This window comes from Corvus kubaryi, unplaced genomic scaffold (assembly GCF_017639235.1).
Source record: "Corvus kubaryi isolate FWS band 111438036 unplaced genomic scaffold, C.kubaryi_AGA036_p1.0 split3-37344, whole genome shotgun sequence".
Taxonomy (NCBI): domain Eukaryota; kingdom Metazoa; phylum Chordata; class Aves; order Passeriformes; family Corvidae; genus Corvus; species Corvus kubaryi.
This window is the reverse complement of record NW_024582088.1, coordinates 991,161-1,128,233: the sequence shown is the minus strand read 5'-3', so window position 1 is coordinate 1,128,233 and position 137,073 is coordinate 991,161. Positions and strand designations below refer to the sequence as shown.

The window sequence follows — 137,073 nt, the reverse complement described above, 5'->3', positions numbered from 1 at the left end:
ATACCAAGTGAGAAGGATTAGAGATTAAAATAAAAGCAAGAAGTGATGGATTGGAAGGCTTTAGCAGAAACTGCTGTATTCTGTCTCCCCCAGGTCCCCTGTAATCTGTATTTATTTACAGAGCAATTGTACAAGTCACGTCACGGCTTCTGAGTCAGTGAATCCTCCTCGGAGACATGCCCCTGCACATTATTTATTTTATTCTTCTGTGCTCTTTTAAATACAATTGAGCACATAGCAGCACTAGCCTCAATTAATGCCTGAACAATTAATGCCTGAACACGCTCTCACAACTTGTTTTCTGAATTCAAGTCTTGGTGTTGTACACACCGCAAATGCAGCCAAAAAACCCCAGAAACACTGACCAGCTTTTGTCCTCCATTGCTCCAGGAATGGAACACACACGAAATTCAGAGGGAAAAGAGGGATCTCTTTAAAGAGGTACTCCAGGAACAAGTAACACAACACGTACATCTGCCCTGAAGCCTCATGCAGAGGAACTAAAATAATCCATGGGCAGGAGAGAAGCGAGGCAGCTTCACTTTCCTTGGCACCAGAGTGCGGCTGACATCGGATACTTCTCACCATTTCAGGCTCCAGCACAGCCATGGCAAGTCCTGCACAGATTAAAGGAGCAGCAATGGGCTTCTAGGGGCAGCTACCAAAGAGATCTTCTCCCCCTGCAGACAAGCTCAAGGATCAGTCAGTGTTTTGCCAAATCCTCGTTTATCACTTTAGCCTCCTGCAGCTCTTCCAAGCATCCTTGCAATCAGCTGTACCTGATTTCCCTTCCTCATTCCCACCTCCAAGCCAGGCCAGCACTGTTCTCTGTCCATGATACAACTCCCAACATCCCAGCCCAACTCTAAAACAATTACCAAGTGAGTTATAACACACTGAAGGCACCTCCATCTGTGAGCTTCTAAATAATCCAGAGCTGCCTGCAGCTTAACCTCATGGACCAACTAGTTGTCAAAACATGTTACATCCAGGGAGAAGAAACTACAACCCCGGATAGTCTCGAGCAGGGCACTTGTCTGTAACTCCCTAATAGTTTACAAGTAAGGATCCAGCATCTCTAGGAGCACATTCTGCAAGTGGTTTCCATCCCTGTAGGTGTTTTCTGACCAGATGCAGTTCCTGTTAGCACATCTACAAAGGTGTACAGCACACAGGGAAAAATTAACATTTCCCTGGCACCTCCTTCCCAGCAAGGATGTATTTCCAGAGGGCACATACTTGTGTCTACTCTCAAACTTTAGTTTATATAAATCCACTGCAAATCTCCATCATGTGTCCAAGGAAAAGAGCCACCAGGCACCAACAGAAGAGCAAGATGCAGCAGCACCAAGGCTTTCTGGAACAGCTATTCATCCCGACCTTTTGCCAGGATCACTAATGATTTCTGCACCAGCATTTGTCTTCTGGGTAACAGAAACAATGTTTTATTTATTAAACTTGTCATTGAACATGACAATGCAATTTACTGGCTTTCATCTGGTGCCAAGAATTCCTGTGAAGCATAAAGTTTGCAAAAAGTCACTTCCCAATAAATCGTGGCAGTGAGTGACTTTGCAATCTGTGAGCCCCACATGAAAGAGGGAAGTGGGGGCTACAGATAAAAGTTGCACAGATTGCAAAAAAACCTCTAACTTTTAATAAAGGGATTAAAGACATTGAAGTTGCCTGTAGAACTGACCAACTTCACCAGTAGGTTTTATGACTAATGTTACTGAACAATGGGAGTTTTTCCCCCATTTTAAGTCTGGATTTCACACAAAACAACATTTTCTTTGTTAGTGCTAACTACAAATAGGAAATTTTAGCAAAAAAAAAAAAAAAGAAGCAAATAACCTGTTACAGCACAGCACTGGCCTGGTTTTGCACACTCTCCATAAGGCAGCTGCAACACCTGGTTTCACAACCAGGAGGGATGAACACCAGTGTGTTTGTGTCCCAAAAGGTTTTGAAATCACCCAATGCAGTAGGTCTGAGTTGCTTCACAAGTCTGGTGACCTGTTTTTCACACTGTCTTCCTGCCTTCTACTCAAATATTCTGAGGAAGAGCCCAAATCCATCCCTGGAGAAGGGCTGCCTTATTTTTATAGGGGTCACTTATTTTATTTTTTAAATTGAAACCGTAATTACTACAAATACAGCACCTCTTGAGATTCAACACTGCCATTTGCCATCCTGGCCATCTACAAACATGTCATTTGTGATGCTTTCTTTTAATCCTGCTAATGCTCAATGACCTTTTCAAATGCTCTTTTCTTCTATGCACTGTTTGCTTCATGTTCCAATCAGCCTGGTCACAAAAGTTTTGGAACTGCTCAATTGAAATTGAGAGGTTTTTTTCTTGCAGGAAGAGCAAAGTTGCGCAAATTGGTCTTGCCCTGACAGATGCAGGTTCTCCTTCCAGTCAACTGCAACTGAAATTCTGTTTTGGGAGAAATCACATCAAAAACATTAGAGAAAATACACATTAGCAGAGCAGCAGGGAGCATGCACTGTATTTGAAGGTAACAGCAAACCTCCTGTACTCACTGACAGCAGAGCTAATACAGTGTCAACATCCCAAATTCAGGATTTGCTCTATCCCAGCTCTCCCTGGAGCCGACAGCTGCCTGGCTTCAGATGCAAACTCAGCACTTTCCAGCTCCTGGAGGCTGTAGCCAGGGTTGTAAATTCAGGAGATAACTCTGGCAAGTAACCAGATGCCTGGCAAGGCAGGCAGGAGGCAGAGAGGATCTCTCATTAGCCCTCTTCCCTGAAAGTTCTCCCAGTCCTCAAAGGTCAAAAAAGTAGGTTAATATGCCTTCTGCTTGGGTCTCGCACAATGCGCCTCGGTGACTGCCCTGCAAAGCTCCCAACTGCCCAGTTTTGTCCTAGGATTTCCAGTTTTAAACCAGGAAGCTCCTGGTTTTGCATACCTATAGGCCATAGGAATATCACACCTAACAACATACTCATGCTTCCCAGAATTCCTTCTTTTGCCTTAATTCCCAGACCTGCCTATCCTTGCAGTTTTTTCATGCCTTCCTCGCCACTTTTGAGCCCGCCTGGCCTACCCTCCATCACACCTGCACACAAGCACCCAGCTCCACGCAGGCTCTGCGACCAATGCCAGCAGTGGTGACAGTTTCTGTGGAGCACGGTTCACCTGGCACACACGAGCCACCTGCAATCCCCATCACGTTTTTCCTTCACTCTCATATGAAGTTAACAGTGACTCCATCTGGCCAGTTTGCACCTTACCAAGCTCTGGATTCATGGCTATGCAAAGCTGGTTTTGACCACCCAGTGGAGCACTGTCAATGCTGAGCCAGGTTTACACCCAAACCTCTCTCGATGACCCCTGGATCTGCAGGGTGACAGCACCTGGTGGATAAATGAAGCTGTAATCAGCACAATGCAGCTGATATTTTACCTCATTCCTCCATTTCATGGCTCTCTCCTCCCTTGAATTAACACACCAAAAGCCCCATCTCTTGTTTCCTGAGCCTTTCTCAGGTTGCAAGCCCAGGCTGGCAGCCAGGCCCCCACTGCCTGGGCTGGCAGAAGCTTTTGAAATCCTGGTATTTACTAAGGCAAAAATGTCCAGGGAAGGCAGGTAACAGGACATCACTTTCAAACTCAGCAGTTCCTCTAATGGAAAAGAGAGAAAATATCACCTGAAGAAATGCAAACAATATTCCCTGAGAGAATAAAGAGTATTTTATTTATGGTGGCTTCAGGCAACCACTAAGCTTCTGTCTTCAGTGCAGTCTCAAACATTTTTCCTTCCGCACAAAATCCTCTTACTTAAAAGTGCTGTTTTCAGTCTTGTTTCAGCTGGTGCTGCTAAAATTGTGAGCTCCTGAGTTCTGCTTTCACCCGGGCTCGTAACGCTCCCACTTTGCAACAAGGACGTGACTGAAATTCCAATTTCACGGGAAAGGACTCGACTCCACTTTCTGTGGAGGACATCCCCTTCAGACTGGGGAAGGACACGCTCTGCAGCACGGCTGCAAACACCTGGAGTCCAGTCCCAAGGGGCTAAACCCAGAGCCAGGACTCCCAAACCAACTCTGCACCGAAAATAATGCAGGTGCACTGATGAAATATAAACTAGTGAGGTTTAATTTGCATAGAGTAGGAATAAAGTAGGCAACTTATGAGCAGGGCAGTCAGGTAAGTCAAGTGCCTGCAAATCCATTCCTTAATTCTTCAGCCCAGCTTGGAAGGTGCGGCACAAAGAGCAGGAGCTCTAAGCAAGCTGCATATTTCCTTCTAAAGCCTAGAAAAGGGAGGGAGGGCAAAACAGCAGCACCAGATAATACAAGGAAATTAATCTCCTGGTTGGTGCCAAGGCTCAGGCCACCACTCCAGGAAACAGAGCACCAGGTATTACCTAATGCAACTAAAGTCATTCTAAATGGAAGATTATTTTGGGCACAGGCAAGGAATAGATTGTGCTTTCAATTCCTCACTCAAAACTTCACTGCATCTAGAAACGCAGGAGAAGGTCAGGGCTCCACTGCAGCTGGCATTACAGAGGAGAATTACAATATTTTAACTGAGAAACAAGCAAAGCCCCTTCCCCAAATCCACCCTTCCATGATAAATCCTGTCAGCTCAAGTAACACAGAAGCACCTTTAAAACTTCCTCAACACCACATTCCTCCTTGTGTCCCACGAAGGAAGTTTCAAAAGCAAGTGTCTCGTCTACCACACAGGCAAGAGCTCCAACTTCCCAGGACAACCTGTTTGGAAGCATCTGCTCCCATCCTGCTTGAGGACATAGGACTAATAAGTGAATTCTGGCCACTGGGTCAGGTCCAGGAACCCTGAATTATTCAGCTCAAGTCACAACAGCTTCACACTCTCCAGGTGTTTCAGTCACACCTTAACCAGGTATCCACTACAGTATTTGGTCACTTCTCATAGGAACGTCAGCACCAACCCCTCAGTCACAGACCATTAAACATTTAAGAAGGCATCACACCAAAGATGAAGAAAGATCAGTTTATACTCCAGTTTGAAGTGGCCACACCCCCACTGCACTGGCCTGAGCTCTTGATCTTCAAGTTAGAGAAGCTTTTTAACTAGCACAACCTATCAGCAAACAAAATTTGGGCTAAAGCCCAACTAGAGAGAGCAGGAAGCTGGGGAAAAGCTTGTGTTGGTCAGATGTATTAATTACTCCTTCAGGGATGAAGCCTCTGTGGTGCAAAGAAAATCAAATTTGAAATCCCAAGTTTTCCAGTGAGATTTTTTTTGCCCTTATTCCTGGAAATGGCAAAGGCTTAGGAAGAACTGAAGCATATACAAGCTTTGGGCCTTGTGCATTAAGGAGAGACACAGAGATTTATTTGCTTGAGGCTTTTTAAATTCTTCAGGACTCCTAGCATGAATCAGTGGGAAAGCAGGAAATTTCATAATGCACTTTAAAAATCAGTTTATGAATCACTTTATAAAGTGATCGACTAAAACATATCGATAAAAACGGAAGATGAGCATCTCTTTTGAGTATCTTCTACTTCTGTAATCATCTCCTTTGCCTGGGAAAAAAAGTTATTAAAGCACATTGGATTAAAGTAGAGTAAAAAAACAGGGCTGAGCATGGACAGGGCTCTGAGCAACCTGCTCTAGTGAAGCTGTCCCAGCCCACAGAGGGGGCTGGACTACATGGCCTTAAAGATCCTTCCAGCCCAAAATATCCTGGGATTCCATAGCCCTGAACTCTGTACAGGCACCTTTCAGAACCTCACATTTCTCCAGTAAAATTGTTCCCTTCGGCACCATGGAAAATAGTTTTATTTTGCCTTGAGGTGGCTCTACCACAGTGTAAACCAGCTCAAAGGGAACAAATCCCAGCAAAACGCTTCTCTACAAGTTTACTTTGCAGGCTAAGGAGATCCTTGGACTTGACCAAACATCTCCACAAAGGGCAGGCAGAAAGACAAACATGGGCACTGGCACTGCCCATCGAGTCTGCAGATGTATCCTGAGTCTAAATTTGAATTTTAAGGCTCTGGGGTGACCTAACTGGGGCCTTCCAGTACCTGAAGGGAGCTGACAGGAAGGATGGAGAGAGACTTTGGACAAGGACACGGAGGGACAGGACAGAGGGAATGGCTTCCCAGTGCCAGAGGGCAGGGATGGATGGGATACTGGGATGGAATTCTTCCCTGTGAGGGTCGGGAGGCCCTGGCACAGGGTGCCCAGAGAAGCTGTGGCTGCCCCTGGATCCCTGGCAGTGTCCAAGGCCAGGCTGGATGGGGCTTGGAGCAGCCTGGGGTGGTGGAAGGAGCCCCTGCCCATGGCAGGGGTGGGATGGGATGGGCTTTAAGGTCCCTTTCAACCCAAACCATTCCATGATTCTATGATGCACCAACAGCAAACTGGACCAGTACAGAGCACTGGGGAGCACTGGATGATGATGTGCAACCTGAATGCCCCAGCCATCCTTCATCCAGGGAAGTCAAGGGATGGATGGAAAGCAAAGCTGACAGCTGTGGAAGTAGAAATTGAGAAGGGCAGCATTGTCGCTTTCCCAAAGAAAGTAATTTCTCAACTCAATTCCAGTAATAAGGACTAAAAATAGTCACTCAAAAGAGCTGAGCTGCACTTTCATTTTGTTTCACTCCCAGATGTCAACTAGTCCCATATCAGCATATATATTTACCATATGAGGAAATCCTGTTTGAACAACTCCAGCTTGTGAATGCTTTTCCTTCCCTAATAAACCACAAGATTAAGCACCACTGCAATGGCAGTATTCCCCATCCCAGTGATATTCTCTGACTTGATTATTTTGGGAATTTGCCGTTTAAGATAACATTCAGCTAAGCTCACACACTTGGCTTGCCTAATAAAACACAGGCTCTACAAAACAGCTGAAGTTGGTGTTTCTCAGAAGGCACGGGGTGCAAAAGACTTGCTGTGGACACTGGCAATGTCCTCACACCCCCAGAGCACATGGTGGGGGTCCAAAAGGGACATAACCAGGCTAGAGATGGGCTCTGGTTCCAGACAAACAACTCCTGTCCTGAAAACCCTAGTGACCCTGAGCAGCACACGAGGTTCGTGTTGGTGTCACTGTCACATTACACACCCTGGGCTGTGCTTCAATGCTCTTTATGTGCCTCACAAATCCTAGATGAATGATGCACAGCCAGCACTACTCTAGACAGTCTGAATTTATGGATGACTGAATCATAAATTTTGCTAAAATTGTCCTCCTTTTCCTCAAGAGTTGCATAGCCGAAGAAATCCTTACTAATATGATCAGGCCAGTTTACATAACCTGGAAAGGGAGGGTTTTATTTTTACAGAGAGTAACTGGATTCCATCCATTCATAACCCACAATTCCAGAAATCTCAGCAGATCCACTCTCCCAAGTCCTGCTTGCCCTGAACAGGGCATTCCATTTATTTTTAGCACAGGAGACACTGTCCATCCAGACAGTTTTCAAGCCTCATGTCTTGCCCTGCCCTGTTTCCCTGAGCACCTGACTGAAATGTGGGCACAGCTCCGAGTTCTCCAAGGAGACAAAGGTTCCCATCTCTGCTCTACACAGACGCTGGTAACCCCATGGCACCAGGAAGGCGTTTGACCCAATATCCTGCACCCTACCAGCTACTCTCTTCAGTGAAAGGGCCATTCCATCATTTCAATGCTCCACTTCTGTATTCTGGTCTCAGACCACTAAAAGTAAAGATCCTGGAAGAACCCTAAACACTGGGTTTGTACGCGAGTTGAAACTGGAGGCTGCAGGTTCATCCCTGAAGTCCGCTCAACATTGGAAACCACCACATAGTGTTGGAAGTTCTGATCAAATTTCTCCTATGCCCAGTGGTCTCCATGACTAAACATGAAAAAACCAGAAGGCAGCAGAAGCTTTTAACACTCGGGAAATTTCCAAAGGATTTGTGCTGTACCTCCTCTAAATGACTGACACGGTTACATTTAAACCCTGACTGGATTCTCCTAAACAACACGTTTTTATACCCCCTTCAAAGAGGTTGGTACCACCGTTGTTATTTCACATGAAGCTTCCTTGAACTCTTTACCTGTGAGGATTTTTGCCGTGGCAGAAGTTAGGACAGTTTGCTGGAAGCCCAGCTTCAGATTCCACGGTCGGGTCTCGCACATACAGATTTCAGTATGTTAAAATAAGGTACACAGCTGGAATAAGATGCTCTGTCCTGCCAGGAATCAGGTACAGCATCTGCTCTTGTTTGAGCCAATGAGGAGCAGAACTTTGATCATAACTGTTCTTCACCTTTCACCTGACATTAAAGACCTTTATCCTGCATGATACAGGTGACTCCAGCTCCAGAGAAAAAACATAAGGCATTGCCTCTGAAATTCTTATGGATGAAGGTAACAAGTAAAGGATTACACTTGTGTGGTTAAACAACTTTTACACTGCTGTAGAGCCGGGCTCTGGGTTGTTCTTTTATAAACAGAACATATTTGAACATTGTTAAATTGTCATATTGGAAAACCTGAATCACAAATTCCCAACAGCATAAAGTGACGTGATTCCCTACAAGTGACTCCATCCATGCCGAGGCTCAGGAAAAGCCCCGGTCCATGAAGGCAGGGAGCAGAGCAGGGCCTGGGCCAGCTCCCCTTTCCTCGCTGCCCTGGCCGGGAGCTGATGGAATCTGCTCCCTTTACACAGCACCGAAGGGAAATCGAAAGGGTTTGTGCCCTGGGCTAATCCATTCGGGAAACACAGCGAGATGGAGATTATTCCACACGGCTGAGGAAACTGGAGGTTCTCCTTGGGAAAGGAAAGTTCTCAGCCCTGAGGAGGAGCAGCACCCACGGCTGCAGCACCCCCTGCTCGGGCGGCGCTTGACTTTCCCGTATTTCGCAGATTCCATGAGATCACAGCACACTTAACACCAATGCCAGCTTCCAGACGGTGGGAGACAACTTGGATTTATGCACAGGGGCGACAGCGGATGGGCCCAGCGCTCCCAGACGCTGCTGCACCCGCGCCGGTCGCGATACCCCGGGCGGTACCGCTCTCCGCCAAAGCGGAGCCATTCCCCATGGGATTCTACAGCATTCCCTCTGGAAACACCGCCCGGTGCCGGGACCAGAGACCTGGCAGGAACCGAGCAGCGGAGCCCCGGGCGAGTCCCCCGCCCCCAGGCCCTGCGGAGCACCGGACTGAGCTTCCGCCAGCCTCAGTCCCCTCGCCAGCGCCCCCAGGCCAGGCCACCCCTCCCTGCGTCCCGGCAGCACCGCCTAGGCCCTCCCTCCCTCCGTCCCCGCCGCCCGGGGGAGGCCGGGCGAGGCCCCCCGGTGCGAGGGGGCGGTGTGGGCGCGGGGGGTGGCGCAGGGGGGGCCGTGCGGAAGGGCGGGGGCCGCGGCTGGGGGCGCGGGGCCGGGCCGCTCTCACCATGTCGGCTGGGCGGGTGCGCGGGGCGGTAGAACGGCGGCGCCTCCCGGTCCGTCCCTGTCGCTCCGAGGCCGCGGCCCGTCCGCTTCCGCCGCCGCCCGGCAGTGAACATCCGGGTCAGCGCCGCCGGCCCCGCCCCCGCGCCGCTCCCCGCCAATCAGCGCGCGGCTCGCCGGCCATCGCCAAGTATGGATGCGCGGCGGCGGGGCGGGACGGCGGGGCGGGGCGAACCATGCCACCGGCGCGGGGGGGAAGGAGCGCACGGCGGCACCAACTGCAGCGCGGGGGTGAGAGCGGCGGCCAATCAGAGGCCGGGGGCGGGGCCTGCGGGGGGCGCGCCAGCAGCTCGGGCCCGGCCGGCAGTCGGTCCCGGAGCCTCCGCGCAGAAACATCGCTTTCGTAAACACCTTTAAACTCACTTGTTTAAGTTTAAACGAAAGGCAGAACGAGGCAGGCGGGTAGCACGGCAAACGCCATCCAGAGTAGGTAACAAATAGCAAACTCATCAGCCCTAAAGCTGGGTTTTACACAGGTAAACTGTACTTTACACATGCCTGTAACGCATCCACCAGGTCAAGTGATGTGGAAAAATAATCAGCCTCCGGCTGCTTAAGGCCAGGGATAATTATTACTTATTTTTAAAAGGAAGTGTTCAGTGTTGTCTGGGAGGTACCTGCTGGAAGCTGGGTAGATGCTGACATAGTTGAATACCTTCAGGGCTCAGGCAGTTGTGATACAGATAACAGGATCACAGATTTCTTAGAGCTGGAAGGGACCTCAGGAGACCACCTCATCCAACCCCCCACCACGGCAGAGTCACCTGGAGCAGGATCTCCAAATGCAAGAGCAAAATCAGGGTATATGTGCAAATAAAACATTTCTATTTTGCTCAGGCTGTCCCAAAATAAAGCATTTTTCCTTCTGCTGGACTAATTCCCATTTCAGGTAAGACATCCTGATTCCAGACTCCCGACTTGTCCTCAACATGGACCTGGGAACCTCAGAGCTACAAAAGACAATTACCCCAGGAAAGCATAGAATTCATTACGCAGTGACACCTTCCTCTGCAGCTTTTTTGTTTCACCCCAGTTTTGTTGCCAGGACCCCAAAATCCCTCCATTGGGACTCTCTGTGCCCTGGTGAGCCAAAAGCCCTTCCCTTGGTTTCCTGTAGGAGCTGGAAATGCTGACACAGGGAGTCACACGGGGCTTTTCTCTTGGATGGAACACTGTGGCACATCCTCCCCAGCGGGGACGGCCCAGGCCAGGCTCTGCCCTTGCACTCCCACGTTATCGCAGGTGTTTGTGGCTGGACGCTATCAGGTACCGAACAGCAGCTGGCAGGAGGTAGCAGCTCTGACTGCTCCTTAACGGGGCAGAGCAGCCAAGCTTTCAGTCTGCACAGGACAGCCCTGATTTCTAGGGAAGTGAACGGCTTGGCCGTGGATCCGGTTACAGTAGCCAGAGACAGGGCTGTACCACATGAATTTGCACCAAATGGACCCCGTGCAGGCAGAACAGCTCTCACTGGAGAGCAGGAACAAAATGAACCCGGGAAGGGAGGAGAGAAAACAGTAGAACGATCTCAGGAAAAACAGGAGCTGTATTACTTCACAGAAACACAAACCCACATAAAACTCCATCAATAACCAGTAAGGTGGGAAATTATCCTTCCACATCTGGGAGAGCAGCCACATAACCTCAGAAGGCTCAAGAGACTCCAAATTCAGTTCTTTGCCACAGAGCCTAACCTCCTCAGCCTAACCTCCTTCAACCCGCTTTGTAACATGCAGCAATCCCAAATGGCTCCTATTTTGCAGTCCCCAGATCCTCCTCCAGTCCTTGCATTCCCTCAGAGCCGCCTCCCAGCAGTAATTAAGAAAAGCAAACCTGTTAATTACACAGGCCAAATTATTCATTCATTTTCCAGGGATCCACACATCTAGTGCACGTGTACTCCTCAGGGCTGGGAGGCCAGAAGTGATAAATTTGAAAATGCCTGTTCTAAACTTCCTTCTTTCTGTCACAAAATGTGTGCAAAGTATTCCATGACAACTCTACTTGTAGTAGCTTTTAGTTTTGAACAGAATCAGCTCCTAGGTGCTTGCTGAAGCAGCTCAGCAATAACAGAATTAGGCAGCCCAGTACATTTCAAACAATTTGAGCTCCAAATGAACGTCGAGGCCAAGAGGATGTTTTTCTTAGTGGAAGAAATACAAGCAATCCTGGATTTTGTTTTCCTGCTAATAGGTATAAAGAAGAATAAACAGCTGCTTTTTGTTTTCCAAAAAATATTTGCATTAAGAAGATCTGCAGATTCGTTTTGAAATTGATGTCACATCTTTTTTCAAATGAGGACCAGCTGTTTGCTTTGCTTGTTTATAGCAGGACATGTTTCAGGGATTTTTTGTTGTTTGTTTATTGAGACATAGGACCAGACTCTCCCAGGCAGGCTTAAGTTTGGGGTGGGGAGTGGATCCCAGCAGGCAGAAGGTCCATGTATGTCACTACCATCCTGCCTTCTGTTGGGATTTGTGGAGTGGTTGACACCAAATGAGGCAAATTCAGGGATATTGCACAAATCCAAGTGCTGTGAGGTGGCGTTACCTGCGCCTCAGGCATTTCCCAAACCTCCTGGCGTGGATCACCCACCTACGCAGGAAAGAGCACTCAAAAGGCTTCATGTCAGGCATTACCCCTCTTTAGAACGAGGGTCTATAAACAAAGGAAGCAAACAATGATGTCAGTTGACATCTTAACGGCCCAACAACATCAGATTCATGTGCAATTAATAACAAGGCTTTTGATCCTGCAATCAGCAGCTCTAAAATCCATGTGCTTTCCCTGTACATTTGATTACATTCAAGGAAGCAAAAGGATAAACACTTATTAGCATTACAAAGTACTTTTCACGTTCAGCCAGAACTTCCTGAAGCATTTGTGGTCCAGCATGATGTGGTTTTTATTTTATCCTCCTGCATGCGTGGTGAAACGCTATTTATTCTGTTTATTCCAGCATTTATCCAGGACCAAGGGTGACTGTGAGAACATGCTGAGGAACAAGGTCTGAGAGAAAAAAACCTTCATGCTTCACTGAATAGTCATTTTTTTAATAAAGAAAGAAACATCTTGAGCTTTTTTTTTTTTTGGTCAGATTGCCCATTTTCTTTCATGGCACTTGAAAGATATGTAAACTTTTATTAGGAGTTCTCATAAACTGAATTTACTGCTGCAAGAGTCTTCCAGCAATGGTAAAGTTTAGCTTGCTGGGTTTTATTAGTCAGAGTCAGTAAAACAGCAGCATCACTTGATTTGAGGCTGAAAACCAAGTGTTTCTTGGAAACTAATATAGGAAAAAGGTACCTACAACACCACCCAACGTCTTGGAATTCTATGTTCAAGCCACAGATAGTTCTCACTATGGAGATCTTTGTACACAGTGTCAAAATAGCGCACAAACAATAAAAAAGTCCCCCATCCTGAATCCAAAGCAGCTTTGCTGAGTGTACTTTTGGAATGTAAAGGTTTTAAGAGTTTCCCCATTTCCTGCAGGAACTGATGAGTAACTGCAAATACCATGTTTAATGAAAAACAACATATTGCCCATTTAGTGTGAGGTTTGAGGCATTCCCCTCCCTGCATTAAGAATGTTTTTTCCACTCCATCAGCACCCAAGCAGATCTGCTCCTTTGGTTAATGGAAAGGACAATAAACCCAGCAGCAGCCCAAGATGTCCATACACTGCAGGACTACTGGGATCCCTCATGTTCCAGCACATCCTGCTTAGTTGCATATCCTAGGACACTGTTTATTCCTGTTCTTGCAGCTATTCCTTTAACTCTGTATTTTCAGCTCAGAAAACTTGAGAGACAGGAGCTGTCTTTAGCCTGAGCAAAGAGAGTATTGAGGACATTCTTGTCAAACTTGGTCATTAACTAGCAGTAGTGTCTGTGGCTTGTCATTAAAAAAGAATCAAGGAGAAGCTGATTAAATATACCAGAAAGAAACAAAACTTTCCATTCCCTTACTTTTTCCTTGACACGTTGCACTTCATTTGAAGCCTGCTAATATACCAGCCAAAAGAATTGTAAGGGCCTGGATTCTTTCTTAATACAATGGTCACGGTTCAGTAGTTAGAATCTGTATAGAATTAGCCAGAGACATGGACGAATGGAAAAACATACTAAAAGCCTGAAAAATAGAACTTTTTCATGGGCTTATTCGTTAGAAAACCTCATCAATACAGCACAGGGAGTTTTTCTCTTTCTACTATTCTAAAAAATTATCACAAAATAGTACACAGAAAATAAAGACAGACAATGTCAGAGCACTGCTTTTGCTTGGAATTTCAGAGTTGGCAAAAACTCAGGTCAGTGTTTCCATGCAAGTGCTTTCCTGCTGAGATTTTTGGGGCAAACTTCATCTTCACGGCAAAAGCAGCTTAGAGAAGAATTAGCACAACGAGCTGTGACACATCTTGTCCCATTTTTCCAAGTTCTGCTTCAACCAGCCATACCTGACAGCTGGAACCAGCAGCACCACACACCAAATCCAGCCCAAGTGGCATGGAAATCCATCAGCACAGGCAAAAAACGTGCTAATTAACGTGGATATGATCCCCATGGAAAGCACAAGCTGTCCCTCCTAATGCAAGTCAGCTCAGCTTCAGAGTATTGTTCATCCCACAGCACCCGACTGCCGTCCACATAAAATCAATAAGGACAGCACAGGAGACTTAATGGAGTCGCTGGCACCTTTCCCATTTCAGGGCAAAGTCCTGCTGAGGAGCGGTTTCTTTCTCCTCAGACTTTTTTTTGTTGTTGCTTGGATAGCTAAAAGGTTTTCAAAGAGAGAAAGCAGCATCGGTGTCTGTTGGTGAATGTGGCTTATGTTTGGGAGGAAAAACCCAACACACTGGAGTGGAGATTGAGAGTTGGAGGTTCCCACCCAGGTCTGATGTCTCTGTAACATGAATGAATTGTTCTGGAAGTACAGGAAACAATAGGGGCCCACACCAAGGCTGTTTCAACCATTTCAAGCAGATAACTCCTACACTGCTGCCTCCCTGTGCAGATCTTGGCAGAAAAATAAATAATAAATGTGTGAGTGGGAGGTGATTCATGTTATTTAAAACTATGGGAGAAGCTGCATGTGTATTCTTTGGAAAAGAGGAGAGCAAGAGTGTATTAGTATTCAGTGGGGAAATGACAGGAGGAATGCTTTAGGATTCTTTGAAAATAGGATAAAAGGTGATATTCTCATCCTGGGGAAGGTTCAAGATTTAAAAGAAACTTGCTGGGAACTTTTAAAACAAGAACTTCTCCTGCACTATGGACAAGCCAGAGGTAACAGTTGAAAGAAAGTCTGCTCTGTTGAAAAGGGTTTGAATTCCAGCTGGTGCAGTTCCAGAGGAGCTCCTCACCTCCATGTGCAGCCGTGGAATCATAGAATCCTTCTGCTTGGAAAAGGCCTCCCAGACCATCGAGTCCAACCTGTGACCAATCCCCACCTTGGCACCAGCCCAGAGCACTGAGTGCCACGTCCAGGCCTTCCTTGGACACCTCCAGGGATGGGCACTCCAAACCTCCCTGGGCAGCCCCTGCCAAGGCCTGAGCACCCTTTCCATGAGGAAATTCCTGCTGGTGTCCAACCTGAGCCTCCCCTGGCCCAGCCTGAGGCCGTTCCCTCTCCTCCTGTCCCTGTTCCCTGGGAGCAGAGCCCGACCCCCCCGGCTGCCCCCTCCTGTCAGGGACTTGTGCAGAGCCACAAGGTCCCCCCTGAGCCTCCTTTGCTCCAGCCTGAGCCCCTTCCCAGCTCCCTCAGCTGCTTCTGGAGCTCCAGCCCCTTCACCAGCTCTATTCCTGTCTCTGGACACGCTCCAGCCCCTCAATGTCCTTCTTGTGGTGAGGGTCCCAGGACTGGACACAGCCCTGGACGTGCCCTCTGCATGGATCTTCCACTGGCTACAAGGGAAGCAGCAATTTTGAAGAATAATAATGGCACTCATTCATCTGAGATCCCCAATCCTGCCTCTGGCTTATCTGGTGGCCTCTCTGCTGAAAACCTCAGCAGTGTCTAACTCCTGGTGAGCAGCTCCTAATTGCATACACAACTCAGTCAGTTATAGAGTTAACTAAACTGGGGATACAAGGTCTGAACCTACTTCAACTAGAAGTTGACTTCCACCAGAGAAATACAGGGCTCATTTTGAAGCTTTCTGGCTTCATTTCCTCCATTTATTCATACACTTATTTACTGGAAAGAAAGGAGACGAGAGCATGAGGAGAGAAGGGAGGGAAGGAATTCTGGGACAGCACATGTTGGGCTGTAAAATGCAAAAAAGGTTTTTCAAAACCGCATGTTCTAAACATCACCTTGGAGTCCCACAATAATAAATACTTGATATTACACTGCGAGGGTCTAATTGCCAAGTAACTATAGCAATGGAGAGAAAAGCCTGTCTTTGGACACATTCCCTCCTGCCTTAATTTTTCCCTGGGGTGGGGAAGGGGTACAGAGAATGTGCTCTAGATCCTTAATGGATAACGTTTTCCAGAGCCCCCTCTGATCACTCAGTGACTCTGGGATTTAAAAGCAGCAGAGTGATTTCTCCAAAGGAAGCTGAACGTTCAAAACAATTACCCTGAACTATTCCATCCCCTTGGAACGGGTTTAATGCACCAGGTCCTGAGGTGAGGCTGTCAGGATACATTGAGACACAGCAACACAACCCTTTACGAAGTGCCTCACAATCCAGCAGCTCACCACTCCTTCCTTCATCCCGAAAAACAGCGTTTTCCAGGGAGCCCAACAGCCTGAAAATGAGTAAGTGTGAAGTGAGACTACACTGGCCTGCACCGAGCATTTGTTTTTGCCAAGAGAAGACCACATTTCTGGGTTGCTTTTAAACACTGCCTTCTGGAACTTCATTTTGGGGATGAAAATTAAAGAATTATTTTGGAGGCTTCAAGTTATCTTTCCCCTCTTGATATTTTCCAGAGCTGTTTGGAAACGGGAGGGTGGAGCTGGCACCACTGGGGCAGTGGTTTCAGAAAGCACTTCTGCAGCTATTCAGGGAAAAAACTGCTGGATCATGTTGGTATTTTTATAAGTAACTTGATGCGTGGTTCTATTTTGGATACCAACTATGCAGCAATGCAGACTGGTTTGAGCAAACTGCAGGGGGAGGAAGAAAAAAGGAAGATCCGATCCCCTTACAGAACAAAGGCTGCCTTCTCCAGGGAAACCTCTTGAACCTCCAAGGGCTCAGTTTAACCATGTGCCTTTCAAAATAAGTTTTAAAAAGCCATTTAGATTTTATAAGGAAGTGAAAATAATAGTCAATTGTGATTGTTCTGTGATATGTGAAGGAGTTGAACCAAACTAATTAAAAGTAAAAATCTTCCATCATGACTCTAGATCAAAACCAGTTGTACTTTTAAGATAAACAAAAGACCTAAACCAACAATAACATCATGAAATTTTTGCCACCTTCAATAATTTTTCATTTCTGTTTGCTACTTTGGTCTCTAATTGACTTGCTAAAGAACTTCCCGTTTTATGAAGCACCAGAACCTCCTCCACCTCAATAAAGAAAATTGCCAGAACTTGAAGAAATGAAAACAAGTAATGCCAGCTAAAAATTGCCTCACAGTGTGAATGGGGACATTAGTACTTGACAAACACCCTGGGATTTTTTTTCACAGGGCTTTTAGAGAATGCCTTCCAGGCAGCCTATACACCATTTGCAGCACAGAATTCATTATAGTAGGTTTGAAGACATTCACACTTACGTTGCTGGCTCCACAAAGCTGTAACACGCTGCAGGGTGGGCTGCAGAAGCCCCAGAAGTCAGTGGGAATCCTTCCCACAACCTCTTCCTCTAAAATTAGGAAATATATATGTATGTATATATACAAGGAAGAAATTCTTCCCTGTGAGGGTAGGAAGGCCCTGGCACAGGGTGCCCAGAGCAGCTGTAGCTGCCCCTAGAAGTGTCCAAGGCCAGGTTGGACAGGGCTTGGAGCAACCTGGGATAGTGGAAGGTGTCCCTGCCCATAGCAGGGGGTGGAATTGAATCAACTTTTATTATCCCTCCCAACCCAAACCATTCTGCAATTCTGTGATTCTAATTATCAACCTATTGTGTGGAATAACTTCCTGAATGCTACAGAATGTGCTTGCTGAAATTATTCAGCTCCTTTTCTCAAATAAACAAGAATATGGGGGGCCCAGGTTGCTCTTAAAATTAGGTGATTCCTGGGATATTGAAAGGGATTGGCAACAGCTGTCTTTTTGTTCACACACCTGTATCTCATTTCGGGCCCTGAGGAGCCACTGAGGCCAGACAGCAAAAATCACAGAATTATTAGGGTTGGAAGGGATTGCTGGAGATCATTCGTTTCAACCTCTCTGCCAAGGCAGGGACACCTGGAGCAGGTGACACAGGAATCCATCCAGGTGGGTTTGGAATGTCTCCAGCGAGGGAGACTCCACACCCTCCCTGGGCACCTGTTCCAGTGCTCTGCCACCCTCACGGAACGTTTTTCCTCCTGCTGAGGTGATGCAGGAGCTGTGCGGGATGTAGGGCCCCTGCCAGGGAAAACCTACACGGGAGTGTGTGTCCAGTGATGTACCCAACGCTGCAGTGAGAAACCTCGCCCTGCGGCACAGCTCGGCTCTTACCATGGCTGAGGAGAGAGCCCTGCGGGCAGGGGCGCGGCGGGCGCGGGCCCAACCCAGGCTCCTGCGAGGAGGTAGGGACGCTGCCATAGGCTGAGGGAGGCGAGGGCTAACAAGGACACAGCGGGAGCTCTAGACGGAGAGACGGAGCCCGGGGCGGGCTGGGGACGTGGCGAGCCCGGTCTTACGGGGCAAAACGGCGTTTTGGGCCGGATCCTACGGGGAAAAAGGGCATTTTGGGCCGGGCCCAAGGTCGGGCGCGGTGGCCATAACGCCCTCCCGCCGGTAACCATGGCAGCGACGGGGCAATCTCGCGAGATCTGCTGGCGTGGGCGACAGGTGGAGCACCAGGTCTCGCGAGAGTTGCGCGGGGGAGGAGGTGAGGGGACGGGCAAGATGGCGTCGGAGGGCGACCTGGGCAGGAAGTGGGACCGGTGTGTGGCGGACTCCGCCGTCAAGCTGGGTAAGAGCGGCACGGGCATGGCGGAGCGGGAGGGCCCAGGGAACAGCGGTGGTGGTCCCCGGGGCTCCCCGGAGCTGGGAGAGCGGCCGCCGGCGTGTCCCCGCGGCGCGGGGCCCACTGCCCCCCGCCGCCCCGGGTTCGCCTCAGAGCGGTTGTGAGCCCGGGAGGGGCTCGGGGTGTCCGGAGGATCCGCCCTCATAGCTGTCCCCGGCGTCGGGTAGAGTCGGCGACCCCGGGCCTGGTAAGGTGACCTTGGCCGCGGGCTCGGACCCCCGCCGGGCCCGCTCCCAGCTCTGCGCCCCGGCCCGGCCCCGGCTTACCGCGGTCCGGGCGTGTTTGACCTCTGGTTACTCCCTGTGTTGAATGTAAGAGGTTTCCGTGCGAAATGTGGGCTCCGTAGGAAATCTGGGAGGCCTCCCGGCCGGAATGAATGAGCAGCGGGCAGGCTCGACCGGGTCCTGGCGTGCCGCGACCTTGCCTGCCTTCGGCTTTGCTGCGGCGGTGGGTTTGAATCAGTCTGTGCAGAGCAGTTCGCATCAGGCCGTGTGCGAGGGGGGCTGCGTTTATTAAAAGCGGTAGGCAGCGTGACAGGCTGAGAGCTCTGGCACGTGTTACTTAGTACAGCGTGTGGAGTGTGACATTGAGAAGCTCCGTCCGTGTCCCAGCCCTGTAGTTCTGCCTTTTCGCTAAATAGGGGAGCAGTTCTGTTGGATTTTTTCCGTATTTATTTGCCCTTAAAGTGAGAGTTACGCCCATGCCTCAGTTTTCTGCAGCAAACCATTCGCGAGGTTTCACTAAGTACTGTGAGTTTTAGGGGTGGTGCTGGTGGCAGTGCCGTGCTCGCCCTGTGACCGGCTGCAGAGCGACAGAGCTCGTGGCTTCGCAAAATGTGCTTACAAACCCAAAGCTTTCAATGCAACGTATAGAGCAAGAAATGCAGTGTCTGACAAAAGGTATTCGTTCCATGTTGGTACAGATGTCTCTTTTAGAACCATAAATAATATCTGGGAAATGTGAATGTTTATTTCTTGCTGCTGCAGTGGCCTTGTGCTTAAAAGCTGATGAGGAACTTGGGGGTTTTAGTTGCTTAATACTTTTCCATTAGAAAAGATGTTTAATAATTTTAAGTAAACTGAAACTTCCATTGTTTATAACAGACCTTTGAAAAGTGTCAAGTGCTCCAGAGCAGTGTTTTTCCTTATGAAATTCTATTCAGGTTTGTCTGGCAAACATATCTGGATATGTTTATGTTTCCATAGCATTGGTTGCTTTATCATAAAATATTAAGTTTGCCAAATTATAAACAAGAACTTGTTCCATGCTGCAGCTGTACATGTCAGAATCCTGTACATCCTCTGTCCTGAAGGCTGAAAGAAGTGGATACAGGGTTGATTTCACAGAATCACAGGCTGGTTTGTTCTGGAAGAGACCTTAAAGCTCATCCTGTCCCACCCCCTGCCATGTCAGGGACACCTTCCACTATCCCAGGGTGCTCCAAGCCCCGTCCAGCCTGGCCTTGGACACTTCCAGGGATCCAGGGGCAGCCACAGCTTCTCTGGGCACCCTGTGCCAGGGCTTCCCCACCCTCACAGGGAAGAATTTTTTCCCATTATCCAACCTAACCCTGCCCTTTGTCATTGGGAAGCCATTCCCCCTTGGCATGTCTCTTCAGGCCCTTGGAAAAAGTCTCTTTCCATCTTTCCTGTCAGCTCCCTTCAGGTACTAGAAGGCTGCAATTAGGTCACCCCAAAACCTTCTTTTTTCCAGGCTGAACAATCCCAATTCTCTCAGTCTTTTCTCCCAGCAGAGCTGCTCCATCCCCCTGATCACCCTGGTGCCTCCTCTGGACTCTCCCAGCAGCTCCACGTCCTTCCTGTGCTGGGCCCCAGGGCTGGGGCAGCTCTGCAGGTGGGGCCTCACCTGAGTGAGGCAGAGGGGCAGAATTCCCCCTTTCCTGCTGCCCACGCTGGGGGATCAGCCCAGGGCATGGGGAGTTTCTGGGCTGGGTCATGTCCAGCTCTCACCCACAGCACCCCCGGGTCCTTCTCCCTAGGGCTGCTCCCAATCTGTTCATCCCTCAGCCTGGATTGATCCTGGGGGTTGCCCTGAGCCATGTGCAGCACCAGCACCTGTTCCTGTTAAACCTCATGGGATTCCCATGGGCCACTCCTCGAGCTTGCCCAGGTCCCTCTGGATGTCCCTGTCCTTCAGGTGTGTCTGCACCACTAAGTTTGGTGTCTGTCACCTGCACTCCTGACTCTTCAGTGGGCCTTTTGTTTTGATTCGGTGTTTTCTTCCATCCTAAAGTGGCAACAGAAGAAAGAGAACCTTCTTTGCCTCGTGCACTGGTGCTCCAGTCCAGGGATTCCCAGTGTTGGCTTCACGAGGATGCTGAGTAGAGATCTCAGTCAAATTCATGGTTTTCCTTAGACTGCCCAAAAAGGTCACATGTGCTGCATCTCTTTATCTTAGTGCCAGACCTGGTGGGATGGGCTCAGACACGTGTTTCTCTTCACGTGTGAGGGCACTTTTCTGGTTTGTGTGCTTTTACAATTGATCAGTAACTGAATCATTTGTGTTGGCAACCTCCTCCATGAACTGTGTGCTGACAACACACATTTTTCCGTGGTATCCCAGTGGGAATGATTGTTTTCTCTGCAGGGACATTAAAACCTTGAGTGGTCGTGTTGATTGCTTTTGTAATATTACTGCAAAGTTTGCTGGAGTTTCCAATAAATTGTCGAGGGTGGTTGTTGTACTGGAAAGAAGGAAGGAAAGAAAATAAACTTTTTTACTTGAGGATTTGGGTGCTTGTTACATGGGATATAGGATTTGGTAAATGTGTTACTTTTTTTGTCAGACTTTTCCCTTTGGTGGCCGCAGTTTCCTTCCCAAACGCTCCTTTACATCCTTCCTGAGTGCTACATCCAGGGAGATCTTTCCAGCCAGTGGCTGGGGAAAAACAAACATTGTGATTAGCCCAGTGTTTTCCCATTCCAGACTCTCTAAATACAGGAAAGCACTGAATTTCTGGAGCCTTGTATGCGGGACATTTCCCAGTGTCTGTGAGAACTGTGGACAGATAACTTCTGTGGATTAGTTTGAGGGCTGGAGGGACATGGGGAACAGAAAAGGGGGAGAAGGGGAGGTAGAGCTCTCAGGCTGGCTTTATTAGCAATAATGTGGTTTTAAATTCCAGCTGGGGGCTGTGCAGCCTGTCCTTAGCCCATCAGGATTCCCACTACGCTGCGTAAGCCGGGGTTTGTCGTTAGCTCTGTTGTTTGTAGTTGTGCAATGCTGTTTTAGTTGGAGACCAAGCTCCTGAAAAAAACTTGATCTCCTGCCACTAAAACTTCCAAAATAAATATTTATCTTGTGTTGCATCTTTTGAAATGCTGTATTATGTTTTCAAGCTCTTGGTTACTACCTGTGTGGATCTTGTAATTTAGTATTAACTTTTTCCTGTTAGTTCCAAACAGAGGATGTTGTCAGGCGTTGTTAAGACAGTGTTTAATTTCAGAGTAAGTAAACCCGGTTATGCCTGCGCAAAACATTGAGCCATTGTTAAATGGAGCTTGTGGTGACCTCGTTTTTATTAGGGCTGATATTTATTTGTTTTGCTAATGAAGAGGCTGTATCTAGGTGGTTTTGTTCCTCTTCCATTCCAAATGTAGTTGTGAGCACAGTGTTTGTGCGTGGGGGACTGGGTTGTGCTTTCTTAGCTGACCAGGCGCTTTCTGATGGACAGTCCAGGTCTTGCTGGCTCTGGCTTTGCACCATTCTCAGGGCTTTTCACCAGGCAGTCATTTAAATGATTTAACTTTCTGTTCCTTTTTTTGGTTCTGATACTGATTTTTTGTGCAGAAAAGCTACTTGTTACTTTCTGACAGAAAAGTTGTTTGTTTGGGGTGTGGGAACAGAGACTCCAGCTACCGAGGCTTTCTTTTCCTTCCCAGCTTGCAAACCTTTCTCAGCTCCTGTGTCCTCCCCAGCCTTCGCAGCCAGTTCTTCCTTTTCAGTAGAGCTCTGCAGAGGAGGGATGATGAAGTAAACAGTGTTGTGGTCTTCCTCCATCCTGCAGGCTCCAAAGCTGGTTCAAAGGGTTGGTCTGTTTGTTTAACTGATGGATAGTTCATGGCTGTTTATTTGGAAAGACAATTATTCACAAAAGACTGACAGAGGTGGTTTTTGCTACAAGGCTGTAATTTTGGACAAATTATTATTATGTGCTGTTTCCAGGGGACAGAGAGGCAATAAAGAGTATGTGTGGAAGGGAGGGAGGTTTATGTCTTGGTTTGTTTTGAAGCTGTTGTTATTTTAAATGAGTTGAACACTGTAATTTCCCTGACACTGGAAGGTAATCCTAGGGAAGCTGTTTGCTTGCTGACTTGTGTGTGTGAAGTTGCTGTGTTGAAGTTCATTTTTTTTTCTGGAGAGAAATGTTTTGATGTATGTCTGTGATTGACCAAAATTCAGCCTGGAAGCTTGTAAATAATCCAGTGTAGTGATTTCATTTTCCTCTAATCCTCTGTTTTGACATCTGAAAATAAAATGCTTCTAATTTCCATTTAATAGGGATTTTTTTAAGAGAAAAGGGCACTTTGAATTCTCCTACAACTGTTAACATGATTTCTTCTGGCTTGCATCATCTGGCCTGCTTGAATAGCTGTTCTGTTAATGGCAAGGGTGAAATTGTATTGTTTGTGTCATTCCACAGATTGGATATTTCAGAAAGAACCATTGTATGGATTGCAATGTCAGTATTTTTAAATAATCTTTCACATGGTTGTGAATAGGATAAAGTCAGTCTATATAATGATAAAACTTGATTACACTTTCTGAAAACTAGATTAGACTTTGTCTAAATATACAAAAATCCTGAAATTCCTGTTTTGAAGTGGTTTTTTGCTTGGCAGTTGTATCGTGGTCATCCAGTCTTAACTCCCAGGTCAGAAGGCTTGTTCTTCCTTTGGGGTTTTGTTTTTAATGCTGGAGAACAGGGATATTATGTGAGCACACATTGCTCATGTGTGCTCAATGCTCAACTGCATTGTTGTGTGAGCTTTGTTGGAACCCCAAGTTATTTTTCCGTGTCGTACAGAAGATCCAGCTCTACTAGTTGTGTCTTGCACAGAACAAGTAGTGTAAATATTAACTGCTCGTGGCTGTGCAGGGAGGCAGCACAGACAACAAAAAATGTTTTCTTTGGAAGAGTTGGGCAAATGCTGTTCTGAGAATAGGCTTTTAGTCAAAAATCTAACAGCAATATTTAGTTATGATGTTAGCAGAGCTCTGAATACAATGTCCATCTACAAATTAAGGGGGTATTCTGTTGGAAGAAAAAGACAGGAAACTCTTTAGGAATCCAGGTCTCCTCCTAACTGCATTGTGCCCCTGCTGTTCCTCTTGGCTGGCACTCTGGATGAATCAGGGAATGTGCCCTGCTGTGGTGTGTCCCACCAGCTGTGCCAGCCTGCTCTTGGCGGACTTTGGAGCAAGAGAACCCGAGAGAAGAGCTGTGACAATCCATCGGCTAATCCATTGCAGCCTTTGCAAACCCCAGACCTCCTAAGCTCTGCTCCACGGGAAATGAGTCCAAAATGCCCTGACTTCCCGGACCTCTGCGTTAGTGCATTGATAAGATGCCAACTCTGCCTTTTTTGGAGGTGGCATGCAATGGCAGTGCCCAGGGGAAAGGGGCTGTAGCCAAGTGATATTCTAAAGTTTGGTCCTTGAGATGTTACAGCAGTAGGTGGGAACAAGACTTCGTTGGTTTTTTATATCAGAAACCGTTCTCTGAGAAAATCCTTTCAGGGCTGCTGGCACATCCTTGGTGATAATAAATGAATAGCAAGAGGTTTGAGAAGGACCAGACTCCTTTCCTCTTCATTCCCGCCAGTGAGATGCCCCTGAAACTCTTCTTGCTCTCAGTTGCCTCTGTTTCTGAGCTGGGCCAGCAGACGTCAGTACTGGCCAGCCTCTGCTGGCTGGGTGTGAAGCAGCAGCACTGCCCACCCTCATAGCTGGGCTGCAAAAGCCCTGAGTGTGGGTGTGTTTACTCCTGCTAAATCTTTCTTTTCAGCAATGTTATTGTTTTTATTAGCAGAACATGTAATTGCAGTAAGACAAGGTAAAGTTTCCTGTCAGAGGGGTATTTTCTGTATTATCAGAATATTGCTGTTTTTTTACATATGAGCTTCTAAAGCAAGCACAGCCCTGATTTGTCTAAAAGCTTGGTGCAATATTGATCACAGAATCCCAAAATGGTTTGGGTTGGGAGGCACCTTAAAGCTCATCCAGTCCCACCCTCTGCCGTGGGCAGGGACACCTTCCACCACCCCAGGCTGCTCCAAGCCCCATCCAACCTGGCCTTGGACATTTCCAGGGATTGGGCAGCCGCAGCTGCTCTGGGAAATCTTTGCCAGGGCCTCCCCACCTTCACAGGAAAGTTGCACTATCTCATCATTGAGCAGCTTCCACTCCTCTCCCCTTCCCCTTTTAAAGGAGGGAGAAAACGTAGTGCCCTCAGGTCTCACAGTTCATTCACTGGTGTGAGGCTGGAGTTTCTGGTCCAGTATCACCATGATTCCTTGGGAGATCACGGGCCCTTCGTGCTGCTGCCTGTGCCTCTGCTGATGTTTACCCAAGGTTTGCCTTTGAGCAGCACTTGACCTGACCCTGAGTGCTTAAGTGTGAAAGCAGCCCCTGAAAACATGTCAGGATTTTTGATTATAATGATATTTGGATATTAATATTTTGTTATTCCAATTTTTCTGTGTTACTACAGTCAGATGCTGGTATAAAACAAAACACTCTTTTTTCTGCTTCTTTCGTGAGTACTTGGTATATAATTTCACTGTGTTTTCTTCTCGTGTCCTTGCTCATTTTTCTGTCTGCTCTGCAAACAATCCACACCACAGGGGAGATGGGAATGAAAGCTTCAAAGTTGGTGTTTGAAGAAAATCTGGTTCCTGCCACTAAGACCTTGCAAAGAGTCTGCTTAAAATTAATTCTCTCCGTAAATAAGTGATTTCATGGTCTCGGATTTCTAACTGGTGCTAAGTGCTGCCCTGTGAAGGCCCTGGTGTATGAAGGCAGCTTTCCTCCACATTTTTGCAAAGCAATTCTTTATGTATCTTGTCAGAGTGGGATTGGAGGCTGAAGCTCTCATTTTTGTGTTTGTGTGTGTGGAATGGCAAAGGAAAATAATAGTTTTTGTTTTGGGATTAAGTAATTGAAAACCTTCCAGCTGCTGTAGTAACAGCAACACATCTACCAGATGTCAATGAGCATATTTTAATCCTTCTATTTTAAGTTTCAAGCTATTGAAACAAAGTACATCTAGGTGTGGCTCTGTTAATAGCTGCCTCAGCCTGTATCTACTTGGGTAGCCTAGGAAAGAACCATGTAGTATCACTCTTGGAGCGACTGCTGATTAAATTTATAGAAAAAGCTTTTCCCAGATGTTCTTATGGGGCAGGAGCCCATCCTGAAGATTTGTGTTTCTCTCCGAGACACTTTTATGATGTCCTGTTGGGTATACAGCGCGTGCTCTCCTGTGTGTTAGATTGATTGGCGGTACCAGGACGTTTTTCTTGGAAGGTGTAAGAGCCAAAAACATAGAAAGAAAAAGTTTTGGCGCCTGGGCTCACTGCCTAATGCCAATTCCGTGTGGCTGGGACGCTCTGTGTGGCTGGGACGTGTAGTGGGGAGCAGGGGTGAGGTGCCCACACAACTGTCCTGTCCCCTGTTGACACTGTAAATGAGTTTAGGCTGAAGTGATGGATGTGGGGTGGAAGAGGCTGTTTTTCTAGTTAAACATTTTAAACTGTCAGAGAAGGTGAAAAATGGGTTGTACTCTTTCCTGTGGTCTTTTCCTCCAAAGAGTCTGTCATGCAAGAAAGGGAGGGAAAATGTGCCTGGCGTGGATCAAGACCTTTGCTTTGCCATGTTCGTTTGTTTTCATTGTAAGATAAACCTTTCATGTTGTATTGTCACAAAGTTAAAGCCTGGCCTAGAGGTGCTGATCTTTAGGAGGAACAGCTGGAGTGTCCCCTGGTCAGGTGGGAGGCTCTTTGAAGCGACATGTTGCCTTTTTAAGAGGAAATGGAGCATGTGAGAACTTAAACCTGTAAAACTCATCATCAGCTCTGCCATTGTTTATCTCTGGTGTAACTTTATATAGAATTAAAGTGAAATGCATTACTTTGCTCCCGAGGCAAGATGGTTTTGCTCCCCCTTGGTCTTGGAGACACAGGAAATGACCACATAACCACAAATACTTTCTAGTGGAATGAAGATGAGTGACAAACTTCCCACAGAAAGAGGTTCTTAACCAGACGGGCTAAGGAATTAAATGTAGCTGAAGGTTCTGGGTTTAAGTTAAAATCAACTTCTAGCTGTTCAAGCCAAGTAGAAAAGAGTGAATGCTGTACATGCAGTGGCTGGTGTGAGGGGCAGATCTGGTGTTTCCAGTAGACAGGGGGTTGTGATACAACAGTTGTGAGCACAGACTGTGCCTCAGTCAGGAGAGGAGTGAACCAAGCTGCCTTTGAGATGAGGAAAGCTAAGGTACTCCTTTGGCTTTGTTTCTCAAGTTGCCTTCTTGTACAGAAAGCCAAAACCCATTAGCTGTCAGATCTCCTTCACTTCTCTGTAGCATTTTCATTACTTAAAGCTTAGCTATCATACCATCATTTTTTTATACTAATTATCACTGCAGACTCCTTACAGCTGGAACAAAGTGCAATGATAGCCTCTAAAATGGCACAAAAAATGCATTTGCATGAAGAAGAACAGTCCCTTCAAATGAGCTGCTTCAGAAAAAGCTTTCTTAAGAGAGAGTAGTTTTTCGTAAGTCAGTCATGCTGGACCACATCTGTTTAACAGTGGTGTTAGTGTGGGGGAAGGCCTAGTTTGTGTTTTAGGCTTAGGCTGAATTGCAGTTGACATAAATAATAAATTTTTCACCTTTTAAGTGTATCCTGTAGCTTCCCCCATGGCCAACAGCAAGCGGCATTGATGGTATCTGAGTGGAGTCCTTACAGAGGGGCTGTAATGTGAGAGAACACCTGAAGGAGGTGAAGAGAGTACGAGATAATGATAATTTCTGGAAGTAAATGGAAAGAAACTAATTATAGCTGCTTCCTTAGTGCAGGGTTGTCTTAAGACAAGACAGGAAGCAGTTCACCACCAGGCTGGTGAGAAGAATGTGGGTTTGACTGGTAACATGGAAAATGTGGTGACATTAGAAACTGCCCAGGCTGTGCATGGAGATGATGCAGAATTTGTCATCCTGTAAATCATTTCTCATTGATTAGCTAAACTGTTTGGATTGGCAGAGGGGACCTTCCCAGGGACAGGAAGCGTAGGACCAGGATCGCTTCCTCGTGGCAGGGCTGCTGAACCGGGCACTTCAAACAGCGCCTGGTGCTGTCTGAACAGAGAGAATTCCCCCACCAAGTCCTTGTCAGCCCTGAAGTGCGACAGCCCAAACCAAACCAGCACAACTGCAGAGTGCAGGAACAGGCTGGCAGAGGAGCCGGGCCAGGGAGCCAAACAGGATGGATTCTGGAAGATAGTGATTATCCTTAATGGCATAAACATTGTGGGAGAGCCAGCACCAGCTGGACTATAGCAAAGGTACGGCAGGAAGGCTCTGTTGGGAGGGGGCTGGGGGGATTAGAGGGGTGAGCTGTGGCTCTGAGGGAGGCCTGATGTCTCTTCCAGGCTGCGGGTGAGCACTGCTCAGTGCCACGGGTCTGAACGAGCTGCTCCAAGGAGTGTCTCTTGCTGTCTGAAAGGCACAAAACCCGTGACGCTCTGAGCAGACATCCGAGGATCCGAGACTTTCCCTTAGCTGTGCAAATGATTAGAGTGAAAACCTGACCTTCTGCGAAGCGCTTGGGCTCTAAAATGTCTGGGGGAGTTATGTCAGGATCGCTTGGCAGGCGGTCAAAGCTCTTCCTGCATGTTTTGTAAGCCTACTCCGAAGTTGTAATGACCTGGTAAAGTAGTTACCTCTGGCACAACCGAAAAGCTGTAGTAAAATGAAAAGGGTTTTCAAATCAACTCCCATTTCCAGCTCTCAGTAAATACGGAGAGTAAAGTCCTAGCAGAGAGTGAACGTGAGGGGGTTTGCTCAGGTCACGTTTGCTCACCTCTGTTCTAATATTCAGGGGTGTATAATCAATAAAACACATGGGATGCTTAGTTAAGGTATGAGGTGGTGCATCCTAATGTACTTAGGATGTCAAGTATTTTTTGAGTTCCTCAATAGAAACTATCAATATACTTTTTACAAGGAAAAAGTTTTGAAGAGCACAAGGAAACTTAAAAAAAAAAAGAAATGTCATCCTATATGCCATGAGGGTACAGGATCCTTGGCATTGTTCTGGACTCAACTCACTTACCGATGCATTCAACAGGATCACATGCTTTTAAGAATATAAAAAAAGTATGTATTTCAATTCGTAAACTTATTATATAGAAGTTAAATTTCTTGTATTGAAAGGAGAGAATTGAAACCCATAACAGGATGTGTTTGCTGCAAAATAAACCTGAAGCTGTTGATTTGGTTTTTTTAATGAGCATGACTGATTTTTTTTTCCAGTTTTCAAACTTTTGTACTTCCATGCCTTATCTAAAATTCTTGTTTTTAGTGGACATAATTAAAGGTAGAATTTGCCCACTCAGCTGCAAGTTTTCACTGTTATATTTATTGGGTCCTGAGAGGAGTTTTGCAGACTTGCCTGACATCTTGCACAAAATCATAAGCTCACCTTCCAAGGAAAGCAAAAAATTATTTTTAAATGTGCCGAGTTTTTTAATGGCACTGAATAATTTTGTTTCAACTGCTGCAGTTATTTCTATATATAGTATAAGGATGTGAAAAGTCATTCACTCCTAATGTGTTTAAATATGCTCCATAATGAATGTTGTGGATGTGAAAGATAAGCAGCCTGGAGCTTTCTTTGTAAGGTATAGGGTAACACAAAGCTTCAAAGTTCTGCTGCCCTCAGGACACACATTGAAGCAGTTAAAGTAGTGAGATAAACGAACTACAATGAGATACTCATCTGCAGAATCTAAAGCTCAAGGACACAATAAGTTTTCATTTAAATGTTTCTCATTTGCTGACAATGAGCCAAATAAATTTTAATTCCACATTGTAGATGGTGACAGAAATTCAGGAACTTTCCCTGGGATGAGAGTCTGGTTTGTTTCCCAGATAGTTCTGATAATGTACTTACAACATATGTTGGGATTCTAATCTGAATTCACTGCTTACAGTTACTTCAGAAAACAAGAATTGTTTTTTTCAGATTTGTTATGTAAGAGCTCTTTGGTTTGGTGTGCTGAAATAACATGTAGTTGGATAGTCATAGTCTGGTGTTCATAGTCTGATATTCCCAAATTGGAATAAAGAATTGCTGTAAAGAACTAAATAATTTTCCATTACTTTGCTTTATCTTTGTCCTCACTCGCTGCATTTCTTCTTACAGGTGCTGGATTTGGATTAGGAATTGTTTTCTCAGTCATCTTCTTCAAAAGTAAGTACACTGCATTAATCTTGGCTCTCTGGCTTCCCAGTTTCCACCTGCTGTAGGTGCAGTTAAAGGTCTTTGAGGCATGTAAAAGTTAGTCAGCTTGCTAGACCAATTCTTCCATTGTTTGTCCTGTCTTTTCCGTGTAAATGGAGTTCTCAAAACTTTTAGCTGTTGTGTAACAAGGTTGTTATCCATGGCACCTCCCTGAGCTCCTCCTGTGCTCAGCTCAAATCCTGGAATTGCAGGAGACCCTGAGCCAAATCACTGGAGCCATGTGTCTAGACATCAGTTTATGCCAGCCTCGCCAGGGCTTTAAAACTGATCTTAGTTCTTCAGTTGTGCTTTAAAACAGAGTAATTTTCAGTAATACTTGAATTCAGAGATTGCTCTCGGTTAAGTTCTAAACTTTTGTTACTGTTACTCTTCTTCTGCAGTGGGCTGGTTTGGAGGATTTTAGAACTTGAAAATGCCTAGAATGCATCTTCTAGTAATTTGTTCTTTCTTGGTGCTTATGGAACAATACATAACAAACAGCTTTCCTTGACTTTACTTTTTCCTCTCTGCTTGCCTCTTCCACAGGAAAGGCATGGCCTATTGCATTTGGGTCAGGGATGGGGTTAGGAATGGCTTATTCCAATTGTCAACACGACTTCCAGTCTCCGTATCTTCTCCATGGTAAATTTGTAAAAGTAAGTATCGATGCCACCTACTATTGATCGATAGCTGTTTGTAAGTCAGCATATCCATTTACATGGATACTCCTCTGCCTTTCCCAAAGGAGTGCTGGTAGGAAGAAATTTGTGTTGCCAAAGCTGGAATGTTCCCCTGCTCTTTAATATCTGGTGTGTTTAACAGTAAATTTACTAGACTGAATACATGGAATTAGTTTAACAGATCCCGCAGGTAGCTTTTCCCACAACCTGAAAACACAATAAAAATACATGTCAGGAAAGCAGAAAAACTAAACTAATGTTAAGGTTCTTCAGACTTTAAAAGAGATGAGCTGGGAAGAAACTGGAAGTCATGTCAGGCACGTCAGGTAGACCTGCCTGTGGAAGCAGATCTTTGATCTTCTGTAGGGCTTTTTTTCAATATGAAAACACTGATCACTTGGAAGTTTTGTGTCTTGTCTGTCTGGATAGTAATGTAATAGTCTGGAAAAAAATGTTCCCTGTAAGCAGTTTTGAAGAGGATAATTTCAAAGTAAAGTATTTAAAAATAGATTAATTAGCAGGAACCGTTTGTGCACTCACAACCTGGCTGCAGTGCATCCGTCCACAAACTGACTCCATTAGTGTTTTCTTAATTTCTTCAAGTGTCAAAGTTGGGGCTGTTCTCATGGTAATTTATCATTGTGGCATCTGGAAAACAGAAGAAGTGTGAGTGTGTGTTTTGGATCCACAAACCCATGGCCTGGTTAAATCATTTCAGTGACCCTGGTGGAGAGGCGTCCTCCAGGACATATTCACAGTTACTTCAGCACTTCAGAAAGTACCGAGGTAAAATACCCTGCCAGGAGCTTTTCATGCAGGACACGGAGTGCAGAAATCCCTCCTGTGTTGCTCCTCTGCCTGGTGCAAGAGGCCTGCAGGTGTTTCCAGGCTTTTCCTGATGCTCGTAGAGCTGCAAGTAGAGCCTAGTCCTCCTTAGATTTACTGGCAGATGAGCTTTTGCCAGCCTTCTGCAGCCCTACCAGACACACCTGCTTACAAATATTTTCTCCAGCTGCCTGTTAAAGAGATTCTCCAACAAATAAAATCTTTGGAGAGCAATATACAGAAACTGACTTGGATGCAGCTGATCAGCATTGCCAGCTACTGCCCAGAATCAAAATCTATGTGGCTCTTCTGGCTGGATTTGTTAACATTAAAGTGTGTTAGTTTTCCACATCATCCTGAGATTATTTCTCCAGTTTGTCTCCAAAAAAAAAGCTGGAATGACATGTCTGTGGCTTCATGTGAGTGATAAATGCACTGTTTACATGTTCTGAGAGAGCATTATTCATTCAAGGGTGCTTGTTCCTGGGGATGTTGGGCAGCAGCAAACAGAGTGTCCGGTCACCCTAGGAAGGGATTTTATTTGGATTAAGGACTAATTTGGAGCAGGGGTGGTCCTTGGAAGCATGAGGTAACTGGAAGGACACTTCAGATGCCTGCATGGCACAAGACAAGTAGTTTCCAGTGCACTGTCTCCATGACTTTCTCTGGCACAAAGTGGCTGAGAGAGGGAAAATGTGGATGAAGCCATCTAATGGTTAATGTCATTAATTCCCTCCAAAATGTCATGTCATGGGTAATGGCTCCAGGGTTATTACAACAAAATTATTTCATTTCTCTTGGTTAGGAACATGGAAAATATTGTTGCATTATCACTCATCTGTTTTTTTCCTAGAAAAATTTGTTATAACCAAACTCTGTAGGATTTCCTGTACAAAACTGAGTTCTGTTCAAATGCTAACTTGTCAAATGAGAGAATCTGCGAAAAAATCAGCTTTATTAGAGAGAAGTGTAACACAGATTAACTTGGACAAAATTATTTCTGTTTTTCTGAGCCGGTCGAGTTCACAGGATCACAGGAGAACTCAAGCTGGAAAGGACTTCAGGGAGGTCATGGGGGTCAGCTGTGAGGTCAGACCAGGTTACTCAGGCCTTTATCCAGTTGGGACTGTTGATTCTTCAGGATCAAGTTCTTAATTCTGAGTCCTGAGCCAGAATAAGAGAGGACAGAGGACCTTCACAATACCAAATAATCAGGAGATGGCAGAGTGACTTTGCAGCTGTTCTGGCTGTAACTTGGATCATCACAGTGCCCATCCTTTGGGTTAGAAATTCCATCATGAAACCCCAAAAGAATACTTAAAATGCAGAAAAGTTCTAATTTGTGGTCAGAATTTTCTGAGGGCTTTTTAAGTAATTTGATCAAGTGGTTTTCACTGTGACTTCAGCAGAATTTAAAATCAACGTCACAATTATTTCAAGGCTTAAAATGCTATGGCTGTGAATTACACAGCCTAGATTTCATTGCAAAATGGAAAATATCCTATTTTTCAGGTTATTCAGCCTGTATTATCACTTCAACCCCACAGTCCTGTACTTTGATAGGACTGTGGATTTAGATTGATGTGCAAGTACACAAGAAGGCAACTGCAGCCTTTCCTCTTGCCCTTTGTGGCTTTGATTTCAGTCTGATTTCGCTTCAGCCTGTGAATAGTTAACTTGACCAATAATGTGGGGTTGTTTGAAGTACCCGATTTATCAGAATGGAGGGTTATGCATGAAAACATGGCATGCTTCTGGCGTGAAACAGCTGCTTAATTCCTCCATACGCAACTTCTTGCTTTAGCAAAGGATGAAAATGTTCCTGTGCCCTCTGGAAATGTTACAGAGCTCCGTGACTTGCTTTACATCCTGCAGCACCTTCCATGTAAGGAACCCAAATGGCTTTTTAATAATATAAGCCTTCTTGCTTTACAGGAACAGTGACTAATGGCTAAGACTATCCCAGTGGGAAGGAAGGAGAAATCAATGATTATTCCTCAGGAATACTGAAGTGCCCCTGGAATAAGCCAACATTCTTCAGTAATGATCACCAGTAACTCTTTATACTCCAACAAACTGTTTCTGTCTATGAAACAAAGTTCTGTTGCTTGTTTTGTATCGTGTCTGAAAAGTGCAAGGAAGAGCTCTTCTGGGAAATAAATAAAAGAAAAATGGCCTTCTCTGGTGTGTTGACTTTGTATGTGAGTGAGAGAGAGGGAGAATGGAAGGAGAGACCTTCATTTGGAGTAGCCAGCAGCTGGGACCACCTGGGCTACTGGGAGAGCTCCTCAGCAAAGCCAGCCATCGTCTGTTCCTCCCCACTCCTGAGAGCAACCCCCATCCACCATCCAGTTCAAAGAAGCATTCCCACCTCATAAATCACCCACTACACCCCTGCTGCTTGTGCCGGTGTTTGGAGAGGAATATAAATACTCCTATGTCCTGTTTGTACAGTTGCTCTTTAAAATTGGAATTTTGTCCTCTCAGAAGAGGCAGAATCCAAACGGGTAAATCCAAACCGTGTGACGGATGCAGCAAGGCCCTGCTGTCTGTTGTAGCTTTGGGTCATGGAATGACCCCTGTTTGAAACTTCCCAGGATAGTGGGTGAGTTAAACACATCCTCATGCCATCTGGCTCTCAGCTTACCCTTTAGGCTGATTGTTTTTGCACCCCTCTTCCGTGGGAGCACAGAGAGGTTTCAGCGTCTCAGAATGGGTCACAACTACTTAAAGCTCTTTATTGCCTTGGCAAGACACTGCTCCGAGTGCTCTCTTCCTTACACCTACCCCAGTCCTTGTGATGCCTTCTTGGCACATTGTCTACTGCTCTTCCCCTGGCTCAGGGGCTTGTCCACTGCTTCTTTACTCAGCACAATTTTCTAGCTATGGAGATAACTCTCTCAGATGTCTTTCCTTTGTCCCACACTTGTGTGTTGTCCCTGTAGCACAAGGAGTGAGTGCATGTCTCAAGATGGAAATGGAATGGCGTAGGTTGATACAGAACTTCCCTCTATTGAAAGCCTGTTGTGCTGCATGGTGAGTGCCGGTAGATGGAAAAGTGACAGAGCAACTCCTCCCCAGAAAGGAAAACGAGTTGTATGATAGTTGTTTTTTAAACCATGCCAGGAGAGGAAGGGGATGGACTGAGGGCAAGACTGGAGTTCAGAGGGCTTGAGAAACTCCTTATCTTACGGGCCTGAGGTGTGGGTGCTGCAGCAGCCCTGCATCCCCACCTCTCCTGGGCACTGCTCTGTGCACCCTGCGCTCTGGAGAAACGTGTTGAGCTGTGCCCAGAGTCAACAGACACTGAGGAGCTTGCCTGGAGCAAAGGACTTGTGAAATAAAATAGCTCCAGTGCCAGAGCAGCATTAAGACTGTCAGAGCGTGATACCATCCAGGTCCGTTGCTCCAGCATGTCCTCGTTTTTCCACCTCCTCCCTTGCCGGACTGCATTCATCAGTCAGGTCAAAACAGCTTATTGAAAACAGGATCTCTTCCTTTCTTCCCAATTTTGAATCATTTTATCCGGCCCCAATTTTTAATTTGAACTATGTACTTTGGAACCATAGCTCCTCTGTGGTTTGGAAAGGGGTTTTATTGAGTTCTCCGTGTGTGTGCTGCCTGAGAAGTCTGAGAAGCCAGTGGGATCTGCTGGAGAGAGGAGCATCAGACTGGGCAAGACCCAGAAGAACCAAAAGCGCTGGCAGCACCCAGCACCCTGTCAGTGTGCAGGGAAAGCTTCAGCTCCTGCTCAAAGCTTCATCTGGGCCAATGATGAGTTCAATTTTTGTTTAGTGCCCCTGGTAACAAGTCATCCTGTCCTGCCCTTACATGCTCTGCTTTCAGCTCAAAGATGACTTCCTAGAGTTAATTCTTACGTTGGGCTACTGTGGCCTGTGGTCAAGTGGTTCTTCTGGCCCTGGAACTCAGAGATATGGATTGTAGATATCGATCCCGGTGTGTCCTTTATTGATAGAGTAGAATAATCAGAACAAAGCTCTTGCTCATTAATGTGAAGTCAACATCGGTGAGTGTGGGAAAAGTGCACAATTCTAAAAATGGAATTTAAATTTGTCATTGCTTTTTAAAAGCTTAACTTTTTGGTTTCCTTCACAGCTGCCTTGCTTCTTGTTGTCTGTGTTGATGTATATATATATATATATATGTATATGCACATAAACTACCACGTAAGGGTCTGTATTTGTTTTGCTTTGTTTAATTAAAGATGTATTATCCCAAACCTATGTTTGAACCTGTCCATGTAAGCTGTGCAAAATATCTTCTTGTGAGGACAAGTCTCCTCTTTCCCTCTGTGGGGAAGGAGCCTGTACCCTTCCCAGCTGAGGTTGGAATAGGAATGGTTTCCTGCTGCTTGATTTCTAATTACATAAATGGAAGGGGGAAAAGTGGAAATTCTAAGTACCAAAAGGCATGTTAAATTTAGTATAATACACTCATCTGGAAACCATCACATTTTTCCTTCTTTCTTAAGCCTGCTGAAATCATTGCTTCGTCTGTGGCGTGATTTGGATCGGGACCAAAAAGTGCAAACAAGATAGGGCTGAAAAAGTCAGGTGTCCCTACCCAAACTTACTGAGACCTTTTAGGAGAGAACTTGTATCACAATTGTAATAGGAGTATACAGTGAGTAAGGAAACTGTATCACTACCCAAAAAAAAAGAAGCTGTTTGCTGACTAGAACTCGTTTTGAACGTTTAACAACTCCCCAAGTGCTCGACTGACCACAAATCTGCCTCTTTTACAGCTTGATTAGATGTCTGCTGAGGCTTTGAGATGAATAAACAAGTCACGGAAAAGCAGAGACAGCGGGGAAAAAAATATCAAGCTGCTTTTCTGTTGTTTATCCGAGTTGTTCATGTTTGATCAAGATACCGTCATTGCTTTGTGTTCCAATCCTGCCTGGAGCCGTGGCCAAGAGCAGGACCTGGCTGTATGTGGTGCTGTACACACAAATAAAAACCAGCCTCTGCCCTGGAGAATTTACAAACGAAACAGATGGGCTGCAGGGAGGCAGGAGGGTTTGTAATTCCCATTTTAAAGATGGGAGAAGCTGTAGGCAAGGTCAGGGATAAGTCGTGCAGGGAATGTGGTGTGCAGCCAGGGCTCTGACTGGAGTCCAGAAGCCCGTCCTTCCTGACTGGTTTTTCGGGTGGTGGCGGAGTCTCAGGGGAAAGCTGCCCTTCATAGTCTGGGAGACTGCAGAGGTGTTTGTGCCACCCTTTGCCATCCTCAAATCACCCCAATTCTTACTGGCACATCCCTGAAAAGTTAGGAATGATGTTTTACTGTCCAGAGGATGATAGCTTATGGAATCACTAGTAGGTGTAAAATGCTGTGATCCTCAATATTGACTTTCGTGATAATCTGAATCTGATAAGGAGAGAAAATACTGAAATATATTCCCAGTTCTTTGTGCCTCATGGACACTGCTGTGCTAGGCAGAACATAAACATAATACCAGGAGACAGCCATGGCCTTAGTAAATCTACCTTGAATATGAATTTAGGAGGATCAAGGAGACAGCAGCATTTCAGTACCATGGAATCATGGAATGGTTTGGGCTGGGAGAGACCTTAAAGCCCTTCCAGTCCCACCCCCTGCCATGGGCAGGGACACCTTCCACTATCCCAGGTTGCTCCAAGCCCTGTCCAGCCTGGCCTCGGACACTGCCAGGGATGGGGCAGCCACAGCTTCTCTGGGCACCCTGTGCCAGGGCCTCCCCACTCTTGGAGGGAAGAATTTGTTCCCATTATCCAATTTAAACTTACTCTCTTCCAGTGTGAAGCCCTTGTCCTGTCACTCCAGGCCCTTGTCCAAACTTCCTCTCCAGTAGTGGAAACACAGCAGTGATGGTGTAACTCAACTCTTCCAGAGCGTTCACATGGATGATTCTCCAAAGGAAGAGGAATTGGTTTCCCAGCTATTTTTCTTGGGTTTCCTCTGAGTTTGAGAAAATTGCAGAAGAAATCACAAAGGTGCTGGTTTGCAAATGCAAATAGTGCGTGCACAATTTGGACTGAAGGTGGCTGGTTGTTGTGGTAGTGATGTGCCACGAGGTACAGTTGGTGCTGCAGCTGAAAGGGAGAGGCTCGTGGAGCTGGGCAACCCCTGATCTGTGAGTGACCTGCTGGGAAAACCCCATTTTCCAGCAAGTTCTGAACCAGCGAGGCACTGCTGACCCTTCTTTCGCCCCGAGCTGGCAGGGTTTGGTACTTACCCCATACCACACACACCCCACAGTAAGAAATAAACTTTCTCCTCCTCTCTCACCCCACTCCTGCCTTTGGAAGTAGGACTGGTGCAAATTTTGGCATGCCAGCTCTGTAGGCAGCTGGATGCAATGTGCACTGTGTCTGTACTGCTCCAAGAGTCCAGCCTATAGCCCACCCACAGTGAAATGCTTAACTGAGATTGAAACTAAATGGGAACATAGTTTATGGAAATTCAGCTGTGGATGGCCGTTCTCTCGTGCCTTCTGGCTGTCAGCACTTTGCTGTACAGCACCGCAGGCTGTTGGAGCTGGATTTTCCTCGTGGTGCTGGATACCCACCTCCTGGAGCTTATAAAGATGCTTAGAAAGTTGCTGGTGCCTAATAAATCACTCTTCATCTCTAGTCTTTATTGGTGGTGCTTGTAAAGCCTCCAGCTCTGGGTTAGGAGTGGATGCCCCTTCCTGGAAAAGGTCATGCCCTGATCAGTTCAAATTCAGTTCATAAATCATGCAAGGGAGTGTGTTTCTTTTTAGAGGTTTTAGAGGATATTCTTCCTCCCCCTCGGTGCTGCACTTGAAGTTGTTAGCAGTGATAAACAGCTAAACCCAAACCCATTACTGCTCCCATGAGCCCTGCATTCCCTGTGGATTTGGACTGAAGGACACAGACCTGTTGGAGCGAGTCCAGAGGAAGCACCAAGGTGATCAGAGGGATGGAGCAGTTCTGCTGTGAGGAAAGGCTGGGAGAACTGGCATTGTTCAACCTGGAGAAGAGAAGGCTCTGGGGTGACCCAATTGTGGCCTTCCAGTGCCTGAAGGAGCCAACAGGAAAGATGGAGAGAGACTGTTTCCAAGGGATGGAGTGCCAGGACAAGGAGGAATGGCTTCCCAATGACAGAGGGCAGGGTTAGATGGGATATTGGGAAGGAATTCTTCCCAGGGTGCTGAGGCCCTGGCACAGGTTGTATTTGTAATTTTAATTAATTATCCGGAAGTAAATACAAGAAGCTGGCAGACAAATAACTGCTGTTTGGTGGGATGCTGTGTAAGCGAAAGTGGAGCAATGTGGATTTTTGTCCAGTCAAACGTGAAGTTCAGCATCCAGGTGCAACAAACAGTGATAATACCTGGAGATGGCACAGCCTCAAGGATTATGGAACCCCAGGAACCGAAGGGATTTCTGCTAGCAGGGAGAGGCACAGTGAGAAGCAAGGCCTGGAGGCCAAAGCTTGAGCCATGCAGATGAGCAGTGAGGCACTGAATTACAGATTGGGATGAGCTGGTAGAGCCATGGGAGGATTTTCCAGCTCCTGACCTCTTAAATGGAAGTTACTGAGCTCCACCTGGGAGTGACTGGGTGAAATCAAATGACCTGTAACACTCATGGATTCAGATCAGATGATCCAACTGTGCTTGTTGGCCATAAATTCTCTGAAACTTTTAAGGCCACAGAGGTTGCCTCCAGAATTCCTGGTCTCTGTCCCATGGCTTAATCCAGTCTGAACTAAAGGCAGAGTGTTTTCAGCTCGAGGACCCTGCTCGTTAGACACTCCCTGAAGATGTCCCTGGCGGGGACCTCAGGCAGAAGACAACCTATTTCTGTGCCGTTCCTTGCTGCTTTGTTCCTCAGCTCCTCCCCTTTGGACTGTTTTCCTTGGGTTTGTTTGAGGGAATGGCTGATGATGTGTGCTTCCCCCGCTCCTTTTTCCAGGCACGGGGCCCATTTTTTGTTTAATTTTCTCTGAAGATGACATGGTTCCGTAGATAATCTGTCGAGAGATGGGGTATTTCATATGTCAATAAATACATCTTTGGATGATGGAGGGAAGCCTGGGGCTGGAGCTGCAGGAGTGTTAGTGGGATAGGAGTGGAGGTGCCCTGGAATGGCTGCATGGGAAAGCTCACATCATCCTGCAGTTTGCACCACATCAGGCAGGACAGGGGAAGTCAGTTCCATGGGTTCTTTTAAGGTCTGAGAAATAATTCCTTTAAATCTTCGGGAGCATCCTAGCAGGCAACATGCTTGTGGGAGGCTCTAGTTTACTATCTGCAAAGTCATGGATTTTATATCCATATTAGGTATAAATAGAGGTAGGCAGGCAGATAGAGGCAAGGTCACTGTGACTCCTCCGAGCACCGGATGAGCCTACGATTATTTAACTGGGGCTTCAGATTTAACTCTTGTCGTGCACTGCAGCAGCCGCTGTTGCCAAAATTAAAACCTGAATGATGCAAAGTTGGTCTAACACGGATGTCTCAGCCTGTTCAGGAAAGCGGTGGTAAGCTGAGAACTCCTGGCCACTTTCATTTCATTCCTCATCAGCTGCAGTAATAGTCTCAAAAATCCTAATCCTGCTCCAGGGCAGGAGGAGAGGGAGGCAATAAGCAGATTTGTCAGGGTCCCACATTTCTGATGTTATGAACCAGACCCTTTAAACTATGAAAATCACGTTATCACTTTAAGAAGTGTATTTGCATTTGTGTTTTGGAAGGTGGGAGGAGTGTGAGCTGAGGACTTTAATCTGTTAACAAATGCTTTTTTTTTCTTGTTTCTCAGTCATCCTAATTCTCAAAAACGCTGACACTTGCTGTAGCAGGACTTTGAAAAACTGGCACTTTAAGGCTTCTGATTTTGGGTGCTTCTCTTCAAGGCCAGAGAGTTTGTGCATGAGGCTCTTCCCATGCAATATTGCTCTGTGAGTCACCCCGTTTCAGGCGGGTGCTGGTTTCCTTTCAGTAATGTGCAAAATGTTCCCTGCACACATGTGGATGTTCTAAGTTTGTCCTGCTGGTTGACAGTTTGGAGGAGCTTCGGTGCCAGAACTGTCTCTGAACACACACAAGCACCTATTGTGACGAGGCCTGAGCTTGGCCTTCAGGCAGTGCTGCAAGAAAAATAATTAATATAATAAGAGGTTATGAGTGATTGCAGCAGGGGGAAGTTGTGCAGCAGAGAATAAGATGGTTATCAGAGGGGATTTGACTGGTTGCAGTGGAGTTGGAGGAAACTGGTTATATTTGAAGTAGAAAGGAAAAAAAAGCTGTTTGACCTCATAGGGATGAGGGCACCTGCAAACGAAGGCCAGCAGCTTCTTCCCAGCCCTCCCTGCTCAGAACTGCCCCTGCACACACGAACTGAATGGGAGAAGGATTTTGCATGACCTGAGTTGCTGGGGAAGCAAGGGAGGGAGGGATGGAGGGGCCTGGAGTGCCTGGGAGCAGGGAGCGGTTGGGCAAGGTGGAAAATGGAGCGATTAAACACACTTGGACTTGCTCAGGGATGGGAGGGGAACGTTTTTACTGCTGCCCCAGGGCCCCAAGACGCACTGGCACGGCGCTACAGAGAAACCACTAATCCCAGTGACCAAGGGGAGGGAACGGGACTTTCTCCCGCAGCCCCCCGTGGAAGGCGAGGCTGATGGGATTAGAGGAAACAGCTGGCTCGAGTCGTGCCCTGCGGGAGCTCGCATTCCCGGGGCCGGGGAGGAGAGGAGCACCCCGCTGCCGAGCCGCATTCCAGGTCATTTGCTGAGCCCAGATGTTTTCTAATGGGCTCTCTGATAAATCCTTTTCCTTCACTGCTGAGCACAGCCCCTGGCAGCCAGGTCTGTCCCCTGATCTTGCCTTTGCAGTCCAAGCCAGCCAGCCAGATTCCCACCGGGACTCGTTCCTTTCCGCTTTGCCTGCACGGAGGGATTCAGCACAGAGCTCAAATCCGGTGTCCCAAACCTGCGGCTGACGGAGGTTGCTGCTCCCAATTCCTCCCGTGGCTGAACCTTCCCCTCCCGCCTCTCCTCAGCTCCCTGCATGTTGTGAAGCCCAGTGAGTGCTCTGGGTGGGTTGCTCTGAAGGAGCAGTGAGGGGCTGTTGTACCCACGTGCTTTGGGGGAATCTGAGGAAGCAAGAATGGTGTTTGTAAGGACGGATTCACCCTTGGCCGGGCGTGCTGGAGCTGCACAGATGTGAGGGTTTGTGCTAGCAGCACAGGAGGATGTGGTCCTCACACCCTGCTACCACTGTCCCCTCCCTGCACCTACCTGAGGTGGAGATGGGAAATCATCCCTCAGCTTTTTTAGTAGTTAAATCTTTGCCTCTGTCTCCTGGCACTAGTACTGCTCCCTTCACCCAGGGTGTGTATGCCCTTACAAACAGCAGTTTGGGGTCCTGGTATCTTGGAGATGACTTCAGGCTTATTTAGGAACCAAAAAGTTGGAGTTTAACCCCAGCAGGTCTGGTAAGAGAATCATAGAATGGAATCACAGAATGGTTTGGGTTGGAAGGGGCCTTAAAGATCCTCTTGTTCCAGCCCCTGCCAAGGGCAGGGATGCCACTCACACTAAATCAGGTTACTCCAAGCCCCCTCCAACCTGGCCTTGATCAACCTTGATCCTGCTTCCCTCAGGAGGGAGCTGATAAAGGGCTGCCTTATTTCAGGGACCAGCAGTGCAATCCTGCACCCGTTTGCAGATCAGACGCAGAGGTGAAGGGAGCTGGTCTGAGCTGGGCAGGATGGTCCATGGCAGACCCAGGCATCAGGCTCCCCAGTCCCTTACGGGTTGTGCAAGGGGCTTTATCCCCCGAGAGCACTTCCTTGGACCCTGTGTGGTTTATCTCAGGGACGGTGAACAAAATACCAGTGGGGGAAGAGATGGAATTCAGGCCCAGCTGTGGGATATGTGCAGAGCCATTCTCCCCGCACTGCTCCCTGCAGCCCTTCATGGACACACAACACACACTCCCCACTCATTTCCCACCCACTTTTCCCCCCATGTGTTTTCTAGCATCCCACTGTGGGCAGGCAGGGAGCCTTGCACTCTGCACTGACACAAATAAAAGAAATAGTTTTATTTTTAACTTACAAATACACCCTTTTAATTCTCACGCCCACAGTGCCAGGTCCTGTCCTGACAAGCGGGGAGCCCCTGGCACTGTGGGTGTTTGTCAGCAGCCCAAAAAAGCAACAGCGGGCGAGGGAGGGACGTCCTGGGTTTCTGCTGTGTCCCAGTGCACGAAGCCTTGGTGATCCAGCAACAGGGAAAGGGCTGAGGGGGAAGGCACACGGGGATGTGGATGTTTTGGGCAAGGCTGTGTGTACCTGGTGGAAAAACAGGATGGAATGGGCTGTCATCGAGGTGAGAGTGAGGAGTTGTGTCACACTCCACGTCACACCACGCCATGTGGAAACATCACTGTGCTGTGGCACGCCTGGCTTAGGGGCAGGCAGCAAACTCCCCTGAGCTGTGGGGAGTGGGAGCTGCTAAACAACGGGGTGATGTGTGCAGCAAGAGCCTAAAGCTGCTGCTGAAGCCAGAGCCCCTGGCTAGGGAAGAGGGGCTGGCCGGTGAGGTCGGCTCCTTTCCGGCTGGCGCTGCCTCCCTGCTCTCCCTCCCTGCGGAGCGGCTGCCTCTGCTCTGTGCCTGAGTCTGTCCAAATGACATCTGCAGGCATCGGGTCATCACTCCTTGTTCTGGCTGTGATATCACATTGCCTAGGAGAAGGGGAAAAGTCTTGGCCCAGGGCTTTGACAGCCTTTCAGCAGCTTCTTTCATCCCCCAGCCAACCCGCTCTGTCCTGCAGCACCTCTGCCTGTTCCTCCTGACACCAGAAAACCTGAACCCTGCTCCGCCTGCCTCCCCACCCCCAGATTCACAGATTGCTGTTTCCCTTTCATGCTGTTTACAGAACTGGAACAGGGATGAATAGTAGGAAGCAGTGAATGAACTGCACGCTGGCTCACAGCTCCTTGCAGAACAATCACACCCCAGAGCCGAGGATCCCACAAAACTCATCCAAACACTGAACCGTGGACTGAAACGAAACACTTGGCTGAATTTCACCTTAATGCCCGTGGTCTGTTGCTTTTTAGCTGGTTTCATCTACATCTTATTTTTCGTTGTGAGAACTTGCTTCAAAGTCTCAGATGTCTCTTATTTCACTCATATTATTCAGAATAAAGTAGCCTCCTGAGCAGGGATTTACTGCTGGTCATGCTGGCCATAGGGAGCAGGTAGAGCATTGGTCAAAGGCCCGGGTTTAGCAGTGGGTGAAAATGCTGGGAAGCCAGATTTTGGGCTCCTGCTGGGGTGTGTGGTCATGGCTAGAGGCTGTTCCTCTGTTGTTGGCCCTTTTGGAGCTGAGCAGTGCAGTACAGTTCGGGGCTGGGTAGGTTGCGTCTAGCAGGATAAGAAAGTGATGCTGAAGGCAGCTTTTTGCCACCCTGTTTACAAATCCTATTATCCTGGAGCTGGAAGGAACCGAGCAGCAGGAAACCATTCCTTCACTGGCAGCCTGCAGCCTCCTCCAGCAAACACCCAGCCCCAAAGCCTCTCCCCACAGCTGCTGCCAGGGCGCTACCAACACTTCTCTCAGCACAGCTGTTGCTTCTTGCCATCTCCCCTTCCTGCTTCTCTGATCTCTATGCAAATCCTCACACCAAAAGCAGCCAGCAAAACCCAGCCAAGCCTGGCAGGTATCTTTTGATTTGGGTAGTGTTTAATGTGGGGGCCTCTTTAGATTAATTGTGCCTTAACAGAAACAGAGCCCTTCGGTTTCCAGCAATTATCCTACCTGAGAGAGAGCCATGAATGGGGCTTCACTGGCATGGGGTTTGGCTGTTAGTTTTTTAATGGGAAAGGGAAAGAAGGAAAGAAAAAAGAAAGAGAAAGAGAAATAAGAGAAAAAGATGTGAAAGAGGAAGGGAAAAGAAAAGCAAAAGAGAAAACCGTCATCTCAAGTCCTGGAGAACTTTCCCAAAGTCTTCACTGCAGCCAGGACTCTGCTCCAAGCATTCTGTATCACGAATTATGTTTAAATAAGAGTTGTTGGCGTTCAGTGAGCCCAATCCAGACTCTATGCCACTGCAGGGGCAAGTGCTGGGACATTCCCTTAGGCTCTCCTGACCGAAGCTCCCTCGTTTTGTGGCCGGGCGTTTCCAGCGGGCTCTCCCCGTTAGCTCTAACACTTGCCGGGGGTTTCACGGCCCAGCTCGGTGGGTGAGCTCCGTGCCCGGGGTGTTGGGGCTCCGGCTCTCATCTCCGAGCCCGGCGGCCGCAGGGGCTGCTCAGGGCTCTCGGTACGCCCGGACCCCGGCGGGGCGGGCGGGCGCTGCCGCCGCCGCTCCCTCCTCCCGCCGGCCGTCCCTCCCTCCTTTCCCCTCCTCTCCCTTCCCAGCCCGATTGTGCAATCGCGAGCGGCGGGGCCGGCGGCACCGCCCGGAGCCCGGCACCGGGGGGAGGGAGGCGGCAGCTCCCGCCCGCCCCGCGCCTCCCTCCGAGGCCGCCCCGCCGCGCCGGGGATGCGGCAGCCGCCGGGCACCGCCGGGCCCCGGACCCCATGGGATGCGCCCGCCGTCGCCTGGCTGGTGAGTAGCCCTTGGCTTTGTGTGCCCCCCACCCCCGCCCCGAACCTGCTGCTTTTTCCCCGCACCAGATTTTCCGCCTCTTTTCCTCTCGCTTCTCGTTCTCCCCCCGCCGGTGATGGATGGCCGGGAGGATGAGGATGTTGCCACGGGCAGAAATCGGTTGCAGATGAGGCGGACTTGGGGGGATCTGCTCTGCAATCGTTAAACTATTTCCACCGCCGCTTTAGCTCGAATAGAATAAAAGCCTGGGAGCCGGGGAGCCGCGCTGTGTCGGTCGCACATCTGTGGTACAGAGTCCTTCCCTCCTTCCCATCCCTGTCGGGGTTTGAAACAAAAGTGCCGAGGGAAGAACGGGAACGCTCAGTATCGATTAACCACACCACCAGCGGACGTGGGGTAGTTCAATGATCGTAAAAGAAAGAAGTTTTCCCGATGGCAGGGCAGTAAACTTTTGTTCCTTGAAAAGATCATCCCGGGGATTAATTTACATCCTTGTATCGTGGAAATACTTTAGGCACTTACTAAAAAGCTTATATCCAATATAGCCCTACCTGTTTTTTGAACCCAACGTAGCATTTCAACTTGTCTCAGTATTTGCAGCAATTTTTATTTGTTCTGTACAATAATCTCTGCATTTTAAGATCAGTGGGGCTTTCTCTTTTTTCTCTGGGAGGTGTTTTGGGAATAGAACATGCTTTAGCTTGCTTTCAGGCTGCATTAAAGTTGATCTGGGCAATCCCTTATTGCCTACTAACATTTCTCTTACGAGGGCACCAGCAAGTTCTGCTCTGCTCCACAACCTAACTTTTACATATAGGATTAACCCCATCAAATTAAAAATGCAGCCTGTGTGAAGTGTTTGTGGATTTAGGACACTGTAGCTTTTCCATGCGGGTTTTTTGGGAGAAATCTGCACCCTACTGAAACAAGTGGGAAAGATCCTAGTGATATGGAGAGACCCAGATTTTCCCTTGTATTTTTAGCCGAAGCACTCAGTGTCCCCTTTGCAATGTCCAGCCAGCCAAAAATCAGCTGCACACACTGGGCACTTCTGCCTTTTGAAGGCAGTCTCCCATCTCGTAAAAGGCTGCTCGCCTCAAATTTGCAAACCGCAGGATGGGAAATGGAATTTGCCTTCAGTATAAAAATCCCAAGTGTTTGCAAACAGCCCTGAGAAGAATCCGGGCTCTTGGCGTGACCTCTCTGCGCTGAATTCCAGCGTGGGGAGTTTGCGGTCTCACAAAAAGGGCAAACGAGCAAAGTCTTCCCGAGTGCCCGGTCGCCTTTCCGGAGCGAGGAAAACAGTGGAGCTGGAGGGAATTTTGGGTGCTCTGGAGGTGCAGGATCGGGCCCCGAGCCAAAACGCTTTTCAAGGAGCCTTGAAGACCTGCCCGTGTTGGAGCAGCTTTGCTCGCGGCGTGCGCTGGCATTGCCGAGGGCGGATCGAGCTGGTGCAGCCATGGGAAACCTGCCCGAGGAGCAGAGGAAACTCCCGGGCAGTTCCTCCTGCCCAAACTCCGCGCCGTTCCCATTAAAGCTTTAGCAGTACCTCTGCCAGATCCCATAGCCGACCACGGGGCAGGCAGAGCCGGGTTCTTGCTCCGTCCTCGGGCCTTGCTCCTGCTCTTTTTGTTTTGAAGTCTGCTGGAAAAAAACACCCTCCTCTGTAGTCGCCCGGGCTCGGAGATCCCCTGTGACAAAGCAAGGAGCAGAGTGATGGGGTTCAGCACGGCTGAGGGCAAAGAAACTTCACACCCACTCAAATCAGACTCTTAAAAACCTGAACAGCTGATAAAATTGTCCTTCTGGGGGAGTTCCGGAGTGGGAGCGAGGGGTGGTCTGTCCTCTGCTAGCCCTGGCAGGGCTGTGCTTGCTGCTCCCCAGACCTTTGTTTCTTGTGCGGTGCTGTTTGGGGAGGGAGGGACGTGGGGCGGTGGGGGCCAGGGCTTTCCTGGACATAAATTAGCACCGAGGGTGGGAACGGAACAACCCAGCACCCATCCCAGCAGTTGTGGAGCTGGGCTGGGCTGCTGCCCCCATTGCAGCCGAGCTCGCAGCCCTGTGGAGCTGAGCTTTGGAAATGGCGTCAGGATGGAGCCCTTGCTCGGGTCACTCTCAGATGTGCTTTAAGCCTCCTTCTTCTCTGACACAGAGCTCAGGCAACCTGTCCAGAGCAGGGAAAGGAGCACTGTTCGGGTCACAGTGTGATTTCTTTGTGGTTACTGGGCCCAATCCTGCAGTTTTAGGAGAAACTGTCTAAATGTCAAGTGTGAGGTCAGGCCTGGTAGCGACTGAAAATACCAGCTGGGCTGTGAGCTGTTACCTTACCCCCAAACCCCTCTGGCCCTGCACTTGTGCGTGTTTTTCTGCTTTGGTCAGTGCCATGGGTAAATAACACAGACATTGGGTTTATGCCATCAAAACTGAGGGGGCTGGTGTGATGTAAAGCAGAGACTAAAACAGGGCAAAGCCACATCAGGTGTCATGGGTTAGCATACATCAGGTCACTGAACTTCTGCAGCTGTGACCAAGATATGGCCTAAATGGGTATAAAGGGAGAGGGAGACAGCAGGGTGGATCCTGAAAGATCTACGGCTCCATCCACAAGCTCTTTTCTCCTTCCCTCTTTCCCCTTCTTGCTCCAGCAGCTGGGAACCTGATCCTGCAGGCACAACCCCGCTGCGTTGGGTTTTTATGCAAGTTTGGTAATGAATGACCGAGCCAGGCGAAAGCCAGCGTGGTTGGCATCCGAGACAGCTCCCCTCGCTGCCTGCAGGAATTAAAAAAATCATCATCCTGGTGGCCACTCTGCACTGGAACTGGTTTTATCTGGTTACAGTTCGGCTTGTTTTGAGTAAGACGAGCGGTGCCAGATTCTGATCTCATTTGCACCAGTGGAGTCATTTGGAGGAGCCGGTCCCAGTTTACCTCACTCTAAGTGGAAGCAGAACAGGGCCTGCTGGGAGAAGCGCTCCCCGGGGCAGCGGCCGCTGCCCGCCTGCAAACCCAACCCGGGAGCAGCCAGCGGCTCCGGGACCCTTCCCGCAGGCTCCGGGGGTTTCGCTGCCCACTCGTGAAAGCTGTGCTCCGACAGGGAGGGGAGAGGTTGTGGCTTCAGCCGCACAGGGAGTTGGAGTGACTGAGCTCCAGGTGCTCTGGGGAGGTGCTGCGGGCGGGGGATGATGGTCGGGCTCCCGGCAGTGGTGCTGTGCTGCAGGAGGAGATATTCCCTTTCCACGCTGGGTGGGAAACTGCTGCTCGCAAGGGTCAGGGACAGCGTTGGAGAGAGCAGCAAAATCCCTGTTATCCGTGGATTTTCCAAGGGGCTGCTGGACACCCACCGCCCTCCTGCACGTCCAGGTGCCCTCAGCCCCAGGCTGGCTCTCCCGGCTCTGCGGCTGTGTGGGAAACACCAGCTCCAGGAGAAGCAGGAGGCAGCCGGGCCCCGCTCAGGCCCAGGCATGTGAGCGAGGCCTGCGGCTGAAACGCTGCTCCCAGCTGCGCTGGGAAGCGCCTGGTTCTCAGATCAGCTCCGACCCAGCGCTGGGAACGCTCCAGCCATGGCTTCAGATGGTCCTGCCCTGTGCAGGGGCTCGGGCAGAGCCGGGCCCCCCTCCCTCTGCCCAGCGTGCCGAGGCTTCCCAGTCCCGCTGCTCCCCAGAAGCGCTGCTGCTGGAGGCTGGTCCCAGGTTTGTGTTCCAGGTCCCCAGACAGCTGATCCTTGCTCCCATCCCACTTGTCCCGCTGCTCTTGGGGGCTGCAGAGCCCCACGTGCTTGAAGAAGAGGGGGAGTGGAGGTGTGGGGCCAGGATATGTTCCTGAGCTTCAGGTTGATGCATTTTCCTAGCCGTGATTGTTCTTAATGCTGAAGAAATCGAGCAATTGAAATAAATTACCAGAAACTGTTTAAATGACTCTTGCCTCTTCCACAGGCCATTAGTGCGTCCCTTTTCCAGCAGAGATCCTCCAGGACCCCATCCTCAGCCTATCTAAGTCCAGAGGTAGCTTTCCAATGACTTTTGGAGGTAAAGCAGCTCAGACTTTTTTTTCCAGCTGCAAAAAATGAGTTTCCCAAGTGCTCAGTGCATGGTCGAGAAGCCAGATTAAAACTCCCAATGTACCAGCATCTTCTGACATTCTGGCCGATGTGGGCAGGGCAGAGGGCTTTAAACAAGCTGCACTGCTTTTCTTTATTTCTGCTTTATTTCTGTGGCTTGCCCAACCATGCTTGAGTGGAAATTAATATGTTACAGAAAGGGAAGCTCTAACATCTGCTTCTGAAAGGAGCAGACACAGCCAGGTCCACAGTGAGAAACGACACAGCTTTTGCTCCACTATCACAATGCTCTTAGGATGGATTCTTGTGGTTGTTAAATATCAAATGTCTTCCTGTGGTAGTTCCCTGTTTATTTTTTTGTAATTTCTCCCTAGATTTTGCAGCTCAGTGAAGCAAGACTGGAGCTCTGAGCTCGGGAGAGATTTCTGTGCTCAGTTAAGGACACTCTTGTGTCCTGCTGTCCTGAAGAATTACCTCCAGACATTCCCAGTGCAGAGTTCTCTTCCCTGTCCCCTGCCCATATTGTACCTGAATCAGATCCTTTTGGGCTGTTACAGTCACTACAGTAAGGATCCCCAAAAATGTAAAGTTTTAGCTAAATGCAAATTTCAGAAAGGGGGAAGTATTGAATAAAAACAGGTATTGAATAACATCTGTTGTTTTGATAGATGTTTTTCAATACACAGTGACTTTCCGTTTTGTGCAGTTGAGATTTAAGCTTTTCCTGCTAATAATGCTGGCTTATAAATTGTTTTGTTCCATGTAAGCAAATATTATTTGAGTTGAGTTTCCCAAGAGCCAATCCCCAGTGGTGTTCAGAAGTTACCGACCTAATCCTGTGCCTGAGGAGAGCCGTGCCCTGGATCTTTCTGGGATGTTTCTTTCCAGTTGAAGTGTCAAGCAGACACTTCACTCTGGCTTTGCATCCTTTTAGGTGCCTAAATAATAATTTTCCTTTCAGCATTTCCTCCAGTGAGATCTCTCCTGGCCACCTGCACACGCAGGAGTGATCCCACCCGAGTCCTTGGAGAGCTTCCCCCCCTGCCCTGCAGCGCCGTGTCCTGGTGTGACTCCCCCACACGCTGTCCCAGCTCCCACCTGCCCTGTGCCTTCCCCCAGCACCTTCCCATCAGGAATGTGGGGCAAGGGCTGCTGGCAGCCAGCCTTCCCTCCTGCCCGGGGCAGCCTTCCCTCCAAGGGAGTCTGGCTCTCCAAACACCTCCCTGTGCTTTGCACCCTCCCTGCACCCATCAGCTCACTTGGTGCTCCCCCGTCCCTGCTCTTGCAGCAGGGAAACTGAGGCACGGAGCATCTTTGGGGCCTGCTCTGCTCCGTGTGGCAGCTCCTCTCAGCAAACAGCACAACCAACCAGTGGCACACGAACTGCTGCGACTCTGTCTGACACCAGCCTGGGGTCACTCTTGCCAGTGAGCGCAGAGCCCGGCTGGGTGAGGAGCTGGCTCCGTCAGGGAGGACAGCCCCATGTCCAGGGAGGCCGGAGAGGGACGTGGCGACCGCAGCTCTGACCCGGACCAGGAGCTGAAACCTTCCCCGTGTCCATCTCTGCTGAGGTCTCGCGTGTCACAAAGGACCTGGGTCCCTGAGTGAGGCACTGAGGTGCCCCGTTTTCCTGAGCTGCAGCATGAGGGGGACCCTGTTTCTGGGCCGTGTCCACAGGCTGGAAGCCTTGGCCAGGTGATGTTTGTAAAGCTTTGGGGGTTCTTGTCTCTCAGAGCCTGGGGTGCCTCGTGTGTGGCCGTGAGCACAATCTACCTGTGTTTGTGCTTCTCTGTATTTGGCAGAATTGCAAGATTCTGGATAAGAAAAATACCTATAAACACATTTAACAACTCATGAAACGCTCCCCATGTCCACCTGCAAGCTTGTCTTGTGTTATGGTGTAAACTTCCCACTGGAAAAAGAGGGTAAAACTGATTAGATCTGTTTTATTTTCCTCCAGAAGTGTTTGGTTTCCAAATGTCTGGGAACAGCTGTGGGCTGGATGGTGGGAATGTGGCCTCCGAGGTAATTCCAGTGATTGTCCTCCAGCCGATGTAACGATGTGGATTTTCCCAGCTGCTTCCAGGCGTTATCCTACTGGAGGGACTCCTGAGAGCGCTGGGATTGCTGGGATGGGAGGAAGGAGCTCCTCTAGGTGACACAAAACTTCTGAGGTTGTTCCAGAAGATCTCCAAAGTGGGAAGCTGAGCTGTCGGCAGAACTCCAGGGTCTCGCAGGGGTGCTGGGGTGGTACCCTGAGACCCACTAATGCCTTTTCCTGGTCTTAAAATCAAGAGTCAGAACATGGTTAGAAGGGAAAAAGGGATTTTACTTTGGTATTTATTTTAAGGATCCTTAGGTGCACACATCCAGGTCATATGCACCAAAATGCACCCCGCAATGCCCACCCCCAAAAGATCTGGTATAACATTATAGGTGCTACTAATTAGCACATCTATCACAGATTCCCCAATGAGAGGCTCGAGTGAGCCCCCCCTCCCCACGGAACCTTCCCCTGGATGGTTCTATCTTAGTTTACAGAATGTGTTCTGGAGAGGACCTTGGGGTCTGGGGCACACTGATCCCTAACTACGAAGCTTCTAAAATGCTGAGTCTCCCAGCTGAACAAACAAGTCCGAGAATGTAGGCGAAAAGCACTGAGAATACAGAAGTTGTAGAAAGGTATAAAAGAAAAGGCAAAAAAAATCTTCATGGCATCACCCCCAGCCCCTCAGCTCCTCGGGCACGGGCTGCGAAAGGGCTCCGGAGCCGCTCACCACGAGGCTGCAGCTGTGCCTGCGCTGAGAAGTTGTTTGTGTCGGGAGCTGGGATGTGCCAGGTCCGGGGCTGAGTCATTTATTTCCCAAATGCTGCCCGAGGGATGCCGAGGAAGCTGCCATGCGGCTCCCTGCAGAGGGAGCGGGGGGAGACCCTCACGGGCCGGTGGGTCTGCCGGAACTGAGCTGAACTTTCTGCTTGAAGAGCTTTGACTAGCGGGGAAAAAAATGTGCCTCGGTGCGGGGAAGAGAAAGAAGCCCCTGTGTGCCGGGAAGTGGCTGCTCCGCCGGGTCAGCCGGGGAACACACTTGTTCCTTTCGGGCTGCAACGTGTAATTTAGCTTGTCACGGAGGAATGTGCTCAATGCCTTTATTTAATCGGGAGTTTGCAAACCTGCTCGAGTGCCTTGTCTTCTTTTTTCCTTTTCCTTCCTTTCCCAGCCGGGGGGAGAAGGAACACGGTGCTTTTGTCTCCGTCCCTGTGGCTGCTGTCAGATGAATGGTGCTGGTGGCAGCTCTGTTCGCATGACTGGTTTGAGCTATGGACACGCTGCTCCCAGCCCCGGCTCCCTCCCAAACTCAGCTGCATCAGATGTTTTCCTAGGCACTGGCAGAAACCTTGTTACTTACTAGAAAAGTAGCCCTGTGGGTTCCAGGACATTCCTGGGAGAAGGAAAACACCCTGTGCTGTGGATGCCCTGTGTTCAGGGCTGCAGGTCAGTGGGGGATAGCAGTGCTGGCTGCCCTGAGGGATGGGGGAGACTTGGAATTGCTCCAGCTCCAAAGAGGTGCCTGGTTCCCCTGCTGGGGGTACCCAATTCCCCACTCTTCCACCACCCCCCTGCACATGGGACCAGCGGTTGTGGGGGCCCTGGTTACGAACACATCTCTGCTCAGGAAAGGAGAAGGCTGCAGCATGTGTTTAAGTGCTTTCCTGAATCCAGGCCAGGGCCTGTGCTTTAGCAGAGCACAGCCTCACTCATCTTCCTCGCAGGAGCCCAGATGCTGGGAGAGGATCCCTCGTGCCTCTGGCAGTGGGTCTGCTCTGAGCAGCGCTGCGGAAACACCTCCATGGAACACCTCCCTCCAGGAACACAGATCCCAGGCAGCAGCACTGGCAGCACAGACAGGAATGTTTGTCTCTGCAGCTGCGTAGACATGCACAGAAACCTGGAAAAAACCCCACCTTTCTTAGGAAAGAAGGAAATTGCTCTCTAATCGGACATGTGGAAGTGAACTCGTGTGCTGCCTCCAGAGGAATTTGGGCTGTTCCCCAGGGGGTTGTGATTGCTCTTTGGGTCACATCCAAGCCCTGATCTTGGACTTGCCTTTGGGAGCAGGATTCCTCAGCACAGAGCTGCTGGCATTTGAGGAATGAGTGATGCTTGTTTCAGAAAACAAACCAAGTGTGTGTGCATGTGCAACTTAGCCATGCTCTTCCTTCAGAAACTGCAGAATTCTCCCACTGAAATGGAAAAAGAAATTCAGGCAGAAGAGTCCTCTCTGGGACAGAGGTATTTAACCCCACAACTCTCATCAGTGGCAGTGCAAGCTCAGAGTTTTAACCCTCTGCTGATCTCCAGCCAACACCTGCAAAGCCTTTGTGCAGGTATTCCCACCAGGGATGCATGGGATTCACATCCCACAGGCGCTGGGAGGATTACGAAGCCAGGGCTTTGCAGGTGTCGCTGCATTGTATGACCGTGGTTCTTGTATCACCAGGAAATGAGGAAATGTAGCAGAGACCCCACACGATTCCTCCAGAGATCCCGTGAATGAGGATGCTCTTTTCTGGGTGCCCTGGGATGGAAGACTGGGAAGAATCTTTCTCATCTGTCTTTTGATTCAGATCCAGGAGGCTGGGCTCAGGGAGGGATAACAGGGCAAAATCCTATAATGACCTTAAAATCCCTGAGTGCTTAGGAAGGCGTCTCAATCGTTCAGATAAGTCTGGTGGTCCTGCAGCCCAGGGTGTGTGGATGAGGACTCTGGAGGAACAGGGCATTTTTCCTCTCCTTCCCAGCAAGTGTTAGAGGGCTGGGCCCAGGAGCCACGGGAATCAACAGCAGTCTTTCCAGTGTGGGCTTTGGATTGTCGTCTGGATAAATAAATAGAAGGAAATAACAAATAACATGGTTCTAACAAATATTTTAGGAAGTACAAATGCCTTTCACCGTGACTCCATCCAAACCCCACACAGGAAAATATTTCCCTGTTCCTGTGATGCTTTTCCATCTGCCTTTCCCCAGCGATTGGGAGTGTTAATTCAGGCGCCTTGGTGGGAGAGCAGAGCCAGGAAACCTCGTGGGGATTTCCCTGGGGCTGGGGAGCGACCTCCAAGCCGCCCACCTTTGCGAGCGAGGTTTGTCCTTGTGACGAGCCCCCCCTTGTCTGCAGCCCCAGGTCCCGTTCTCGGAGTAACCCTTTGCAGGATTCGAGCGGCTCTGTACAAATAAATGTTGTATTGTTCCTTCCTGCGGGTTCCCAGCCCCTGGGCTGAGGTTTCCCCTGCGTGCTGCTGCCTTGCAGCGACATCTGCTGCTGCTCCTCCTCCCCTCGGCCCCGGCCAGGCTGGCAGCAAGGCCGGCTTTGGCTTTCAAGTGGGAGAAAAGGAAGTGGGAAAGCTTGTTCCTTCCTCAAATAATAACATTTCTGTGGTGTGGGACTTCTCCAGCCTGGCTCAGCCCATGGCAGTGACACTTTCGGTTTGCAAACTTCTCCCAGTGCAGCTTTGGGTGGGAAATGAGGAAAAGCCTGCTCTTGTTCCAGGCACAGAGCTTGGGAGAGGTGGTGCAGGTATCTGACTATCCCAGAGCTTGTTCTGAAGAGGGAAGAGGCAGAGTAGCACATCCCACTCCCCGGGCAGTGTTCTGGGAGCTGTCCTGGCCTCGGCAGTGGCTGTGGAGGGGGATGTGGGGATGGACCTGGGCTTGTAACAACCAAGGACTCCCATGAGGTTGGAGAAATGGGCTGCTCTGCCAGTTTTCTTTGCTGCTAACGCTTTGCTCTCTGTGTCCAGGTGTAGGATTTTGGCAGAGCTGGCCATGATGTTATGGTTCGTGGTGGGGGCCCTGTTCCCAGCGCTGCTCCTGGCTGCTCCACCACCCATAAACAAGCTCGCCCTCTTCCCGGACAAGAGCGCCTGGTGCGAGGCCAAGAACATCACCCAGATCGTGGGGCACAGCGGCTGCGAGTCCAAATCCATCCAGAACAGGTAAAGATCCATCTCAGCCCAGGGCTGGAGGCACCTGATGGCGCGGGAGTGGCTCTGGGGACTGTCACTCGCACAAGAAGCCGGGCACGGTGTCCTGCCTCTGTCTGTCTCAGGGGAAGGTCACATCTCCTCTGCCTTTGCTGGGAAGAGGAGCACCTCCCCTGAGCCCCCACCCTCCTGTTCTCTTTGCAGGGCCTGTCTGGGACAGTGTTTCAGCTACAGCGTCCCCAACACTTTCCCCCAGTCCACAGAGTCCCTGGTTCACTGCGACTCCTGCATGCCAGCCCAGTCCATGTGGGAAATCGTGAGTATCCCGCTCTGCTCCATGGGGCCTCGGCTCTGCTCTGACACCACTTCAGGGCCAGTCCTTCTCCTTCCCTGGGGTTTTCCCACTCGTAGTTTGCTTCCAGGGTGTCTCTCAGGTGACTGTACCCTGCCTGGAGATGCCTGGGTGGAAGGAGCTGCTGGAAGCTCTGCTAAATGATCTGTTATCCCTCTATTTGCAGAACCATCTCATCCCATTCCCTGCATTATTTATCCCTGTGCTTATCCACATGCCCGCTCTCTCCACTGCTCCATGTCTCCTGCTCCCCCTTGGCACATTTTGCCATGTTTGATGTCCAGAAGTGCCTCCCACAGCCAGTCATCCTTAGGCCTCACGGTTCTGTGTCACCTCTGAGCCTCGCAGAGCCATAATCCCATGCCCAAGAGAAGCCCAGAGTGCAGGGAACCGGCTCAGCTCTGCCTCGCTTTTGGCTCACATTTGATGAGAAGGTTTAGTCCAAACTCCCTGAGCTGCTCGGCATCGTGTCTTGTGGGTGGCCTTTGCTGTCACACCGATATTCCAGTGCCAGCAGTGCCTGGGAGCCGCGTCCTGCTGGAGTGGGTGCTGAAAGGAGGTGGGAGTGAGGTGGGAATGAGGTGGGGGTCGCTCTCTTCTGCTGTGTCTCAAGTGAAAGAAGGAGAGGAAATGGCCTCAGGTTGCACCAAGGGAGGTTCAGATTAGATATAAGAAAAAAAATTCACTGAAAGGGTGGCCAGGCTTTGGAAAAAGTTCCCCAAGGAGGTGGTGGAGTCTCTGGCCCTGGAGATGTCCAAGGAATGACTGGACATGGCACTCAGGGCTCTGGGCTGGGTGACAAGGTGGGAGTGGGCCACAGGTTGGATTTGATGGTTTTGGAGGTCTTTTCCAATCTTAATGATTCAGTGATTCCACGGTTTAGAGGTGACTGTGCTGGTGCTGGGTTGATGGTTGGACTCGATGATCTTGAAGGTCTCTTCCTGCCTTGATGATCCTGTGATTTTCCCTGAGTGTCTGGAATGAGACATTCCCAGGGAACTCCCACCTTGCAGACTGACTGGGGGTTTGTTTCTGTGGAAGGAAACCCATCACATCTGCCTTAAAACTCCCCAGATCTGCAGGGCCCGGGGCAGGTCAGGCCTCCCACCACAGGAGCCTGAGCACTGACCTGCCGTGTCCTTGTCCCACTGCCCAGGTGACGCTGGACTGCCCAGGCAACGAGGAGATCCCCAGGGTGGACAAGCTGGTGGAGAAGATCCTGCACTGCAGCTGCCAGGCGTGCGGGAAGGAGCCGAGCCACGAGGGAGCCCTGTTCAACGTGTACCTGAACGCCGAGGAGAACATGCCCCACGAGGGGCCCGGGCCCCACCACTACCCCCACCACCAGCAGGAGCTGGAGGAGCCGCCGGCCTCCAGCCACCACCACCACGAGGAGGAGGGCGAGGAGTGACCCGGCCCGTGCGGACTGTCCTGGCAGGGCTGTGCGAGCGCCGGGGCCTGGCTTTGGGGAGGGAGGGGGGTGCTGGAGTGTTTCCTGTCTCATTGCTGCCCTCGCTTCGCCCCCCGGCACCCCGGGACGTTCCGAGGCGCAGGCAGGGCTGAGGCTGGAGCTGCAGGGTGAGACACGAGGGCTCGGCGTTTCCTGATGCAAAACTACTTGCACATAATAATAATAATATATTGAGAGGAGTGGCACGAGGGGCTCTGGCTGGGAGCAGGGGCTGGGCTGGGATCCCGGGGCTCTCCTCAGACTCCCAGCCCTGGGGGGAGCCCTCTGAGTCCTGCTTTTCCTCATTCCCAGCGTGGAGGAAGAAGGGAAGCAGCCTCTCCACAGCCCCTCGAGGTACCCACATCTCTCCTGGGCTTGTGGGATCAGCAGCATCCCTTCTGCCTCCTCTCTCCCTGCCTGCCCACACGGGCTCAGCGTGGACACGCTCCTGGCACCCGCTGGATCTTAGTCCAGCTCTTTGTATCAGGTGGCTCTTGGGGAGGGTTTTGCCCCAGGATGTGCCCCTGGGGCTGTGTGTGAGGTGACAGAACCGTGCTGGTGACAGCCCTTACCTTGCTGTCCCCAGGGCTACCACGTTGCTCCCTGGGGACGAGCAACTTGGATCAGGAGCACTGCGGCTTCACGTTTTGGGGCTGCAGGGGAAGGCCAAGAGCTGGGGGGTCCGGGGGAGCTTCCAGGCCCTGTCCCCCCTCTCCCTGCTGCACTTCCATGGTGGTGGAGGGAGAAGGGGCCCGAGGGCTGGAGCATCCCTGTGCAGGGAGTGCTCGGGCAGCGCTGGGGGTCGGGGTGGGCACGGCCTCTGTTGCCCCTCTCTCTCTGTTGTATAAAGCTGATTCCTTGGCGTTGTCCAGACAAGAGCTTCCAGAGCTTGTAATCGATGCCTCCCCCTCGTTTTGACTCGTTTTGGGTTGTTGTTTTTTTTTTTCTTAAATAAATTAGTTCTGACTTCCACTGCTCAGTGCTCTGATGCCTGTCTGGTTTTTGGCAGTGCTGACACCAGGACACCAGCCAGGACAGGCAGCGGTGCCAGATGGTCCCGGGCAGGGGAGAGCCGTGGTTCCCGCAGCTTTCTGCTGCATTCCATCTGGGAAAAGGAGGAGAGAGAGCTGCTGGAAGGAAAACCGAGCCCAAATACTGAGCGTATGGGCTGCGTGTGGCCCGGGGAGCCCGCCCGGGGAGCCTGCGCGGCAGCTGTGGCCGGGCGCGGTGGGTTCCACTTGTGTGGGACTCGTGTGGGATCTGTGGGATCACGCGACCTTCTCCAGCGCAGTTGCCACTAGGTGACAGTCTTGGTCCGGCGTGTTCCCTGGCATCCAGATGCTCACGGACCCCGGGAACGCTTCGGAAGGCGAGCTCGGACAGGACTGGACATCCCTTCGGGGGTGAGGAGGGGCTGAGCACCTCAGCTGAAGCCAGCGGGCTCTCCCCGAGGGTGTTTGGGTCAGGCATGCCCTGCGCAGGGCAGTGTGTGCCCTTGCAGAGCTCTGGTCCCACTGATGCCCAGGCGGGTGTGGATGCGCCCTCAGAAATGATCAGTGATGCTCCTTGGTCTGAGCTGACCCTGGGGAAGGTCCATCAGCTCCCGGAGGGGCTGGAGGCTGTGCTGGGCCAGCAGACAGCTCTTACTGCCCCCTTCCTTGAGGCTCTGGGGGCTCTGCACACGTTGGGAGAGCAGGTCTCCACTTTGGGAAGTGGGACAGGGTTTGCATTAAGGCAGGAATTGCCACAGCAGAGGGGATGGGCTGATCAGGGAGGGCCTGGGAGGACTAGAGGTGCTCTGTGTGTCACCATGAAGTTTTTAGGCTGTGCAGTGTCTTCCCAAGGAATGGAGCTTTGCTTGACAGCCAGGAAAAGGTGGAGAAACCCATGGTGGTCACTGAGCACCGTCACAGGGCCCTTTTACTGGTGTACAGTGGAAACAGGCTGGATTTAGCAGGGGGCTGTTCCTGTGAACTCCAGGAGCTGCAGTTCAAGGTGTTTGGAGCAGGACATCTCCACCTCCGTTCCACACAACCTGAGCTCCGGCAGAGCAGGCGGTGGAGGGCTGGTGTGCAGATGAAACCATAAATCGAGGTAGTTAGCCAGACCCTGCCCAAATTCAAACCCAAGGAGCCATCCCAGTTAAAGCCTGGAAGGACATGCTGAGAGGGCAGAGCACTAGTGGCCATTGCTGTGTTGAACCCTGGACTGCCTGGATGTCCTCACTGAGGTCTCTCAGCTCCCAGTTTGACTCTCTCTGGCTCAAACTTTTTTTTTTTGCCGTGTTGACACTTGGGTGGCTGTTGATAACCTGGTTTTGCTTTCCCTGCCAGTGGTACTGGACAGCAGCGCTGGTGGAGTCCATGATCCCTGCAGATATGGCCGGAGATGCAGCACAGGGAGGCAGCACAGGCAGGCCAGGAGAGCTGCCGGCACGGAGAAGCTTTTGCAGGGACAATGGTAGGATAATGGGATTTGGACCTCATTTTAAGGCAGTTTTTTTTAAACACATTTTGTTTTGATCAGTTCAGATCCACTTCCCCAGCAAACACATCCAAACCAAGTGTACAAAACCTCCCACGTGTGGAGGACGTGCTGGGGATGTTGGGAGGAGGCTGCCCAGAGAAGCTGTGGCTGCCCCATCCCTGGAAGTGTCCAAGGCTAGGTTGGACGGGGCTTGGAGCAACCTGGGACAGTGGAAGGTGTGGAACGTGGATGAGCTTTAAGGTCCCTCCCAACCCAACCCATTCCAGGATTCCACGGTTCTGATCCAGTCTCCTTCTCAGAAGCAAAAGCTCTGGAGCCCAACTGGGATGTTCCTAATGCTGGGATGCAGCAGGGCTGAGAGCGAAGCCTGGCTTTGCACTGTGGCATCACTTCCTCACTGAGCGTTACTGTGGATCCAGCTGGGATAAATCTGTGCTGCTGCCTTCACTTATCCTGGCTGGGGAGGCTGCTCAGGGTGGGCTCGGGGTGGGGTTTTTCTCTGCTCCCAGCACAGATGGGCCGGGGAAGTGAGGGTTTCCTGGGGCAAACGCTTTTCTAAGGAAACCTCCTGCTGCGATCAGAGCCTCGCGTGTGTGTGCGCTGCCCCGGGGCTCCTGCCAGCACACTGTGATGCTGAGGTGGCCAGGGAGGTTTGGCTGGGAGCATCCAAGGAGAGGATCCCGGGGAAGCAGAGGGAGGGCAGAGCCTGTCCTGGCACGAGTGGCAGCAGCTGTTTGCCAGCAGCAGCCTGATCCCCCCACGGAGGTCCTGGGGGGATAACCGGGGTGGGGTGGGGGGGCTGTGTCCCCGTGCCTTCCACCTCCCCATCAGAGATGGTTTCCAGGCCTGGAATCCCCATCCAGGCACTGGGAAAAGCACAACAAATTTGCTGGAAAGGTGATTAGAAAAGCAGGACTTGGTAAAGAGGCCAGTTTCTGTCCCGGGCTGGGCAGCGCTGGGGATGCGTCGTGCACAGCTGGCTCTCACCCCACATCTGCAGCACAGCTTCCCAGGGGAAGCATGTTAAGGAAAGCTTTAGTGGGCACTTGGGGAGGAACGAGCAGCAGCCGGCAGTGCCTGGCCCTGGGAGCACAGGGTGGGTGCTGGGGCACACCCTCAGCTCTGGTCTGTGCTGGAGCCGCTGCCTTCAGCTCTGGTCTCCCCCAGCAGGAACCACAGCCATTTGTTGGGAAAATGCCACCTTTGGGCAGCTGGATAATTAAAAAACCCCAATCGGTCCCTGCCCAGCACCCCGAGGTGTTTGCCCTGGGTGTGGAGGTGGCAGCAACACACAGAGGCTCAGAAGGGTTTTCTGAGCTGGCTCCTCTCACGTGTTGCCTCCCACCTGCTGAAGGGCAGGCTGCCGTGGGTCCATCCAGGACTGCCCCTCAGGCAGGGAGCTGGGCTGCCCCCAGGCCAGCCCAAATAACTCTGGAGCAGAGGGGCCAGGCTCTCCCTTGTCTCTGTTCCTCCATCCCTGCCTGCAGGTTGCTGGAATATCTGCCAACGAGTCCTCTGGCTGCTTCCTGAGGGCTGTTGTGTGCACCTGTTTGTTGGGTTTTTAATTTGACTTTGCAAAATTTTGCTTTTTATCGCCCATTGTGGAGGATGGAGCCTGGAACTCAGAGCTGCTGGCCAGGTTTGGCCACTGACCTGCTGGTCCAGCTGCCAGGTGCCTCCAGCCAGGGCTCCAGCGCTGGCACAGATGGCAGGGATGGCAGGGGAGGCAGAGCACGGGGCTGTCTCTCTTTAAGGCAGAAACGGGAACTCTCTGGCTGCCACTTTGCGGAGTTTAGCCCAGATCCCTGTTTTCATTAGCGCTTCATTTCATCTCCTCCTCTCCCCCCCAGCCCCACCTCCTCGATCGGCATTTCTGCATCCTTTGCCGTGCATCCAGAGCAGCAGGTGAAAGTCGGGCTGGCACCTGCACACACTCGCTCTCACAGCTCCCTGCGGGCTGGACGCACCTCTGCCGCGGGAGAGATCCCTTCCCGCACTCCGGATATTCCTCCTCCCGGGAGGGCTTGGCTGGGAGCATCCCGGTCCTCGCCTGAGGCTGCTCTGCCGCTCCTGGCGGCTCCGGCTGCAGCAGCGGCAGCGCCGGGCACGGAGGAGCTCGGGGACCCCGGGGACAGAGCTCTGCAGGGAGCCCAGCCCAGCCGGGGGGTGAGAGCTGAGCCTCGGGGGGCCGGAGCATCCCCAGCATCTGGAGCATCCTGGAGTCCAGAGCATCCCCAGCATCCAGGGTATCCCGGGTACAGAGCAGCCCTGGCATCCGGAATATCCTGGGATGCAGAGCACCCCCAGCATCTGAAGTATCCTGAGTGCAGAGCATCCAGAGCATCTCGGTGTCTTATTATTCCATGGTCCAGTGCATCCAGAGCATCAGAGTATCCAGAGCATCCTGCCATCCCTGGCATCTCGAGTATCCTGCCATCCAGCTCGTCCCCAGCATCCAGAAGCAGCATCCAGGGACATCCCAGAGCAGGGGAATTTACAGGGACGAGGAACTGCTGTGAGTAATGGGGAGGGAACCTTGGTCCTGCTGATCGGCTCCTGGGAATGTCATTCTGCCCTGAGTGCCAGTGAAGAGAGAGAGTGGGGGAAGAGAGGGAGAGGAGGAGGAGAGAAGGGAGGACAGACACGGAGTGGAGAGAGCTGATCCTCCTTCCCCGGCCCCGGCGATGATCACGTAGCACAGGCCACGCTGGAGAAGGTCCCCAGCCCCAGGGCCAGCCCTGCCCCCGGCTCCTCATGGAGGGGGATCTGGGGGCCCCCAATGCCAGCGTGCTGGGGGAGTACTCCCTGATCGTGGGCAGCAGCTGGGTGGCCGCCTTCCTCTGCTTCATCATCCTGCTGACCACAGCGGGCAACTTCCTCCTCATCCTCCTCATCGTCACCCAGCGCTCCCTCCGCAACACCTCCAACTACTTCCTGGTGTCCCTGTTCATGTCGGACCTGATGGTGGGGCTGGTGGTGATGCCCCCGGCCATGCTCAACCAGCTCTACGGCCGCTGGGTGCTGCGGGGGGACTTCTGCTCCCTCTGGGCCTCCTTCGACGTCATGTGCTGCAGTGCCTCCATCCTCAACCTCTGCGTCATCAGCCTGGACCGCTACCTGCTCATCACGTCCCCGCTCAGGTACAAGCTGCGCATGACGTCCTGCAGGGCCCTGGCGCTCATCCTGGCCACCTGGACCTTGGCCGCGCTGGCCTCCTTCCTGCCCATCAAGATGGGGTGGCACGAGCTGGAGTTCGAGGTGCGGGCCCTGAACGTCACCGGCCGTGGGGACGAGGACCAGTGCCGGCTGCTGGTCAGTCTGCCCTACGCCCTGGTGGCCTCCTGCCTCACCTTCTTCCTGCCGTCCGCCGCCATCTCCTTCACCTACTGCCGCATCCTGCTGGCCGCGCGCAAGCAGGCGGTTCAGGTGGCTTCCCTCGCCTCCAATGTGGCCACCACCGACGAGGCCACGCCGCAGGTAAGGTGCCCACAGGGGCGTTGCTCTGGCAGACCCCAGATTTGGGTGCCTGGGCTGTTTCTGCCTCCTGGAAGGCCTCAGGGTTGGAGGCAGCTTTGACAACCGCAGGGAGGGAGATTTTGGGCAACATCCACTTCCCTGACATCCTCTGAGGTGCCCCATGCCTTGTCTCAGCAATGGAGAGCTCTGGAGCTGCTCGTGAGCACAGAAATAGCGTGAGCAGAAGCAGAGAAATAAATAAGATTCAGATAAAAATGCTCAGGCGTGCAAAATAAACGCAGTTTCGCCCCCCTCCTGGCTGGCGTCATCCCTGAGGGGTTTAATCTTATCTGACTTTCCACTCGTAAATCTTGGCCGTGGTGGGTGTGAGACACACGGGGGAGAAGGATTTTAACTAATAGCAAATGCCAGATTCCCGAGAGCACCTTATTTTGAACAGAAGCTTCTATTTTTGTTACCTGCTCTATAACAGGAGCTGCCAAACCCCTCCTCGCGCGCTCGCCGGTGGAACCGGAGTGTGTGGGTTTTATAACAAAAACGTGGCTGCACTTGTTTGTATTTCTCCAGGAGAAGGTAATTGCCACTAAATCTAACAGCTTTAATTCCCTGTAATAGGTTTTATTGACCTCATATCCTACAGGGAAAAGGCAAACTTAATTGCCTTTAAATACCTTGATTCAGTTTGTTCTCTCCAAGAGCAGAGCCAGGACTCTGGCCAGCTCCTCCACACGTGATAAGCTGCACCAGATGGTCAAAAGGAAAAGGAGAATCAAAGAATAAACAGATAATATCATAAAGTGCTTATTTTCTCGCAGGATGCCAGGTTTTTGGACTCCACAAAAAAAGTCAGGGGATCAGGGGACGTTCAGGGGCTTTGCTGTGCCATGGAAGAGCAGAATCCATCCCCCTGTCTTTCAGCTGAGGCCCAAAAGGTTCCTTGAAGCCCTAGATTGGCTGAGAAACAAGGTGTCAGCCAGGGAACCCTCAAATTTCATCCTTTAACCTTTTCCATCTTCATCTCATTGTAGGGATTTTTGTTCTCTTTTTGGGCTGGAAGCTGAGTTGCAACAGGGCATCATTTAATTACAGCGGAGGGCTGAGATAATCACTTAATTTTAGATTGCAGGAGGAGATGGATGGAGGGCTGGGTTCTGGTGTTTGGAGGCTGAAATGTTTCGTGTCCTGCTTTTAAAAACATAATTAGTTTGCTGCTGTAATCAGCAAATCCCTCACAGGGTCTGAGCTGGGTTTTTCTCTAAGGAGCAGCCTAATGAGAAACACAGTGTGACACAGTAAATAGAGTCATACTCTCAATGCCGAGGGTTTCTATTGCTTCCTCTTCCTAATTTGTGCTTCAGGGCTAGGGGTGTGTGCCCTGCTCCTGCTCCTTGGAAAAGGGAATTACTGGCAGGGTTTTTTGCAGGATCTGGAGCACCAAATGCCACTTTTCTTGGGCAGAGGCCAGTGCTGGTGCCGGGGAGAGCTGCCCACCACTCCCTGTCTCCGGCCGCAGGTTCCACACGCCCCGAACCAGCCCCTGGCTGGCAGCGAGAGCAGGAGGTTCACCAACAAGCACAGCAAGAAGGCTCTGAAGGCCAGCCTGACCCTGGGAATCCTCCTGGGCATGTTCTTCGTGGCCTGGCTGCCCTTCTTCATCACCAATGTGGCACAGGTAAGAACCTGTGGGAGTTTTACGCCGGGTTTCCAGAAGCTTTTCCTTTGGAATCCAGCTGGGTTCAATTGGAGGCACCTGAAGGTCTTGCTGGACCTCCGGGACCAAGGATGCAATTCCCCAGGGAGCAACAGCAAAGAAAAAACCCTTCAAAAGGGATTTGAAGGTTTCCTTTGAAGGGGGAACGTTGGTGTGCCTGGGAAGCCCCTCTGGATTGGGGCTGAGGTGGGGGACATCGCTAATCCCTGCTGTGTCCCCCCCAGGCAGTTTGCGGCTGTGTCCCGGCCGGATTCTTCGACGTGCTCACCTGGCTGGGCTACTGCAACAGCACCATGAACCCCATCATCTACCCGCTCTTCATGAGGGACTTCAAGAGAGCCATGGGCAAGTTCCTGCCCTGCTTCCGGCGCTCCGGGGAGCCCCGGCCCAGCGCCATCTCCCTGTCCATGAGGAATTCCAACAGCGGCCCCCGCGCTGCCACGTCCCTCAAGAACGTCCTCACCCTGCAGGCTGAGACCGACTCTGTCGACTCCGGGGCACCGGGGAGTGACCCCCGGCTGCTCCCGGCCCCGCCGGGCCCCGGCGCCCGCTCCGTCAGCCTTTGGGATGCGGAGCCCCCGGACACGGAGCTGCAGCTCGGCACCCCCGTGGCCTGAGCGCGGCACACGCAGCTCTGTGCGCTGGGAAGGATCCCCCAGGAGCCCAACACAAACCCTCCAGGAGCTGATTTGCCACAAGCCATCTCCCCGATTGCCTGTTCCAGCACACGGTGCAGCTCATGGAGGGGATGGCAGCCCCGGGCACTGTCACAAGGAGGATCAAACCGCGCAAAGCCAGGTGCTGCTGCTGAATTAAGCTGCCTTGTGTCTCTCTTTCATCCTTCCTTTGCTCACCGTCACCATCCCCTAACCCTTCCTGTGGCCTTTCCATCTCTGGCGAGTCTGACCCTTGGGCTCCAGACCCTCCATCTCCCTGACCTCAAACCAAGGCTTGGTTTTGCACACACAGAGCTCAGCAGATCTCCTCCGAGTGCACCGAGGGGAGTGGTGGAAACACGTCCTGTGGCTCGTGGACGAGAGGTCTGGGGCTGCTTCAGCAGGAACACTGAGCTTTGGGGCTTCTTCAGCCCACGGAACATCACGTCCTCCTGGAGCTGGATCTCCTCACCAGAGTCGTGTCTGTCTCAGGTTCCTCACACAGCGAGTTCCAGCTCAGTGGCACCGCCGTGTCTCGTCACGCAGAGCTGCAGTGTGGGGGCTGCATTTGGTGCAGAACGTCCAGCACCGATTTTTGGGTGTTCAGTGGGGGTGTGGGGTGCGACTCTCTGCGGCTCTGTGGGTGTCTCGCAGTAGTAACGGGATCAGCTCCTCTTACAGGCTCCATCCCACAGCTTCCCACTCCTGGCACAGGACCATCACACTTCCCTCCAACAACCCATCACGTCCTCGATGATGCAATTAGAAAATACACTTCCCCCCCCCCCTTCAAATAAGAATCTAAAGGAATATTGTATTTTAAATGACAATGCCAGCCCTCTCCCCAGAGCCATGTGGCAAATGGGCACTTCAAAAAATCAATAAAACAAATCATTTTATTAAATTCTTCCTCAAGTGCCTTTCTGCTGGCATTTGGCTGCTGTGCCCTCCCTAGACCCTGTCCCTCCAAGCCTTCTGCCTAATTCCAAGACTGTGCTCCTGGAACTCCCCGCTATCCAAACGGACACAGAGCATCCCTTGGATACGGGATGCTGGAAGAAGCAGCCACACGCCAGGCCACTCTCATTAGTTTTCTTTCCACGTTGCCCATGGATATTCCAGAACTGAACAGGAGTTTGTATGACCAACGTGGCATTTATTTGCCACAAATCCCTTGGGAGCCAGGGATGAGTGACCAGGACATGCCGAGCACAGGTTCAAAGCTCAAACTGTTCGATGCATTTCGCCACAGATGGAGCTTGGGGCTGGTGTTGAGCACCGAGATCAAGATGTGCATCTTCCCACAATAGCTTCATATAAATACAAGCTTGGACTACAACTCCGGCTAAAAAGGAGCAGATAAAGGCACTGTGGAGTCTGGAAGTTTATTAGGTACCAAATCAGCCTCAGGACATGGACAGAGAGGGGGAGAGAGGGAGAGACCTCTTCAAACCAAGCATTCAAAAGCAATAATTCCTCACTGTCTCAACCAGGCAGTTCTGTCTAATTCGGTGTTTGCTTGTGGACAAACCCGGGCATGAGCAGAGAAATCCCATCCCATCCCTGCAGCCAACAGCATCAACACCAGCTGGAAAAACTGGCTGTGGGATCCCACAGCCAGTCCCTCCTGCCTCCGCAGCGAGGCACCGCTCCAGGCCGGAGCTGGGCAGGTCTGAGCCCCCTTGGATGCTGGATTTAGGGAGAGCAATTGCCAGGCACTGTATCCAAACCATGGGGCTTTGCTAGGTCACAGCGTCGCCCCCAAACCCAGCCGTGTCTGACTCCACGAGGAATGATCGATCTGCAGGTAAGGTCTGCGGGAAGGGGATGGAAGGAGAGGGGGGATTAAACGTGGCTGCTGGGTCAGGGGGGAGGAGGAGAACCCTGTGTGAACCAAAACTGGAAGGTGCAATCCCACTGTTTCCCCTCTCGTGAGACAACAGGACCCCCCAGATGGGGGGTGGGAGAGTTTGAACCCTCCCTTGTGGCAAAGCATAAAACCCCAGAGGCGCCCCAGACAGAGGGGGGTTACCCGCCTGCCACGCTCCTGCCAGATGCATTTTCCGGGGCTCAGCAGCAATACAGGCCAGAAAAAGGGCTTTTATGGAAGATGTGGATCATTCCCACATGGTTCTGGAGCTGTGCTGGCAGGGGATGCAGAGCTGTGTCCTCTCCTCTGTTCTGAGACTGGGGATGAAGAGAGTGGAGCCAATTCACTGTTATGGAAGGAGGTAGAAATCAAACAGATCCATGTTTATCCTGTGCCAAGGATTGGTTTTGTTCTAAGCCAATTAAAAATATGTCTGGAGGGGGCTTTTAAGGCTGGAGATGTCTGTGGGACACAAAAGGAAAGTCTGGCTTGGAGAGCCTGGGAGGAATTTTCATAAACCATCCAAAACCCCCTTGGTTTTCCTGCTGCTTTCACCCAGGGTCCCGAACATGTTTCTAACAGGAATGGGGCCTCCAACACCCACCAACCCCAGCCTGGAGACAGGGGAAGTCTTGGAGATGGGAAAGTGCCCGAGCCCTGGCAGCAAACCTGCAGCAGGTGGGGAAAGGAAGCCTGGCAGCCTGAGCCTTTCCCATCTCGGTCAGCAGAGCCGGAGACCGGATGCGGATCCGTCAGGAGAGGGGCAGGCAGAGCCTGGAACACACCTGAGATCCTCAAGCCAAACTCATCTCCAGTGGAAAAATGTTTTTAATTTCCTAGTAACGAACCCCTCTGCTTAAAATCCCCTCAGCGCCACCTGCTTCCCCCAGTCACAGCAGGGACACGGTGCCGAGGGGTGCAGCTGCTTCCTGCGAGGATTTGGATGGCATCTGCCTCGGATTCCTGAGGAGCAGTGCAGACTCAGGCAGGAATCAGCTCTCTCTCGCCTGGGGGCGGCTGCTCCAAACGCTTTGATCCAGTGCCACGCCAGTGCCACGCTTTTCTCCGGAGGGGCTGCAAACTGCAGCTGCAGCTCCGCCAGCTCCATCCTCTGGGAATCCCAGTGCCACGGATGTGCTGTGACAGCGGGTTTTGTGCTGGCTGAGCAGCTCTGTCCTAATTTGCTCCTTTGCCCACTGCCTGGCCCTTGCTGTCCGTGCTGTGTGAGCAGTGTGGGCAGGGCAGCGAGGGCTCTCCCAGGGCAGAGCTGGAGGAATCCTGTCCGTGAGCGCAGCCGGCTGGGACGGCCTCACCCCCAGCCTCATCCTCCTCTTTCCCGGTGTCTTCCTCTCCCCGAGCCTCGCTGCCGGCTGCCTGCTGGGATTTCTTGGCTTGAGGGGAAAAAAGACTTCCACTGCCCTTCTCTTCTGGCTGGCATTCCTTGGTTTTAATGCCCACGGCTTTTAGGATCGTGTCCATCTGCTTCATGTAGTCCAGGTGCCCATTTACCTGCAGGGAACAGAATCCTGTGAGTGGGGAACCCACAGGGATCCAGCTCAGCCAAGTCCTTCATCCCAACAGCTACCACTGCTGAGAGACTTGGGTTTGGCTCTGACAGATGGAAAGAATGAGGTCGGAAAAAATCACAGAATCGTGGAATTGTTAAGGTTGGAAAAGATGTTTATGATCATCAAGTCCATCATGCTGAGACCACCGCTAACCCATGTCCCCAGGTGCCACATTCACATGTTTTTTGAGCACTTCCAGGGGTGGTGATTCCACCAGGATAAGTGCAGGTGTCCACTGACCAGCCTGAAGTGGCTGCAGCATTTGGGGCACACACTGGTGCTGGATGACTTTTCCTCTGAGATACTTATAAGCCTGGACCTGGCTGAGTTCCACCCCCCAAATCCTGGGTGCCAGGAGGGTCAGAGGAGGAGCTCTGCCCTGGGGGGGGGACACCAGGAAGGAGGGGAGTTCTCTTAGTTCAGCTGCCTGCTCTTGCTAAAGGTGCCGTCCAGGTGCCTCAGCTGCCTTGTAAAAGCCAGGATTATTTAAATTAGGATGCAGTCATTAAACCTCACACAGCCACCAAGCCGAGGTTCTTGGCTGGAAGCTGCACTGATCCATCCTGCCCTGTATAAAACTGGGAGCCCAGGAGTTACGGGTTTATAAACCAAATAAAGGTCAACAGTAAGTGTAAAAACGCAGACAGGTTTATCATAAGATGAATTCCATGATAAGATAACCCCTTCTGAGATGGATGTTGGAAAGTTCCCTTCCAATCAGGGCACAGGAGGAGGGGAAATCTCCTTTGCAGGTGATTGTTCTTGATGCTAAAGGCCATGTGGCTGAAACTCCTTCCCCATTCCAGGTATCCCGAGCGCTTGATGTACCAACAGCATCCCCAGATATTTTGCATTTCTGGTAAATCCAATTTTTAGCAGTTTAAATCTTCCTGACCCAGCCAGAGAGCTGTCTTGGCCTTTTATTTTCCCAAGCCTTGCTAGTAATTGGGGATTTCCGCAGCAGAGAATACCCATAACCTCAGTCCCAGGTTTCCTGCTTCCCAGACACAGGGGTGACTCCTCCAGGAAGGGATGATGATGGTGAGAGCACTTCACAGAGCTCTGTAAAGACACCAGCCTTGGACCCTCTGCTCATCTCCTGCTCGCTCCTGCCTGGTGCCAGAGCAATCCTTCAGCTGCCCCATCCCTGGCAGTGTCCAAGGCCAGGTTGGATGGGGCTTGGAGCAACCTAGAACAGTGGAAAGTGTCCCTGCCCAGGGCAGGGGGTGGCACTGGATGGGCTTTAAGGTCCCTCCCAGCCCAAACCACTGCGGGATTCATGGCTGTGCCAGCACCAGCGTTCCCAGCACACCTCTCCCAAAGCTAAAGACAACGTTTTCACCACAAATCCAACCCCCCGAGCTGTTTGTGTGAAGCTTTGGAGGGGGACATTTGGCTGTACTGAGGGTTTGGAGCAAACTGAAGGATTTTTACTCAGCACATCAGGAATACAAAGATATGACTTGAATCCGTCCAGATGGCTCAACGGGCTCTGGATGTTTTGAAGAGATTAGTTAATTAAAATAACTACAAAAGGACTGGGAGCTGTGGACATTGTCCTCTGGAAAACTACAACCCTTTCACTGCTCAGTCAGGGGGGCTGGAGGAAGGAATGAGCACGGCCTTGGGCAGGGTGGGGAGAGACAGGAAGGTACTGGAGTTACTGGGAGCAGGGGCTGAAGGCTCTTGGTTTGCTGCATTCAGAACCTCTCCAGTCACATCATCTGCCTGCCCTGGCTGGGGAATTCTCAGCCTGTTGTTACTGAGTCATTAGTCAGAGAGAACTAATTTCCTTTGCCACCCTAAGGACTGATTTTCATTACTCTTCAGCATCCAGCAGCTTCCACTAAAACAACAGGGAATTCCTCTTCCCTGAGCACCACGATCCCTGAGAGATGCTGGGTATGAGCCATTCTGAGGAGCTCATGCGGCTGAAAGAGAAGCTGGGACCTCAGGAGAGTCTGTCCCTACTGCAGCTCTGCAGCTCTGAATCTCTTCCATCGAAACTCCCTCCTGTCCAGGAGAGGATTCCATGAAGCTGGACCAGTGCAATCCCTGAGAAGTGTAAGAGGAGGGAGGACTCTTCTCTGCTGCACTGAGCCACCAGGAAAAGAGCAGCAAACAAACTTCCTTGCCAGTTTAAAGCCATCCTGGTGGGAAAATCCAGCAATTCCAGCTCCCTATAGCCTGCTTTCATCTTCAGTCTGAAAGGCTGAATTCCTCTGCTGGGTAGGTGATGGGAGGGGGACATCTACAACATAGTCAATAAAAACTTTAAAGGGAAATAAAGAACTAATTTAATACTTGTCAGAACAAAGTGCAAGGGGGATTTCAGGACAAAAGGAAGAGTGTCCTCGGCACCAGAGCAAACACATTTCTGCTTGCTGTAAGGAAAGCAGTGGGGTGGGTTTATTGGGATTGTTTAGGTGACTTCTCCCAGCCATATTTGACTTTATGGTTGCTTTGACTCACTGGAACCACGAACCAGCTGCCTCTGGCACTGCTGCTGCCCAGGACTCCAATGCTGCACCAGGGGATCTCTGGAAGACAAACTGATGGCTTTGCCCAGGGGGATCTATCACCCAGTCAGCTCAGCACGTTTGGAAAGGTTTTCAAGTCCAAATCCACCCAAAAGTATCAAAAATGTCACTGAGCACAATCAGTTGTGAGGATTAAACTGCCAGGGAAGTGTTTCTGTTGGATACAGAGGATTAAGAGTCCCGGCTTCTCTCTGGTTTGACCCACAGGAGCACAGCGTGTCACGGAGGGGGTGCTGCCCAGGGGAGGGCAGAGGAAGGGCCGGGAGAAGGGAGGCATTCCACACAATCCCGTCTCTGCCACAGACTCGGGCACAGACACGACTCCGTCACAACACCGATGTCACAACACTGCCGCTACAACACGGACGTCACAGGGACAGGCTCGACACCGCCAGATAACACTTCACTGCTCACTCCAGAGCCAAAAACCTTCAGATCCTGTCCAGTGTCCTTCAATAAAAGCTCCTCCACCCATCCCGAGCAGCCAACACAGGAGTGCTCATGGCTCCAAACGCTCTGCAGGGCTGCGGAACTGCCAGAGCTCAGCTGAGCGTCCCTCCCCCCTCTGCTCCCTGCGGGCAGGTGGAGGACAGGGCAGCTCAGCTGTGCCTTCCTCCTGCCCCCCCTCACCAAACACCCTACGGATTCACAGGGAACCACTGTGGAGGCAAGCAGTGTGGTGGAGAATGCACAGGTCACTCATACACCTGAGAATTCCACTGTGTTCTGAGCCCATCACGCCCAAAGAGCAACTTCATTCCGCAGCAAAAGATCCCCTCAAGTTCAAACATGTCTGCAGAGGTCGGTTACTTCAGCAGGAGCAGCAACAACCTTGGAGGGGATTCTTTAGGATTCCCTTTTGGCAAATACTGTCTGTTTTCATAGAAGATGGTATTTTATGGGGGGTGAAGGAGTTCCTGGAGCGAGCTGCAGTTCTGGAGCTCAGTGGATAATCACAGCTTACCTTCAGGAGCCCTCACCTGCCCTGGGTGTCACACACAGAGTGAAACCCAACTGCAGAGCCAGCTCAGCCCCTCTGGGTATCGGTATTGTTTACTCTCCCTTTCCCAAAGCTGCAGTGAATGTGTTGTCCAGGAAAAGCACTGGAGTCCAGCCCTGCTCTGAGCTGAACTGCCAGTTCCGGGAGCTGTGGGTGCAGATGGGAAGAAGCTCAAATGTCACTGCTGCTTTCCAAAAACTCTTCCATTCTGGGTGCTGCCTCTGAACCCACACAGCCCAAATGGTGGCACAGGCTGATGGATTGCAGGGCTCCCAAGCTCTGCCAGGTTATCCCTCAAAATCCAGTCAGCTCTGCCAAGCTGGCAGGCTCCTCCGGTCACAGATATTCCCACATGTCAGTGTAAGCCTTAATTCCGAGTCTGGATACATCCTGCCTGACAGAGGGCACCCACAGAATCCCAGGATGGTTTGGGCTGGAAAGGACCTTAAAGCCCATCCCATTCCACCCCTGCCATGGCAGGGGCACCTTCCACTGTCCCAGGCTGCTCCAAGCCCCAATGTCCAACCTGGCCTTGGACACTCCCAGGGATCCAGGGGCAGCCACAGCTGCTCTGGGCACCCTGTGCCAGGGCCTGCCCACCCTCACAGGAAACAATTTCTTGCCAATATCCCATCCATCCCTGCCCTCTGGCACTGGGAAGCCATTCCCTGTGTCCTGTCCCTCCAGGGCTTGTCCCCAGTCCCTCTCCAGCTCTCTTGGAGCCCCTTTAAGCCTTGGAAGGGGCTCTGAGCTCTCCCTGGAGCCTTCTCTCCTCCAGGATGAACAATCCCAACTCTCAGCCTGGCAGAAAATGTCCTGGCTGTTTCCCACAGTTTTCTGACAGCTCATGGCAAAGCCGTGATGCTGCCTGGGCAGAGGAGCTGGAAAATCCAGAGGCAGAGCAGATTCCACAGCAGGAACCCAAAAACATTCAACAGACCTTGACACAGGCTGTGGCTGAATGCAGCTAGAATAGGAATAAAATTCTTCTGTTTGGATTGTCAGGAAACAATGTCTTCTCAAAGTGAGGACAGTGAATACATCCACTAATTCAGAAGCTGCAATTTAAAGGGATGTATTAAGAAATGGATTCAATTCACCAATTGAATTTGGCACCTGCAGCAATGGTGCACCCTGGGCACCAGCAGTCCTGGAGAAACCAATAAAAATATATTTGAGGAAGAACTGATAGAGCTGAATTTATTTTGGAAATCCTGACAATGCCATTTGCATTATTCCTCTTTAATGTTTCTATTTCTGCTCTGACAACTGAGGGAATAAAGACTGATTCTGCTGAGGCTCAGAGGCTTTGCTTTGACATTGTCCCTTCGCACAATCACAGTCCTTGTGGACAGAATAAGGCACTCAATTCTTATTTTTCTCCTCTTTTTAAAACTCACTTGACTGGTAAAAGTTCTCCTTTCATTGCAGTGATATTTTTTGAGCCAGACTATAATTTTTTCCTGTGATCATCTTTCAGCCACAACAAATTGATCCTTATTGTCACCTCTGGGGTGTAATTGAGGGGTGTTCCCCTCAGACACCCTCAGGCAATTCCACACCAAGGCAAGAGCTTTTTCCAAGAGTTTTTTCCATCAAACTTTGGTATGTTTTGTGATCAGTGTTGAAAATTCTGAGTAATCACTGGCTTCTGCTGGATTCATCCACTGCTGAAAATCCCTGCCAGCTTTACTCTCAATTTACCTCCAGCAGTTCCAAGAGAATGACAGAGAGGAGTAAAATACAGAATATAACAAGGAAACACAGGAAGCAAATAGAGGAATCAAGTTCTGGAGGTCTAAGGGACAAGATGGAGAGCAGCTGTACATCAGTGACAACAGGCAGCACAGAATTAGGAATTAATATTCTGAATTAATAAAAGAGTCCTTGAAAGAGTTTCAAGGGAAATATGCCTTCACAAATGTCCCTCTGTTCCCAGGTAAAGCCCTCCAAGCCATCCCACTGAAGGAAACAGCTCTTCCATTAATTTTTCAACTGTTTGTGGAGCTGCTGTTGAGTATTTTTTGTTGATGCTCTCCCCAATGACCACCATTCGTTTATAAGGTGGCTATAATTAAATACTCAGTTTTTTAGTGCTAATCCAAGTAGAAATTATTTAAATTTGATGGTTTAAAGAGTGTTTTAAAAGACCCAGCATAAACTGTGCGTATAATTATCACTGAGGAATAATTTGAACATAATGTCTTGAACCATGGAGGACAAGAGATCCCAAAAATAAAGACTGGATTGATCCATGGAATTGGAATGATCCTAGAAAGGGCTTAGGGGACCCAGGTGTCTGACACCAGGAACCACAGCAGGCCACTCGTGACCCAAAATACTGGACATACTCATCACACCAGGATTATGGGAAATTTCTCAGGATTCCACATGAGAACATTGAGATGAGGTTCAGTGTCCATAACCAGAAGGATGTAACAGGACCAGCCTGAAGCAGAGGGTGACTCCTGTAACACCCAAAGGGATTGTCACCCTTCCTCTCCTGATCTTGCTCCAGGAATACACAAGATTTGGCAGCTCAAACATTACCATCTCTGCTGTTTTCAAACCAGGTTCTCAGCCCAACCTCACAAAACAAGGTCACCTGAGGTTAACTAAAAGAGTTTTTGCTGCTTTTGGGGACAACAACCCGTTCTGACTCATCCCTCATGAGCTGATGGCAATAATGTGTCCGGACAGAAGTCTTGGGCATTTGGGAAATTCCAAGAGCTGTGGAGTAGTGCAACATCTCTCCTCAGCAATGTGATATCCTACAAATCCACCACACTGGGATTTGCAGCAGGTTTAAGCCCTTCCCGTCCCCCAGTGTCACCGGGGCAGCGACACCTTCGTAGTATTTCAGTGACATTCAGCTCCTATCAATAATTCAGCTGCTCTCATTGCAGCATCTCAAACACATGACATGCCCAAGGTGTCAGCAAAGTCAGCCTTCCCCTTGATTAACACTTCTAATTGGCTGTTGCGCTGGGATTTTGTTTCCATGTTAGCTGAGGAGGTCAGAAAGGGAGCTCAAAGGGAGCAGAAAAATGATACAGAATCAGCGTTCGTTTTCCAGCAGAAGACAGGAAATTAAAAGCTGAATTTTCTATCCTTAACTCACCTGCCTGGCCTCTGTGTGGGTATTCCTGCAGAACTCAGCTGAACAGTACTTTGGGAAAACTTGCCCTGCTTTGCTCCAGGAAGGGCTGGGACGGGGAAAGCTGCCTGCAAAGCCAACAGCTACAGACCCGCTCACTGCAAACCAGGAAAGGACAGGGGGTGCAGCGCCTGCACCTGCAGGAACTGCTCCATTTCCACATGCAAAGTGCTCTGAGGGGGAAGAGAAAATCTATTGAAGGTGATTTGTGATGCCAGTTGTTCCACAGGAGAAAGACGTGATGGCATCACAACTTTGCCCATTCTGCAAAGGAATAGTGAATTTCCTCTGCTGGACTGCATTTGATGGAAATAGGAACCACCCGGGAGTCCCTCAAACGTGGCACTTGGTCCCCTCAGCTCTTCTGAAGGAGAAGCTGCAGTCCCAGGAATTCAGCCCTGCCCAGGGTAGCTGGGGGTTGTGGACACCGTACACACTCCAGCAGGTAACGTGGGAATCCCCTGTGGAAGGATGCACATGTATTCCAGGCACCACGGGGAAACAGGAAAATCCCTCCTGTATTATAGGAGGGATTTACTATATTATAGTATTTCTTTATATATAAAGAAAGCTCTTGAGAGCTTTCCCCCCTCACCAGTTCCATGATTCTGTGATCCATCCCTGCTCTCCACCAGACTTCCAGCCACGCATTCCCACTGCCTCTAAAGCTGCAAGTTCACCCCTGATTTCTGCTGCTGTGAAACTGCCCATTCCTGACTTGTTGCTGACTCCTGAGCCTCCCTGAAGGTACTCCTTGAGCAGTTGTGCAATATTCAAATGTTAATTCAGATTGCACTGAACAAACTCCCCTGGGAACAAACAGCAATCAGGATAATCCCCTGCAGCTCCACGACTTCCTTGGTCTCTAACAGGTGCTGTCAAATAAATCCACGGAATAAATCAGCCCCATTGTAACCATGAGGAAGGATTTTATAACTGTGTTTGCTGAGTGGGAGGACATTTTTCTCTCTGCTTTTTTACTGACAGTCAGATAAAAACCACACTAATCAAGAGAGACATGAGATGGAGGCCTCAGAGGTGAATTCCTGTTTATACTGAGGGCTCCTAATCCTCCACTCATTTGAGGATTCTGGAGCTACCACAGCAGAGAGAACCAAACTGTCTGGATCCAGTCCAGTTTTCATTATGGATGGACTGGCAGATGCCAAAAATACTGATGCTGCCCTTGTAATATTTTCCTGCCAAGCACTTTTGCATCAGCTACCCTTTATTCTTCTATCACAGCTTGTCCTTCTCCTGGCAGGACACTCACAGGGACCTCCAACAAGGGCATGTGCAGGGATGCAGCTGGTCTCCATAAACACCTGTATCTCTACATACCTCTAAATATCAATGTGTATTTTTCTGTTATGCTACTGCACTGTACTTGCAGCAAAATCCATCTTTGCTTTCTTGCCACTTTAAAAAATATTGCCCCTGGATATTTCCTTTGCCATCCTTGCTCCTTTTACTTCTAAGATGTTCCCCAGAATGCACTGTATTTCCTCCCATGGTCTGGAAAATGGATCAAGGCAATGACACCTACTTAATATACATTTTTCCCCCCCAAAGCTTTGCAGTGAGATGAAGGAAGTGTCAATTCCTTCTGAAGGAGAGCAGCACTGGAACTGACTGCTGGCACCAGGCAGCCGGGATGCAGACACACAGCTCTGGGAGATGAGCAGAGAGCAGCTCTGCAGACATTATTCACTCAGCTGAAATGGAAATCCTGCTCCTCTGAGGGGAATGGAGAAGCTGCTGTGATCCAGGCAGGGTAAAGTGTGCAGGGCTCTGGGGGGTTTCATGCTTCAGGAAGCAGAGGGTCATTAAAAGGAGGGTCTCTGAAGAGAACCCAGAAAGACAGGGGTGACATGGACTGACTGACAGGAAATGTCACCCCAGTGCCACCACCTGGCATCTTGGGCCATTTTCATGCCAGCAACAGATGTCAGAGAGCAAATGAGTACTGGCAGCTCTGGGGACGGTGAGAAAATGGATGTGGGAGTGTGTGGAAATGCTGACAGCCCAGAGAGATGCAAAGATGCATGGACCATGTTTAAAAGCCTCCACTAAACCCCCTCCTCCTGGGAAGCCCCTGTTTTGTTCCTCTAAGTGTCTGTTCTCTCCGCTCAGCACCAAGTCCTGCGTGTGTTGCCAAGGGCTGTGCAGAGCTCAGTTATCATGAATGAAATGAGCTGAGAACAGTTGGGTATTTATAGGCTCAGCAAGCTGGTGCTCCAAAAAATCTGAAAGCTCTTCAAAGTGCCTTTAGCTCCAGAGCAACACTGACAGTCCCTGCCAGGTTGTGGGGACATTTGGGAAGAAGAGTCACGGCAGGAACACTGACCATGGAAATATCCTGAGCTTTGTGCTGAGCATCTTCCAGTTTGCAGAGAGTAAACAATGAATTAAAACATTAAGATATGGAAAAAACATGATGGCACGTCCAAGATTGCCCTGGATATAGATACACAAATAAGTTCTGCTTTTTCTTCTGTGGAAGAGACAGCAACCCGGTGATGAGTTTAAGATAATTGAGTTGAACATTGCTTAGATGTATTGCCAGATGTTCCAACAGTGGCTTATCACTAATGACACCAGATAGCTTTGAGGAAGCTGAATGTTTCCCAGATATACCAGTGATACTCTCTCCCTGTTTCCTGGAGACACACACTCCAAAAAGGCAGCAAGACCTGGCAAACCAATTGCTGCTATCACAGAGCTTCTGTAATTCCAAACCAGTTCCGGCTCCTGCAGCCCCAGGGACCAAGGTACAAGGGCCAGGAGCCTGTCCCTGGATGAACCTGAGCAGTGTGGAAGGCTCCACCAAGATAAGATAGTGGCTTGCACCTGCCGTGCAGGCGCGTGTTTGAGATCCACGTTTTCCAGCTGCTGATCCCACCTCCCCCGGATCCACACTCACAGGGGCTGGGACCAGGCTTTTTCCAGCCCACACCATTCCATGACTCTGTGACAGCAAGGCCCTTCTTGAGGAGTACAGCATTTTCTATCTCCAGTATGAGATATGTTGGAACCAAAACCCCCAAACATATCCAACAGGAGAGGTAGATTCTCATTGTTTTGCTCAATGCTGAGTGCTAGCTGGGCCAACAAAACCCAGAGGGAAGTGTGGGTAAGAGTTCCCTCAAAGACAGGAAAGAGGGACAGTGTACCTGGAGGGGCTCTCTTCAGTCCCCAGCTTCCCCTGCACAGTGAGTGTGGTGTTACAGTGCTGCAGGCAAAGGATGATGGAGAAAAAATGAGAATATGAGAACTTACCACAGAGGAAAGGTCCATGTTCACCATCCTCCTGTCATCCAGGTCGACTGGCTGGAGGCCTGCAACGTTGAGCTGGACAGAGGAAGTTCTGTAAACAAAGCTCAGCAGCCAGTCCCCCCTAGAAGCAGAGAAGAGTGGGAATAAATCCTGTTGCCCAGCCAATGCAATGTGGAATCAAAGAATTCCATTCCAGAAGAGTTTGGGTTAGAAGGGACCTTAAAGCTCATCCTGTTCCACCCACTACCATGGGCAGGGGCACCTTCCACTAGACCAGGTTGCACCAAGCACCATCCAACCTGACCTGAACACTTCCAGTGCATTACTACTCAGACCATGAGGAGAGTGGAAGGGCTGGGAAGCCCAGTGATGTCTGGAGCAAGACCTGCTGCAGGTCTGTGTGATGTAGGAATCACACCAGGAATCACTTGCTGGATTCAGGGCAGGTTCCTGGGACACAGGGGTGTAAGCCTGAACTGAATGCTGATCCATGGGTGTAGTCTCTTTACCTGCAGGGAGTTTAAAAATCTGACCCTTCTGTTTATTTCTATGTTTGCTTAGGGATTGCATATTGACGTATTTCATCTTTTCCATGTACTGATAGGTTCTCCAGCCCATAAAGCTGTAAAGGTGATGAGACCTACAACACTGATGTTGTGACATAAATATTGACTGTGAAGCTCCTGGGAGTGCTCCTGATTTATAGGTACTGTAGAAATACATGGCTTCAGTGACAGAACTAGGAAGAGTTTGCTCCCACTCTAAAGCAGTGCCATAAGTCACTGTGACAGTTTCAGGGTAGACCATGGCATGAGGAGAGAAGGAAACACAAAACTCTTCTGTGCTGAGCAACAGCATAAAATCTGGGCACTGAAATGCCACAGTGCTCTATAGAGCAGACTGAAGTGGGACATGAGTGGGATTTGTGCTCTGTGATGGCAGCAGGTGAAATGCTCCTGCACAGGTGCCCATTCCTGGCTATTCCCAAATAATCCACACTAGGAGTTGTAAGTAAAACCTTTACAACACATCCACGTTGCTCAGGCGTGGGTTCTTTCAAAAGCTGAGCCAGTCCAACTGATTTGGGTGAGGTTTCCCCCTGGGAATTTGTAACCCCTCTGTTAAGTGGGAGGGGACAGCTCCGACAGCTGACAGGGCTCTCACTCGCCCTGTCCCTTTATTCCAAAACCAAAGAAGAACAAGGACTGAAGCTCAACAGCTGGGCTCAAATCTGATCTTACAGGAATTCTATCCAGTGTAATTCATCCAACCTAAATAGAGTTACTCCTGAAGTGACAGAACGAGGCCACCCTTTGTACAAGCGAGAGACCAGAGAAATCATAATCAGGTGAGGCCTTACTACACAATGTTTGTATAATCTTTCTCCCATACCTCAATCCTCACAGAAATTACCCATATCTCTCAATTCCCTCCTCTAGCTGCCCCTCATGTTACCTGAATAGCCCCTATTACATGTCACACACACATACTGTATTTTATTCCAACAGCCAGGCAGGCTTAGAAACTGTAACAAGATCTTTTGTGTGTGTGTGTGTGTGTTCTAGGAAATGGATACACTGATCTTCTTACAGTGAAATTTAGTTTTGTAGAACACAGGGAGGAACAATATTTTCTGGGTAAACTCAGTTATATGCAATGATTTCTATCATTTATGGCTTCTTGGAGGAAGTCAGAGCACTCCCAGGGAGGCAGCTTTTCCTTATGCCACATGAAGAAACACTGCAAGTGGTGTTTACATCCAACATCCCTGAAAATCCTGGGATCCAAAGAGGACAAAAGCAACAATTTCCAGCCTAGCTGAGAGATGGGATCGATAATTTGTTGTTTCAACCTTGAATACTTTTAAATCATTGATTTAATTCCTCTTTCTGAGTTAGAACACTCTGCTATAAGCACAGTAAGACAACACTTCCCCACCTTCCACATACGTGTGTAGGCATCCATATGGATGTGTGCATGGAAAACGCCAGCAGCATTTTCAGCTGCCCTTGACCCGAGGGCTCACAGCTTTATAAACTGTCTTGACTTGCAGGTTCTTCGCTAATCTTCTTGCCTGGTTATTTCTCAATTTATTTCCCCATGCTCTTAGTCTTCCCTGCTTCATTCCTTGGTTTTAATTTCCCCTTATCTAATTGTGCTGGTAAGCAGTATTCCTGCCACAATTATCTTCCAAGACATAGTCATTAGGTTTGAAGCTGTCACTTGAATACTTAATAGCTTTTCTGAGATTGCTTCAGCTGTTTCAGACCTCTGAACCTCCCTCTTCTCACCCAGCAGCTCCCACAACTCTGCACAACAGTTGTCTGCTTTTATTTCTGAAATGTTTTTAAATGTGGTTTTAAAAGGCTGGTATTTGTTTTGAAGGCAATCTTTGTATTCTTTCACATCCTTACTAAATTTGCTACAGCTATTCCAGCTATTCTTCCCCTGTAAGTTACATATCTTGTTCATGTGGACTATCTTGACCAGAAACCCAGTCTAGATATAAAAACCTTCAATTTGCTTGAGCTCCTTCCCTTCCATTGTGATTTTCACATCTTGTTCCCTATAAGCAGCCACAAGTGAACTGCATCTTAAAGCTTTTATAGATTCTAATTCCCATTCTTTAAGTCAGCAAACTTAACTGCTGTATTTATAGTCCTTCACATAAAGCTGAGATTTAAAGGGGCTTTAGAACATACCAGATTACACACACAAACACACTGACCCAGCTTTAGGATCCCTCTATGAACAGGACCTGCTTGGGCTTCCAGTGTCACAAAGAGCCAAGAGCTGGGTCAAACAGCCTTCAAGTGTCTCCTGAAGCTGTTATCTCCAGTGGATCTGAGGGAGAGGCCTGGAGGGATGAGGCTCTGGCACTGCTGAATCCACGTCCTCACCAGCACTCACAAGGTGCTTGAAAGGGGTAAATAGCCCAAACCATTCCCAGGCTAAGGAGGCCGGGCACTGAGCACACACTGACCTGCAGTAGCCGTTTATGATCCTGCCCGACACCACTCTGGTGAGAGCTTTCCAGTGCTTGGCTTCTCCTTCCACTGGAGCTCCCAGTAAGACGACGTCTTCAATGATCCCTTGTGAGTCTGTTAAGGTGAAAGCAGAACAGCTCAGATTTAGAAGATGGATCAGAAGATATTCTTACATGAAGTGTGTTCAGATGTGTGCTACAGAAAAACCATTGTTTCAGTGGCTTCAATTTGAAAGACAGGAACACTGGAAAGGAGGATCATAAATACAACTTTGTATACATGTGAAGTGTCCATAGATCACCTGGAGCTAGTAAATGTGAAAAATCAAGATCCTCAGACAGTGCAAAGGACCAGGCTGATGGCAGGAGGGAGAAATGGCCTGGCCTCTGCCCAGGAAGACACTGTTCAAGCAGCAAACCTCTGGAAAAGCTTGGAAACCTCTGGAAAGGTTTCTGCAGGCTCACTGATGTGAGCACAGAGCTTTGAAACAGGTGAAAGGGTCTGAGATCCCACAGAGTGAGCAAATGTTGTGATACGTGAAGCATGAGGAACCCTTCCCACAGCTGATTCTATGAAAAACATGACCTGAACATGCAAGAGAAAATCCCAAATTGTTAATATTGATTTGGAAGTAGCAACAACAGAGGCACTTGCCAATGCACAGTGAAGATCTATCAGACTGATTTCCTTCTGCTGTAACCTGAATGCCCAGGGCCTGATTTGCTGAACAGCAATGTTGACTTTTAAGCCTAATAAATCTTCCTCGCTTATCAGAGAGCTGCAGCTGGGCAATTTCAGGAGAAATAATGATGGAATGAGAAATATTGGGCAGCTCTGCTACTTCTCCTAAACTGCTGAACAATATATCAGCATCTTCCATAAATCTTTGTAAAGAGAGTTAAATGGAAGACTCATGAGCATAACATTCCAAATCCATGCCCTGCACCTGTGGGAGACCAGGCTCCCCAGACCTGAGCTAAACCCAACATTTGAGGGAGAGGTGCTGCCTGGGTAGACTTTTCAAATGTAAATCACTTAGCTTCCTTTCCCTGAAAGCAGTAAAGGATTGGAGCTGCCTGCAGTGCCTGGATCCTTCTCCATGGTGAAAATCCCGGTGCCTGACAAATCCAAATGAGCTCTCCTGGAATTATTTCTTATTGCAGAGCAAATTTTTCACCAATCAAAGAGAGCGAAGAGCAATTCAGTTTTGTGAGTCTAATCTGTGAGCAATAAAGCCCTGTTCCCTTAATCATGGGCAATCAAAAGGAAACCCAGAGCCTTACTAACGGGAAAGCTCGTTCCAACCAAGGTTCTAAATTCCACGGCCATGGTGTAAGCCAACCGAATAAACAAACAGCTAATTCATCAGGATCCTGAATTTTTAGGCAAGGTGTTGGAAGCTTTTGTTTCTCCAGTCCTTTGTCCAGATTATTGCTTGCTCAGAACAACAACAAAAAAATGTTTAGCCTTGGCTGCAAAATGCTCATTTTCTTTGAATGTTGACAGGATAGAAACCTGGGAACAGATCACTGGCCTGCAGAGCAGCTGAGGCTCGAGATAAATGAAATGTATTTCACAGTTTGTAAATCTTTTAGATTATGAAGAACAATAAAGTCTGCAAAAGCAGTGGAAAAAAATTAATTCATTAACCATTTAACCTCACAGAGAGTGGCTAATGAATAAGGAGTTTTATAAAGGCAAGTTTCCAATCAAGTCCAAGCAGGTGGGAACAGAGTGAGAATGCCAGGCCAAAATTAAAACCTGATTAAGATCATTTCTCAGAAAAGGTGTGGAAGAAAGAAGCTGTTCCAGAGACCATAACCAATCCTGGGAGCTGGGCCTTGCTGTGCCCTTGGGATGCAACTCACTGGGAAAGGGAAGGTACCTCAGCACGTTAGTCCTGACTGGACAGAGAAGAGGGCTGGAACTCAGCTCTGGCTGTGTACAGATGTTCCAGGGCAGAGCTGGCAGCAGCACTCCCAACACCTGAGCACAGCAGGGATCCCAGCCCAGCGGGGTACTGGTCACAGGAGCTGTGATCAGTACCAAACACCCAGTGTGTGACACCTCACTCCTGTCACACACAGCTGGGTTTCAAGGTTCAGGCTCTGGTGGTAACAGCCATTCTCAATTTGCATTCGTTTTCTAAATTGCTAATTATTTATTAAAATGCATGGGAATCACGATGAAGAAATCAGAGCAATGATCTTCCCACGCAGTAACGTGTCTCTGATGGCTCATTTACTCCAGCTTCTGCCATAATGTCATTTTCTGGAAACCTGCTGAGCTCTGGCTCCCAAAGTCATCCGTGATGAAATATCCAAAGGTTATTGCATTGCTTTGCAGAGAAGCATTTGAACAGAGTCTGAGTCCCTGCCGTGGTGTTTCACTGGCCAATCCATCATCTGCTATTTGTCCTCAGAAATGCCACTGCCATCTGGATACAGAGCCCTGCATGACAGGGCCGTGTGATCCTTTCGTGTGAGACATCCAAGTCCAAACCCAAATCAGTCTCAGCTGTCCCAGGTCCCAGCTCCATTCCTTCTGTGGCTTGCTCTGGAATGTGCCTGTGAAGAACGCCTTGGCAATCTGTGCTAAACATGCTGCTTTTCATCTCACAAACAGCTCAGCTTTCAGAACTCAATTAAGGAACTGAAAAATCAGTGTATGGTGGGAGCTGCTCTGATACATCACCATGATACTTGGATTTCTTTGGAGTGGCAGCCAACCTTCCAGACCCCTAAGGATTTCCTTCCTAAGCTATGGGCTCGTGTTATTCCAGAGTCTGCAGGCTGAAATAAAAGCCTGGAAATACCTCAGCCCTTGGCATCCTCAGGACACAAAAAGTGTAGATCTAGGGCCAGATTAGGATCTGGGTGCTGGCACCAATGTAACTCCGTTAGGCTCATTCTGGATTTGATTAGATTTATTTTGAGAACAGAATTCCTGTATTTGAGGACTTCCATTTTAAACCAGAAGTGAAGTTCTGGCACACAGCTGTCAGTGCTGACCTTCTCCATCCTCACTTGACCCACCTACTTGGACTTTACTGGACATTTCCCTTGTAAAATTCCCTATTCATGATTTATTGTGAAGCTAAATGGTTAATGAGTTAAATTGCTACGTGGGGGGAAGGCAGGCTGCACACACTCACTGCTGACTCAACTCCAAGATACAATTTCCATCAACTGATCATAATGATTTTACTCTTCTTTTTTTCCTAAATTAAAAATAGAATCTATTAATAAACAGAACCACAATGGGTAATAAATTGACAGATGGTTTTATACTTGACTTTGGGGGAAAATTACCATGAAAATAGCAGATGACAGTGGCATTTCAGTGACTTAAATGGAAGGCAGGACTCAGGGAATCAGATACGAGAGCTGCAGAGAGCTCCCAAGAAAGGCAAATCCGTCTGCTGGGATCAGGCAGTGTGTGGGCAGCTCCAGACTGATCACAGATGTCACCTTGTTGTTTACAGACCAAAGTGACCCACTGGAACCCCTCAAGTGAAGACAGTGGATTTCATCTGCTGGACTGGGGGAAATGACAGCAGAATTTGACTCCAAAGGCATTTAAACCTCTTTTTTGTTTGTTTTTGTCCTATCCTAAAAGAGCCAAGCTGTGTTCTTCCTCTTGGAAGAAAAATTTCTCCATCAGGAGTAAGGAAAATAAAAGAAAAAAGGTTAGAAGGTGAATTTTACCTTTTTCTTGAGCCATTTCCTGCAGGCAGAAGTAAATGACTCTGGCACCCAGGCTGAAGCCAATCAGTGTGACAGGTCTCTGGCCCTGAGAAAGAAGGAAAGGAAAAAATGCCATCAAATGGTGTTTTCTCTGGAAAGAGAGACTGGGCTTGGGATCCCCAAGAGCCTGAGACACAGAGCACCTGCTTGTGCATCACCTTTGAAATACTGGAGTGATTTGGTTGGTTTCAAAGGGATCAGGTCTCCTCAGAGTCATGCCCAGTTCAATATGGAGAATTCTACATATCCAAGTATTTTGTATGTTTTGATCTTCAGAAAATCAACCGAAAAAAATCTCATGACCAGCAGTTACAACAAAGCAGATGTTTCAAACAGAACCAAAACAGATGCTGTCACTGGTTTGAAATTCCAAATGAAAACCTTCTTCAAGGAACAAAATTTTCCTAGAAATGTTTCAATAAACAGAAGAAGAAGCTGTAACGCAAAAATACTGACCACGTCCTGATTTCAGGCTGAGTGACAGCAGCACCATGCGATGGTTATAAAAAATGATGGGGCTTTTAAGCTCTAAGCTTTTATTTTGAATAGCCTAATAAGATTTTCTGTAAGATCAAAGGGAACCTAATCCCAACATCAATGAAAAATGGTGTTTGTAATATGCAGGGAGCAGGTGTGTGATGGACACCCCAGACATCACATTAACTAGTTTTAGATTCTCCAGCACACTGGAATGTGTGTTTTCACAACAGCAAATGCTTAACAGGCAGGAACAAATGCCCCCGAGCAAAACAAAGGGCTTATATGAAATAAAGTTTATTGAGCTTTCTAGGATTGGATTCTCATGAGAAATCAAGTTTGTTCCTCCTCTGCTGTTCCACCTTGTTGGGACACACAGCTCTGGGGCCATGGCTCCCCTCGGGCTCCTCTATAATCAACAGTGACTGGTGTGAGACAAACATGTGGCCAGCAAAAACCAGTGCTGGGCCAGCAAATGATGGCAGGCTCTTGAGGGGCAGAAATGTCTTTTTTCAAGCCTTTTCAGAGAGACTTCCGTCACTTCTGTCAGACACCAGCCCATTCCCCTTCTCTGCAGGCAAAGCCACGGCTCACTGGGCGTTGGCTGCCACCCACTTTTCTCTCACATTGTTTTGCTGGTGCCTCTTAATGATCAATAAATATTTTTAAAACTCTGTATTCTCCTTTCCTTTTCACCCAACCTCACTTCCTGCTCTCTGACTTCCACTAGGTGGGTGGGCCTGGCTGTGACATGGTTAAGCCACTGATCATTTATGTCCTGGATCTTGTCTTCCTCATTTAGAAAAGCTTTAGGTTAAATGGAACACATCTCAAGTGGATTTCTCTGATCCACTTGGGATTTCCTGCTTTTCCCCATTGAGCCAGATATCTGCTGGTCACCTTCATGCAGCACTGAGTTTTTGTTTTATTAATTTTTGTCTCCCATGAAAGATGCCATGTAACCAGCATGACTATCAACCTTCACCCCCTGGGCCAATTCCCTCCCAGCCGTAATTCCTGGATAATTCTGGCTGGTCACCTGCTGTCGGCTGAGCAGGATATGTGCAAGGTGTTTGCCCACTTCAGCAGAGCGATGCAGACACACTCCCCAGGGGTTGTCAATGACACTGGCAACAGTCAGGAGCGATGCTGGCCAAGTCAAGGCTGTCACAATCCCTGCAACACACAGAGGTTTCTTAGAAAACACCAAAATCAAGAGAGTTCACTGAAGTTAAAAGCTAAGCCTAGCAGCTTTTGTCATTTCCAGCTCTTCTTTCCCAATAGCTGTGCTGAGAAATGCTTTGCTGGACTAAAGATAAGAAAGAATCTGATGTTCTGGCAGGGGGTGGTGAGTGTAACCTGTGTGTTTCTGTACAGCAGTAAATGGTGTGATAAGATGGAGAAATGAACAGTCACACGTGAAGGAAGGTGTTTCCAGCTGTAACTTTAACAGAATGATGCAATGACACGGCAGCTCAGCAGGAAAGTCCAAGAAAGCACAGCTAAATTACAGGTGTGGTGGAGGTCACTTCTCAGGTCACTTCTGCTGGGCAGTGCCAGCACTGCCTCCTCCAAAACATTCCTTCTTTAGGAAAGATCCTCTAACAGTGAAACTGCCCAAGAGCCACTCATCAGATGTGATACAATTTAGTTTCTTACCTGACAAGACAGTGAATTTTAGGGCTTCTTGAGCCATCATGTTCACAAAACCATTCAGCAGGGAATCCAAGGCATTGCCAAGCTCCATCAAGTACTTGGATTCCCAGGCCAGGCAGTACTGCTCACTTGAGTGCAACATGCTGCTCCACGGGGCTGTGAAGCTCCCTGGGAAAGGTGCAAAGATGGAATTCATGTCTGGAGAACACAATGGCTGATTTTTGGCAAGAGGAGCCCAAGAGAGGATCGGAATAGAACCTGCAGGACACTGGAATATTCTGGCAATGCTATTAATGACAGATCAACACTGAAGGGCAGAGCAGAATTGTCATCTTAATTTATTAAAAACCTTCCCACACTGTTCCTTCCCCAAACAATGCAGGCAGGTTGAGGCAGCTGCTGATCGAAGTGACACAAGATTCCCACAGTGGGCTGTCATATTTGGGGACACCTGGATTGGCAGCTACCGGCAACTCCAAAATCACAAAGTGGCAAATTGCATAAAATTCCTGTCCTCAGTTCCTCTGTCTGAAGGAGTGTGGACACACACTACAGACACTGCTGTAAGGAGGAAAATGGATGACAACCCTAGTTTTGCTCTTTAAAACATCCTAGCAGATTGCTAGTTATGGAAGAAGAATGTGTGTCATCTGTTAACTCCCTTTTAAGGGCAAACAGACACAAAAAGGTTCCTGGAGGGACACACTTGCCTCTCTAACCGTGCCTGGGAGCCCTCCAGCCCTGAGGATTTGGACCTCTGGCAAGCAGATGAAGAGAGAAGCCAAAGCCCAGCACTGCAAAGTGAAAGGAACTTCCCTGTGACAGCAAACTGCAGCCTGGCAAGCGACAGGGTGAGACATCCTTCTGTGTTAATGATATCCAGAGTTAATTATGGTGCTTCTCAATGAACTGGCAGCTGTTCAGTCAGGTTGCACATCAGCAGACAGGTGACATATTTTATATGACAAGCTACACTGGAAAATAAAGCACTACAGACCTTTCAAGGTTTCCCCTGTAAGTCACCTCCAGAGTGCTGTGCTTAACAGGATTGACTTGACAGAACTTTCTTGCCAATAAACCTCATTAGCTGGCAGATACAGAGAGAGCAAAACCACACTGTTTTCTGTTAATTCCTGGAAGATAAACATAAGGTCTCGGAGACATTTTGTACTAGTGCTGGCAATCATCTCCCAAACAGACCTTTTCTGGCAAAACCTTCCAACAGTTCCTAACAGAAACAATCCTGCTGCGGCTGCTCCCACTCCTGCTATCACTACCAACTTAATGCCCTCTTCTTTGCCTCTGTTTGCCTGGGATTGCAGATTGGGCTGCAAAGTCTTATGGTGACAACTGACATGGTTTAGTCACCATGCCATGGAAATGTGGGGCAGACATGCTGCTTTGTGAGCACAAACACAGCCTGAAGTGGGACACAGCCTGAAGTGGGACACGGCCATGGCTCTCTGAGGTCCCCTCTGTTTCCTCATCATGTTCTTACCATATTTGCCAGTGCACAGCCATCCAGTGATTGCTATGGTGATGTGGAGCTGCTTCCCTTCAGTAAGTGGGAGGAATTCAAACTCTTCTATGGCTCCCACACGTTTCTTCATCTTGTATCCTACACACAGCCAGGAAGAAACACACAGCTCAGAGACAGCACAGAAAGGACACACTCTGCTAACAGAGTTCGTTAAGGAATTAATTGGGTAACCTGGAGAGGGTTTTTTTTTCTTTTCAAAACCCTCAGTCAGTCCATGCATTACTTACAGCTTGGTAAGGAGCCAACATGATCCTTCTGAATTTGTTTGATCTGAGGGAATCTAGCCGAGGGGGATTTTTGCTGTAACAGCTGCTTTTCTCCATGGCAGCATCTTTCTAACCCAAAGCAGCAAGTTTGCATGTCCTTCATTAACCACACACCAAATATTCTTTCCCTGTTTGGTCACCAGGGGCTACAGAGTACCTTAATCAGCAGTGACATAAAAATCTCACAGATTACACCTCCAGTTGCTTCCCTTGCTCTGCAGAGAGCTCAGTGGGGTCACTAACTGTGCTTTTGCAGACATGATCCTGTACCTCGGTGCCTGAGAATGGTGTGGTCACTCTCTTACCAGTAAGACCAGCTCCTGCTGCTCCAAAAAGGGATGCCATGACAGCAATCCCAGCAGTTGATCCTAAAGCAGCTGCTCCAGCACTCCCGATGATCGTGGCAGCTCCCGCAGCAACCAGAGGGGCAGCCAGGCCTCCTGTCAGACCTGAAGATGCAACAAGAGATATCACCGAACTATTACCCCTTAGAAACCCCAGGCAGGCATTTCCCTGTGCTGGGAGAGTGCTGATACTCCTGCTGGAAGAGCTTTTTGCATGTCCAATAAAGGGACTTCCTGAGACCCTCCCCAGGCCCTGAATCTCTGCCCAAATCCTTTGCCTGACTTCAGTAAAAATGAAGAATCATTTCAAAGTCAAAGGAACATTGTGTGGTGATCTGGGGTGAGCTGTGCTCTATTTGCTCAGGAAACATTGATCTAATCTCACACTTTCGATTTCAGAGTTGAAGATCTGATCCTCTTGTAACACGAGAGCAAAGAAGGAGAAAACATTTGTAAGGCTGACCACCTCAGTTTAATGCTTCCCCCAGCTAGTGAAGCTACACTGGAATAACTTTTCCAGCTAATTCTTTCATGTTTATTTTTATGGGGCTGAAAATACTTTTCTTGGAGTCAGACCCCTCTCTATCCCTGGTGCTGTGTCCCCAAAATGCCAAGGGCAGCCTCACCAATCACTGTTCCACCCCCAACAGTTGCCAGACCGATCAGCAGGTATCTCTTCAGCTTTTTCCTTCTTTCCTTCTTTTTTCTTGAGACTTCCGCAGTTCTGTGGGGGGACCAGAAGTACGAAAACTAAGGGAAAAGCCTGGTGGATAACACTGCTGCATCAGAATCTGCTTTTATTCTCCTCGGTGTAATTTCCCTCCCAGGAACAGTAAAAAGGAACATGCAGGTGTGGACTGTGACAGCACACTGAGATTTATGAGCATGGATTTAGAGATTTAAATTGAATGGATTAAATGGACCACATATTTAAATTGAAACGATTTAATTGCTGACAAAAGCCAACAGATATTACTTACTCAGAAAACCCTTCCTAATAGGGCTGAAGCTTGTAAAAAAAAAAAAAAGAAACAAAAAGTCAAAAGCATTTCATTAACTATATGCTGCCTAAGTGTCCTAAAAAGCCACAAGAAAGCTAAGGAGAAACAGGGAAAAATGTTTGAAATAAAAGGGACTAGGGGTAATTTGTGCTAACAAACAGAGATGCAATTAAACTATTTTCCAGCATCAGTGTTTACTTCAAGCTCCTTTCTAATTGCACATCACAATATAATAATATAATAGGAATTAAACACAATCATCAGTTCATTTGTCTGTGTGCATTTAAGCTGTATTTTAACAAGCTTATCAGAAAGAGGTAAACAAACCTAAAAGGAACAAATACCACTTATTAGCTACTACTTTTGACTTCTCTTTAGTGTCTTTGCTTTTTCTCTTACAAGAAGTGCTTCAATTTCAGAGGAAAGTGGGACAAACAGAGGATACTGGAGTAAGTTGTTTCCAAATGAAGGTTCCTTCTGGCCTGTTTACACAGTTAATCCAGGCCTTGAAACATGACAATTTATCTTGCTTCCAAACTTGGATGTTTTCCCTGTTAATCCTAGCCTAATTTTGGATTTTCATTATCCTTATAATTGCCTAATCCCTCCTGGAACCCCCTAAGCACACTGTAATTTTGATTAAGACAATTTTACACGAGTCCCAAACAATATGCAGCTTTGTGAGGCGCAGCAGGAGGAGAATGGAGCTCAGTGGGTGAAATCCCTGAGTCACTGCACTCACTGGCAGAACTCCCACGGACCTGCACGTCACAGAGATTCTGTCTCCACAGAGACCCTCCAAGAAACCATTGTTCATTACCTTAGGCAGCTGCAAACGTGGTGTCTGCAGAGAACACCACCTCTCCAGTTTCTGCACAACCACAGTCACTTCCTACAGCCCCACGGACAAAGTGGTGTTTGGCTATCAGAGAATCATGGAATCATCGACGTTGGAAAAGATCTCCAGGACCATCGAGTCCAACCTGTGCCCAATCCCTACTTTGTAACCCAGCCCAGAGCACTGAGTGCCATGTCCAGTTGTTCTTTGAGCACCTCCAGGGATGGGCACTCCACTACCTCCCTGGGAAGCCCCTTCCAATGCCTGACAGCCCTTTCCATGAGGAAACTCCTCCTGACTTAACCTGAAGCTCCCCTGGCGCAGCTTGAGGCCGTTTCCTCTCATCCTTTCAAAATGCTCTACTTTGTGCCTTAGTCACCAATCTGAATGCTTGGCTTTGGATAAAATTGCTCCTGGAGCTCTTTACACAAGTGCTGCAGCCGGGCTGTTCATACCTAAGCTGGCAATACCCAGCAATTTCTGTTCTACATGAGGTTCATCAGCTTTTACAGTCACTGCACTGTGTCTGAGAATAATGACAAGAGAGCTGGAACTTGTGTAACCTGGAGTCTGTTGGAATAATGAGCAGCTTGAGTTATGTGGGGAGAAAGAGAGTGGCAGCTAAATCCTGCCTGCCAATGCAGTAAATAAAAGGAGGAGTTTTGCCTGTCACTGCTTCCCTTCTGGAGCTGCCAGCAGCTGCTTCCTAATGGCTCCTCCATTATCATTATCACTGGATTACCAGACTGCTTTTATCCACTGTGGTAATTAACTGCTGCCTCTGGTATTTCTCTACCCTCACTGTATGAGCAACTTCTTGCCTGAACCACAAATTATGTTCAGAGAGATTGTTATGGGGAATTTCAGGTCATTTTCCAATAAGGAAAAGTGGCAGGAGCGCACATTAGCAAGCAAATGTTGTGATGTTTTCCAGTTTCTTACAGAACTGTGTACAGAAGAAAGGTTCACACACCTGCAGGTCAGAACAGGTTTGGTACAAGTAACATGGATCTAAGTGGGTGGAGGGTAATTCTATAGAGGATTGTACATTTAAACTTGCAGATTCTGGGCCTCAATCCAACACACCATCCACAGCAGCAAAGGCAGGAGCAAAACCTCCTTTTAACAAATATCAGTAAAAACACTTGTACAGGAGCTGCCACAGTTGTTTCTGTTCCAAAACCTATTGCTGGTCAAAGCTGGAAGCATCCCAAGCACATGCTGGTGTTCCCAGCCCCAAAATCTGTGAGGTCAAGGTGGTGATGGGTTTATATTTTGCTTCCTTTCCCCATCGACTCCTGACTTCAAACCAAAGACAGGGTCATGGATTCCCCACAAATCTCAGCCTTGTTTTAGCACAGTAACAACAATGTGTTCACACTGGGGTCTTGGGCTCCTCTCTCCACAAGGATTTTTCTTTTTCCTTTTATCTAATAGACATTTACTCCCACAGCTGCGATTTGGGCAAAGGACAAGGTAGGAATCCCTGGCTCCTTCCACAGCAGACACACAGGAACCCCACTGGCTCGGCAGCAGGGTTTGAAAGCTGTGCTGTTCTTTCGCTGTTATCAGACACAGCTTAAAGGCCCAGCGCTGAGTTTGTTTCCATAAACCACAGCAAAACAATCCCCATCAATACCAACCCTTGCTCCTGCATGCCAAACATTTGGCAGTCCATGATCTTTGAGATTATTCTGACTTTTCCTTTTTACAGTGGGCTATAAAGTTAAGCATTATTTGAATACTGTAATTAGCTGTAACTAGAAGATACCCATCACATGCTAGACCCCATGGTAACATCTGAGCTGAACCATGGCATGGGTGTTGATTAAAGCCTTTATTAGCATTCAGGGTAATCTCACAACTCATTTGCTGAGTTGACAGATGAAAATATTTCCCTTGAAAGTCCACTACAGACATGTTTACTGCATTAAATATCACTAAACCATCACACAATTCCTGCGCCCGATGAGAAGAATATGAAGATACTACATTTCTTACAGATTCCAAGGATTAATCCTGTATTAATAACAGAATTAGGAGCCAGGTCTGTACATATCTGAAGATTTAGCCTCTTGCTCTCAGAAATCTCCCTTCAATAGGAGTTATCCAGCTGTCTCTTAAAGATGGACAGATCCATAGACAACAAACAGCTGAGGATCCAACCCTGATTACCTGTAGGAACTTGATTCTGCAAGAGGCAGTTCTATCTGAAGGAGACTGGGCCAAGAGACAACAAGATCTTTGTGTTGTATTTATGCAAAATCTACAATCTCTGAGAGGCAACTGGGAAGAGGAACAGAGGCAGCTCAGTGCAGAACAGCCTTTACCAGTGTGCAAGGCCAGGTCTCAGCTCTGATTTTAAGAATACTGAGCTTTTCTGCTTGTCAGTGCTGTCAGGGCTCTGCAACCCTAATCAAGCCATAAATGACTACAGTAAGAGCCATGTGGGGAATAATCAGAGACTGGACTTAGGCACAAGTAATTACTGCTAAGCTTTTGAGCACTGGCAGTGTTTTTTGATCCCATAGTCAACCCAAATGTTCTTACTCTGACTCTTCCTCTTTTTGTTCCTTCAGGCTCTCAAGCAGAGATTCCTCCAGAACTTCCAGATCTTCCAAGGGGATTCTCAGCAGCTGGCTGACATGACAGATCAATACCCTGGCTCGAGCATCATAGTATCCTTGAAAGAGAGAAAAGCCCAGGAAATCAGTCTAATCAGTCTGATCACACAATTTAGTTAAGGGGCACAGCACTCAAGGAACATGTCACAGAGCAGCTCCTTCTCCCAGGCCCTCTTTTTCCTCCAGGAACATGAGAAGAGACTGATAAATGGAAAATCCTTCTTCCCTGCGAATAGAGCCACCTCATCAGGTAATGCCTCTGTGGCAGGAAAAGGATCTCAGATCCTTTGGTCTCCATTCTCTGTGAATAGAGGCCTGCTGGCAACTTTTCAACAGAGAAATGCTGCAGCAGGACCACTGCTAACTGGAAATATCAAACATGTCTATGTGGGTGGGCACAGCCCACCTCGACTGCACCAGTGCAGGAGGTGGCATTTTGTAAAAATGCAGCTCCATGCAAAAGCCTTATCTTCAACTTATCTTGGTGGCAACAAGAGGCACTCGGGAATGTAAAGCTACACACCAGCTCCCCCAGCAGCACCACAAATTAATGTTTGCTTTTATACTCCCTACTGGAGATGCAAGAGTGGACAGCGCACTCAGACGTCTAACACCAGACAGCAGAACTGACTACTCCTGGGCTTATAAGCAGGTGTTCTTGAAGAAAAGACATCTTAAATGTAATAGATTTTAAATTATTTGTGCCAACTCTTGCTTTTTAATGTGCTTCTCTCATCAGCTTCCTGATGTTTGGCTTTTATAAATGGTTCTTGGTGCACTGTGGGATGAAAACCCAATTGCTTTTCTCAGGGTGGGTGAAGATACCAGCAAGACCCAGATACAAAGAGTGTTTGTGATACCTGCTGCACGTAGATCAAATATGGCATTGGGCAATCTATTAAGTTTGTTTATTTATTACCATAATTACCAAGATACCAAACTAATTCCGTGCCTTTGATGACACTGTTCATCAGGGTTGTGCTTAGTTGAGAAATGAGGACGGGATTTATCTGCACTCCTTCCCGAAATGTGGCACGTCCTGCAAGTCCAGGCAGGTGTGTAACGAGCCCCCTTCTTGTTTCCTGTCTGCTGACACTGCTGGGCTCTTTCCTCACCAGCCTGGCGGGAAGGCAGCGAGGCTTGGAAAGATATTTCTTCTGAATTCCAGCTTCGCAAAATAAGAGGTTTTGCAATAACTGACTTGTCAATTTTCCATTAAAAATAAAGCAAGAACAAAACTTGTTTTGTTCTGCAGTGCAACAGGCTAATCAGCAAGCAGTGAGTTCTTTCCTGGGAGAACATGTTAAAACACAGAGATTCAAAAAATGCAAGTAGTGATAGAATCCAGGCTTCTTTTAGAAATGGACATTCTGTCCAGTAGACAGTCTTTATTTCATTAATTTTATCAGATTAATCCATGTAATGGATTGCAAACCAGAGAATTGTTTTATGTGTAATATAATAGATGAGAAAAATCACATTTATTTATAATGGGCTTCACAGGACACTCTGGAATTTATACCCTGAATATTTTTTTTCTTTTTTTTTTTAGGCAACCAGCAGAAATTTTTTTAGGCTGAGATTTTCCTAACAGCTTTACTGCCTTCCTAAGGGAAGAGGTCACCTGCTTCCCTGGAAACATTGGAGAAAAACCACCCCACTCCACCACCATTTACACCTGCTTGCCAATGCACGGTATGTGAAGGTACAGGGTGAAGAGCTGTTCAGTTTTCAGTGGGTATTATTAACCATTCCTAATATAAGAGTTGTTTTTCTTGAAGGGGATGCAGGGAAGGAGTGTGCTGCTTTTGCCAGAGAGGAAGCTGAGATGAAACAGGATAGTACCTTTTTGAGCACTTTAAAGTATCAGATGTAAACTCAACTACATTATTTTTACAAAGAACAAATGCTAAGTAAACTTACCATCTCGAAGAGAGAAGGATAAGAGGTCCTAAAGGGGAAAAAAAAAGAATATTCAATTTAAAACTGATAATGTAGGTCTGGAGGGATCAAAATGGAGGCATAAAAACCCATCAGACTGATTTAATTACTGCAGCAGCTCAGTTCATAAGTGGGAAGCAGAAAGCCACAATTCAGTGAGGCAGCACAGAGCAAAACCAGTCCGAAATTCTCCAGAGGCCAGTCCAAAGGGCTGGACAGAAGTAGGCAACACTTGGTATATGCTGAGGCATCCCACGTTTTTTGTTATTTTGTTTGTCCTGATCTTACACCAGACTTCAAAGTTTGGAGGAACAGGGCTCTAATCCTCCCACTCCAATGCCTTCTGCTCCCCACACAGTCATACCTACTCACATATGCAACATCACAAACAGGTTTAAATGTTCCTCTAATGACCCCTATTTTCCTTGGCATTCTGGGACTTCACAGCTCTAGGCAGTAAGGCTGAACTGGCATGAAGTTCTTTTGGATTAAGCGAGTTAGAAAACTCAGAATTTATGGCCATCTGTCAAGATTGAGGGACTTGACTTCTGTGTTGGCTCTTTACCATAAAAACAACGGAAAAACAAATCAATTAAATAGATGGTTTCTATGGATAAATCCATGAAAAAGAGGCCAGTGTTTTTACAACTGTGTTCTCCTCTTTTATTGCCACTGGACAAATTCTAAGCTCTTTATGTGACTACATTAAGCACCAGCTCAGTTGAGCTGCTTCTCTCTCCTACACGCAAATACAGCACAGCTGAATTTTACAGGGAATCCTTTCAGCCCTCTGGGAACACAAAAAATGCAGCCAAAGATGTAGGAGGCTGCCAAAGAGTTTATGATTATTAGTCCTGTAAGCTCCCAAGCACAATTTGCATCATAAAAACGTCTCTAATCTGAGAGTTCTACACATGAGAAGTGCAGAATGGAGAACAAACCATCCTGAACCAACCAGAAGAGGGACAAACTGCAGGCTGTTCCCCAGGCTGACTGGTGGGATGTGGGAATTAGAGACACCAGTCCAGAGGGAGGAATGTAACTGGTTCCCCAAAGCCTGACTACTGGGAGTGCCCAGGGATCAGCTACGTTGGTACCATCACCGCCTCTCTGGGTACAGTTCTGGGGGAAGGGTTGGCACAGAGGAGTCAAAGCCCAGCAGAGGGTGCAGGGCTGGGAGCCTCGAGCAAAAAGCTGACCAAGCAAACGGCCTCCAGTCTAGAATAAGGTGAAGCTTGTGACCTCGTTGCCACAATTTTCCCCGGACTGATGTAAGCAGCCTCTGGAACAGGGTGATGGTTTGTGGACAATAAACTGAGTGAGGCTCAGGGAGCTGGGGATATGACTCAGGTCCTGTCCCATCTGCCCAACATCACCTGTGGCACCTTGTATCAAACCACCCCAAATAAATCCGGCCTAAGTAAGTACATACGTGCATTTCAAAAGTCACAGATGCACGTAGGTAAGCAGGTGATAAACTGGAACAACTGTTTTTATGGCATCCGTGCCAGTTAGCACTCCCAAATTCTCCAGTTTAGGCTGTGCACATACTGCACATGCAGGCAGCTGGAATTCAACCAGCAGTGACTAGATTAGTTCACAACTGGTTTGTTTTTCTCCCTAAGCAGCGGTTGTTATACTGCAGCCTTATTTTGAAGTCAGTGTTTTGAATCTCCCTGAAAACTCTATGACAAAACAACCACCCATATGATTGAGAAGCCCTACAAAGGAAGGGAATCTTTTCCAAGCTTTTTCTGAGTTGATGCAAGTTCAAAACCCATTTCCCTAACAACAGATAGCTCCAAATCCACATTGCAGTGAATGTGTGTAGGAAACCACTGGAAAATGGGCATTCTAAGTATGCTGAGAGCAAAAAACATATTCATAATAAACATTTTCTGTGTTTTATCACCTATCACCACTTCTACACTTCTTTTATTGCATTGCCTTCCCATACCACACCCACAGTCTGCTATGACTACTGTCTTTAAAGGATTCAGTTACCACCATCTGCCTGTGTTAGTCATCTGCAATGAACACAAAGCTAACAATCCATAATCCTCACATGTTCATTGAATTAATGGTGAGCTCACATCTAATCTCCTGACTTCATGGATCATGCCTTCAGCTCCTTTGAGATGAAGGGCCTTCAAAAATGCAGCATTAGCGCCAGCAAGGCCCTGCCACAGAACACGGCAAGCAATTAAAGCAGATACTTAATAAATAGTAAATATTGCATCAGCTGCAGCTGAATACAAAGGAGCACAAGCACCACAAAGCAAAAGATCAATAAATCATAAAGCTTTGCCCTGTAGCTTGTTTATTTTCAGGTAAGAAGGAAAAACCTGACCTCAGCTTATCACCCATGTTTCCCCAACACCAGTGGTTTTTTCCAGACACACCTCTGCTGCCTTGCTCTACTAAAGTCTTTCATTCTGTCCTTTCTCAGACAAAATCAATCACCTTGCCCATGCAGATGACTGTGCAAGGGATTGATGCGGTAGCATTAGACTGATAGTTATTCCTCATCTTTGCTTTCAACTGATCAAAGTTGTCTATGGTTTCTGTAGTCCACCCAAATCCAGGGCATATCCTCCGTTTCCTGGGTCAGAGCAAAATCCTGTGTGCTCCCGCTGATCCAGAGCCACTTTTGTAAAAGCACAGGGAGCCCTTATGCAGCGTGAGCTCGGAGCAAGCACAAGCTAAATTTCACCTTTAATAAACTCAGCAGCAATGCAGGAAAACCTGCCTCAATGTAGAGAATCTACCCTGAAGCAGAGAGACTGAGGGAAACAATGCAGGAAGCACAACAAGGCAGAAAGAACAAGTGCGGACGTATTGAATTTGAGGAAATAGCATCCAAGAGCCACTTTTATTTTAGAAGATCTTCTCTAAATTATTAATTAAGCTTAAGATCTCTGTTGCTGTCCTTGTAGTGTTGTAGGACCTTGGGCATTGGAACATTCAGAGGTTTGGAGCAGATCCTCTGAGGCAGTTCATGGACTGACAGGAGACAGAAGAAGGTGGCTGAGGAAATGGGAGCTGGTCATGGTGACCAAAGAAGTTCACTGCTCTCTTATCTCCCCTTACACAGCCAAGTTCTCACATCTGCTGCTCTGCTGGGCCATTGCTCAAGGTGAGTGTGTGATAACCCTTAATGAATCAATACAGAGCACTGGCTGCATGCAGGGTGTCTGGCACAGGGTGATACAGCACAGGGTGACAGTGCCCATGTTCTGTGTGGCACCAGCAGCAGCCTAATGCCCTCTTCACCCAAAATAGCATAACAGGAAGTTGGATGAGCAGAGATCTTCCCCAGAAAAACCAAATGCTGCCAAAATGCTTCACCTCTTTTACCTTTCCATCAGCTTTTACAGCAGAACATTATGGAGCAGTCCCAGTTTTACTTTCTCAGTGAAAGAAAATAAAGCCACAATAATTTCCTTCTGGTCAAAGCTTACTCTGGGAAAATGACTTTGGAAATTGTGCTCCTTGGAGCATGTATGTGGAGGTGGTTTGTATTACATATACAGTGAAGGGGCTTTTAAACAAGTGAAAATCAAGTCTATTGTGTTCAGAGTGTCACTAAAATCTGTACAACACGTGTATGAATGAAAACCATTGCAGTAACACAAAGTAAAAACTTTGTCAGTTCTCTGTTCTGTAGAGCAAAACCATCAAAGTCACAACTCAGCAGACAGTGGCCTTGCCTCGTGTTCATCATTTCCATGAGCTCTTTATGGATAGACTGCCTGTCCCCCCACAGCTGCTTATAAATAGATGCCTATCAGAAATATTGATTTTATTTCCCTGACTGCACAAACAGCACTTCAGCTGCAAACAGACACGACAAACCTCTTTTGCAAAGCAAACAAGGATGAGGGGAGCACATGGACTCACCTGGGTAATGAGAAGTGGATTTTCTTTCAAGATGGGATCCTTCAGCAAAATGTCAGTGAAAGTTTCTGTGCCCTCCCCTCCTAAGCCATCAGCAAAGGCTGTCATGGCAGCTAAGACAGCATCAGGCAGGTCCAGCCACTTCACAAAGCCCTTGATGAATTCTGTCCTGAAAGAGCTGTAAGGCAACAGAAGCAGTTAAGGTTTCACAACTGGGTATTGCAAGGCTCCACAACTGGGTATTTTTGGAAGCTTTGAGCAGTCCTTGGTTTCAAACATTGGTTCACACAAAAATCAAAGCATCAGGAGTCAGCAGAAGGCGAATTGCTAAACCAACTGGCTAAATAAACAAGGAAACAATCTGAATGGGGCTAGACCTTGCTTCAGAACATGCTTTGATGTCTGCAGTGTTAATGGATGTGTTTTGTGCTGAATTGTAAAAGTCTTACAGGTGCAAGAGAGAAAGGATCTTCCACTCCCCCAGCTTCAGAAGACCCCACACAGAGTCTGATACCAGCTCTGGCTGAGCCACCATCCAAAATCCACCTGCCCTGGCCAGCCCTCGCTCCACTTGTACCTTTGCTCGTTTTCAGGGAACAGCCAGGCGAGGGATATGCCACAAAGTGCCGCGTAGGCGAATCTCCCCGGTTCACCCAGCTGCCGGCCCAGGAGCACACACGGCTCCTTCTCCCCGCCATGTTCAGCCTCCTTGCGCTGCTCCGAAGCCCAGCCTTTCCACTTCTCTTCCACAGCCATTTTCACCTGCAAGTTCAAGGAGGAAAAAGCAGCAGAAAAAAAACCAACAGCAAACAGTTGGAAACCAGGAAGTGAGGAGACAAATTGTCTTTGTTTTTACTGCCACACTTGCTGCTGGAATTAAGTCAAGTGTGGCCAGGTCCAGCTTGTCTATTGCCCCCAACACACTGGTGTGACCAAAGAAGACACAGGACCAGGACACAGATGAACAGTTCACCAATTCTCAGAAGTTTTGCACGAAATTAGCTGACAATAAATCTTTCAACCTGCAAAAGGAGAAGTCAAGATGCAAAAGGACTGGGCTCCATCCAGTCCCACATTTACTGCAAAAATAACATGAAAATAAAAGCTCTGCACCTGGTGCAGGGACCAGTACGGATGCCTGGGAAATATTTTTCCTCTCTCATCCTCAGCCCAAGTTGCTCCTGTTAGTTTTGCTGATGGCATTAGGGAAGCTGAGTCCAGCTGCAGCCTCTGAGAAGGACTTAGATGTGCCCCATGGTCATTGCTGTGCTTTGCTTGTAATATTCCTCCTCTACACAACCTGCCACTGCTTTTTCCCTAAAAATAAGATCCCCACGCCACATGGATCTTGAGCTGGGCCAAGATATTACTTTTTAGAGTGTAGATGTGCACACTTCCAAGTGAAGGGCTTCCAGCTGCTCCCATGACGGTGCCAGCAGCAAACTGAGACCTCAGGCAGAGGTGACAACGGCTCATTTCAAATTCAACCTGGGTAACAACCTGCTCCAGAGCTCACTTCCATCACCTGGAATTTCTGCGCTTTTCCTTAAGATTCATTTGGTTTCTAAGGGGCCCAAATCACCCATTTTATGTTATAGTTCAAATTAAAATGTTTCCTTTCTTCCACATCCTGGCTAAATAGGAATTAGGAGCCCACGACACTACAAGTGACTCCTAGGTGATGCAGATACCATTTATGGATAGTTTTAGAGCCCTAAAATAAAGAAGTGCAATAGGAGCCACTCTTTTTAAAGCGATTTTATTATCTGCATGCCATCTGTCATGGTCCTCCAGGAAAGGTGTCTTGTCCTGCCTTCCCACTCAGAAACCCTAAATATCCAAACTTCCAGACCAATTTTCCCAGGAATAATCTAATGCTAAAGTTTCAGTAATTTTACTATTATTTGTCATGTCTGCTCACCTCTGGACACATTATGGGAGACAGCACTGAAAATAAAACCCCCTTCCCTGATAGGTTTGTTGATTTCTTAACTTGGGCTAATATGAAAAGTGAAACAGCTAAAAAAGATCAATGAGCAATACAACTGTTTATCCTAATTTCCTAATAACATAAAATATGGAGCAATAATGGAGCAACACCACAGTGGTGCCTGGCATGCAACAAATAATTCCGAGTGCTGAGCAGCTAAAATACCCATAGAAAGTTTCTGGAAGACTTTGCTCTGAAGATGCTCAGATCAATGTACTTGCCTCTACAAAGGTATCTTTTCCCTGATAAACACGTAGGAAAAAATGGGCTTGGGATTTTCAGACATGCAGCGTATAAAAAGGGCAACGAGTGATTCACTGAAGAAAATTCGGGCCAAGAAGTTTTGCTGCAAATCCAAGACACGGGAATTGAGAGTTAAAAACATATTCCAAAAGTTATTTATTCCAAAAGTTTTTAAGTCTTGTGGCAATGGAATTCTCATCTCTGCCTCGAACAGTGTGGTTCAGCATCAACAGCACTGCCATAATCTGAACTGTCACTTAAAAGAGAATTTTTTATCACTTCCAGTTCTCATTTTTCACACAAAGCCCTTTGTTTTCTTGAGAGATGATGTATTTTATACAGCAGCTCACACAATCCTGTTTGGAAAGCAGAAAGATAATTCCTTTGGGGATCTAAAGCTGTACGATACACGTGTTCCCTGCAGCTGAAAGAGGAAACAGAGGCATGGCAGCATCATGTTTGTCCTAAACTATGACAAAAGCGACTAAACCATCATCTCCACAACCCCCACAAGTTAATAAGGCATCTCATTAACTTCAGAGAAGCGGTTGTAGATATTTATTCAGATGGGGCTGGCCAAAAAGTCCTGTGTAAGGCACAGCAGGGACAGCACAGCCCGACTGTGGTTACGCATCACACACAACACTGTGACTGAGGAAATATTTGGGCAGAAGAGATTTTTTGGGGACCTGCACATGGCTCCAGAGGTGCTGGGAGCACCACAGCCTCTGCTTTTAATTCGTAGATATGAGCTATGAACACAGAATGCTGTTAGTTCAGTGCTGTCTCAATGCAAATACACATGAATGCGATATGGATGGGCCACAAGGATCAGAGCGTGAGGGGACAGGGCCATGGAGAAGCCCAAAGCTTAAGTAGCTGGAAATGTGAGCGTGTTTAATTCAGTTATCTTAAGGTTTGCACAGCAGCGGCTGAGATGTCCTCAACAGGAAAGTGGCAAAGCTGCGGAGAGGGAAGAGCACACTAAGAAGCATGAAGGCATCACCTCAGCTGAGGAAGCTGTGAGGTGTCACACCGTCACAGCTGCCCGTGTTCGCTTTTACCACAAGTTTTTCACGTCTGAAGTCTCTGCTGATCCAGCACAGGCACTTATTCACGGAAAGCGGCGCTTCTAGCCACGCTGAGGGGAGGAAGCAGCGGCCAGAGCAAGGGAGCGGCCTGAGGGGAGGGTCCCGCCCGCTCGCCCCTCAGCCCGCGACGCTGCCCCCGCCCAGCCGTCTCCCACCCCCCGGCCCGGCCCCGACCTGCCGCCGGCCCAGCCGAGCACCGCGAACCGGGAACCGAGCACCGCAAACCGGGAACCGAGCACCGCGAACCGGGAACCCAGCACCGACTGCCGCCGCCGGCACCCGCCCCTTCCTGCCCGACCCGGCCTTGCCGCCGGCACTGCGCCATCGGCGCAGCCAAGTGCGTCGGGAGGGTGGGAACTGGGCTGGGCTGAGGGGATGGAGGGGACTGAGGGGACTTGAGGGGGCCGAGGGGATGATGAGGGCCGAGGGAACTTGAGGGGGCCGAAGGGATGGTGAGAGCTGAGGGGATCAGAGAATATTCTGAATTGGAAGGGTCCCACAGGGATTATCAAATCCAACTCCTTATGTGAATGGCCCATAAGGGGATCAAACCCACGATCTTGGTGTTGTCAGCACCGTGCTCCAACCAGCCGAGCTGACCCCGGGATCATGGAGAGTGCTGAGGGGATGGCGAGGGATGAGGGGATGGTGAGGGATGAGGTCATGCTGCCTAGGCCCATTTCTCATTATAATTCCCTCTCTCTCAGGCCACAGTGTATTAACCAGTCACTATCCAAAATCAGGAGCTAGCCAGGTAAGGTAAGCAGGACGCAGGACTTCAGAACTGAAACTTTCTTAACAAAATGACCGGGATGAATTAAACCTGAGTACAAGCAAATCCTTTACATTTTGGAATAGGTATATAATCCCATTAGCCTTTTCTCTGTAAATTTAATTGCTGCTTCAAAGTCTTGCATGGTTATTGAGCCTTATCTTATCAGACAGGAATCTGTTCAAGAGATACCAGGTTCCAGAGCCTCATAACAGCCACCAGCATCTGTGAACTCTGAATCACCTGCGTGATAGTGGCTCTCAGGCTGAAAAACATATCAGTGGAACTGCTGAAGGAAAACTTGGAAGGTGCTGCTCCATAACTGTATGGATCCATAGGGATTCTTTCAGAGGGCCAGTCTCTCCCTGGAAAACACACTTCTGTATGCTGCCCTTTCCTGTTGGCCTTTTTTTTGGCTCCGTAGAAAGTGGTGTAATAAAACAACTCTTTTGTAAGGGCAGGATGAAACATAATAACAGATTTTACTGATTATGTTCATTCTGTTTTAATTTCTTCACACCCGTGTGCTGAAAACACACATGGGCTGGCAGGAACCCTTCTGAGTGATCTGTTCGGGCCAATACTTGTTAAAAACCTTTACAGTACCAGTCACCCACTGGTGTTGGTGAAGAGAACTCGACAAGAATTCACAGACTCACCTGTCTATGAGCTGAAATACTTGCCTAGGGTTTCTGAAACTATTTTCAGTGCAACTAAATATCTGGTCCAGTCTTTATATTTGGGAAAATATAGTATGTGGGTTTAAAACTACCTTTTTCCCAGCTGGAAAGCTTTTTTCTGGTTGGCTATTAGCAAATATCATATGTATTCTGCAGTAAGTCCGTTGCTGTCCAAAGAGATGAGAAAACCCAAAGGATTTATTTGCCCTGAAAGCTCCTGTTCCTGGCAGAAAACAAACCTGTGTTTTCCAGGACTTTAGGAGCACAAGAGCTCCTACCCTCTTAGTCTAATCTGTTTTATCTGCTGTGAGACACTCTGTATATTTATATACTGAGCAACTGCAGGACATCAGTTTCCATTCTTATCAAACACAAATATTTACCTGATCCAAGGTCTCCTGAGATCCTTGACACTCTTAAACATGCAGTTTAACTACAGAAATATATTTTTTTTGCCTCAATTTAATTTTAGTTGGGTTTCAGGGTATTTTCTTAGCAACAAAGTATTTTTTTAAATGAAGGAACATGCCAACAAATTACTGCTTTGCTTTACTCACCAACTCAGCTCTGCAGACTCCCTAATACACTTTCTGAGCTGCAATTCCTGTGAATAAGGAAAATGGGAATTGTTTTGACATTAATTGTCCATGAGGAATTGAAACAAAGAAGTCAATGAGCAATCAATATTATTTAAATTTAATGGAGACATTCCATTTAAAAATATCACGTGGTGTGGTGCAGCACTCGATGGATTTCTGTTTACCTCTGTGAGCATCTCCAAGGGCAATGTAAAGGGGGCAAGAAGAGAGGTGGTGCAGGTAGCCAGATAAAGGAATTCAGGTGAGAGGAACTATTTCTATGCTAAACAATGTGGGGAATTTGGAGGGTCATCAGTTTTTTGAGCCTTGCTCTTTGCAAGCCACAGACTCAAGATTAGGAATGTTGATTTTGCCTTCTCCTCTTCAATTTTGTGTGTAACTTCAAAACTGACATCCCCTTTTCCCAGTCCCTTTCCCATCCCTGCAAGGGATTAAGGTGATCATCTGGGTTAAAACTGCTCTCTTCCAGCTCCCAGATTTAGCAGCTTTATTTCCCACACTGTCCCAAGGAAAAGTGCCCATGTGTTCAGAGAGTGGGAAACAGCAACTGTGGGCTTTTCCAGGACATCACCTCCAGGGTGTTCCAGATAACATCCTCCAGGGCTGATCAGGAGAGGACACAGACATGAATAAAATGGCAAAAGCAAACCAACACAATTACTAGTCTGGGATAAAAATTGTGTGGAAAACATATAAATATCAACATATAAATAGTTCATTTTGTTTGCAGTAATGAGATTTAACAACACTGTGCATTGGCATTGAGCCAGCTCAGCCAACTGTGGAATTTATTCTGTGAGAGATTGTTTTTAAGTCCACAACTCACTGGTGTCCCCAGCATGCACGCTGGCCCAGTCCTTATCTCCGGGACAGACAGGTTAATTGTTTCAGGCAACAGTAGCAACCTGGATGTCCTTGTCACAGGAGGTGGGGGAGTCCTTCTTGCACCTGCAGTGGAATTTAGGAGTGCAGCAAAGCACCATAGACATGACCAACCCCAAAGTAAGCAGGAGACAAATTACCCATTTCACCTTCCCTGAGTACATAAAAGGGAGGATGAGCATGGCGAGGATCACCCCGAGCAGCAGGAGCAGCACGAGTCTCTGCACAGCCAGGCTGGTGTCTCCTGGGCTGTTTTCCTCTGTGATTAAAATGTCTCGGCTGCTCTGAGTCCAGCTATTGCTGTCCAGCCCTATGGTATAGGTGTGCACCTCAGGGTTTGAATCAAGGCTCTCCAAGTGCTCCAGGATGTCTTCTTTATTCTGGAGTGTGCGGATGAGCCCTCCTGACACGAAGGTGGGCTTTCTGCAAAGGGGGCAGGTGATTATCCAGGTGTTCTCCTGTTTCCTGAGGATCAGCTTGAGGCAGACGGCGCAGAAGGCATGCTGGCAGTCCAGGAGTTTTGGGACTCTGTAGATGCTGTACTTGTTGAAGCAGATCATGCAGTCCATATCCATGGTGGCTGTGTCTGAGCACTGGTGGTTCAGTTCCAACCTGCTCATTTCGGGAGAGTTTGTGTTCATTAGCACAGCAAGTGGCTTTGAGTTCGGAGAGTGTCTTTCCAAAACTGCTGGCTTAAAGGCAGCAGGACTGTCTCTCTCTGTTCCTGAAGGTCTCTCCATTTCTTCAGTACACTCTTCAGAGAATCCCACTCTCTTCTCATGTTTTGTGTTTCGTGTTACGGATCCTGCTCTGCTCATTTCTGCAGCACCTCCCGCCGCGGGCGCAGGACTGTCTGCCTCAGCCTGCAGCACTCCAGGAACCGGCGATCCGTTTTCCTTGTTTGGCTTGTCAGTGGATTTCTCCATGGAGATAAACCTCGGTGCAGCTTGTCTCCCCTTAGCTGAAGGATTTCCCGAGTCTCTGGCTCCTTTTATGTGTTGCTGTATTCCTGCTGTATGCCTGATTGATTAGTGAGAGCCTTAAGCGAGTCATGCTCTTACAATACGATGTTTTTATGACACGGGGACCTGAGTTAATGATTGACTTCCCAGCCAAGACAGTTTACAACCACTGATCATATCAGTGAGCAATTCCTGTCCGGAAGCAGACTCCATGGCATTAACAGACTGCTCTGACAGCCAGACACTACCGTTATTATTAAATTAGAACTCTCTTAGTTGGAAGCAGTTTCATTGTTCTCTAAACAGTGCTTTGCTGGACAGTGACAGGCTTGGGGAAATTACCTGTTACTAACATTGGTGTGCTGAATGCAGTGCTTTGATTAAAGCATAAGTATCACCAGTTTTGAGCTCTCTGGGTAGGAAGTTTGCTCTTGGTTTAGAAATAACTACCCTACAGCACCAAGAGAAGAATGAGATTGAAATTATTAATTTGACTGTTGAATGCCCAATTGTTATTAACTCTTTTATCCCAGGGTATCTCTTTTTTTATCCTGTGATAACTCTTTTATCCTGTTTGTTTTAGTCATCAGAAGGCTTCTAGCACAAACTGAAGCATGACTGAGGCTCACACAGAGTCTCACAGAGTCCATGAGAAAGATCTGGAAACCAAGACTAGTGTCCTAGATGGTGGGACCATCTTCTTTCCTGTAGCGTTCACCAAACACCTCATGCACTTGGAAATGCCCTTCCTGAGTGGTTTTGTGAATATTCATCTTGTCTGAAAAAAATGCCTGAACAAAATCCCTCAGTCTCTAATTTCTTTCTGCCTTTTTAATTTGAGGAGTAAAATACAGACGGTTTCTCAGCAAGAATCTTATAGAAGGAAGGAATGAAAGAAGGAAGGGAAGGATCACTAATCCCAAAAAGCCAGATGAGGTCAGTGTTACCAGCAGAAGCCACACAGCACCATGCTGGTAGCCTCAAGTGCACCTGAATGCTCAAACCATCTGCGCCCCATGTCCCAACCCCTCCCTCCCAGAGAGGAGCAGCAGAAAGAAATGAAACAACTGCAGCTGAGGAGGGCGAGGAGTTCAGGAAGGCTCTAATCTCATGAACTCGCTGGAGAGGGGAATGGGGTGAGAAGAGCTTGTTCTTCCTTGCTGAGAAATAGGTTTGTCATAAGCAAACTTCGTCAAAGTGCCTGAGCACTGCTGCGTTTCTGCTGATGTGGCATGTAGTGGTGCTTGATGGACTTTTGGATGACCCCAAATTTTAGGAGCCTGGGTATCTCTCAGTTGCATAAGTTGGTATCAAAGTGCAAGAATGTCTGGAAGTAGGCTGGTGAATGGCAAGACTCATCTTTCAAAAGAGAATTTTCTTTTGCATTTCACATGACTCTTTGTCAGCAAGTTCATGCTGTTAAAAAGATCTGGGAAAGTGGAAAACAGACTTGCCACTATTAGAATAGTTTAGAAGCTTCAAATTTGCTGTGTCAGTTCCCATGTCCAAAATGGAAATGTCTTAAAATTTCTTGATTCTTAATTATTAGAAGAATATAAAAACACCTTGCATGTGTTGCATATTGGAAGTTGGAACAGACACCAAGAGGGACAACTACATGCCTAAACATGAAAAGTTTAAACTAGTTGGGATGAATCTGTGCTCCATGTCTGTCTGCTCTGTGTTCTGGCAGTGGGTAGGGGTGACTTCTCTGTGTCTTTTGTCTTTTGTGCTGGAAGGCTCCGCTTTGTCTCTGGTGTCACGAGTGATGCTCCCTGGCTGGCACGTGCCGTGTGCTTATCTGAATTGCCCACAGCTCGTTAATGCTCCTCGGGCTAATTACTGCCTCATTAATCACTTGCAATCCGTTTATGTACTCACGCTGTTTTCCTGCTTTTAGTGTGTTTGCATTAGAAAATGTGTTTCTATGAAATGCCGTGTATGGAATGGTTTATAGCAGGAAATAGATATAAAAGAGCAGTTCTGTCGTTCCGAGTAAAATCCTCACGTGCCAGAGACCAAACATCCCAGAAGATACTGGGGATACTCCTGTGAGCTTCTCCCTGTGCTGAGCTGTGCTTCAGGCTGTCCTGACTCTGGACCAGAGGAACATAAAAATAATATACAACTTAAAAACCATCGTGATGTGAAGCCTCTCATTGTATTCCTGGGACTGTTTTGTTAGTGTTCCTCACAAAGTTGTCTGGATGTGCCTTCTGAACTAGGAATTAGAAATTCATAGAATCCCAGATTGGTTTGGGTTGGGAGGGACCTTAGACCCACCCCCTGCCATGGGCAGGGACACCTTCCACTGTCCCAGGCTGCTCCAAGCCCCGTCCAGCCTGGCCTTGGACACTTCCAGGGACCTAGGGGCAGCCACAGCTGCTCTGGGCAAGCTGTGCCAGGGCGTCACCGCCCTCACAGGGAAGAATTTCCTCCCAATATCCCGTCTAACCCTGCCCACTGGCAGTAGGAAGCCACTGCCCCTTGTCCTGGCACTCCAGGCCCTTGTAAATAGTCTCTCTCCATCTTTCTTGTCAGCTCCCATAAGGTACTGAAAAGCTGCAATTAGGTCCCCCTGGAGCCTTCTTTTCTCCAAATGGAACAACCCCAATTCTCCCAGCCTTTCCTCACGGGAGAGGTGCTCCATCCCTCCGATCATCTTGGCCTCCTCCGGACTTGGCCGATGTGCAGCAGTTGTGACAGCATCGGGCCCTTCTGCCACGATACCACCAGAGAAAGCCAGAGTCACGGGCATGGCGATGCCTTGGTGGGTGCTTGCTGCGTGACTCCTTTAAACTCCTTGCTGTGGCACACGTGGAAGAGCCGAAGAGCACGAGGATGGCAGGCAACCCTCCCCAAGAGCCCTGCTCCAGACAAATCACCCATCTTGCTGTGCCTGCCCCTTCTCCAGCATCCTGTGAGGAGTCTCCCTCAGTGCTAGAGGAAGCAAGACACGGAGGTTCAGTTTATTACACTTACCACATTTAATTAATCGTTGCTGTCTCAGCTCCGCTCCTGCCCCACCGCTGCTCTCAGCCCTGTTCTCCTGGTGCCACCTCGCGGGTAGTGCATCTGCTCACCTCCCCGATTTGCTGGGAGTTCATTTCGCAGCGGTGAGCTGGGGTTGAGCAGACACGGTCGGAGTGGCGTGTCCTAGTGCAGAGCGGCAGAGAAAGCGCCCACCCGTGGGGTCAGAGCGGGCCGTCACGGTGAGGGCCGGGAGCTGTGCTGGGCAGCAGGGAAATGCTCCTGGGCGGGGGAGCGCAATTAACAGCAGAGGCCAATTAGCCAGAATCCGGCAGCTTTTGGGACATTAGTGATTTGTGGCGCTGCTTTCCGCAGCCTCTCCACCGTTTCTCCGCGGACACGCCACTCCCGGCGCTTAGTTGCGCTGTCCTTCCCTTCCTTCCCCTCCCCCTTTCGATCCCCATCCTCAGTTTCCCCCCCGGACCCCTCTGTTCCCTCTCCCCTTCCTCTTCCTCCTCCTCGAGGGTCCCCCGGGCGGGCAGGCGCTCACGTGATCCGCTCCGGTGTATCGGTCACGTGATCTCTCCCACGGTGCCGCGGTCACGTGAGCCGCGCGGTGTCTCGATCATGTGATCCGCTCCCGGTGTTTCGATCACGTGATCCGCTCCCGGTGCGGCGGTCACGTGGTCCGCTCCCGGTGCGGCAGGCGCGGCGCCCGGCGGGGATGTCCCGCAAGCAGGCGGCCAGGGCCCGGCCCGCTGCCGGCGCCAGGAAGGGTCGGCGGCCCCGGCATCCCCCCGCCGGACCGGCCCCGGGCCCCGCTTCAGGCGACAGCGGCGGCCTCGCCGGGCAGCTCCGGGCTCTCGGCCTCAAGCTGCGAGAGGTGCCGGGAGATGGGTGAGCGCCGCGACGGGTGTCCCCAGCAACCCCGCGGCCGGCGATTCCCCGGGCATCCAGCCCTGAAGGCTGAGGGCTTCCTCCTCCCCGGGTGATGGGAGCCCGTGTCCCCGCGGCCGAGGGCTTTCATCGCTCCCGGGGATGGGGAGCCCGTGTCCCGGGAGCCGAGGATTTTCCCCTCCCGGTTCAGTGGGCCCAGTGCTCCGCAGGGGCGAGGATTTCCCCGCTGTACCACTCAGGGATCTCTGCTGTTCTCTGCGGTTCTGTAGGGCCTGACGGCTCAGCCAGTCCCAGCCCTGGTGCCCGGGGGGCCGAGGGCTGCACTGTCCGGCTGAACAGAGCATAGGAAGGTCCATAAATGTTCCTATGGAACACTTTCACCCCCTTCTTTTCCATAAGGTGAAAGGGTAGTAAACGCTTCTGCTGAGAAGTGGCTCGGTGGGTCATTGGCTTGTCTTTTGTTGCTTTATGTCACTTGTCTGGTGTTGGTGTAAGACACTTTGGCGCAGCAGTTGTACCGTGACACGATCGCTCAAACGCAGCCGTTCCCGCAGCAGCAGCCATTCGAAGCACGGGGAATGAGTGCTCCTTTGCATCCATACCCTTGCTAAACTGGGCAGAAGGAGCGCAGCCCTTTCCCTTTGACCCCGTATTCCTTCTGCTGCCTCAGACACACTCACTCATCATTTCCCTCTCGGCAGCAACTGCTTGTTCCGGGCCCTGGGGGACCAGCTGGAGGGGCACTCCCGGAACCACCTGCGGCACCGCCAGGAGACGGTGGAGTACATGGTGAGGCAGCGCGGGGACTTCGAGCCCTTCGTGGAGGATGATGTGCCCTTTGACAAGCATGGTATGGGCTCTGTGGGACATCCTGGGAGGCGTCCTTGTGCCGTGGGGTTGCGTCTCCTCAGAGCAGCTCCTTACGAACCAGTTCCTCATGCCAGAACTACCTGAGGGCTCCTCCCTAGTTTTTAGAAGCAAGGATTTTACACTTACGGCTGTTGTGATGCTGTGGAAAGGCGAGCTGGTTAATCCGCATTGAATTTGTCCTGGAAATTATTTAAATTTAGGAGGAACTTGGAGAAGGAAAGAGAGACCAAAAAGGCAAGGAGTAAAAATTAGGTGTTTTAAAAGGAACTTAAGAAAAATTGTCTAGTTCTCCTTGAATACCGGTGGGTATTTGGCTGTTTTGGTGAGTGGCTGATTTCTTTGGGTTTCTTTCTCCTTGGAACTCAGTATTTCCTACTGGGAACCCAGGGGAAGATCCAAAGCAGAGGTGAATACAGCCTTTGATGTGCCAGGCACCGTGCAGATAATGCATGAAGGTGGTTTGGTCACTTAGTATGTGGCACTCCTCCTTCTGAGCTAACAAAGCCAGTGGCCTTGCTTAGTCTAAGAGTGTAGTGCCCTTTTTAGAGATCTCTGTGGTCATTTAAATGTATTAAATTCTGTTGCTGCCAAATTCTTGCCTCAGCACTCACTGTTTCACAGGTGGGATTTCCCTTCCAGAATTTCTTGGGCTCGTGTTGAAATCTAACCCCTCCTTATCCCTCCACTGCTTCTGGAAGTGTCAGAAATCAGCTTTCAACTCTTGTGAATGTTTTTTCCTTTAGTTGCCAATTTGGCCAAGCCTGGTACTTTTGCTGGCAACGATGCTATCGTGGCCTTTGCAAGGAACAATCAGATGAATGTGGTTATTCATCAGCTCAACACTCCGCTGTGGCAGGTGAGAAACAAAGCTTCTGCATTTTGGCCTAATTTTTACCTGGTGGATATAAATAGTGTGGAAAAATCCTGATTTATTAAAAAAGAGCAGTCACTGCAATGAGCTGGGCATAGTGCAGAGCTGTGCTTGGTTTTGAAGAGGGGGAGCACTCCAGATTTTGGCTAGGAGGAAAGAAAACAGCAAATGCATGAAAGATGGGTGTGTGGGGGCAGAGCAGTGTGTTTTAGTTGGGTTTGAAGCTGTGAGCTTCAGTGCCATGCTCTGTCTCCTGAAGATCAGACTGCATGTGAGGTGAGTTTTCTGGTAGGAATCCCAGAACGGGCCAGGTGGATCATCTGGTCCTGTCTCCCTGCTCTCGAGGCTGAGCAGCCCCAGCTCCCTCAGCCTGTCCTGGGCACGGGGATGCTCCAGGCCCTTCCTCACCTCCGCTGCCCCGGCTCCAGGAGCTCCCTGGCCCTGCTGTGCTGAGGAGCCCAGGCTGGACACAGCACTCCAGGTGTGTCTCCCAGGGCTGGGCAGAGGGGCAGGGTCGCTCCCTGACCTGCTGCCAATGCTCCTCCCAGTGCACTGCAGGATCCCATTGGCCTCTTGGCCCCCAGGACACTCTGCTGGCTCCAGGACAGCTCGTTGGCCACAGGACCCCCAGGTGCTTTGCAGAGCTGCTCCAGCAGGTCACCCCCAGCCTGTGCTGGTACGTGGGGTTGTTCCTCCCCAGGGGCAGGACCTGCATCTGCCCTTGTTGAGCTTCAGACAGTTCTTCCCTGCCCATCTCTCCAGCCTGGCGAGGCCTTCTGAAGGACTGCACAGCCCTCTGGGGATCAGCCCCCTGGAATTTGAGCTAGGCTTAAGGAAATCTGTACAATAAGGTTCAGGAAGATGGAAATGAAGGTATAGCAGGGCATGCACTGTGTGGAAGCGAAGCTCCATCAATTCTGCTTGGGATGTGGAATGCCAGGATTTCTGACAGATGGAGAAATGAGGTTTTAAAAGAAGTGTTAAAACCTTAAAATGGTTCCTGGAAAGGACTGTGTGCTGTGGTTTCCTCTGACAGAGAGACACTGAAACAAGTAATCCATCAGGTCCCTCATTTTCTCTTTTTTGTTGTTTTTCTGTGGCAAGTCCACACTGGAACAGGTCCATGCTCAGTCTGCCTGGTCACTGAGCAGGTGAGAACCTGTATTCCAGCCAGGATTGTTTCTGGCCCCTATTTACAGACAAAACCAATGAAGTATATAGATTAAACAGGGCAATAAAGATAAAACACCGGCTGAAAGCTGTCAGTGACGTCTTAATACATTTAAAACAGCGTCAAGTGGATTCCTGAACTCAGACAAGTTTAAACTCTCCTTTATAGGCAGCCATGGCCAGTGGGACAGGTGGGTGAAGCACTTGTGCAGGGGCAGTGACCCTGCAGGGGAGGTCACAGGGGTGGTTTTCATGTGTTGTTCCTCAGTGTTATAATTTACTGGGATTTTGATGTCCTCCTGAAAACCTTGGTTCTTTAATCTCCTCTCACTGACCATTTTAGGATGTCAGTACAGAGTTTGTGATGAGGCTCTGTCTTGCCCGAGCAGTGTTGTTAGTGGAGGGTTGTCTCAGGCCCTTGAGAATGGTGTGAGTAAAGAGAACTGTGAGTAGTTGTAACATCGTGAGAAGCTCCTTGCAGGTGGACATCTCTGCATGGAATTTTTAGGGTTTTGAACACCCCTTAACTTTTTTGATAGTGACTGTAAATCCTAGAATTGGTAAGGTTGGAAAAGACCTTTAAGATCATGGAGTCCAACCGTAGACTCAGGTTAGCTGAGATTTGTAGGTTATTTTATTGGCTTTTTGGATAACAGGTTGGCTTTTTTCCCCTCTGTTTTTAATCTGCAGCTCTCATTTACTTACCAGTTTCAGTGTGTTCATAGAATCAGAGAATCCCAGGTGGGTTAGGGTTGGGAGGGACCTTAAAGCCCATCCAGTGCCACCCCTGCCATGGCAGGGACACCTTCCACTAGCCCAGGGTGCTCCAAGCCCTGTCCAGCCTGGCCTTGGGCACTGCCAGGGATCCAGGGGCAGCCACAGCTGCTCTGGGCACCCTGTGCCAGGGCCTCCCCACCCTCCCAGGGAACAATTCCTTTCCAATATCCCATCTAACCCTGCCCTCTGTCATTGGGAAGCCATTCCCCCTTGTGCTGGCACTCCAGGCCCTTGTCCACAGTCTCTCTCCACCTCTCCCGTCGGCTCCTTCAGGCACTGGAAGGTCACAATTAGGTCTTCCTGGAGCCTTCTCTTCTCCAGGCTGAACAACCCCAATTATCTCAGTCTTTCATCATAGGAGAGCTGCTCCATCCGTCTAAATCAATTTGGTGGCCTCCTCTGGGCCCACTCCAGAGTGAAAAGAGGCTTCTCTAATGAGAGCTAGATTGGCTAATTTTCAGAATAATCTTTCAAGAGCTTTGGGATTTGTTAGATACCTATGCAAGCTCTGGCAGAAGATAAATCTTTGAGACTAATCTGACCAAGTTTCAGCATTTGAATAATTCAGTAGGATAAAAAGCAGGAGTTAAGTATAACCAAGTGCTGAGTTGGAACCTGAAGGTGAAATAGATGAATGGAGAGTTATTTGTTGGAAAACCTGAAGTCATTAGTGCAGCACAGACCGCAGACGCAGCTGAAGGGTGACTTGGTGTGTGGTTTTGGAGCTGAGATAAGGCAATTCACAGACGTAAAAGGGTTGGGAAACTCTGGAGCCCTAAAGCAAGGAGTTCTGGTCCTTTGCTTACTGACGTCTGCTGTTGGGTCTTTGAACTCAGGCTGGCAGGTCAGGCCAAGCTGGTCTGCAAGTGCAGTGGGATTTTCTGCATTCCTGGCAGGAGCTGGAATGGTGTAGCTCTTATCTAATAGTTTGAGACACTGATAATCAGGGCAGTAACGATTCTCACATCAGTACAGATAATACTCAGAGCAGGAATTTTCTGTGGAAACTGCTGTAACTTGGTGCTGACAAAGCAAAGGAACATTTGGTTGTTAACAGTGCTCCTGAACAAGTTAGTACATTTTCATGGATTGGCTTTCTTTTAAAAACAAAACACAGCCACCTGGAATGCTGTTAAAACAGCATCTTGTCCCAGCTGCAGATCAGAATTTCCTCTGAGTGGCTGTTTCCACTGGTGCTGTCACTTGAATGGCATCTCTTCCCTCATGTTTGAGGGTACAATGACATGGTACCTTCCCTGGGAGCTGTTGCTGAAGTTGGTTCTGGGAAGATGATCAGAAAACTGATAGCTCCTGTGGAAAGTTTAGGAAATAGTCCTGAGCTTTCCACAGAAATATTTTCATCCCACGTTTTTTTTTGTTCTGATGTAACTGCCCAATATTTTACATCTGGCTTTCAAACCTTCTTCTTCTCTTCCTGTTTCAAATGCTCCGGCAGCCACGTACTCGCTTCCTCCACAGCGTTTGCCATCGCTGCAAAAAATGAATACTTTGATAAACCTGGTGCTGAAGTGGATTCCAAATCCTGATTTGCTGTTTGCTTCTTTTATCGAGATTCGGGGCACGGACAGGAGCGACGCGCGGGAGCTGCACATCGCCTACCGGTACGGGGAGCACTACGACAGCGTCAGGAGGATCAGCGACGACTCGGAAGCCCCGGCCTATCTTCGGATGGAGGTTGGTTTTGGTGGAATGAGCCAGCTGTGGGTGACAGACAGAGCTGATGAATGCTGCCAGTTATTTCCATTCTCCTTTGGGATGGAGGGAAGAGCTGGGTCTCTGTGTCATGCTGGGATAGCAAAGCCCTGAGGTCGTTATAGCTCATGCTGCCGGCTCTCCTGGGAGGGGAAGGATTTCGGCCTCTGGGCTGGAAATGAATCCAAAGCTGATGCTGTGATGTGGGCTATCTGGGAGCAATCTCATCTAAATGACGTAATTGTGCACCTCAAATGGAAAAACAAAGGGAAGGGAGGAAAGAGCTGGAAATGCAACAGCTGGATGCAGCTGTCCTCTTCATATCTCCCTTTTTGATGTTGAGGAGTAATTGTGCTGTGCGAGAGGTTCTCTGCACACAGCTGAGGTGTGGTATTGTATAAAAAGAATCCATTTAAAAGCTTGTTTATTGTGATTCATGATGCTGTGGTACACTGGAGTTTGTTCAGCAGTGCAGGAGATGTGGGAAACTCTCAGTGATGGTGGAAGTTACACAGTTTCCAAGATGGTTTGACAGGGGATGTTCCCAAGAAAAGTGTGCAATGATAATTACTTTTATTAGGATATCAGATTTTTTTGGGTTGCCTGCTTGTGTGCTCTGCTGGGCTTTGCTCTTCTTCAGATGCTTTGCAAGAACGATTCAAACAAGGCAGAGGAAGTGAAGCCACAGAAGGGCGACTCCGAAGATGAGACTGAAGTGGAGGTGGAAGATGCTGTACAAAAAGTGTGCAGTGCAACTGGGTGTTCAGTAGGTATCGAGGAGCCTTTCTGTGCTTAATGTTGAAACCTCCTTGATACATGAAAGTAGTCCTGGGAAAAAATTCTAAAAAACACTCGTCTTGGAGAAACTTGAGAACCATGGCCATCAATCGGGGTGCATCTCATCCTAGAATCAACCCTTAAATGCAGGTGAAATACCTCCTTTCTGTGGATGCCTAATAATTTTGGAAGGTTTGTCATGCAGCTCTCATAAAATTCACTTGGAAACAAATCCTGTAAGTTCTGAAATCCTTTGGGGCTATTGAAGATTCCAGATAACTGGATAATCTGTGACTCTTGGCACTGTGCAGGTGCCTAGAACAGAAAGGGCAAAGAGGGAAACTTACGCTGAAACAGCATATTCCTTTTTCCTGATATCTTCAGGAATTTAAGGTTTTCCCCCTCACCTTTTCAGAAGTGAAGCACAGACCAATGAGTGATCATAAAAGCAGCAGCCCCCTCTCAGTGGTGCAGGTGTTGTTAAGTGAATGTAGGTCAGAGATTTGAACTTCCTCAGTGTTCTCCTTCCCCTCTTGTGGACAGGACATTGATTTAGTGAGCCACGTTCTGGAAGTGGAGGACTACAACGTGGAATCTGCAATATTTGCCATCTTGCAAATGAAGGAAGGGGAAGGAATAGGTGAGTCACAGTTTGTCACCTGGGGCTTTGGGTGGCTGTGATGTTGGTGTTGGGGACAGAAACGGGGCAGGTGGGGTTTGTGTGCTGCCACTTCAGCCTTCTGCGCTCAGGAAGGTTGGTAGTGAGGGCAGCTTCAATCCAGCTTCCAAAAAACCCCAGGACTTCTGGGAGAAGGAACTGGCTGACAGTGCAGCAGCTCCTGGGTAGAGCGTGTCTGAGGAAAACCTCTGCTGTTGGTAGGTACCGAGGAGCAGCAGGAGCCCCCGGGCAGCGAGCAGAAATCCTGCAGCAGAGCACTGTGGGAGGAGAACGGAAGTGGTTCAAGAATCTTCGGAAATCAGAGCTTGCATCAAGGTGAACCAAAAAACGACAAGGGACGGGCTGGATCCAGGGAAGAGAACCGAGCCAGCAGAAACCCAAAGGTGTGTGAGGGGTTTGGCAGCAACGTGAGCGCCCTTCAGTGATTGGGGGATGCCCTAGCATTGCTTACTCAGCAACTCTCTTCTCCTTTCAGTTAAAACCAGCTTCTGCTCACTGCATTTTGTCACTGCTGCAGCTGTGACTTCTCTGCCACAAACATTTCCTGGTGACATGTGGCACTGTTCCCAAAACAACTCGGAATAAAGTCCTGATAAATACTTAGCAATGTCCTCTGGCAGCTGCCTTGGTATCTGCTTGTCTCCTTTATTACTTTTCCCCAGCTGAGCAGAACACGTGTGGTTTGAACTTTGTGTTTCCATCCTTCCCTTTCAGGGAGCCAAGAAACAAAGGAAGGAGCAGCAGCGGCTGGAGAAGAAGAAGCGGCAGGAGGAGAGGCACCGGCAGAAGGTCCTGGCCACCAAGAGGGACAGTGCAGACAACAGGGCAGAGACAGACCCGGGCAACCATGTCACCCTGGTGAAGGCCATGGCAGCCCTAAACATATGACTCAGTGCTCTGCTGAGAAAAGTCAATAAAACTGATGAAGACAAAATTCCCCCCAGGAGAACTTCCAGGCACCCATTGTTATCTTAAAATCCGTCTCTGCCAGGATTTCCAAGCACGAGAGAACTTCCTGTTCCTTTGCTTGTGGGGAGGACAATTGCTCACTGATTCTGCATCAGCCTGTGGTGAGAAGAGTTGTTTGAACTTAGCAGGAAGTAGAGACTTGGGTCTATAATCTTGGAGTTAGATGAAGTTGAGAACCTTTTCTTCACACAAAGGTGTCAGATTTGTTTGACATCTCTTGATGTGCCTGGATTTTTTTGTTTGTGTGTGTTTTTTGTTTTTTTTTTTTTTTTTAATTTGATTATGCTTGGAGGAGCTTTATTTTACCTTGCTGTCAGGGAAAGCTTAACAAATCTCAACTCAGGAATATCCCTGGTGGGTCTTTTTCTATTTAAATTCAAACAAAGTAAGGGAACAGAGTCCCAGAATCCTTTCCAAAGCAAAGTGTGTCAGGCAGCACTGTCTCAAACATGACATTCCTCTTTTCTTTGCCATGCAGGAGTGCGGTGACAAGTTTTAATCTCACTAGAACTGCTAGCTTTGCACTGGGCTGGCTCAGAAGTGATTAATACATGGAGGGAGATTGGGATTGCTGCATCCATGAGGTTTGGGATCAGCTCCTGAGACCTGTAGGGGGAAAAAAAACCCACCTGCAACAACAATCCCAGTGGACTCATGAGACTGCAGAGCCAGTTCTTCTGATCTGGTAAAATGTGACAGGAACGGGCATGAGATTCCTGGTGAGTGTTGTTACTTGGACACCTGGAATCTTGTCCCCTTTGCCACGTTCCAGAGGTTTTGGGCTACTCCAGGGCTTTAGTCCAAGCCAGGAGCTTGATAGGTGTTAGTCTCCAAATGAAATTAGTGTGGCCAAAGGACCAGGAGTCCTGGGAACAAGCTTCCAAGCAGCAGTGATCCCTGGGAAACCTGCCTATTTCACCTCATAAATCAAGCTTTTTTTCCAGGGTAGGATTTTTTTTTCATCTTAAATGCCATTTTGGTGAGGTCACCAAGTAGGATGTACAGCTTGACTCCTGGGATATTTTCCACTGTAGGACTGAGAATTTGGATCGAGGTGAAAGGACTGTGGGACTCAGCCTCTGATTTATGGCTCACGGTGTTTCAGCTCCACTCAGGTTTTTGGGCTTGTAACAAGCACTAAGCTTGAAGAAAGCACATGTGCACTTACACACAGGAGACACCTCATCAGCCAGGGCAGAAGTGAAAGGGATCTTCTGAAAGTAAGGAGTGTTGCATTTGAAAAATTTCTGTCTGTGCTTTGAAGTTCATATGAATCAGCATGGAAATAGAAATGTTTTGGTTTTTTTTTACTGAACTGCCAAGAACTGATCTGGTACTTGGTGTGCTCTGCTGCTGTTACTTGAAGAATAAAAAGAAAGGGGCTCTCCTGGAAGAACTGCTGGTGTAGGAATTCCTGTTTCTCTGAGACAGTCGTTTTTGCAGTAGTGGAAAGAGAGGTGAGTCACAGCTTAGTGGGGAGAAAGTGCAACTTCCTTCAGGGGGTGATGAGCTGTGACAGCAGGTTTGGCAAGGCAGTGCAGGTGACCGTGTCACCTGTGTCCTGGCCTGGCCTGTATTTTGGCCTGAAAAGCAGGTGTGTTCTGCAGGTTTGAAGAGATAAGAATTTGCAGTTGTGTACTGTGAATAAGAGGTTTGATCTTAATGAATTGGGTTTTTGTCCTCTGGAGGCAGAGCTGATAAGAGGTTCGTTGTTGCCTGGAGCCTGAGAGCTGTGAAGGGAGTTGTCTTGGAGGCTCAGGAGGGAACTCAAACCTCACCCCATCGTGTCCAGGATGAAAGGGGGGGGGTCTGCAACAGCAGCACAAACAGCAGAGGGAGAGACTGGCCAGCAGCTCGTGGCCTCTGATACCTGGAACCAAATCTGGGGCTGAAAATGCTTTAATTTCCAAGTGTAATAAGATTAAAATAAACTGTTGATGTGCTGGGCTCAGAAATCTTGACAAGATCTTTATCTTGCCAAGAAGGCTTTGTGCCTGCACAGCCAGTCTGTATCCAAAGATGTTAAAATTGATTTTGTCTGTTTCAGGTTTCTCCTGTTGAAATTTCCACCTTCCCAATGTATATTTTTTTTTTCCTGGGGAATCTTTGTGCAACATTCTTCACAGAACTCAATTTATGCAGTGAATTTGCTTTGTAAACAGGTTGTGGATTTCCCTGGGAGGAGGAAGGGAGGCGAGGAACAAGAGCAGAACAGCACCATGATTCATAGTGTGTGTTTACTCCTTGCTGGAGCTGAGTGCTCTGTAATCCACAGGCTGAGGATGGACAATAAGCACTGGATATTGCCTTGGGATTTGAGGAGGATGACTGTTTGTTATTAGCTGCTGGCTGACAAATTTGAGGGTGTTTTGGCTGTTGCTGCAGCAGGGTTCACTGTGAGCCTCTCAAGGGCGAATACGCAGCAGGAGGGTGTAGAAAGCCACTTTCCCTGCATCCTATCTCCCACCATCATCTTCCCTGGACTTATTTTCCCAAATCCTGCCCCTGCAGGTCAGGAGTTCAGTTGAACTGAAAGTTTTAAGCATTTAGGCAGGTTCTGACTGCCCTCCATAAGCATGTCTGCATATGGGAAGGGTTTTCTGCCCGTGCTGCTCCGTGTCTCCTGTCCCTTGTTCCTCCTTGGGAGCTGCCTTCTGGTTTATCTCACAGCTTTGCCACATCACCCGTGGTCTCCATGGCCACAGAGCTTTGGGACCTGCAGACAGGAAGGGAAATCAGGCCTGAAGAACGATCCATAATCCAGTGTTAGACAAAAGGTAGATGGTTTGTGCTGGTGTTGGAGCTTCCTGGGTGCAGGCGCCAGCCTTAGAGGACAGCATTGGCTCTGTCTCAGCTTCTAGAATCCTTCAGTGACTGTAGACAATGAGAAGAAATGAGTGGTTTGGAGTTACAGAAACACCACATTTACTCTAGGGGTGTTGCTTGTAATGAAACACTTAACAGAGTCAGGCAGGAGCACTGAGGTGGAACTCAAAGAAATTACCCTTAAAACTCCTTTATTTTAGGCAGAACGCATCTCCAGAGGCAGAGTTACAGATGGAGGTGCCCCCATCGAGGCCCAGGGCTGTGGTACAGCCAGCCCTGGCTTGTTAGAGGTAATTAGGGCTGATTTGGGATCATGTGCAGCTGTGGTGTGGGACCAGGTGGCTGCAGGGAGCTGTAGCCTGAGATGTCTGTCTGCAAGAAAGAGCCACCCAAACCTCTGAGCCCCCTCCATTGGACTCCCCCATGCCTTCAGTGAGTATTAATTGCTTAAACAGTCATTAGGAGTGGGATGGGGCTGAGCTCCTGGAGGGAAGCTGGGCTTGGAGCCTGCTTTGGGGTTGGGGTGCAGCAGCCACTTCCTGTTTCTGTAGTCATTTTTTTTTCTCTGGAGCTCTTAAGACTTTGTGGTTGGCTGCTAAAATGTCACTTCTGGTCATTTTTTAAGAAAAACCATGTGCAGGAAAGAATATTTTCTTGAAAAAATCAGCCCTCAAGCTCTGTGCTGTTACCTACCCCTTCCACCACTGATTCCCAAAACACAACACTGATCACAATTCACAAATTTCTTTTAAAAATGTATCTTTATTTGCAGGGTCTGCCTCATTTTTATGAGTTATTTAACCACGGGGAGCAGTTTTTCCCTGTGCCAAGGCTCTGAGGAAAGGTGCTGGACACCTTTTCGGTGCCGCAGGGCTGCACCATGTCCTGCCTGGTCACAGGGAAGGCAGAACAGCCCCAATTCCGATGGTTTCTGTCAGGTTTGGAGCCCCGGCCTGGCGGGTGTGTTCAGCAGGAGGGTGTTCGGCCCTTGCACTTGGATTGGGGGTAATTGTCGTAGGATTTGCGGTAGGTGTTGGCTGCCCTGTGGAAGCAGTCCACCGCTGCCTTGTCACAAGCACAGCTCCTCTTTTGGCACGAATTCCCGGCTCCTGGAAGAAAATTGGGGGGGATGGAGGCAGGCAAAGGCTGTGAGGGTCAGGGGGAGTTTTTTTGACTGTCTCCACTCTTGAGTTTGGGGTGTCTCAGGTGGTCTCACCTCTGCGGTATGGAGCTACCTGGCCCTGGAGGGAAGGCTTAATTCACTTTCTCTCTGATGTGTCTGTGGGTATTTTCCTGGATCGCTGGGATGTGCTTTGCTTTGGTCCATGGAACAATGAGTTTGCTCTGGGGGACTCACGGCAGCTGTGCCTGGTCCCCATCCAGGCTGGGAGGGTCACCTCAAACCCTCCGTATTTGGCCTCTCGGGAAAGACAAGGCCCCTCCTCAGGGAAGTCTCCAAGCTCTAAACTTCACCATAATCCAGCAAATAATTTTTTGCCTTATTCCTGGCACTTTTCCTGTATTTCCACCCACTTCACTGTGTGTGGTTTCCAGGCTTGGATGGTCTAAAGGGGATCTCGGAAGCCAAGCTCCCTGAGAGTGTGGGTGGCTCTGCCCCCCTGCTCAGAGCTCTGCCCCCGCCCCACTCTTACCGCAGATTATTTGGTTGTTTTGGAAGGAGTACTTGTAGGTGGTAATTTTGGCGTTGCAGTGGGAGGAAGCCAATCTCTTGTAGCAGCAGTCGTGGGCGTGGCAGCACCTGGGGACATGAGAGCCGAGGTCAGGGCAGGCGACAGTTGGGACAATGCAATAGAACATCAAGGACGTGCATCTTTGCTGCTGCTAAACCGCTTCTAAAGAGGCTTTGAGGACAAGCAGCAATTTTCTCTTTGCTACTTCCATTCCCAGGAGCAGGAACAAGATTCCCCTCGCTGTACCCAGGGAGGTGAGGGGGCACCTGCTCTGCTTTCCCCAGGCCCCAGCTTACCTGTCGGTGGCATCCAGGGGCTGTTTGGATCCCCCCCAGCCACAGTAGCAGCCGTATCTGTTGTAGGCCAGTGGCGATTTCCCGGTCTTTTTCTTAATCATCGATCCAAACTGGAGCAAGTTGCAGCTGACAAGGGCCAGTCCTAGGACTGGAGATGGGGGGGTTAGGAGCACTGGGAAAAGCAACCTCCCATCCCACCTTTCCACATCAGAAATGAGCATTTCACCCTCCCCATCTGCCTATGCACAGGACCTGGGAGCTGTCCCGGGGTGGAAGCTGGCAGGGGATACTCACAGAAGAGGAGCAGCGAGAGGAGCTTCATTCTGGCGGTGGCAGCTCCGGGGTTTGGTGAGCCCGCGGTGCTGCTGGTTACACCTTTTATGGCTGTGCACCCTCAGTGGGGCCCCTCCTCTGGAGAGGCCAAAGTGGGCAAATATTGACAATCCTCCCCATACCGGTCCAGCTGCTGTGCAGGTCTGCTGGCATTGCTGGGGGCCCTGGCTGTGGGATGCCTCACATAGTGAAGCTCTTGTCAGGGAGGTTTTGGATACGTGGGGCAGCCTGGGGTCGAGTCTGTGCATGGCTCTGGGTGTCTCAGCATTCCTGGAGCTTCCCTGAGCAAAATGGGAGAACTTGAGGGAGAACAGGAACCCCTTAGTGCAAGGTGTCCCTTCCCATGGCAGGGGGTGGAGAGAGACTGTCGAGGGGTCTGTGATTCCATGATCCACTTTCTTGCTGAATGAGAGTTTTTTGATGTCTTGGCTAGAAAACACTGTTCTGTGTCTTACTGTTTCCATCTTGACTTACCTGGGCAGGGAGAAAATGCAGCCAGTGCAAAGCATCCTCCACTCTCGACTTACCAGAGTGGGTGAGATGCAGCCTGGGGAGTGGAGGAAGATCCCACAATCCCCAGAATGGCTGGGAATTCCCCCCACTATCAAGAAAAGCACCATACATGGCCTCTGCCCAGCTCTTTCTCAGTGCCCAGATGCCCCCTGCATTTGGGGATGCTCCATCCCTCTCCCCGTATGTGCTGGGCACTGAGTTTTGCTCTCAAAAACCTCGTGGCATGAGGTGTGTGGTTCACCTTTATTTAGAAGCAAAATAAGGCAAGTGGCAGGGCAGAAAAAACGCAAGTGGTGTATGATGGAAGGCGGGGAAAAAAGAGGCTGCTTGTGTCGTGAGAATCTCAAATCGGTGGTACTGAACAACGATTTAGCAGATTCCTTCTGGCAGAGATTGCAGGTGCTCTGTGCTGCTTTTTGGGGAACCCCAGCATGGGCAGGCACTGAGGCAGGGGAGGAAATCCCCCCCGGGGCTGGTAGGGAAACTGAGGCAGGGAACAAGGATGTGACTTGTGTGAGAATCAGAGAGATGCTGAGAAAAGGGAACTTGGCTCAGCAAAATCTCTTCCCCCCTCTGGCATGGGCCCTTTGCCTCATCAGCTCTCTGGGCTAATTTAAGTAGTCCCCTGGGATGGTGTTGAGTTAATTGGCAAAACCAGGATTTGCCATTTGCCATCATTCAGGATTTTCCAAGTCCACAACCAGTTTTATCGCAGGGGAATAAGGGATATTCTTGTGCACCAAGTTGGCTGAGCTCCAGTGAAAGCCTCTCCATCCCAGCCCCTCTACGTGTTGCAGGTTTGCAGGATCCCTCCATCAAATGGGAAATAAGCCCCCCCCCAAGCCAAATGCCTCCTGGGGAGATGTGGATTTTGTTTCACAGTATGAAAACCACAACTTTTGCAGCCCAGCTTATTGCAATGCTCTGAGGGGGTGCAGTATCTGAGCCAAAGCATCAGCACTTGGAGCTCTGTGTGAATGGATTTGTACAGCCGGATGTCCAAGCAGTAAAATTCATGGATGGTTAAAATTCACCCAGAATTTACAAAGGGAGAGTGTGATTCAGTTAACCCCGGCCTGCAATCTGTCTGGGATATCCTCTCGGCAAGGATTTGATCCTTGATTTATGTCCTGCAAACATCAGCTGCTGGGCAAAGAGCTCCTTCCTCATGTCCCCCAGGATCCCCCACGGCTGGAGGAGGGGGAGGGTGGTAGGGCCTGATTCCTGGGTGACAGCTGGCAGAAGATTGCTGATTTAAGGGCTGTTTCCTGGTGCCCTTGATTTTAGCTATGGGGCAATCCAGGGGAGAGTACTCCAACTGGGCATCAGCCCCTGGGGAAATAGTGTTTTGCTGCTGTTTCTGTGGCTTTATTTCATTGCTGAGCCCCCCTAGGAGAGTTTGGAGCACTGAGACCTGCTGGAGTCAACACCCCGGGGCACAAAAGCTGGGGATGCCGAAGGGGGGGAAGCAGCCACTGCCTGAGCGGCCTTTTCCTAAGGGATGTGCTCAGGGCTGTTGCAGAATTGGGCCAAAACATTCTTTTCTGGTGAGAACTCTGTTTTGCTCAGCACCGGCTGTGAGGCAAGCTCCCGGCCACCCTGTCACAGCAGAGATTTAGGGGATCACAGAACATCCCGAGCTGGAAGGGACCCACAAGGATCATGGAAATCCAAGCCCGGCCCTCCCCCGCCATCGTGCCTGCCCCCCAGCCCTTCCACCAGCCTCCACTTCTCCATCTCTCAGAAAAAAACGGGAAAATTTCAGAGCCTGAAGGTTAAGAGCTAAGTTGGGGCAGTTCAGGGGTTGTGTCACCCCTCAGGTGTCATTTTCGCTGGGTACTTCAACCAGAAACCCATCTGAGATGTGATGGGTGGTCGCTGGGCTCAGCTGAGTCACGGCACGCTGCGAACCGGTGCTTTGGGCTCTCTGGTTTTATTTCGGAGCAACAGGAGCGAATTTGCTGTGAAGCAGGAAGCGGAGGGAGCGGACAGGCAGCCGAGGGGAGACGCTTCCCATCTCGCCCCTCACCGGGACGAGGGGCAGGTGTCCGCCCCTCCCTTGTTTTGCTGTGCTGGGACACCACGTCAGCGCTGCTCCCCCTCCTCGGATCCCGTGACGCGGCTTCACCGGAGGGTTGTTGTCCTCGCCTCGAAGCCAAGAAGGCCCGAGGAGGAGGCTCGCCAGGGCTGGGAAGCGCTGCCGGCGCCGTCCCTTCGCGGCTCAGCCCGGAGGCGGCTTTGCGAAGGGAGGTTTTGCTTCAGCAGCGCCCGGCCCGGCCCCGGCACCTGGCGCGGCGGCGGAGCTGAGCCCGGCGGAGCCGAGCCCGGCACAGCCACGCCGCCCGCTCGCACCTGCAGGCGCCGCGCTGGCACCACGTCCCCGACCCTGCGGGGACCGACAGCGCACCTGAGACCTTCCCCGAGCGCCCCGGGACAGGGCGCCGCGAGAGAGGGGATGGTGCGGAAAGGGGCATCCCGAGCCGTGGGGGGAGCACTCACTGCAGGTGGGGAGCCCCGCCCGGGCCGCAGCGAGGGGCGGCTGCACGGGTCCCACGCGGCACCGCCGCGCTGCTAGCCTGGCATAGCAGCAGGCTCGGAGCAGGCAGCACCTGCGGGAGAAGGAGAGCCTGGACTCGCCGGGAATGTGGCACCGGCCGCTTCTGCCCCACCTGACACAGGCTCTGCGAGCCGCCAGCTCTGCATCCACCTGCCCTGGATCGCCCCGAAGCTGCTCTTTCCAGCCCGTTCCCACGCCAAGCCTCTGCTTCCCCGTGCAATCCCTGCCCAGCGTCCTGGCTTCGGGACCGTCCCTCTCCGCTGGTGCCATCCCAGTTGTCACTGGCACCACCCTACTGACTCCGGGATGGAATTAGGGGTGACCACTGCCTCACTTTCCCTACTTCCCGAAAACCTGATTCTTTCCTGCTGCTGTCAAGCACCTGGGCTGCATTTTGCAAAACTTCGGGGAGGGGCTGCAGAGCCCCGGGGTTATCCCGGGACCAGCGTTAGCCCTCCGGGGCAGTGTTGCCTGTACCGGTCCATTGAAGCCCTCGAGGTGCCCCATCCCGAGTAGCATCCGTGGGCAGTCAGGTTTCCTACGGTGCTTCCCTCGAGTCCCGGTGTGAACGTGCGTGGGTGCTTCCCATGAGCTGTGAACACACCTAGAGTGACCGGAAAAATGTGATTTTTTTGTAAGTTATATGCAGAAATGAGGCCTGGGGCACTGGGGAGGGAAGGAGGCCTTGCTGGGAGTCTCCCTGAGGGATGGACAGGAGTTTGGGGATGAGCCTGGCTCCCGTCTGTGGGTCGGGGATGCACTTACTGCAGGCAAACAGCATCGTCAGTGCTAGCAGGACCTTCATCTTCCTCTCACCTGGGCCTGGGAGGAGAAACAGGGCACAGGCTCAGCCGAGTAGCGTGGCCAGTTTGACAGGAGCTGTCGTGAGAAGCTTCCTCTGAAATAGGATCAACCCCCAAAATTGGGAGGGAGGAGAGCAACTGTGCCCCCTCACATCTGTGTTGCTGCCTCTTGGCCGAGAGCAGGTGGTTTCTGAAGCTGCCCCCCCACCTGAGCATCCCCCACCTCCCGTCCCACCACTCCCGCACTTCTCACCTCCTGTCCCACCGCTTTTGGCACCCAGTGCCGCTCTCCCCCCGGCTGCAGCCTCCCAGCTGTGCTTTCATTGGGAAGCGATTACACTTTTCCTGCAGGCACGGGCCGTTCCCGCTGCCTCCTCCCGACATTCCCCCCGTATTTTCCTTTCCACAGCAGCGGCGTGAGGGGGGGGGAGTTGCTCACCAGGGATCTTCCTCGCTGTCAGTCTGTCCTCCCGGGGAGAGCTAGCCCTCCGTGTCCAGCCCGCGAGCTCCGACTGGAAGCTCCAAAATGACTCGTCTGTCCCAAACCCACGGAATGCTACGCCCCTTCCCCCCCGGCCAGCCCCCTCTCCCCGTGGGCTGCAGCCTCGAGTGACGCAGGGGCCGAGACGGAGTTCTTGGAAAGTTTTGGGAAGATGTTGATTATTTACGGGGATTTCTCTCCCTGCCCAGCAGCAGCTCTCAGAGGAGCGAGGACGTTGAACAAGAACATTGTTTATTTCCGCGTTGATTTAATTTACAGCAGCTCTGGTGTGGTCAGCACAGGCGGGGATGAAGGGCGATCCCGGCGCGGACCCGCGCATGCTCCGGCCCCGCATCCCAGCTCCCATCACCAGCACAGCTTGTTGGGGTAGAACTGGTAGAGTTTCCTGTAGCTCCTGACGTTTCTCCTCAGGCACAGCGCCAGGCTGCGGTCGCACTCACAGGACAAGTAGGAGCACCGGGAGCCCTTTCCTGCGGGACGAGGGGAGCTCAGGGTCAGCTCTGGCTTTGGGGGGGGGGGGGTGACGCCCCCTTTTCCAGGGCCCTACTCACTGCAGGAGAGCCTGTCATGGTGCCAGCTGTAGCGGTAGAGCCGTGTCTTGGCATGGCAGTGGTAGTTCAGGAGGTTTTGGTAGCAAGTATCGTGCAGCTGGCAGCATCTGCACAGGAGATTGAAGCTTTAGGGGATGGAATTTTCTCCCCCTCACCCCACAAACTGAAAAATATTCAAGAACGTGTCCAGCCAGGGGGCTTTTAAGTGGATTCTCACCTGTCTGTGGCATCCTTGGGGTGCCCCTTGCCCCCCAGGCCGCAGTAGCAGCCGTAGAAGCCGTAATGCAGAAGAGCGTTTTTCCCTGTCGCCTCCGAGATCATCTGGTGCAGCTGCAAGAGGCTCCCGTGGGCTGGGGACAAGCCTGGAGGGGGAAATCAGGGAGATCACGCTGAGTCCCTGCCCCCCCAGCAGCAGCTCCATCTCTTCAGCCCCCAAATTGGCACCTAGGTGGTGATGTCTTAGAAATCATAATGCAATGGAGAGGAAATTTGTTCCCAGCTTGGTGCAGGAGCGTTGTTGCACGTCTGGGAGAGCTGGTGGTGGGGAAAGGTGACGAAATCACCAGCCTGGTCCTAATTTCAATGAATGTAACTGCACAGAGAACCTTGGGACTGAGTGAGCACACTTACCCCAAGCAAACAGCGCAGCGAGGCCGAGGAGAGAGTTCATTCTTCTGACAGCTCTGGGGGAGGAAACCAAACCATTCCCTGTGATACCAACCACCACCTTCTTTCTTTCCCTCCTCATCCAGGAGCAGGGATGCTCCCTCTCTCCAGGGACTAGGAGAGGTGAGGGGCATAGGGATGCACCCATTGTTTCAGCACAAAGAGTCAGGGATGGGAAGTGATGGGAATCAGATGGTGGAGGGGTGGAAAAAACCAAAAATCAGGGGAAAGGCAGAAAAATTGGAGGGATGATCAGCCCTCGAGGGCTGCACCCACTGCTCTTCTTCTGGGCTGGCGTCTCAGGCAGCATCTCCTTCAATCCTGCTTTCCCAGCATGGCACTCACCCCCCATTTGCAGCGCAGCTTCTGGTTAGAGGAGGAAAAGAAGGAAAAGCAATCCTCCATCCGATCCTGCATCCCCACTTACCTTGGGAAAGCCCTGCTGGCTTGCAGTGCCCTGCAGCCAAGTGGGATTGCTTTATATAGTTTGCTCCCATCTGCCTGGGGCTCCTTTGACCCAAATCTCGCTGACTGGGCTTTCCTGTGAAGGGGAAGGTGCCATCCTTCCCCTTTCGAGGAATGTCAGAAATCCCCCAACGCCCCGGCTCCGTACCCCACGCACGGGGTGGCTGCTGCGTGGGATGAGGTGGAAAAGCAGCGTCACTTCCAGCCCAAGGAGGAAGCAAACACCCTCTGCCTCAGCCAGAGATGCCCAAGGGCCTTCTCCTCTGCCCTTCTCAGCACCAAGGAGCCGCATCAGGGGGGAAAAGAGCAGCCCTGGTTCAGGCTGGGCATGGACAAAGCAGGTTTGGGGCTTTCAAGGGGGTGTAAGGTGGTTCAGGGAGATTTATCAGTTCTCTGGGAAAAGTTTATGGGCAACACTGAAAGCATCTCTAAACGTGCAGTTCCAAGAGACACGAGGCTGGGCAAACACTGGATGGTTACACCCTCGCTCACCATGAAAAAGCAGAGAAGCAAAATGAATGTTCTGAGGTGAGAAAGTGCAGCTTCCCTTTATTTCTATCCTTGTGGTTTTTCCACCACCTCATTCCGCCCTTCAGGAGAAACCATTCAATCATCAACTGCCCTCCTGAATTAGCATTTGCCGCATCTAAGTGGTCAAGGCTTTGAAATCTTCCTTCCTCTGTGGATGATTACTCTTTAGCCCTTATGTCCAAGAGTCATGGAGTCCCAGACTGGTTTGGTTTGGGAGGGATGTTCAGGAAGGAAGGTGATCTGTCTGTGTCTTTCGTCTTATGTGTTGGAAAAATAGTTTTTTGTTGTCCTCCACTGACAAAGTTTTCAGCCAAGCCCTGATTCCAGCTCTGCTTTGTCCCTTGCTTTGTGTTTATCTGAATTGCCCACAGCTCGTTAATGCTCCTCGGGCTAATTACTGCCTCATTAATCACTTGCAATCCGTTTATGTACTCACGCTGTTTTCCTGCTTTTAGTGTGTTTGCATTAGAAAATGTGTTTCTATGAAATGCCGTGTATGGAATGGTTTATAGCAGGAAATAGATATAAAAGAGCAGTTCTGTCGTTCCGAGTAAAATCCTCACGTGCCAGAGACCAAACATCCCAGAAGATACTGGGGATACTCCTGTGAGCTTCTCCCTGTGCTGAGCTGTGCTTCAGGCTGTCCTGACTCTGGACCAGAGGAACATAAAAATAATATACAACTTAAAAACCATCGTGATGTGAAGCCTCTCATTGTATTCCTGGGACTGTTTTGTTAGTGTTCCTCACAAAGTTGTCTGGATGTGCCTTCTGAACTAGGAATTAGAAATTCATAGAATCCCAGATTGGTTTGGGTTGGGAGGGACCTTAGACCCACCCCCTGCCATGGGCAGGGACACCTTCCACTGTCCCAGCTGCTCCAAGGCCCCGTCCAGCCTGGCCTTGGACACTTCCAGGGACCCAGGGGCAGCCACAGCTGCTCTGGGCAACCTGTTCCCCAAACTTAGTGCTTCACATTGGGACAGATCTGTGAATTACAGCCCTGTGGGGACCATGGAAATACTGGGGTGTCAGGCAGATGTTGTGGCTGAGCTGTGGGATGCAGAAGTGCTCCCCAAATTCGGCAGCCACAGTTGCAGTGCCTCAATCTCAGCAGCCCTTACAGGAAAACACCACGGAGAACCAGTTTGCATCCCTTTTATTGTATCTCTTTATTATCTTTGCAGGGAAATGAAATCAAGAGAGGAAGAAGGGACAAAAAAGAGGAAGCTGGTGTGTCTTTCCAGGAACTGGTGGGTCTCCATCCATGGTGTGTGTGCCCTTCTCACCCTGAGCAGCACCTCGCAGGGGGCCTCGGGGGCTCTGCCTTTTCTCAGCTCCCAACCCAGGCCTTTCTCGCTGGGGTAAAAACCAGCCAAAATCTGGGACTCTCTGTGCCAATTCCCCCTCCTCAGCACTGCAGCTTGCTTCCTTGGCATTTGAGCTTGAAGTAGAAGCGGTAGGAATTGTTGTAGGAATGCAGGGTGCTCGCGAAGCACGAGGCCACCGCGGTGTCACACAGGCAGGTCTCTCTCTCGCACCAGCTCTGCTCATCACCTGCGGGGGGAACACGGAGCCCTGCGGCGGCTTTCCCGGCCGGAGACACCGGGGGAAGGGGAAAGAGCAGCGCGTCCCCGTGCTTGCCCTCCCCAACCTGCCCATATCCTCAATGCCCATTCAATTATCCCAGGCGGCCGGGAATGGGGCTGGATTCATGCAGGGGATGCTCTCCTGTGTGCCCTGCTCCGGGGATGGGGTGTCTCGGGGAGCAGTGCTGCTCCGCACTCCCGCTCAGTACTCACTGCAGGTGACGTGCCCGTCGGCGGAGGAGAAGCTGTACGGGGTGATCAGGGGGCTGCACTTGCCCTCCCTCAGCCTCCTGTAGCAGCAGTCGTGGGCTTGGCAGCACCTGCGGGGACCCCACGTCAAACCTCGGCCCCCAAACCCTCCCTCGCCACACCTGGAGGGCAGAGGGAAGTCCAGCCTCGAATTTAAGGCGACCAGGAGGAGGAGGAGGCGGCAAGGCAGCAGCGGGACTTGGCCGGGGAACGGTGCAAACCCCACCCAGGGCTGGGAGGCTGCCAGTGAGGGGCTTTTAGGGACCCCAGGCTGGGAGCGGTGACGCTGTTCTGGGTACTCACCGGTCAGTGGGATCCACGGGGGTCCCGGTGCCCCCGATGCCGCAGAAACAGCCGTACCAGCTGTAGGACAGCAGGGCGCTCTTCCCCGTGGCCACCCTGATCATCCGCTCCAGCTCCAGGACGCTGGTGCCAGCCGGGAGCAGCCCTGCGGGGACACAGGATGGGCTCGTGCCGGAGCAGAGCGGGGAGCCCGGTGGCATTCCCTGCACCTCGCACCGGCAGGGGCTTTAAGCTGATCTGGCATTGCTGGATATGTGCACTTTCAGGGCTTGAACCATGAGAAGCTTTATCCCCCTCCTCCAGAATTATGGAATCACAGAATCATGGAATGGTTTGGGTTGGAAGGAACCTCAAAGCCCATCTTGTTCCACCCACTGCCATGGGCAGGGACACCTTCCACCACCCCAGGCTGCTCCAAGCCCCGTCCAACCTGGCCTTGGACACTGCCGGGACTGGGGCAGCCACAGCTGCTCTGGTCAGCCTGTGCCAGGGCCACCCTCACAGGGAGGATGACTTTTACAGTCTGGTTGTTACAGCCTCTTGATTTGGTCTGGCACGAGATATTTTGCCCTCTGGACTGGCTGTGCCATGCTGCAAACTGCAATCCCCCATCACCAGGATCAGCCATGGGCTTGGCACAGGCAGGAAAGGTGACAACAGGCTCCAGGGCCTCCCAAAATAAATATGGATCTCAGCATCCCAAAGCCTCCCCATCACAAAGCCCTCCAGGACTGCAGCAGTTCTACACAAAGCACTAGAGAGAAACTGCCAGATTTAAAAAACCTGAATTTTTCACAAAGACTCGGGGTTTGTACATGGATCCCGGCCTGGCCAGGGACAGCAGGGCACTTACCACAAGCCAGGAGCACGGCAAGGAGGAGATTCCTCATCCTGTGGCTGCCCTGGAGAGGGAACAACAAGGACGGGCGATGAACCAGGGGCAGGACAGAGGCTCCTCCAGTGCCCCCATGAGGGGCAAGGACCCAGCTGGGCGCACCCGGGCAATGCCTCAGGCGCAGTTGTGTCACTGTGGATACACAGCGTTGTAAGGCATCACCGAGTGAATCCCGACGGTTCTTTATCCCAGTTTTGGGATGTGGCGCCTGGCAGGGACGTGGTGGCTCATCCTGCCTGGGGCTGGTGGAGCAGCTCAGGACCTGCAGCCCTCCCCCCGTGCCCTGAGCTGCCTGCTGAGCACCAGGGCAGTGAAATCCCCTCTCCTTACCCCACCCGCACCTGCAGCTCCAACGCCGCCGGCTCAGTGGGGTGGGTTTATATGTCTGCGAGGCCCACCCCCTCCTCTATCTGTGCTGACGGCGTGCATCGTTCCGAGCTGGGCTTTCCTGGAACAGGGAGCAGATTCCCATCCTTCTCTTGCCCAAAACCCACAAGTTTTCCCACAGCAGTGAGCACCAACACTCCCTCCATCGTCTCGCTCATCCCTGGGCACGAGGCTGTCTCCATCCCTGTGTGAGGCCAGTCAAGGCCTTGGCCATGGTTTTAAAATCCATGGGATTTGGTGGCTGGAGAGATGGGATGGATTTACATCCAGGATGGCACCTCAGAGGCCGTTCAATCCTTGTTCCAGGTGTAGAGGCAGCACTTTGGGCTCAGTGTTGCCTTGGTTTAGCCAACTCACTCCCTGAAGCCTCAAAGATGATTTCACTTGGCTCCTTCCTTGCCACTGCCTCCCCAAATCCATGGCTGCATCCAAATCTGGCCTTCCCAAATTGCAAGGGAGAGAGTGAACACCAGGATTGCAGTTCCTGGGTCTGCAGTTTTCCTGTCCTGCCCTCAGGTTTTCCTGTCTGCCCAGGGGGCAAGGGGTCTGTGAAATTAAACCACCAGCAGCAAAGGCTGGAAAAGCCATGGAAACCCGACTTGGAATGCTTTGGGAATACAGTTTATTTAATTACCATAAGCCAAACATGATACGGAGACACGGGGGAGGCAGAAAACCAGAGGAGATAAGGAACAAAAGCTGCTGTTTTCCCTTGAAACAGTGGGGCCAAGAGCAAACACAGACAAAAGCGCAGGTATCGGGTGATATGCAGGGCCCCACCCTCAGGGATTACCACACTCCTGGGGAAGGGAATTCGGGTTGGGAATTGTGAAGAAATGACTGAAATGACTGCTCTGGAGTCAAGAAGAGAAACCTTTGTTGAAATTCCCAAGGGCCACCAAAGCTGACATGGAAGGGATTTCAACCTCTTGGCTGTCCTCCAAGGTGGCAGAGCTCTCTGTCTGTCCCTGGGTTTTCCTTCCCTCTAACCTTTTATTTCCTGCTGCAAGTGGAATAAATCCCCATCCAAGCCTGTTAAGGATGGGCAGCAACCTCTCACCTGCCTCCCCACTCACCATCTGCACAAGAAACCACTTCAAAATGCGACAATGACAACCCCAGCCCCTGCTTTCCCCACCTGACTTTTAAAACCATGGCATCCCTAATAATTAATTAATCAACCCCTTTCCCACCTCCTCCACAAAATGCTTCCATTGCAGAAGGTTTTCCCCACTGTGGTAGTCATCATCTGTGCTGCTCCTGCTTTGGTGTTGCAGGCCCTTGGATTTGGAGGGAAAATCTGGGACTTTGCTGTAGAGTTTGGACAAATCTGTGTGAAAAGCATTATCCAGAGATGTAAAAGGAGAGCAGAGGGCTGGGATCACATGGATTTGGAATCCACACATGGTTTTAACTGAATCCTCTCATTTTAGGCCCTCCCTCTCTGTGGAGGATCTCAGGGGAGCACCCACACAAAGCTAAACCCTGTCTTTAACTAACCCACAAACTCGAGGGCTTAAAAACCACCTGTGGAAGTTATTATCCCACTGGAAACGTGGAACTTTTCAGCCTTCCTATGGAGCAAGCAGAGCCGAGTATCGCCCACCCATCTGTTTGTTCAGGGCCCTATTGAGGTGTAAATACCCCGTGTGCTTTGATCTGCAACGCGCCCGTTTTCCCAGCAGCGTTGCTACACATCCTGGCCTGCGGTGAGCTGATAGGAAGCTATTTCCCTAATTATTTTATTTATTTTCAGTGCGCAGGTTCGCCTTGATCCTCCCACCCCGCAGGGTGGGGACCCCAAGTTTATGGTGGATATTTATCGCTTGTTTCTTGCTGCCTTCGATGGGCATCTGTTAGTGGGGGCTTGAAGTAGGAGTGGGTTTAGAAAGGGATTAACGGGGAGAGATGGGAAGGTCGGTGTTTTGTGGGGTGTTCCCAGAAAGAAAACTGACTCAGGGATCATTTGTAGTCGGGGGGATCAGGAGGACTCCCCCTCCCTCCCAGCTGCAGCTTTCCCAGCACAAACTCCCCCACAAGAGTTGTTTTAGATCCCCGCGTGATCTTGTGGGTGAAGTGTAATTTTTTAAGGTGCTTTCATCACAATTTGTGAGTTTGGGGTTTGTCTGGTTTTATTCAGCGGTCACTGAATAATGTCACAGGGAGGTTAAACTTGTCTTGGTGCTCCCATCCTGCTGCCTTTGCTCAGGACGAGCTGTAACGCCTTGGTTTCAAACCGCTGGGGTTCAACCCCAGATTTGGGTATTTAAGCAGGGTGACACCATTGTGGTTTTGCTTTGGGTGGGTTGGAGGAATGAGAATTCCTGCGGGAGGGCTGGGACACCCCGGGTTCCACAGTCACACGTGGGTGGAGTTTGGGAGAGGCCCCTGAGCCACCCCTGCTCCCCCCTGAGCCACCCCCTTCGTGGTGGGCAAAGCCCCCAGAACCTTCCCAACGTCACGGGGCTGCTCCTGTGCCATGCCGAGGCCTGAGGCCGTGTCACGGCCCCGTGCAGAGCCCACAGCGGGTCACGGCTGTCCCTGAGCCTGGGGACGTCCCCCGGGACCACACTGGGACATCCCAGCTGTTCCCAGCCCTGGTTCCATCATCCCCGCAACATCCTGGTTGTTCCCATCCCTGTATCCACCCCGGGACATCCCAGCTGTTCCCAGCCCTCGATCCATCTCTGGATCCACCCCGGGACATCCCGGCTGTCCCATTCCTGCCTGCTCCCATATCCGTTCCCATCCATTCCCATCCCCGTTCCCGTTCCCATCTGTTCCCGTTCCCATCCATTCCCATCTCCGTTCCCATCCATTCCCATTCCCATTCCCATTCCCATCCCCGTTCCCGTTCCCATCCGTTCCCGTCCCCGTCCC

General features: G+C 49.6%; 9 protein-coding genes across 16 annotated transcripts in view; 4 read left to right on the top strand and 5 right to left on the bottom strand.

The window, feature by feature from the left end:
* Positions 1-9,518, bottom strand: part of CAPZB (capping actin protein of muscle Z-line subunit beta) — a 57,294-nt gene extending 47,776 nt beyond the window's left edge. The window contains exon 1 of one of the 2 annotated variants that reach the window (XM_042015824.1): positions 9,405-9,518. In XM_042015824.1, the coding sequence (XP_041871758.1) occupies positions 9,405-9,407 (3 nt within the window). In that variant the 5' untranslated portion in view covers positions 9,408-9,518. The remainder of the gene's footprint in view (positions 1-9,404) is intronic. The other variant, XM_042015825.1, reaches the window with a different exon arrangement.
* An 8,908-nt stretch (positions 9,519-18,426) lies between these two features.
* MICOS10 (mitochondrial contact site and cristae organizing system subunit 10) lies at positions 18,427-33,815 on the top strand. The gene is made up of 4 exons (XM_042015850.1): positions 18,427-18,548; positions 30,053-30,100; positions 30,677-30,786; positions 33,571-33,815. Exons 1-4 carry the CDS (start codon positions 18,482-18,484, stop codon positions 33,577-33,579), a joined length of 234 nt encoding a protein of 77 aa, XP_041871784.1. The 5' UTR covers positions 18,427-18,481; the 3' UTR covers positions 33,580-33,815.
* Positions 33,816-45,121: 11,306 nt separating this feature from the next.
* NBL1 (NBL1, DAN family BMP antagonist) lies at positions 45,122-58,044 on the top strand. The gene is made up of 4 exons (XM_042015851.1): positions 45,122-45,227; positions 55,081-55,275; positions 55,468-55,579; positions 56,772-58,044. Exons 1-4 carry the CDS (start codon positions 45,205-45,207, stop codon positions 57,024-57,026), a joined length of 585 nt encoding a protein of 194 aa, XP_041871785.1. The 5' UTR covers positions 45,122-45,204; the 3' UTR covers positions 57,027-58,044.
* Positions 58,045-61,026: 2,982 nt separating this feature from the next.
* Positions 61,027-109,482, top strand: HTR6 (5-hydroxytryptamine receptor 6). Of its 2 annotated transcripts, XR_006014021.1 has the most exons (8): positions 61,027-63,029; positions 64,453-64,701; positions 64,965-67,203; positions 94,242-94,536; positions 95,839-95,991; positions 99,164-103,785; positions 104,156-104,544; positions 108,185-109,482. XR_006014021.1 is itself a non-coding variant. In XM_042015831.1 (3 exons), the coding sequence occupies exons 1-3, from the start codon at positions 62,307-62,309 to the stop codon at positions 65,355-65,357; spliced, it is 1,275 nt and encodes a 424-aa protein (XP_041871765.1). In that variant the 5' UTR covers positions 61,030-62,306; the 3' UTR covers positions 65,358-66,862. The 2 variants fall into 2 exon arrangements, 1 of the variants encoding a protein (XP_041871765.1); XM_042015831.1 differs by lacking the exons at positions 94,242-94,536; positions 95,839-95,991; positions 99,164-103,785; positions 104,156-104,544; positions 108,185-109,482 and having other exon boundaries at positions 61,030-63,029; positions 64,543-64,701; positions 64,965-66,862.
* Positions 68,077-100,880, bottom strand: TMCO4 (transmembrane and coiled-coil domains 4). Of its 2 annotated transcripts, XM_042015829.1 has the most exons (13): positions 100,702-100,880; positions 100,128-100,302; positions 96,210-96,237; positions 94,213-94,345; positions 90,450-90,547; positions 89,785-89,928; positions 89,172-89,291; positions 87,677-87,841; positions 87,057-87,193; positions 85,502-85,586; positions 81,791-81,908; positions 78,811-78,928; positions 68,077-68,775 (listed from the first exon to the last, which is right to left on the bottom strand). In XM_042015829.1, the coding sequence occupies exons 1-13, from the start codon at positions 100,878-100,880 to the stop codon at positions 68,443-68,445; spliced, it is 1,833 nt and encodes a 610-aa protein (XP_041871763.1). In that variant the 3' UTR covers positions 68,077-68,442. The 2 variants fall into 2 exon arrangements, with proteins under 2 accessions (XP_041871763.1, XP_041871764.1); XM_042015830.1 differs by lacking the exon at positions 87,677-87,841.
* RNF186 (ring finger protein 186) lies at positions 105,581-108,191 on the bottom strand. Its single transcript, XM_042015832.1, has one exon. The coding sequence runs from the start codon at positions 107,305-107,307 to the stop codon at positions 106,387-106,389; it is 921 nt and encodes a 306-aa protein (XP_041871766.1). The 5' UTR covers positions 107,308-108,191; the 3' UTR covers positions 105,581-106,386.
* A 1,517-nt stretch (positions 109,483-110,999) lies between the features above and the next one.
* On the top strand, positions 111,000-120,432 carry OTUD3 (OTU deubiquitinase 3). Its single transcript, XM_042015856.1, has 8 exons — positions 111,000-111,210; positions 111,912-112,060; positions 112,824-112,936; positions 116,471-116,593; positions 117,252-117,377; positions 117,932-118,028; positions 118,269-118,450; positions 118,782-120,432. The coding sequence occupies exons 1-8, from the start codon at positions 111,038-111,040 to the stop codon at positions 118,953-118,955; spliced, it is 1,137 nt and encodes a 378-aa protein (XP_041871790.1). The 5' UTR covers positions 111,000-111,037; the 3' UTR covers positions 118,956-120,432.
* A 2,172-nt stretch (positions 120,433-122,604) lies between these two features.
* Positions 122,605-130,409, bottom strand: LOC121658691 (acidic phospholipase A2 PLA-1-like). Of its 5 annotated transcripts, XM_042015861.1 has the most exons (9): positions 130,202-130,409; positions 129,739-129,791; positions 129,326-129,470; positions 129,109-129,215; positions 128,495-129,027; positions 128,018-128,074; positions 127,730-127,856; positions 127,195-127,304; positions 126,610-127,081 (listed from the first exon to the last, which is right to left on the bottom strand). In XM_042015861.1, exons 2-5 carry the CDS (start codon positions 129,776-129,778, stop codon positions 128,903-128,905), a joined length of 417 nt encoding a protein of 138 aa, XP_041871795.1. In that variant the 5' UTR covers positions 129,779-129,791; positions 130,202-130,409; the 3' UTR covers positions 126,610-127,081; positions 127,195-127,304; positions 127,730-127,856; positions 128,018-128,074; positions 128,495-128,902. The 5 variants fall into 5 exon arrangements, with proteins under 5 accessions (XP_041871794.1, XP_041871795.1, XP_041871792.1 ...); XM_042015860.1 differs by lacking the exons at positions 129,109-129,215; positions 129,326-129,470; positions 129,739-129,791; positions 130,202-130,409 and adding exons at positions 122,605-122,971; positions 123,515-123,621; positions 123,850-123,997 and having other exon boundaries at positions 124,144-127,081; positions 128,495-128,903; XM_042015858.1 differs by lacking the exons at positions 129,109-129,215; positions 129,326-129,470; positions 129,739-129,791; positions 130,202-130,409 and having other exon boundaries at positions 126,610-127,304; positions 128,018-128,131; positions 128,495-128,903.
* A 1,523-nt stretch (positions 130,410-131,932) lies between these two features.
* Positions 131,933-133,895, bottom strand: LOC121658703 (phospholipase A2, membrane associated-like). The gene is made up of 4 exons (XM_042015883.1): positions 133,765-133,895; positions 132,912-133,056; positions 132,573-132,679; positions 131,933-132,327 (listed from the first exon to the last, which is right to left on the bottom strand). The coding sequence occupies exons 1-4, from the start codon at positions 133,799-133,801 to the stop codon at positions 132,182-132,184; spliced, it is 435 nt and encodes a 144-aa protein (XP_041871817.1). The 5' UTR covers positions 133,802-133,895; the 3' UTR covers positions 131,933-132,181.
* Between the last annotated feature and the right edge of the window lie 3,178 nt (positions 133,896-137,073).

Excerpts from the sequence above, each read along its gene's own strand:
- MICOS10 (XM_042015850.1), top strand. The coding sequence starts at position 18,482 with ATGGCGTCGGAGGGCGACCTGGGCAGGAAGTGGGACCGGTGTGTGGCG. Across the intron at positions 18,549-30,052 it reads GGACTCCGCCGTCAAGCTGG|GTGCTGGATTTGGATTAGGA; the intron begins GTAAGAGCGGCA and ends TTCTTCTTACAG. Across the intron at positions 30,101-30,676 it reads CTCAGTCATCTTCTTCAAAA|GAAAGGCATGGCCTATTGCA; the intron begins GTAAGTACACTG and ends CCTCTTCCACAG.
- NBL1 (XM_042015851.1), top strand. The coding sequence starts at position 45,205 with ATGCGCCCGCCGTCGCCTGGCTG. Across the intron at positions 55,276-55,467 it reads TCCAAATCCATCCAGAACAG|GGCCTGTCTGGGACAGTGTT; the intron begins GTAAAGATCCAT and ends TTCTCTTTGCAG. Across the intron at positions 55,580-56,771 it reads CCCAGTCCATGTGGGAAATC|GTGACGCTGGACTGCCCAGG; the intron begins GTGAGTATCCCG and ends CCCACTGCCCAG.
- HTR6 (XM_042015831.1), top strand. The coding sequence starts at position 62,307 with ATGGAGGGGGATCTGGGGGCCCCCAATGCCAGCGTGCTGGGGGAGTAC. Across the intron at positions 63,030-64,542 it reads CCGACGAGGCCACGCCGCAG|GTTCCACACGCCCCGAACCA; the intron begins GTAAGGTGCCCA and ends CTCCGGCCGCAG. Across the intron at positions 64,702-64,964 it reads TCATCACCAATGTGGCACAG|GCAGTTTGCGGCTGTGTCCC; the intron begins GTAAGAACCTGT and ends TGTCCCCCCCAG.
- TMCO4 (XM_042015829.1), bottom strand. The coding sequence starts at position 100,880 with ATGGCTGTGGAAGAGAAGTGGAAAGGCTGGGCTTCGGAGCAGCGCAAG. Across the intron at positions 96,238-100,127 it reads ATCCACTTCTCATTACCCAG|GACCTCTTATCCTTCTCTCT; the intron begins GTGAGTCCATGT and ends TTTCCCCTTTAG. Across the intron at positions 87,842-89,171 it reads GCTGTGCACTGGCAAATATG|GGAGCTTCACAGCCCCGTGG; the intron begins GTAAGAACATGA and ends CACCTTTCCCAG.
- RNF186 (XM_042015832.1), bottom strand. The coding sequence starts at position 107,307 with ATGGAGAAATCCACTGACAAGCCAAACAAGGAAAACGGATCGCCGGTT.
- OTUD3 (XM_042015856.1), top strand. The coding sequence starts at position 111,038 with ATGTCCCGCAAGCAGGCGGCCAGGGCCCGGCCCGCTGCCGGCGCCAGG. Across the intron at positions 117,378-117,931 it reads GCAGTGCAACTGGGTGTTCA|GACATTGATTTAGTGAGCCA; the intron begins GTAGGTATCGAG and ends TCTTGTGGACAG. Across the intron at positions 118,029-118,268 it reads GAAGGAAGGGGAAGGAATAG|GTACCGAGGAGCAGCAGGAG; the intron begins GTGAGTCACAGT and ends TGCTGTTGGTAG.
- LOC121658691 (XM_042015858.1), bottom strand. The coding sequence starts at position 128,057 with ATGAAGGTCCTGCTAGCACTGACGATGCTGTTTGCCTGCA. Across the intron at positions 127,857-128,017 it reads GACGATGCTGTTTGCCTGCA|GTGTGTTCACAGCTCATGGG; the intron begins GTAAGTGCATCC and ends CGGTCACTCTAG. Across the intron at positions 127,305-127,729 it reads TCGAGGGCTTCAATGGACCG|GTGCTGCCTGCTCCGAGCCT; the intron begins GTACAGGCAACA and ends CTTCTCCCGCAG.
- LOC121658703 (XM_042015883.1), bottom strand. The coding sequence starts at position 133,801 with ATGAGGAATCTCCTCCTTGCCGTGCTCCTGGCTTGTG. Across the intron at positions 133,057-133,764 it reads TGCCGTGCTCCTGGCTTGTG|GGCTGCTCCCGGCTGGCACC; the intron begins GTAAGTGCCCTG and ends GTGTCCCCGCAG. Across the intron at positions 132,328-132,572 it reads CGACGGGCACGTCACCTGCA|GTGATGAGCAGAGCTGGTGC; the intron begins GTGAGTACTGAG and ends TTCCCCCCGCAG.